We start from the raw sequence: 144,179 nt of genomic DNA on the forward strand, positions 1-144,179 counted from the left end.
CTGAGCGTATTGTTTTCAGGCGTTTTTTGGGCTTTTCCCAGGCATTTATTCAGGCGTTTTTTGCAGGTGTTTGGAGGCAGGCATTGACATCTAACAAAAACGCTTGTAATCAGCCAAAAAATAAGCTCATGTACCTTTTTTAGCTTCAGGCGTTTTGCTTCTGGTGACAAAACGCTCATATGTAAACAGGGACCACTGAAATTAATGGGATTTTGCTTGTTGAGCATTTTGAGACTTCAGAGATGAGCGTTTTTACGAGCTGAAATACGCTCAGGTGTGAACAGGGCCAAAGAAGTAAACTTTAGTTTTGCATGTTTATTAGATGTCAGAAACTAACATTCTCTTTGTGTTTATTACTTTGGTTGAACTGGGTAAATAAACCACTCATATAAAAAAAAAATTATATAATGATATCCTACAGCAAAATATCCCATTTTTGTTTTTTCATCTAAACCCAGAATTTCAGGAAGAATATTTAAATTACACTTGGCCAAGTTTGTTTCATAATTGCATACCATGTAACAGAATATAGGAAAGGTTCTGACATGAAATTGTGATGTTTTCCAAGTCTACTACCCTGCAAATACCTAGTCTATCGTCCTTTAATCAGAGCAGAGAGGTATTCTTTTCACTACCTCTGCAATGGAAAGTAATTAAAAAAACATTGTAAGTGCTTTGCAAATCAAAACTTACTGTAAAGAGATAGAGAGCACATGTCCATTGTCCATAAATGATGGGGGGAGGTTACATGAAAAGCAGTCAGCTTAACATTATGTCATTGCTGTAAATGAGCATAGGCAAAATAAATGTCTAACATTGTACAGAATGCAGCAGATTTGTATACAGTGCAAATCATATTCTAAATGCTATAGAGAGGAGATCAAGTAAAAATGTAATGGGCCATGTAAATAAAATCTGCACTAAAATAGCTGCAAACTGCATGGTGTCATTTTAAATAAAACATTGGTGAATTCAACATTTGTAAAAGAAGCTTGGACTGTTGTGCACTAGTCTAATGGCTGAAAATGTCATTATCAGAATTTAAACCACTGAAAAAGAAAAGTGTTTAAGCTATAACATAGAAGTATTTACAAGCCACAAAATAGGTTTTATATGTGTGCGCACTGTGCTCTAGTTTCAAATAATTTTTATTGAGTTTTTCAAACATCAAAACAAAGAAACAAAAAACAAGCTCGCGGGCGCAGCCGCCGAGCTGATGTTGGAAGATATGTAACATGTGGAAGAGCATAGTCATAAAGCTTTACTGCGTATCGTGACTTAGGCAACATTTCCATACAAACAATAATGAAGAATGAGCAAACTATCAACAGGAGTCAAGACAGGAATCATCTGTTCTGGGAGGGGGGGGGGGAGGCATGGGTGGGGAGGGGAGGGAGTGAGATGGAGCAGGGGGGACCGCGGTGGAGGCAACAAGAGGGCCACGGCCCTCGCACCACCTACGCCACGGGCCCCAATTACCTTCAAAGGTTTCGTAGGATGGAGTTCTCAGTGCCAGGAGTCTTTCGTATTGGTAGTTGAGCTGTACCTGTGAGATCACTTCGGACGGATTGGGGGGTGAGGAGGTGCGCCAGTGTCTAGAGATGGCCAGCGTAGTAGTATGTGGGAAACTAACGTGCGTTGTGCTGGTGGAAAGGCGTCAATCCCCAAGAGCAACAGGGCAAGAGCAGAGTCCGGGTTTGTGTTAGTGTCCGTGATTTGTGATATAATAGAAAAAATGTTGTGCCAGTAACTGGTGAGCGACTTACAAGTCCAAAAAATGTGCAAAATAGAACCCAGTTGTCCACAGTCCCTCCAGCAACAGGGCGATAGAGACGAATAGAACCGGGCCAGTAATTGGGGGGTCCTGTACCATCTGGTCAAAAGTTTCTGGTAGGTTTCCCAGTGGTTAATACAGTGGGACGAGGCGTAAGCCGACTTTAGTGCACATGCCCACTGGTGCAAAGAAAATTCCCTGGCGAGGTCCGACTCCCAAGCAGTCATCAGGGGGGTCTTGGACAACTGGGTTTTTTGGTGTAGGATAGAGTAAAAAAGGGTAATGCCTTTATTAAGTGAATTTGGGTTGGTCATGTGGTTCCAAGCTTGAGAGTCTAGTTTAATGTCAGGGTGAGGGTGTTTGAGCAGGAAGGACGAGATTTGGGTGTAGGAGAAGAGGGCCTTAGCTGGAAGGCGATGTTTCAAGGAGAGGGTTTTGTAGGGTAATAGATCCCTGCCAGCGTAAAGCTGGTCGATCCACAAGATGTCTGCTGACCTAAAGAGGGTAAGGGACAAGTGAGGGATGAGGATCTCTAGTGTCCGTAGAGGAAGCCTAACTTTGGTGCTGTTAGTATTGGGAGTCGAGTGGAGGAGCAGGAAACGCCATGCCAGGATGGAGGCATGTGTAGGGGGAGAGAGATTAGCGAGGTTAAGTGGCTTCCAAGCATCCGCTAGGAGCAACAGGGAGAGGTCGGACGTATATGAACAGGACGCTTCAAGGGAAGTCCAGCAGGAGAGGTCTGGGTCTGCAAACCAGTGAAGCAGTTGAGCTAGAATCGAGGCTGTGTAATAGTCCCCAATGTCAGGCAGGCCGAGACCTCCCACACTTCTATGTAGTGTGAGATATTTAAGGGCACATCTGGCCTTTTTACCCTGCCACAAGAAGCGTTTCATGCTAGCGGCCAATTTGTTGAGTCGGTGAGAGGAAAGAGGGATGGGAAGGGTCCTGAACAGGTACAGGACTTTGGGCAATAGGAGCATTTTAAAGGTGGCGACCCTACCCACCCACGAAAGTTCATGTCTGGCCAGGGCCGCCAGATCCTTGTTGAGCTGGAGCAGCAGGTGGTCCAGATTTAAGGAAGACATTTTGGGGATGGAAGGGGCTAGGGAGATTCCTAAATATGATATGCTGTGGTCAGTCCAAATGTAGGGGAGGGAGGAGGAGAGGTGTGACTTGGCATGAGGGTTGACACCCAAATTCAGAATGATCGATTTAGAAAAGTTCACCTTGTAAAAGGACACAGCACTGAATTTTTGGAGAAGGTCATGAGCGAAGGGGAGGGACACAGTTGGGCGAGTGAGGGAGAGGATGATATCATCCGCAAAGAGGTTTATGGAGTGGGAACGTTGGTTAAATTTAAAGCCTGTGATGTGTGGATGCGACCGAACAGCTTCGGGAAGTGGTTCTATGGCCAAATTGAATATAGAAGGGGATAGGGGGCAGCCCTGACGGGTACCGTTTGTAATCCTGAACAATTTGGAGAGCATACCATTAGTAAGTACTTTGGCAGAGGGGCACGAGTACAACGCTAATATAGAGGATAGGATGTGGCCTTGGAAACCAAATTTGTGTAGGGTTGCTTTTAGATAGCCCCAGTGAACCCTGTCGAACGCCTTCTCCGCATCTATAGAGAGAAGGAGAGAAGGCGTCCGACAGGATTTGGCGTGATGGATAAGATTGATCATCCGACGTGTGGCATCTGAGGGTTGGCGTCCTAGAATGAACCCGGACTGATCTAGGGCAATGAGGGAGGAGAGGACATGATGGAGTCTATTTGCTAAGAGTTTGGCGTAGATCTTCACATCCACATTTAGAAGGGATATTGGGTGGAAATTTGAGGGGGTATCTGGAGGTTTCCCCGGTTTCGGGATGGTCACCACATGGGCCAGCAGCATTTCCTCTGGAAAGGAACCACTGGCAGCCGCGGATTGGAAAACAGCAAGGAGTTGGGGGGACAGAATGGGGAGATATGTTTTAAAGTACTCTGAAGAAAGGCCGTACGGGCCCGGGGACTTACCATTGGGCAAGGAGCATATCACTTTGGCGACTTCCTCCGCAGTGAAAGGTTGGTTCAGGGAATCTAATTGGGACGAAGAGAGGGAGGGGAGGCGTAGGTTAGAGACAAAATCAGCAATATTTGCCTCAGTGGGTTGGGGGGTAGAGGGACAGGAGGAAAGATTGTAGAGAGAGCCATAGTAGTCCAAGAATGCGTCAGCAATGGCTTGGGGATTTGTTAGGGGAGTTTGGGTGTGGGGATGGGTGAGGGAAGAGATCTTCGATTTAGACCGCCTGGACTTTAGGCGATTAGCCAGAAGCTTACCAGCTCTATTATTATTAGCGTAGTAGTCTAGCTTTAGTTTACGCATATAATGGTCATGTTGGGAGGACAGATGTTCTCTGAGGGAGTGGCGAAGGGTGGCTATTTTGTCCGCTAAGGCTTGTGTAGGGGAAATTTGATTTTGGCCATCCAAAGTGCGGATATCCGCAAGGAGAGTATCAAGCTTGGAGCGAAAGGCTTTACGGGAGCGGGCATTTAGTTGAAGGAGTATACCTCTGATAAAGGCCTTGTGGGCGCACCAGTTATTAAAGGCAGTGGTATCAGACGGGGAATTGAGGGAAAAGAAGTGGTGGAGGTGTTGAGAAATGATTTGTTTAGTGGCAGGGTCCTGGAAGAGGGATGTGTTGCACCTCCATACTCTCGCCGTGGCAAAGGAGTTTCCATCTTCAAGGAGCATAGAAATCGGGGCGTGATCCGACCATACAATGTCGTGAATGGTAGCCTCAGAAACTCTCTGCAACAAGATTTTATCAACCAAGAAAAAATCAAGGCGTGAGTAGGAGTTGTGACACGGGGAGTAGTATGTGTAAGATCTGTCATTAGAGTTCAAGCACCGCCAAGCGTGGTAAAGATCCTCCGACTCAAGGAGGCCCGCTAGAGAAGGGGAGCCTTTGCCTCGAGGGGAGGATGTATCGAGGTTGGGGTTAACAGGTGCATTAAGGTCACCACATACAATGAGATTACCATATCTAGGATTAGACACTTTTTTCAACAATTTAGCTACAAAGCGTTTCTGTCTCATATTAGGAGCATAAGCAGAGACAATGGTAAGAGGTAAATTATTAATAATGCATTTCAAGATGATATACCGACCGTCCGGATCGATCGTGGAGTCCATAAGGGTAAAGGTGACAGTATCTCGAACGGCGATCAGGACTCCTCTCTTTTTTTCGCTTGCAGAGGCTAGGAAGACATGAGGGGACGAAGGGTGGGAACAGTTCGGCGTCGCATGGATGTTAAAGTGGGTCTCCTGGGCTGTGAGAATGTCCGCTTTCAGGTGGCGTGCCTCCTGCCATAGAGATCTACGTTTGGCCGGGTGGTTGAGACCCCTGGCGTTAACCGAAACAACTTTTATACCCATGGCATCGGACGGAAAGAAGAGTCAGAGTTCCGTAGAGATTGGTCCGGGAACACAGGTGTGGAGTAGGTAGCAGGAAGCGCGGATGGAGGCACTTTGAAGAGAAGGTTTTGGTCATCCAAGAATTGGAGAAGAGGGCGGAGTCAGGAACAAACAGCGGTTGTCTTGAGGTAGAGGTGAAAACAAACTGCAGCTTAAGTGTAGAAAAGGGTATCCTGAGAAGAGGGACTTGTTGAATACAAACATGCTCGACCAAAAAGGCGCTGGAGACCCCAACAAAAAAGAGGGTCAACAGCGAAAAAGTGAACAAAAACAAAAAAAACCGAAGAGCTTAAAAAAGCGGCCTCGGGAAGGCCAGGGCAGTGAGCACTGCCAGGTGTAGGGGGAAACGGGTACATCAGCGAGTACCCGCTGTACGCTCAGGGGACGGTAGGTGCTTGAGAGAAAAGTAGAGCCTCCTTGGCCCCCTTGTGTTTCTTGGTGGACCTCTTGTGTGAGACCATGTGCCACTCTTGGCGAAGATGAGCTGGGGGTGAGGGGGCAGCCATGGCTTGCCCATCCTGTTCGTCAGGAAGGATATTCCACAGTCGGAGAAGATGGAAGCCCTCATCCAGGGTGGTGACATAATGTTTGGAGCCCTCGTGGGATATTTCCAGCTTGGCTGGGTACTTCCAGCGATATATTACCTTGTGGTTGCGCAAGGCCTTTGTAATGGAGGAGAGGTTGCGGCGTCTCTGAAGGGTGAATTGGGAGAGGTCGGGTAGAACTTGCAGGTTAGCAGCCTGGGGGGGTAAATCTTTGCGTTGGCGAAAGGCTGAAAGTAGATTTTCTTTCACTTGGAAAAAATGAATGCACAGCAGCACATCTCTAGGAGTTTCTGCAGGTAGGAAGGAGGGTTTAGGAACTCTATGGATCCTGTCGATAGTGAGATCAGCGTTTGTGAGGGACGGGATTACTGCCAGAAAAAGATCTTTGGCAAAGTGAGGGAGGTGTTGTGGCAGGATATCTTCAGGGATCCCACGGATCTTCAGGTTGTTCCTGCGAGACCTATCCTCCAAATCAGCGATCTTTGCCTGCATAGAGGAGATGACCTCATGGTGTGAGGAGTGTGAGTTCACTAAAGAGTTAAATGAAGATGTGACTTCGCTCATCTGAATTTCAACTTGGTTGACTCTATCGCCAAGATGTGCGATATCAGCCTTGCATTCTCTGAGGCATGATTGTGTATCCATGTGGATGGAGGTGCGGAGTGTCCGCAGCATGTCCTTCATTAAGGACACAGAGAGTGGTTGGTCTGAGGATGGAAAGTCCTGAAAGGGGTCTGCAGAGGGGGCCGCATGAGTGTCCATGGGTGATGAGTAGGCCTCATGTGGAGGGGGCTCAAACCTGGGCGTAGATTTGGCTGGGCTTCTGGAAGCAGGGGAAGAGGGCTCCGAGGGAGGGGAGGAGGAGGGAGGTGGAGGACTTGCCTGGAATCGATGTTGTGGCTGCTCCCGATCCAATCCCACCTCGGATGGATGAGGGAGAAGTGCCGGAGGACGGGTCCCGGAGCCGGCGCCATTTTGGCTGCTTCCTCGCAGCATGGGAGGAAAGAATGCGGAGAGTTTCTTGACTGGTGGGGGATCCAGGTGGTGGCGCCGCATATCCGGAGCGGCGGTGAGAGGAGTAGGAGTGTTGCGGTCCAGTGAGGTGTGACAGGCGGGTGCGGGAGGCTCGTTGGTGGTAGATTTGTCCCTGAGCGGAGCGGAGCTCTAGCAGTGTGCGGCCATGTTCGTCAGCGGTCGCCACGCCCCCTCCGCACTGTGCTCTAAATTGTGTATTTCAGTAATTGTGCTGCTACTTAATTAAAGTACCATATTTATCGTTGTATAACACACACAGGCGTATAACAGCACCCTAATTTTAAGGGGAAAGTTTCAAGAAAAAAAACCTACATTTTAAATAAAGAACTGTGAAGCAAAATAAGGGTCAGTGTCCATCAATGCAGCCTTATCAGTGCCCATTTGCAGCCTCACCAGTGCCCATCAATGCAGCCAGATCAGTGCATCAATGCAGCCTCACCCTTGCAGCCAGATCAGTGCCAATCTTCAGCCTCATAAATGCAGCCAGATCAGTGTCAATCTGCAGCCTCATAAATGCAGCCAGATCAGTGCCAATCAGCAGCCTCATAAATGCAGCCAGATCAGTGCTCATATGCAGCCTCATAATTGCAGCCAGATTTGTGCCCATCTGCGGCCTCATAAATGCAGCCAGATCCATGCCTATCTGCAGCCTCATAAATGCAGCCAGATCTGTACCTATCTGCTGCCTCATAAATGCAGCCAGATCCGTGCCTATCTGCAGCCTCATAAATGCAGCCAGATCCATGCCTATCTGCAGCCTCATAAATGCAGCCAGATCCGTGCCCATCTGCAGCCTCATGAATGCAGCCAGATCCATGCCTATCTGCAGCCTCATAAATGCAGCCAGATCCGTGCCCATGTGCAGCCTCATAAATGCAGCCAGATCTGTGCCCATCTGCAGCCTCATAAATGCAGCCAGATCCATGCCCATCTGCAGCCTTATAAATGCAGCCAGATCCGTGCCTATCTGCAGCCTCATAAATGCAGCCAGATCCGTGTCTATCTGCAGCCTCATAAATGCAGCCAGATCCGTGCCCATCTGCAGCCTCATAAATGCAGCCAAATCCATGCCTATCTGCAGCCTCATAAATGCAGCCAGATCAATGCCTATCTGCAGCCTCATAAATGCAGCCAGATCCATGCCTATCTGCAGCCTCATAAATGCAGCCAGATCAGTGCCAATCAGCAGCCTCATAAATTCAGCCAGATCCGTGCCAATCTGCAGCCTCATAAATTCAGCCAGATCCGTGCCAATCTGCAGCCTCATAAATGCAGCCAGATCCGTGCCCATCTGCAGCCTCATAAATGCAGCCAAATCCATGCCTATCTGCAGCCTCATATATGCAGCCAGATCCATGCCTATCTGCAGCCTCATAAATGCAGCCAGATCAGTGCCAATCAGCAGCCTCATAAATTCAGCCAGATCCGTGCCTATCTGCAGCCTCATAAATGCAGCCAGATCCGTGACCCTCTGCAGCCTCATAAATGCAGCCAGATCCATGCCCATCTGCAGCCTCATAAATGCAGCCAGATCCATGCCCATCTGCAGCCTCATAAATGCAGCCAGATCCGTGCCCATCTGCAGTCTCATAAATGCAGCCAGATCCATGCCCATCTGCAGCCTCATAAATGCAGCCAGATCCTTGCCCATCTGCAGCCTCATAAATGCAGCCAGATCCATGCCCATCTGCAGCCTCATAAATGCAGCCAGATCCGTGCCTATCTGCAGCCTCATAAATGCAGCCAGATCCATGCCTATCTGCAGCCTCATAAATGCAGCCAGATCCATGCCCATCTGCAGCATCATAAATGCAGCCAAATCCATGCCTATCTGCAGCCTCATATATGCAGCCAGATCCATGCCTATCTGCAGCCTCATAAATGCAGCCAGATCAGTGCCAATCAGCAGCCTCATAAATTCAGCCAGATCCGTGCCTATCTGCAGCCTCATAAATGCAGCCAGATCCGTGACCCTCTGCAGCCTCATAAATGCAGCCAGATCCATGCCCATCTGCAGCCTCATAAATGCAGCCAGATCCATGCCCATCTGCAGCCTCATAAATGCAGCCAGATCCGTGCCCATCTGCAGTCTCATAAATGCAGCCAGATCCATGCCCATCTGCAGCCTCATAAATGCAGCCAGATCCTTGCCCATCTGCAGCCTCATAAATGCAGCCAGATCCATGCCCATCTGCAGCCTCATAAATGCAGCCAGATCCATGCCCATCTGCAGCCTCATAAATGCAGCCAGATCCGTGCCCATCTGCAGTCTCATAAATGCAGCCAGATCCATGCCCATCTGCAGCCTCATAAATGCAGCCAGATCCTTGCCCATCTGCAGCCTCATAAATGCAGCCAGATCCATGCCCATCTGCAGCCTCATAAATGCAGCCAGATCCGTGCCTATCTGCAGCCTCATAAATGCAGCCAGATCCATGCCTATCTGCAGCCTCATAAATGCAGCCAGATCCATGCCCATCTGCAGCCTCATAAATGCAGCCAAATCCATGCCTATCTGCAGCCTCATATATGCAGCCAGATCCATGCCTATCTGCAGCCTCATAAATGCAGCCAGATCAGTGCCAATCAGCAGCCTCATAAATTCAGCCAGATCCGTGCCTATCTGCAGCCTCATAAATGCAGCCAGATCCGTGACCCTCTGCAGCCTCATAAATGCAGCCAGATCCATGCCCATCTGCAGCCTCATAAATGCAGCCAGATCCATGCCCATCTGCAGCCTCATAAATGCAGCCAGATCCGTGCCCATCTGCAGTCTCATAAATGCAGCCAGATCCATGCCCATCTGCAGCCTCATAAATGCAGCCAGATCCTTGCCCATCTGCAGCCTCATAAATGCAGCCAGATCCATGCCCATCTGCAGCCTCATAAATGCAGCCAGATCCGTGCCTATCTGCAGCCTCATAAATGCAGCCAGATCCATGCCTATCTGCAGCCTCATAAATGCAGCCAGATCCATGCCCATCTGCAGCCTCATAAATGCAGCCAGATCCATGCCCATCTGCAGCCTCATAAATGCAGCCAGATCCATGCCTATCTGCAGCCTTATAAATGCAGCCAGATCCATGCCTATCTGCAGCCTCATAAATGCAGCCAGATCCGTGCCCGTCTGCAGCCTCACGTCAGATTACATACGGATCTCCTGTTTACTTAGCAGCCTCTTTAATACAAAGTCCCACCTCCTGGCTCCTATGATAGACAGAACACTGGCCCAATGACAGTCCGAGGGATGGGACTTCGTATTACAGAGGCCGCCGAGTACTCCAGAGATCCATGCTCTATGTAATCTGATGGTGCTCGTCCCACCTCCTTTCCCTCCAAGGCAGCCAAATGAAAATGTCGGCGTATAACATGCACCCACTATTTGCTCCCCAATTTTCAGAGAGAAAAAGTGTATGTTATATGCCGTAAATGCAGCAGTTACAATAAACAAAAAGTGAAAATACACCTTACAATCTGAAAACATACACAGTAGCGCACTAAAGTACATCAGCATGTAAGAGTACCCAAAAAAATATAAAAATATAATGTCTATAAAAAGAAAAATGTGAATCTCATACAAAAAAACATTAAAAAACTTCCTTTCAAACGTGATGAAAAAGGTGTACCAAACTAGTATTAAAACACCAACAATCCTCCACCACAGTGATGTGTGCCACTGATGCTGTTGCAATTCACTCTCACGTCTGGCAAATATCGCTTATGTTTTGTATTTGAAGAGCTGCTAATGCCACCACACTCCATCCACATATAACTTTAAATTTCCACAAGTAGGGATACAAATGAAGAGAGGGCCTCCAATAGTGTAAAAACACCTTAAGGTATCCAATTTATTAAAAAATATTGCACCTACATCAATTAAAAAAGTAAACAAGCCTTCATATATATACTGTAAGTTCAAACATTCCGGGTGACACAGTTGCAAGACATGAGACATGAGAGTAAATGCCAACAGCATCTGGTGAGCTAATTTCTTAAGGGAGCAGAAGTGGAAGACATCATTGTGGTGGAGGATTGTTGGCGTTTTACTAGTTTGGTACACCTTTTTCATCACTTTTGACAGGACCTTTTTTAAAGTTTTTTTGGTATGAGATTGACATTTTTCATTGCTACGAAGTTCTTTTTATGAACATTTTATTTTTATATTTTTTTGGGTACTCTCACATGCTGATGTACTTTAGTGCGGTACTGTGAAATGTATGTTTTTGGATTGTAATGTAGATTTTCATTTTTTGTTTATTGTAAACACAAAATATATTTGTTTTCAACCAAACCGCTCCTGAAAAGAGCAGATACCGTGTGTTTCTAATTCTAGGATCTCCAAGAAAATATTCTGATAAATACTATCAATGCCAAAGTTTACACTAGAGAACTGCTGCAGCTTAGATAGGCAAAATATTAACTAGAAATTAGTGCAGGAAGGGAGGGTTTAGGTTTGTGGAAACTAGAGTGACTTCAGTTCATTATAAACTCTAAGGAAAAGAAAAAAAATATTTTAAACTGTATGTTAAGAGTTCCAAAAATGCAAACAGAAACGTGTTGAAAATGCCTGAAAATCATGGCAACACCCACATCCAGCTTGCAGTTCCATTTATTCTTAATGGCAATCCAAATGTGGGTAGCAGTCCCACATTTTGTTTCTTGTTTGTTGACCTACCAAATGAAAAAAGTAGAAAAGTGCGCAACATAAGAAACCCTTGGCTCTGTGCCAAAAAAGGTACATATGCTTCTTTGGTGTGTTTGTAGAGTGTAGGGCAGCCCATTCAAGTGAATGAGCTGCCCTATGCCAAAAATGCAGCCAAAAAAAACACGATGCATAGCTCAGCTGGGAATGCAGCCTAAATATTAAGGGTTTGGAAGTACTACTCATTCCCTGCCATGAAAAATAGACCTACCTTTTGTTTAAATCAGACGTCTAAGGCCAAGTAAATATTTGATGTTCTTGCTAGTCCCCTTAATAAAGAGGCTTTTGCTTTTTGTTCCTGACTATGCTTAGCAGGGAAGCAGATTTGTGCTAACATGGTCTGTTTGTCACCTTGCTTCCTACATGGGACCTGCAAGAAGCCAAACTGATAAATGGAGTGCCTGCAAAAGAGCTCCTGGGATCTGTGACATCATCAGAAGCTGCTGATCTTGGCATAGAAGGTAAGTATAATTTGCATGTAACTGCCACTAAAAGAAGAAAAATAGGGCAACTGTAACTCATTCTTTTTACATAGTTACATAGTAGTTGAGGTTGAATAAAGACAACAGTCCGTCCAGTTCAAACTGTATAGGCGTGTGCGTATTAATTTCCCATAACCCAGAATGTTGTGATCTTTGAGATGCACATCCAAGAGTCTTTTAAAAGTAGGTATATTCCCCGCAGTTACCATCATTTGTGGAAGAGAGTTCCACAATCTTATTGCCCTTACAGTAAAAAACCCCTTACATATCATAAGGTTAAACCGCCTCTCCTCTAATCTCATTGTGTGGCTACATGTCCTCTTATACTCCTTGAGGCTAAATAATTATTTTCCTATCCTGGGATCACCATTGAGGTATTTGTAAATCGCTATCACGTCCCCTCTCAGGGGTCTCTTCTCTAGGGAGAATAAATCAAGCGCTTGCAAATGCTTCTCATAATTAAGGCCCTCCAATCCCTTAATCAGTTTAGTTGCCCTTCTCTGGACTCTCTCCAGTTTCAACACATCCCTTCTGAGGATTGGCGACCAGAACTGGACAGAGTACTCCAGATGGGGGTGGGTCAGGGTTTTATAAAGTGGTAGGATTATAGCTTTATCTCTGGAATAAATCCCCTCCCTTGCATGCTAATATTCTGTTGCAGTTTGACATTGCATGCTATTGCTTAGTCTATCTTCTACTAAGACTCCCAGATCTTTCTCGATTCCCCCACAGGATTTTTTTTGTCCCCAAGTGCAATACCTTACATTTCTTCACATTAAACCTCATTTGCCATGTAGTTGCACACTCTGTTATTTTGTTCAGGTCATTCTGTAAGATTTCTATATCTTGATGAGATTTTATTAGGTTCATTGTTTGATGAATCTCTGCTCAATTTTATTATGTGTTTAAAACTAGAAGGTTAAACATACATAATGGGAAGGGTAACTAGGATTATTATATAGTGGGTACAATAAAAACCTGGTTCTATGACAATCTTGACTGTGTGACGAATATTCAAGGTGACAGTGTGATTAGAAATGATAGCAATACAAAAAGGTAAGAATGTGTCTATTTAAAAAAATGTTTTCGAGCAACTGTGAATGTAACTATTTCTGAAACAGTGACAACATTTAGTCTGTATGGTAACATTATAGCTATAATGTACTAATTGGTGTTTGTTATAAGCCCCATCATGTAATTTACACTGCAGAAGTTCAAATGCTGCTACAAATTAAAAAGTCGGCAAAGAGAAATAGGGTTGTTATTGGTGATTTCAGCTGTAATTACTCCACATAGCTGGTGGCTGAACCATTTAGAGGGAAAGCTAGATGTGGTCATTTCAAATGGGCCAGATACCATCAGCTCACAGATATCTTTTTGTGTTAGTTCTTAATTACAGTATACAGGGTTTTAAGTCAATCTCTGTGGACAATACACTGTTAACCTCCTTGGTTTACATTGCCAAAAGCCATAGAGCTATAAAATATGTCCTTTAGATGGGTAAAAATGTGAACACTGTTATCCATATTATTATTTTTATAATATAGTTATTTAAAGTAGAGCATGTCTTAACAATGGATGGGTAAAATACAGTAATACTATTATTATCATTATTCATCTTCACTAAGCTACCAACACCTAATACACATTTAATTGCGGAGTCGCAAGTTGAGTGAAACGTAATGCGCAGGGTGGAATCTGTAGAGTGATGTCATTATTCTGGAAACTAGAAGTGGGCTTAGTTGTGATTTGAGTGAGATATTGTGCTGCTTATATTGCTAACAATTTCTCTAAATACTAAAGCACTGATTGACCTTGTAAAATATATGAGGTCCACCATAGAGGGTGAGTGTCTTATAAGAGTGAGAGCGATCACTGAAGATTGAATTTTTGAGCACCTTAGTTGCTATTGGAGATATCCATACTTTGAGGAAATCATTTTTTTTGCATTGTGAAGAGAAGCTTTATTTGCACGATTGTGTAAAGCACACAAAGCACCTTTTATAAGATTAGGATTCTAGAATTTTATAAGAGGATTGCTTTTGATTTTTCTTATTTCTATACATTTAGGTAAAATGTTATTACTATCTGTGTTTTAAGTTTGATTGATGAATGTCATAGAGTTGGTTTACTATGTTTGAACAACTTCAGACTTATCAACTTTTCCTTGTTTCATTGTGTTACCTTAGTTTCTGTCCTTGTGCTTTCAACTTGTCACCAACAGCAAGATAATACTGGAAAACATGGAGCTCCATATGTTCAAATAGCAAGTATAATAAATCCATTCATTAATCAAGACTGCTTACTTGACTCGGGCACACACACACACAAACACACACACACACACACACACACACACACACACAGACACTTATAACATATTTAACACTGCTAATACTTTGCTGTCACAAAAAATTTGTAGATACAAATAATTTAAACAAAACTATAAATAACCTAGTATGTGCCAATACACTTTGTATTCTAAAAATACCCTTTGGTCAACAAAAAAAATCTGGATTTCTGAAAACCTCAAAATTATATTTCAGTTTCGAGTGCCATTAAGGCACCTTGCACACGGTACTCCTGTTAGAGCATCTACGTTTTCTGGCGTAATTGTAATGTGCGCATTTTCGCGCATTTTCGCGCTTACGCATAAATTTATTCTAGCGTTCTGGATATTCAATTGACATTTTAGGGTCATTTACGCACATTTGCGCGTATTTGCGCGTATTTGCGCATTTTTGCGCACATCAGGCGTAAATTACTGACCAAAAATGCAGATTTTTCTATTTTGTTCTTACTGAAGAATAAGCGGCGCTCAATTACGCGGCTGTGTGCATAGGCACAAAGGAATGAATGGGCTCTATTTTAGCACAGAAAAAAAAAAATGCTGTACTGAGCATTTTTAAGCTGCAGTGTGCAAGAGGCCTAAAAAGGTCAATGTCCCACAGGGTTCAGTGGTAAGTAATGATGAGTGAATTTGACTGAATTTGGTTTAAAATGAATTTGGCTAATTTAAAGGAAAATTTACTAGCTCAAATTGCACTGAAGTCAATATCAGACCATTTTTTATGTTCACCTCTGTCCCTTTGAAAGGCTAAGAGGCCCACCATTTGACTCCCAAATGACATGGTACAGCCCCTTAATGATTGGGTGTAGATTGCAATTTCTTTCCAATATCAACAATAGGTGATTCTTAACAGTGAAATATGCCTCCAAAAATAGTTCTATCAAGTAAAAGCCCCCCAAAAAAGTGCATGATGTGTTAAAAAAAAATAACATATCAATAAATATCCCCAGAAAAAAATGATTAAAATATGTTTTTGTGCTTGTCTTCCAAATGAAATGTTTTTGTGTATTTTGCTGTTTGATTTTTTTTTTTTTTTTTTTTTTAGCCAACATAAAAAAAGGGTAAACGTACATTATTTTTTATGTTGCTTTTTCCCCTTTTGATGTATTTTACTGTTATGTGAATCCAGCTAGAAAAGCTCAAGTAGCATTGGTTCATACAGTATGTTTAAATACACTCTATGAGGTCTCTAAACTGAAAATACCAGTTCATTACAACAGGAGTAGTAAATTCACCCAGTCAGTGGCCCATGTGTCCTGCCTTCCCTCCATTACAGCAATACAACAATAAAACTTTCAATTTTCGTGACATCATTAGAGTATAGCTTTTCAGCGTAAACCAATTTGAGGTTTGAAAATTTAATTTTTGATGAATCTCACACATTTACAGTACTATTGAATTATGTGACACATATTCATTATGCCTTGTGAATATGCATTATATGTCACAGTGTCATACACTGTTGTCTGAACTATATGTCTGAATGTTCTGGAGAAAAGGAGTTTCAGGAGAAACAGTCAGTACAGTAAACACACCATTATCATAATATCAAACACAGACATTATCATAGCTTGCAAGTTGAAAGGAACCATGGGATATATAGTTCTTAAAAAATAGAAAGTAAACCAAAAGAATGAGCAGAGGAGAAGCTGCAAAGCATGCAGGGAATCCAGGATACTGTGAAAAGAGATGGCCAGTAGACAGGCAGTACTCACAACATGGAAGTTTAGATTGGCAGAAATAACTATCATTTGTGTTATAATGCAGACGTTAAAAACTAAAAGTTTATAATGCAACCACTTGTTTTTTTTCACATTTGGCATGTCAAAGTGTTCCAGCCAGGGTCACCTGTCCCTATCTGCAGATCATGGATAGCTGCAGCCGTCATCAACCTGTCATTGCATTGCATTGTATAGGCTGTCTGTCCATAGATCTCTGCACACACCTGTCATTTCAGCATCAGAAAGTAGCAGATTCTTACCTCTGTAGTTTTCAGGGTGTCATACTTGACTGTCCCAGATTTGCCAGGACTGTCAAGTATTTCATGGAAGCTGTACCAATATGGCCATATCCCAGGATGAAACCCTGAAATCAGAGCCAAGGGGAAAGCAGCAGCCCTGTCTGCTCACGCTTCCGGCTGCAGCTCCAATTACCCCTGCGGCAGTGATCCTGTCACGTACCTTTAGGCAGAGCCTGATGTGTAGAGAGAGACCTCACATACAGCCCCGGCTCGAAGATCACTGATGTTGCGACAGTGGCCGTGAGAGTGCGGTGAGGTACGAGTGCCTGCAAGATCTTTCATTGGTCACAGAGGTGCGTGGCATGTGCGTCACCAGAGTTGGACTGGATAGCTGAAGCAGCGGCTGGCAGCAGGCACAGCATATGGAGGATCAGCATCACTAGGCACAATGCAGAGCAGGAATGGATGACTGGATGCAGGGTCAAACAAACCAGGTCAACAAAGGAAGATCAGGTATAAGTATAAACCTCAAACAGAGAATGGTCAAGATGAAGGCAAAGGTTGGCAACAGGATAACAGGCAGATGTATAGAGATAAACGAAGCCTTAAGGCAAGCCCAGGTCAGGACAGGTGGAATGCAAACGTGGTCAGGATAAAGAATTAAACACAGGGCACAGTAAAAGGAACACAGGTAAAGCTGCAGATCACACAGCAATCAACTAGTGCAGCTGCTGCACTTATATAGGCCATTTGGCACCAGCGTTAATGGCGAAGCATGTAAATATTTGTATGCATGCGCATATTCCTGCACCTGTGCCTGGCAAGACAGGCACTTGCAGGACTGCGCCTGCTTATGCACATTTGCCTTTGCCTCGGAGCTTCAGCGGCATTATGGCAAGCTTATCCCGGGCAGATTCTCCTGTGGCTCCCCAGCTGCTGGCTTATCTTCCTCTGTCCTCCTACTTGCTTCGCCTGCTGCAGGAGAGTCACAGAAGTATCAAACTCAGTGAATAATGCTCACTGCTGTTCTGACCCTCCTAACCTTTCTTCAGCACTGAACCTCTGAATCGTTCATGCTCCCTACTCTTTCGTGTATTTAGAGACCCCACCTAGAAGGGGGTATGTGCTATGTTCTTGTTTAGAGGAGCACGTGTGGTGGTAAACTGGCAGTGTATCAGGGATTGTTTTTTGCAGGCATATTTATGATAAACTACTGTAAATCTATGATGAGTTCTGCAGCTTAGCATAAGTAGAAGTGCTGAGAAGTGAGAAGTAGGTATCTGCATTTCAGATGTAGTGCCAAACACTGAAGAAATTGGGCTTATCAGATATAGTCATTGTCCCCGGATTTTGTCAAGTGTGCATAGAGTGGGGGTCTGCGACCCATCAGTTGTCATCTACTCATCAATCATGGGCAGGTGACAGGTAGATTGCATTGGCTTCCCTGCCTTTTCAACATTTAGCCTAAAGTGCTTCTCTCCCACTTGCAGAGTAGCAGTGAGAGTGTACTGCACTGATCCACATCAGCCCTCCTGTGCCATCTATCCCAAGTAATTGTGTGTGACATTATGTGGAATGGACTGAAGAGGAAGGCCAGTGGAAATCAGCACACCAGAACAGGTAGATCTGTCAAAGCAACTTCCCTGTGCCACTCTGCATGTGGAAGAAACCGCTTCTGTACCATAGACTGCTGCACCCTGTACTTCACTCTCCTGACCCCCCTGTGCTGGTCCCCCAACAAGACTTTTTCTTGGCTGTGTTTTTGACACTTCTTGATAAATCGTCCTATATATACAGTACAGTAAATTAATAATTTTAAATGATTTGACACACACTAACACAGTATGTAAAGCACTGCATAAACACATATACATATACAGTGTATATAAATACACACACACACACACACTATATTGTCAAAAGTATTGGGGCACCTGCCTTTACACGCACGAGAAATTTAATGACGTCCCAATCTTAGTTCGTAGGGTTCAATATTGAGTTGGCCCACCCTTTGCAGGCCAGTCAAGTTTCTCCACCCAAAACTGACAATCCATGTCTTATATGGACCTTGCTTTGTGCACTGGTGCGCAGTCATGTTGGAACAGGAAGGGGCCCTCCCCAAACTGTTCCCACAAACTTGAGAGCATGAAATTGTCCAAAATGTCTTGGTATGTTGACTCCTTAAGATTTCTCTTCACTGGAACTAAGGGGCCAAACCCAACCCCTGAAAAACAACCCTACACTATAATCCCCCCTCCACCAAATGATTTGGACCAGTCCAAAAAGCAAGGTCCTTAAAGACATGGATGAGTGAGTTTGGGGTGGAGGAACATGACTGGCCTGCACAGAGTCTTGACTTTAACCCAATAGAACAACTTTGAGATGAATTAGAGAGGAGACTGTGAGCTAGGCCTACTCATACAACATCAATGCCTGACTTCACAAATGTACTTCTGGAAGAATGGTCAAATATTCCCATAGACACATTCCTAAACCTTATAGACAGCATTCCCAGAAGAGTTGAAGCTGTTATAGTTCGAAAGGGTGGGCCAACTCAATATTGAATCCCACGGGCTAAGACTGGGATGCCATTAAAGTTCATGTGCGTGTAAAGGCAGGCCTCCCATTACTTTTGACAGTTTAGTGTATACTGTATGAAAGTGTATATATGTATATATATATATATATATATATATACAGTGTATACCTGTAATAAATAGATTAATAGGTTAACAATCTGCTTCTTGTAGAACCACGCCCACTTTAGTTGAATACCCCACCCTAATTAGAGTACATTCCTTGCCTACAATGGCTTACTGGACACATAACAAAAAAAGTATCTCTGGAATCTTTTTTGAAATTATGGCAATTACGGAGTGAGCTAACTGCCAGTGTGAATGTAGCCTATACAGATGTATAAATTTGTAAGTGAATTGCTTTCAGTACATCCTTACTGAATTTGGAAATAGAGCAGTACACTATGTGGGGTTTCTTGATAAAGCAAGTAAATGCTCTGCTGATTGCAAACCTGCTGTGTTTAACAGTGAACTGTGAAGGGAAAACATGACTCTTGCATTTGGTTTACAATTCTCCTTGTAAATTATCCTGTCCTGTATTTCTACATTCATTTACACAGGAAAGAAAACACTCTTATCGTCTGCTTGGAAATGTCTTATTTTCAGTTGATGTGTTATTGCCCATTTCAAGCGCTGTTTATTTTTGGAAAATAAGCAGGAGCAAGGGAGAATACATAAAAACCACAAGGGCATGATGGTTTCATTAGAAGAAAATACCAGCGGTTGAATCATTTGAAGTGTCAGTTTCATGGTGAGTAATTTTTTACAGTTATCCAGTTTGCTAATTTCATTGTTTTAGCAAAAAAATTGAGAAAAGGGTGCTGCGAAATTTGACACTGAGCATGCATAACTCATACATTTGAATAAATGTCACCCATAAATTAGAATAATAATTTTTTTTTTTTATATAAGCTTATAAAATAAAGAACTGATCCTATCCAAAAAAGCACGGCTTATAAACATATATTTATTTTAAGTATCTCTAAATCCTAAGCAACCGGAACAGACTATTGCCACCCTATACCAGGAACATGTTTGGACAAGGGCCTTTATTGCTTGATCACTAGGTATTATTTTATTGAAAGCTGCCAAATGTAAAAATTGTGAATATGGCCATTTACATTAACATGCTAAAGCTTTATGAGTTTCTTTAAATCTAAGTCTAAATATTTTTTTTTTTTTGTTAATCTGGCCAGTAAGTGTTATTTTTCAGCTTTCTTTAACAGACCAATCTATCCAAAAGTGGCAGTTGGAGGGTTGAGGCAAACTATTTTACACTCACAGGAGTGCTGTTACATATGGTTGGGATCATGGACTCTCCTTGCAGCCTGCATGCTGGATGGTGGTGCGCTCAGAGAATGTCCCCAGGCAGGCTACAGCTGACCTGATTCAGGAAAGCATAGAAATGGGGATCTTGTAAAACATGGAATACAGGGCTCACAGGAATGGTAGAAGTAACGTGCGGCATTGAAGTGCTGGTCTTACAGGCAGGCTTGACACAGCATACTTGTTTGAAACACTTACTGCACTGGGGTTGAGGGCTCACAGGAGTACAGGAGTATCTTAGCAGCAACGGGGGGGCTAAGCTTACAGGAACACATAGGCAACAATATGTATGAGATACATGAAAGTGCAAAGGGTTCCCAAGGAATGCAGGTAAACAAGAATGCAGAGTACACAAGGAGTCTAAGACAGGAAGGATACCTAAAATTAGGCTGAGGGACCTTGACAGGTCAGAGCACAGAGCCTAAGGAGCCACCTGGTCTTCTCCAAAGCTTCCTAAGATGGAGATGTGTTGTGCAGCAAGAGATTTCCAGGTTGAGATTCTTGGACTTACTCGAGCAGAGAACTACCAGAAACTAAGAGCTGAAAATAATTCCAATGCAGCCCTGTGGTCAGGAATCACAGGACAGTAGGGAGTACAGCCAAAGCTGGCAGGTGTGCCTAGAGAGACACAGATACTGAGAACAGGTGCACAGAGACAAACAAGGTAAGGAGCAACACAAAGAGACTAGCAGGAATCTCTACTGAACAGGCAATGGTGAATGGGGACACTGAGCAGGAAACAGACTAGAAATACACTGGGAGACACTGAAGCAGACACAGAATATGCTAAGGAATGGCAAGCTGAAACACAATAACAGGAAGACACTGGGAACACTGGGGGTACAGAGATCACACTGAAAGGCATTGGAAGATGCTTGTAAACAGACACTAGGAACAAAGGAGTTCCAGCTACAGGATTATTAGGATTATCAGGGTCACTAGGAGTCTCTTAGAACTTAGAACACTAGGAGTAAAGGGGTCACTTTGAATCTTCTCATGAAGTCAGGGACATAAAGAGGCTTGGGGGTTACAAAGAGTATCCGCAGGAAGCCAGGGACATTATTAAGTTTCCTCACTAGGAAACAAAGAGAACAGTAGGATTCTTCTGCACTAGGAATCTTTACACTAGGATTCATGGAGGACACTAGGAATCAATGGAGGACCTAGTGCCAAGAAAATTAGCTATTGCTCAGGCAAAGCTTGGGGGAATGAGCCAAGCTTAAAAAAAAAAAGGATGGCCTGACTGGACTGGGTGTGAATCAACAGCAGGTGGTTACCAATCTTGAACACAATTCTTAGCAAAAAAAAAAAAGGAAAGAAAAGAAAAGAACAACTACTGGAAGGGGATTTAATGTTTATTTTAATTCTATAACGTAAAATAAGCTTTGGCTTTAGATATACTTTAAGGGCAATTCCTCTAATGATGCCGAATACTGATTGTTATCATAGCAGCTACTTTATTTACTCTCATTTTATCTAAATGTATTTGTCAAATACTATTACTACCGGCATAAATCATTGCTAGATAGCTGTGGGTCTCCTGTGCTTTTGAGTCTTATAGCAATTACATTGCTTGCTATGACTATAGTTAAAGCTCAACTCGAGGCAAATAGAATGCCCCTGACAGATTTAAAAGTGAAAAAATGTATCTTAGGTTGCATTACTCAACTTCATTCTAGAGCTGCCTCCTGCAGTACCAATTCTTAGCAATGTCAACCATCTTCGGAGCTGAATGACAGCCAAAAGACTGAGGAATCTTCTGTAAATGCAGGGGGAGTCATAGAACCGCCACCTGGAAACCTGGAGTTGGACTTTAACATCTAGAAAGTAGCCTATAGCAATCAAAAATTGATTGTGTTTTATTCTCACTGATCTGACTAATATAGGATGAAATCTAATTGATAGCAGATCTACTGTATTACTACATTTTGCAATGGGCTATTAAATAACTTAAGTACCCATTAAAAAATATATATATTAACAATAATCCTACATAATAAGAAAAATGTACACTTGCGTCGCTGGCCTCCTCTTAAAAATGCAATTTGGGTGGCTGTCATGTTGAGACTTTACTTCAATGTAATGGGACTAAAGCAGAACAAGTATGTAATTAGGGACCTATAGTTTTATCCTGACTTTCCTGATCTTCCTGGTTGTTCAGGGCCCATTCAGGAACTAGGGGTACAGAGAGAATTGAATTTAAAAAATCAGCATAAAATCCAGGTGCCTAGCCTCTCCAGAAGTAGCTCAGCAATGACAGCCTACATATTTCCCTCATGACAGGGTCACTTAAAACATCTGGACAACAGTAAATACTATTATACATTTAATCTGATAATATAAGAAACAGAAATCATAGTAGATGAATTCCTAAAAAGCATTCAGCTGAGAATGTTGCTGCTAGGTAAAATGGTTCAGAATTCTGCTGTCTGCAGATATATTGAGCATATATAGGCCAGAAAGCCACTAATAAGGTCACAGACTAGTTTTTACTGCACATGTATGTATGCACTGTTCAGTCTTCAAATATAATATTGCTGCTCTTCCCCAGTGTTTTTGCCTTTGCCTGCATTGGAGCATGACGGGAATATGCCAAATGTGCAGATTTGAGGTCCCTGTGCAATATGTTTAGAGCTTCTCCTGGGAAGTTAAGTTTAATAAACAAGGTTCAAGTGTTAATGGCATGTGAGTGTTACAACACATCATCTTATGTAAAGGTGAAGTAGTGCTGATTGTACCCTGACACAATTCAACTCTACTTGACCTTGAAAAGCATAGGATGTATGATCTAACATTGATTTCTTTTAAGTTTTTCAAGACAAAATACACCATGTATTTAGATATCAAATTTGTAGTAATGCAAGTAACGTTTCAAATTCAACACACCTGAACCTAACGATGAATTCTGGCCATTTTTAGGGCTAATGGGTAAACTACTGTCATAAAAGACATTCAAAGCTTGGCACCATCATGAAAGGCATGTGCTAATGCGAAATTAAAAAAATAAATAAAAAACATATCATACAGAAAGGAGAGGGTCTTTTCATGTGACTTCAAGGGCGACATTGAAAGTACAACTTCTTTAAATGACATGCTTGGGGGATGCCCCTAAAGCTGTACAAACTCTCATTAAGATTTAAGATTGAAGATGATACAGAAGTGTAAAATTGGCTTCGCAGCAAAAAAAAAGTTTGCTGTGGATGGGACAGAAGCTAAAGGTGACAGCTGACCTCAAACCAACCACAAACTTAAAAAAAAGCCAGAAAAAATGTCCCGGTGATAAGAACAGAAAGGGGTTGATTACCTAAAGTGCTATCAATCAAAAGCAAAGTTTCTTCCAATGTTATTGACCTTGATGCTTCACTATACAGTTTGTTAGCTTTTCCTATACCTTCTGTACAACATATTTCGATTTACTGACACTATGGCTGTGATGTGCCCCCTGGCCGCTTTTTTATAGTGTGGGAGCTGACCATCTTTTCGACCCTTCTAAGCATATTCCTACCAATAATATACTCTTTTTTTTTTTTTTTCAGGGGAAAAAAAATGTGCTTAAACTTATAGGTCAAAAAAACCATTAAGCATAGATTATAATGAGCAGCAACTCTACTGTGTGATACCAGCACAAACAATAAACAAATATAAAAAACAGAGTAGCACTAGCAATGATAATTAAACATGCGGGATAATTAAAACATAAGCATACAAAATATACATATAAAGACAAAAGACTTTCACATGAATGAAAGTTCCCAATAGGTGTTGTGACAGAAAAGTTAGAATTAAAATTGAAATCGAAGACACTTTGAAACATATTGTTCACAGTCAGAATATCATGCAGTCTACATATATCACCATGTGCAACTGACCACCAGAGACAATGCCACCTTAGATGTAAAAAATGCCTGCTTACCAGCAGTACTGGACCTCTTTTTTACCGGAGGCCAGTAACGCTTTTGGCTGATTGCTCTGCCAGGGCCTTTAGACGGTGTTCCTGCAGACTCTCACTGGACCATAAAGTAAAACATCCAGCTAGAGTGTCTGTGTTGCCAGGCCCAAAAACAAAAAAGTGCTCCACATAGTATAAAGTACAATGACACTTTATTTAAAAAAGTGGAATTACACTCACACTTCAGTAGGTTAAAAGCATGTTATAAATCTCCTGGAAGTGTGAATGTTTGTTTTCGTGTTGGCCAGCAAAATTTATAATGTGCTTTGAACCTACTCCCATAAATATTTGCTCCGTAACTAGCCTACTCATGACTCTGGGAGGGTACTCCTGCTGCCATGGAGTCCATCAGGAATGTGAGGAAAAGGGGATAAGTTTCAAGGCTCCCCTTTTCCATATGGGATCACCGCAGCTAGGGGTTTCAAGGCTCCCCTCAGGTGGGGGCGTGGTGGAGTCTCCCCTCAGGTGAAGGTATGGTATCTGGGGAACCTTTGTTACCTGATAGGTGGGATCCTTGGAAAGGTCTAGAATGCTCTGGAACCCCTTGGGGTGCTTATAAAAGAGGGGCTCTGACAGGATTTTGTGCCAGTCGTTGCCGGAAGGACGCGCTGCGGAGCTCACCCAACCCCCCTCCCTTGTTGCAGGCTTTATAATGTGGTGGTTCACCTTTTCTTAGGAAAAGGGGGACAGTTTAATGGATAATATTAATTAGCTGTAATAGCTGAGTTGAAAAATGGTATGAAGTTAAAGTTATAAGTGATATGGTTTTTCGTATGAAGTTGAAGTTTTTATAAAGTGTATGTTGAAACCAATTAATAAAGGCCGCGGCCAAATTTTTGCCAATAAATGGTTCTGATGTAGTATTTTTTAGCTTGACTGGAGATTGTTAGAGAATGAATGCTGTGTGTGGTCCCAAGAAAATTACGGTAAGTATTTGATAGGAAATTTTCAGCTTTCCCGACAGACTCCATGGCAGTATATGTATGGGAAATAAATAACACCCAGGTGGGCAATTGCAAAACAAAAGAAAAGGGTTTAATTGACACTGTCAACCGACAGGATTTGTAAACCAAAAATTAACAGAAGATAAAATGGCCCGCTCTACACAATAATGAGCCATAAATGTATTGATTGGGGACCACAAGGCCGCCCTATCGATTACATTGGGAACCACATGCTGCAAAATCACCCAGGATGTAGACACACTCCTGGTTGAGTGAGCCGTCACCATCCCCAAAGGAGCCAAGCGCTCGGCTCTGTGAGTCTGTTGGATGGCCCAGATAATCCATGCCACATTAGAGGAGGATGGCAAAAAAGGAACGCGGTCTCTGGCTCAGAGCAAAGATTTATGGGAATGGGGTCCTATAGTGGAGGTGGGGTTAACCTATACACTTGCTGCCATGGAGTCTGTAAGGAAACAGTTTTTTTTTTTTCATTTCTCTTGCACATAATTGGGTATTCTTTGCAAAGTGCATTATCACTGCATTTATCAACCTAAGAGAAAATTCTCTGGCAAAGGGGAAAACTCACTTGTGCAGTGAACGGACTATTTGCATTTAGTAAATCTTCTTCATAGTCTTTATCCCCCACTAGAGATGTAGGGCTGGGCTGTGTCATTTCTCATTTTTTTGAAACCATGGCTAAAACACATTCATAAAATGTTGTCCAATATAAATGTACTAAAAGTGTACCAACAGCTTGCCCTAGAGTAGTATTACAGGCAAGCAGGCTTGCATATATTGTTTGATCTTAGTCCCAGTACAATTTGGTACACTACAGCCAGTCCCCGGGTTACAAACATCCGACTTACAAACGACTCCTACTTACAAACAGAGAGAGACAACAGGAAGTGAGAGGAAATCTACCCCTTGGAAGGGAAATTCACTCCTTTAAGAGTTATCATGGGGAAAAGGGTGTCTCCACTGAAGCTGTATCACCAATCCTTGTTTCCAAAACAACCCAAAATTTTCAAAATGCAATTCTCACAGGTACAGAAAGTGAGGTGAAATCTTCTGAACAGGGGCACAGACAGCAAAACAAATAGTACAGGGGTGTTGACCCTTCTCTATACTATTCCAAAAACTTAAAAACTATTATTTTGGCTGGAGCTACACTTAAAAAATGTACCTGTTCCAACTTACAAACAAATTCAACTTAAGAACAAACCAATAGAACCGATCTTGTTTATAACCCGGGGACTGCCTGTACTAGGATCTTCAAGCCACACCCATAAACTATTTATGTAATTTCTAGTTGAAATTTACATTTCTAGTAATTTCTAGTAAAAAAAAAAAAAAAACATCAATGTTGACTATGGAAAAAAAAATTCTAAACTATCTTTTAATGGGCAACAAGTATTTATGTCATGTATTATGTAGATAAAACTAAAAAAAACTATTTGGACACCAATAGTATTTATATACTTTTTACTAAATGCAAATATAATAAATATATGTTTCAAGCATGCATTGAGCACATGTGTTTGGAACAAGGCATGTAGAGAAACATGTGCATGATCCATGTACTTTTATTGTTACTCCACAGTTGTATGTTTCTGACCAGAACACAGCATACTATACTGTGACATTCTTTGCATCACTTATGCTGGAGTTGCAGCAGGTGGAAAGTTTTCAATATATGCTGTATTATAACAACAAGTCTTGCAGGTATGTCCTTTGGATATGATAAATCAAATTGAGTTTAGCATTTTCACTGGCTTAAAGCGGAGTTCTGCTTCCCCCTCAAAAAATTAAAAGTCAGCAGCTACACATATTGTAGCTGCAGACTTTTAATATTATGACACTTACCTGTCCTGGAGTTCAGCGTTGTCGTCACCGCAGCCGAAGTTTCCATCAGCTGTCAGGTGCTGCTGCCGCCACTGCCGGGCAGGTCCCTACTGCGCATGCGCAAGGCACACTATGCATTCCTATTGGCTCGGCGGAGGAGGGAGGAGGGGGCCGAGCTTCCAAGGGACGGCACCGCGGTGCCGTATCCCGCAAGTGGGGAAGGGTACCTGTCAAAAACAGATACCCATTCCCCATCCCCCCTGAAAGGTGCCAAATGTGGCACCGGAGAGGGAGAGGAAACAAAACAGCGGAAGTTCCACTTTTGGGTGGAACTCCGCTTTAATTATCACATCTGTGAATAACAAGGGATTTTTGAGTGAGAACCTGTTAAGCAAAAGGCACTAAATGGCAGCTTCCAAGCCGAGATGTATGCAATGCCTTTTAATATTTATGCTCTGGTGTTAGATTACTTTACCATACAGGAAACCCAAGCGCCCATATTTGTGGCACTTCTGTTTAATTGGACTGTGAGGTCCACATGTATACATATTTAATAATTTACTGTTGCATATTCGGTGTTTGCCATGCTTCAATATCTGCTTTAGTAAATGACTGTTTTATATTTTCCTACTTACTGAGTATAGAATACTTCCCTTTTTACAAGCTAAAATAAAATTATAAATTAAAACAAGACAAAAAGTATAACAATATGTATATTTAAAAATGCTATCCCCTACATAAATACTGCTACATCAATGATATATCCCTGTGTCACATTTACAGTACATGCTCATTATAATGTGAAGATCAAATTTATTTTTACTTATTAGGCCTATCCTAGAAAAGTCTGAGCACTCGTGATTACAGCATTTGCACACAGTTGCTGATCAGGCATATTTGTAATGCTGAGCAGGCATGTTTTGATACTGAACACTTTCAGCAAAATGTAATATTACATTTCAGGTCATTTAGGGGAAAAAATGTTTACTGACTGATCTTGTCATTAAATATTACAGTAATTAAAATAAACCAGAGAAGAAACATTTCGAGCACATTGTATGCAAGAAGCAATCATTCAAGTGTAACAGTGCAAGTGCATAATCTCTATAGTAATTTACTCTTTGTGTCTATAATCCAATATAAGAAGCTAGGAAAAAATCCATGAGAGGAAGGAAGAAAACAAGGGATTGCTTGAAATGCAAGGGTTTCCTTGCAAATTATTTTCTAGAAGCCTTTTCTCAGTTTTGTCACTGGACTGAGAAGTGATTGAATTTCTTAATCACCAAACCTGAAAAAAGAGATAAAAATCTGTAATCTTCAGGAATGCATTACTTTCCCAACAAGAATGCCAGGTATTTGCTTTGTTATGGGAAAAAAATAGTCAACACATTTTCTACTTACCCTGGAACACTTTAAAGCAATATTAAACCCAAAACCAAAAATGTATTACATTGCTGCTTATCAATTCTTAGATGTGGTGATTGCATTCTTATTTTTAAGCTGTATTCTATATTTTCTGCCAGTAAGTCTGTTATTTTTCAACTCACAGACCATGCTGTCCATACAAAGTAGCAGTTAGAGGGTTGGGACAAACCATTTAAAGTGGATCTTCACTGCATATGAGCACCGCAACCCAAAAAGGCTTTTTAATTCATTTTTATTATTAAAAGCAAACTTCACCATCCATGTGTCTGTGCTTTATTTGCTGAGAAATTGCTTTGAAAATCACCCCTAGCCTTTCTGACTGTGGCCATCTTGAATAAGGGCAAATGATTCATGTAGCATTTAATTCCTTCCCTTTAGCTCAAGTATGCATACAAGAGAGTCTGCTTATTTAAGAAAACCCCTCCTCTCCCCTCCTGAAGACTCCTGGGTTGTATTACATCATTTGCCTAGGCAGGAAACCAGGAAGTAACTGAAGAAATGTAAAAAAAAGTTTTAAACAAGCCAATATAATATACCTATAAATATATAAATATAATATACTTCCCTATCTAGTTACTAATGTTAGCAGCATGAGGATTAAAAATAGTCAATATTGATTGGGAGAGTGAAGTTCCACTTTAACAGAGGCATGGGGGCTTAAAAAGGTCAGCTTTTATTCATTATCCCAAAATGAAAATAAATGCTGTTATAACTGATTGTGTGATTGTGTGGAAGTGTTAGCTGGACTTTAGCTTCAATTTGCTAGCCAAGCACATGTAAACCTGCCAGTCTAACACTTCCCCCTAGGCTGACAATACTGCTGTCCAAATGTGTCTGCTTTACCAGTTCATCCAGAATGCAGACACCCTAAGACAGGAAGTGTGGTACTGGATGGTTTACCAAGTGAAATAAAGAAAAAAGCTTAATAAAAAAAAAAAAAATTGAGCCACTACATCTAAGTATTGGCTGGCTGCGATATATTGCATTATTGTTTGTTTTTTTTTGTTTTTTGGCTTTGCACTGCTTTAACATTCTTATTAGTGTTGAAGAATTTGCCAACTGGAATTTAAATGTTGCATGTGGGCACCAGTTTAGCAATAGTTCATTAGGTGTAATTTCTACATTTGTATTTTACTAATACCCTATAAAGTAATGTATAACTCAAGATAAATGCTTAATTATAATGATCAGTAAGTGCACAAGGGATGCTTAATATAAGGTAATCCTTTTAGTAAATACATTCAAATGATGGTTATGACCCTAACTGGGATAACTTGGTAAATTGGCATTCTCAGTTGACAAAGGGGGGGTTACTAAAACTGGAGCACTCAGAGTATGGTGCAGCTGTGCATGGTAGACAGTCAGCTTTAACTTCGTCTTGTTCAATAAAGCTTTGACAATAAAACCTGGAAGCTGATTTGTTTCTCTGCAGAGCTGCACCAGATTTTAGTAAATCAACCCCAAAGTCCATATCCACCCATCAACTCTCTCCCCATTACAGTCAGACAGAGACGTAACTAGAACCTTCAGGGCCCCGGTGCAAGAAACCAGGAAGGGCCCCCCCCCCCGGACCCCTGGCCAGGGCCCTTACCTTCAAGCCTGGGGCTCTTTCCACTGATCCTGGGGTCATTTACTCTCGTTGTGGGGCCCTTTATTAGGGTCCCGCAGCAGGACCCTTTAACAAGTTCTGCAGTGGGCCCCCTTCCTGCCATCTTGGGGCCTCTCCACGGTGAAGAAATGCCAGGGCCCTGGCGCAAGTGTGACCTTTGCGATCCTGGAAGTTCACCCACTGGCATCAGTAGTTTTTATTTTTTGGTATTGCAATTGTATTATTTTATTTTATTTTTTTACAATGTCACTGACTATGACCCTGTCCATTCAGAAAAGGAAGGAGCTGGTAAATTACTTATTTACTGACCCTTCCTGGTTCTCTATTGTAACACATCCCCTGCAGCAGCCAGCAGGAGAGGGAAGGGAGCACAGTGGGATGGGGGGGGAGGGGCGCAGTAGGGTGGGGGACCAGGGGAGCACACAGGGGCCCAGAGACAGCAGAACACAAGTGAACTGGATAGGAGGAGTGGCGGGGGCAGCATACAGAGGAACCAATCGCCTCCATTTTCTTCCTTCCGAGGAGGAAAAAGGAGGACAGTCATTTCTCTACATGCAGCCCCCGTTGCCCCTCCTATCCAGGTGTACAAGGGAGCCGCACAGGCCCCCCGTGGAGAAATTGAAACCCCAGCAACCCCTGTAGTTACGCCCCTGCAGTCAGTTGAATAAACTCCCAAAAAATAATAACGTAAATGTTATCTTATCTCAAAGCAAGTTTATGGTGATTGCAGTGACAAAAAATATTTTCTAGGTGACTAGTCCTGAAACTGAATGGGCTGCATTTAGTCATTCAGCAAGAAAACGGAAAATTGTTATCAAATACTTACCGTAATTTTCCTTTCCTGATGGACTCCATGGCAGCTTACGTGTGGGTTAGTCCCGCCTCCTCCTACCTCATAGGACCCTACTCCCATAAATTTTTACTCCGTGCCAGAGGCCGTGTTCCATAAATAGCCTACTCCAGCAGATGGGAGGGGACTCCAGCTGCCATGGAGTCCATCAGGAAAGGAAAATTACGGTAAGTATTTGATAACAATTTTCCGCTTTCCTGACAGACTCCATGGCAGCTTACGTGTGGGAAATAACTAGCCAAACACACAAGGGTGGGAAACTGCTGGCTAAAAGAAATTTAATTTGTACCATCAACAGACAGTACTTGCAAACCAAAGTTAACAGAAGACAATGAAGCTGGCTCAATACAATAATGAGTCATGAAAGTGTTAATGGAAGACCATGATGCCGCCTTGCATATTACTTCAGGGGCCACATGACAAGAAGCCGCCCAGGATGTGGACACCCCTCTTGTCGAATGCGCGGTCACCGCTTCTGGAGGAGCCAAGCCCTTAGCCTTATATGCCCATTGGATGGTCTGAACAATCCATGCCGCTATGGATCTTGAAGAGGCCCGCAAGCCCTTGTTCTTTCCATGGAGGAGAACAAATAGATAATCTGAACGCCTGAAGGAAGCTGTTGCATCCAGGTACAGTCTCAGAATTGCACCCACATCTAATGGATGTGTATTCGGATCATCTGACGATTTGAATGTTGGAAGGACAATCTCCTGGTTCTCGTGGAAAACAGAGACCACCTTGGGGTGTGATCCCAACATGGGGATAAGAACCACACGATCTGGGAAGAAGGTCAGGAATGGTTCTTTGCAACCCAGAGAACTAATCTCGGAGACTCTTTTAGCCGAGGTGACGGCAACCAAGAAGGCCAATATCAGAGACAGATCTTTAATGAAGAGTTGCTCTGTGTGACTTATGATGTCAGAAAGGAAGTTCAAGACGAGTGGAAGATCCCATTTAAGGAACCTTGGCTTCCTCTGTGGCCTGAGTCTGGAAGCTCCCTGAAAGAATTGACGAACAAGGGGATGAGACGCCCAAGAAGTTCCTGTGAAGGCCGAAATAGCAGAAACTTGCACACGTAGTGAGCTAACGGATAATGGTAGGTCCAGTCCCGACTGCAGGAAACCAAGAATATGCTGGATATTCAGGTCATTGCATGACCCCCCTTTCTTGGTAACAAAATCCATGAACTTGGACCAGATCCTTCCGTAGACCTTGTTAGTGCCCGCTCTTCTGGCACTTAAGAGAGTAGAAATTGCCCCACTCGGGCAACCTAACGCCTCCAGCCTTTCCCTCTCAAAAACCATGCCTTCAGGTGCAGATGAGCCGCGCATGGGTGCAGAGTTGCTCCCTGGGACAGAAGGTCCAGCCTGATGGGTAGAGGAACTGGATCCCGAAAACTGAGGAGCATCAGCAGTGGAAACCATGGCCTGTTCGGCCAGTATGGGGCTATTGTTAGCACTTCCACATCTTCCATCCTGAGTCTCGCCAGGAACCGGAGAATGACAGGAACTGGGGGAAAGGCATATGCCCTGTGGAATCTCCAATGGTCTGTCAGAGCATCCGTCCCAAAGGCTTGGGGACAACTGAACCTCACATAATACTTCGGAAGCTTGTGATTGCATGGAGATGCAAATAGATCCACTTCTGGGTGAAATTCCAGAGAAGTGAGCCACTGGAAGACATCGTTGTGAAGGCTCCATTCGTTGTTGTCCAAGCGGACTCTTGAGAGGAAGTCCGCTTGAACATTCTGTACCCCTGGAAGAAACACTGCAGTGAGGTTGACCAGGTGTTTCTGGGCCCAATATAAAATTGGATCTACCTCCTTCAACAGGGAGTGCCTCCTTGTCGCTTCACATAGGAGACCGCGGTCGTATTGGATCCTCAGGATCACAGAAGTCCCTTCTATTAGATGACGGAATGCTTTCAGAGCGCAGAACGCGTCTCGCAATTCTAGAGTATTTGACACTACCCTGTGAGCTTGGAAATCACAGCTGCCCTGGGCTATCTCTGTCTGACAGAGGGCACCCCATCCGGTGTTGCTGGCATCCGTGGTAACTGTGATCCAAGAGATGGGCATGATGGAATGGCAATTGAGGAGATTTTTGCTCTGCAGCCACCATGGAAGGCTCTCCCGCATTGATGATGTTATGCGAATGAGGTGATTTTGATCTCCTGGACGCCATTGATGGAGAAACCCCACTTGGAAAGGCCGCATATTCCACTGTGCCCACTTCACCATTGGAGTCGTGGCTACCATGGTCCCAACCAATCTTAGACACTGAGATGCTCGAAGGTGAGTGGCCGTCATAGCTAGGCGTACCCTGTCCCTGACTCCCGGGATCTTCTCGAGGGGCAAAGAAATTGTGCCTCGACTTGTGTCGAACTGAGCTCCCAGAAATATTAACGACTGGGTAGGCTCCAGATGGCTCTTCTCCATGTTCAGTAACCAGCCGAACTCGCGAAGAGTGGCTATTACCTGAGACCTGTGTACCAGAAGTTGTTCTCGGTCTTGTGACAGCAGGAGCAGGTCATCCAGATAATGGTGTAGACGGACGCCTTTGGTCCTGATCAAATCCACCACTGCTAGTAAGACTTTTAAGAATACCCGCGGCGATGTAGTAAGCCCAAACGGGAGACAGACAAACTGTAGATGATTCTGATCTACTGCGAAACGTAGGAACTTCTGGTAATCTGCTGCCACTGGCACATGGAAATAGGCGTCCTTGAGGTCGATTGACATAAGCCAGTCTGCCGGTTGTATTGCTTGACGGATGGTGAATAGCGTCTCCATCTTGAATTTTTCCTTCTTGATAAAAGAGTTCAGGTGCGTGAGGTCTATGACCGGTCTCCAAGCACCGCTCTTTTTCAGAACCAAGAAGAGAGGGGAGTATAGACCCTGGAACTTCTCGTTGGTTGGAACTGGAACCACTGCGCCTTGAGCCACCAACAGATCTACGTAAGACAGAAGGCCTTGTCTTTTCTCTTCTGACTGTGGCAATGAGGTTGGAATGAACCTCAGTCTGGGCGGACTGCAGAATTTCCAGGAATGGCCTGTTGATACTATCTTGACGACCCAGAAGTCGTTTATCGAGGTTGCCCAGACATGTTGGAAGCATAGTAGCCGAGCCCCGACTTGCTCCGCCTGGGCAGGCACAACGTCAAAAAGACTTCGTGGCCTCCCGACCACCAGAAGACCCTCCTCTGGGTGCTTTCTGTCCTGAAGGCTGCGGTCTTCTCCAGTTCTTTCGGAATTGACGGCCAGGCTTATATAGGCGAGCATTCCTTGATCGATCAGCCCCTTGCCTGGGCTGAGACCTCTTCTGGTCCAGCAAGCGCCTATCCTGGGGAAGGAACCGCGACTTACCACCTGTGGCATGGGAAACGGCGCTTTCTAACTTTTTGCTGAATAGGAAGGACCCCTCAAATGGAATTCGGCACCAGGCCTGTTTTGACGCAGGATCGGCCAACCAAGGACGTAACCAAAGAGCCCGTTTTGCAGTAACCGATGAAAGCATTACCCGTGCCGCAAGGCGGACCATGTCTAGGGAGGCCTCCCCCAAAAAAACAGCCGCCAGCCTCAGCTCATGTATTGGCGAATCTCTTGCGACTTCTTCCGACACGCTTCTGAGTGTTGTGTCCACACTGTCTGTCCACACCTCCATTGCTTTAGACAGGGCTGCGAGAGCCAATGCTGGCTTGCATGCCATTCCTGCTGACACATAGATGCGCTTGAGGTCTGAATCAATGCGTCTCTCAAGGCCATCCTTAAAGGTCACTGTGTCTTCAAGCGGAAGGGTGACATGATGCACCAGACGCGTCAGTGCTGCATCCACCAGAGGTGCAGATTCCAGGTGTTTAACCTCTTTCGTTTTAAACGGGTACATTTTGTTCACTTTGGAGAGTAGAGAGTTTTTTCTCTCTGTGCAGCCCCATTCGTCTGTAAGAATTTCGCCGACCTCCCCTAACAGGGGAAAGAAAGAGGTTTTTAAGGACTCCATAACTATTCGCCTGACCAGCGACTCCATCTGCTGGTTGCTGTCTTCCCTTTTGTTTGCAGCATGTGCAAAACAGGGCTCACAGAGCGACTTTCCATCAGGATCTTTTGTCAGAGTGGTGGTGTCCTGAAGTAGCTCCAGACTCTTCACCATGTCGCCTAGAGGACGACGGATGATGATTGATGATGAATGCCGCGTTTGCGACCTGGGAGGATCTTTATCTTCACTGGCTGAGTGACATCTTTCAGACCTAGAAGGGCTTTAGGAAAGAAAATAAAGACTCAACAGAACAGCAGAAAAAAACCCCCCCCAAACATTACAGGGAGAGGAATAAAACCAATCTTACCTGTAATGTAAGGGCTGTCCACCAGGGGGCGGTGAGACATCCATATCACTTTAGGAAACTGCAAGAGATTATGAATGAGTGACATGCAGAAAGCAGGCAGGAAGCCTATTCAGCATAATCACAGCCATCTCTCACCTTTAAAGATTCCTGCAGAGCACGGGGAAGCCGCTGGAAACATTGCTGAACAAACCCACAGATAGCTGAAACTAACAGCTATTTGAATTTGCTACTGGAATGATGTCACCGCCCCCATCCCCCCCACCTGTGCAAACCAAGCCTCGATTCAGATCGAGCCTGGAAGGCACCGCCCCCCCACCTGTGTGAACCAAGCCTCGATTCAGATCGAGCCTGGAAGACACCAGGAAGCAGTGGAGTGGAGGGGAAGGACGTGGAATGGAACGCCATGCATCCCACAGCCAAACTAGAACCCAGGGAGAGATAAGTAACAAACAACAGGAGAATATACAAAAACAAACTGCTGCCATAGAATGTAAAGCAGGATACATCACCACTTCCACGACCAGGCCCTGGACCATACGGACACCACGGCTGCACACATGATGGGGCGTATTAATGGGCCTCCCGCTAATAGCTGGGACGATTGGCCAAATGTCGCTTTGCCTGCCATTGGCCAGGTTTGTAAGCTCTTCCGGCAACTGACTCCACGCCCGTGTCCTACCCCGCTAATAGCTAGGGCATGCTGGACATGAAGGGGACACCACTCGATCCAACGTGCAGACCGCCAGGCCTGAATCGGGAATCTTCATGAGGTAAGATTTGACTATAATCCTTTCAGGAGGAGGACAAAAAAGGAACACGGCCTCTGGCACGGAGTAAAAATTTATGGGAGTAGGGTCCTATGAGGTAGGAGGAGGCGGGACTAACCCACACGTAAGCTGCCATGGAGTCTGTCAGGAAAGTTAATTACACTGACATAGCCACAAGAAAAAGCACTGGGGTTGATTTACCAAAACTGGAGAGTGCAACTCTGCAATGAAACCAATCAGCTTCCAGGTTTTATTGTCAAAGCTTAATTGAACAAGCTGAAGTTAGAAGCTGATTGGCAACCATGCACAGCTGCACCAGATTCTGCACTTTCCAGTTTTGGTAAGGCCCCTTTGACACATGCGGACCGTTAGTTTGATCAGTTCAGTCACTTTTTTTCATGGAAGTTTTTCATCCGTTTGTCCTCCATTTTTCATCCATTTCTTTTCTATCTGCCAGCTAGAGTCCTGGAGCCATTTTTTTTTTTTTTGCAAAAATAGACCATTCGTCTGTTTACATCAATTTTTTTTTGTCCGATCTGTTTTTTTAACAGATGAAAAATAGGTCTTTCATCCATTCAAAAAAAAAAGAATGTTTACGGAAGCGGATAAAAACAGATGTAAAATATCATCCATTTACATCTGTTTTTCCATATGAATGCATGGATGTCCGTTTTTTATCCATCAACGGATGGAAGAAAAATGGACAAATGGTCTGTATGTGTGAAAGGGGCCAAAATCAACCCCACTGCCTGCTGATCTTTATATGAATTATGCTCACATAATAATGGCGCGACAAGCAAAATAATTGTATATATCATCAAATGAAATAAGTTAAGTGTAAATGTCACAGTAATAATTCACAATAGGATTTTATCATCATTTACTTTTAACTGCTAAAGCATAGTGTTAATGGATTTTTCTGCTATCTGCTATTTAAAGTGTAACTATTGGCAAAGTCAAAAATGCCATATATGATGCAGCCTGTCACTAGCATTAACACAGCAGAGCCATAGTTATAACAATCACCAAACATTCACTGTATATTACACATATGGAAAGGTTCACCTGCAGTACATATTTGGTGAATGTCACATTTACTGCTTTACAGATATACCCTAGTTTTAATACCGATTGACCCTGCCAGGTGATTTGTTGACTTTCTATTTACTGTAACAGGATAAGCTATCCAACCAAAGTAGAAGTTACAGGAGTGCCGTGGACAGTGCAATTGGTTTGTACGGGCCTCCTGTCTCCCACAGAAGAATTCTACAGTTCTGGTGTTAATGAGCCCTAAAAAGTGTTAGTTGGAGTTGGGCTTTAATTTGTTTGTTCATCATTTAACCAGTTCTGGACCGGAAGGATTTGCCCCCTTAATGACCAGGCCTTTTTTTTTTGCGATTCGGCACTGCGTTATTTGAACGGAAAATTGCGCGGTCGTGCGACACTGTACCGAAATAATAAAATGGATGTCGTTTTTTCCCCACAAATAGAGCTTTCTTTTGATTGTAATTGATCACCTCTGCGATTTTTTGCGCTATAAACAAAAAAAGAGCTAAAATTCTAAAAAAAAACATTTTTTCACATTCAGCTATGTAACATTCCCCCCCCCCAAAAAAAAAATCTCAATAAGCGTATTTTGATTGGCTTGTACAAAAGTTATCGTGTCTACAAACTAGGGGAAAGATTTACGTCATTTTTTTTATTTTATTTTATTTTTTTACTAGTAATGGCGGCAATCTGTGATTTTTAGCGGGACTGCGACATTGCGGCGGACAGATCAGACCCCTAATTGACATTTTTGACACTTTTGGGGGGACCAGTGACATTACTACAGTAATCAGGGCTATATATATGAACTAATACTGTAGTAATGATATTACCAGGGAAGGGGTTAACACAGTGGTGATCAAAGGGATAAGTGTGAGCCTAGAGGAGTGTTTTCTAACTGTATGGGTGATGGGCTTGTGAAATGATCATAGGGACCTGTGATCCTATATAGAAGGATCACAGGCGCTCTGTGAATATTTCAGAGAGTAGAACGGTCAGCTGTGTTTACAACAGCTGACCGTCCTTCTCTCTCAGCAGGGAGAGATCGCAGATGCCTGGCGGCAATCGCGGCCGCCGGTCCTGTGGATCGGCATCCCCATTTGCCCCCTAGCACCACTCGCGCGACCAACATAGCCCTATGTTGATTTGCGCAGCCGGGCGGTAAAATAAAACGGCGGCAGGCGGTCGGCAAATGGTTAAAGAAGAACTTCATCGAAAGCCTAACTAGTCTTAAAAATGTCCCCTCCCCTTAACTCCTATACTGACTAACCTGTGTAAAAATCATGTACAGTATATACTTGCCTATTTTCTGCCCACTCTGGTCCAGTCATGTGATCCAGCTCCCCTGTGATAGCCAGCAGTAACTGCAGTGGAGAGAGTGGACAATTGATAAGGGCTGCACCACGGGAGCCTGTGGATGTTGTCACTGCCCCCGACTTTTACAGCCAATGTTGTGTGCTCTCTCCACTCCCCCCTGCAGCCGCCACTGGCACAGGGGATCACTTGATGAGACCAGAGGGGGCTCAAAATAGGTAAGTATATACCACCTTTTTGCACAGGTTAGGCATCACCCCAGTATCATTTTTTAGAGCCGGTGATCGGCTCTCTTGTAATTGCAATTGCAGCAGTTAACCAGACGCTTGATTGCTATTACAATCAGTAAGGGGGGGGGGGGAAACATTCCCTGCTGCCTTCTGCAGATTTCTCTGACTCTTCTGTCCCATGGGAGACCTGACTGGCCAGACAACCAAGCAAAGCTGGGATTGGCTTTGATCGGCTGTTCGTAATAGAAACCTGGAAGCGAAGACATGACTTAACTTTCGGTTTACTCGGCAACCATCGGTTTATCTTGGCGTTTTGAATGCTTTAAAGTGTAGAGGAGGGATTGGAGGTCTTATAGGCCGCAGAATTCTCCATATTGCTCTCACAAGGATATGTATACAAAATAGAAGTAAAATAAAAGTAATAAAAAAAAAAGAAAAAAGAAAGCAACAGTGTAAAAACAAAATAAAGAAAAAATAGTTTATTTATTTTTTCAACTGTCCCTGTCCTTCCAAGCTTGCGTGCAAATGCGAACGTGCTCTTTGGTCCCGCATGAACGCAAACAGCGATCGTCCCACACATGTGAAGTACCACTGTGAACGTCAGATTATGGGCAGTAATTCTAGCACCAAACCTCCTCTAAAGTGGTAACCTGTAAAGGCTTTTAAAATGTAGCCTATAGATAGTAAGATTTATGTTGCTTGTCGCAATTGCATGGGCATGCGCAACATGTTTGGTATCTATTTACTCTGCGTAACTTCGTATTTTATATTTTACAAAGAAATTGGGTTATGTATTGTGTTTTTTTTTTTGCATCAAATTAAAAACTGCAAAACCCACAAGTTTAATCTCTATGACCTTTGCTTTAAAAAATATATAATGTTAGGGGGTTCTAAGTAATTTTCTAGCAAAAAATAAGATTGTTACATTTGAACAGAAAGTGCCAGAAATGGCCTTGACTGGAAGTAGTTGTTATTCAAAACTGGGTAAAGGTTTATCAAATATTTCAGTTTGCTTTTAACAAAGAATATCAACATTCTAATATTGTATATACCTATATATATCATTGTCCCAAACAACCATCGCTTACTTTATTTTTAATCAAAATCAGGCAAAAGCTTTAAAGACTGATTTGGAAACCCTGATTGCAAATTATATTTTGATTGCGGCAAATTGTCATATTTCTAAATGCATGTCACCTATTTTTCCTACTGACAAACAGTTAAATGTAAAATCAAAGCGATGTAGCAATCACAAACGTATGCTGAATCACACACCGCATATAGCTTATGCACAAAATACTGTGACTGTCTTCTAAATACACTACTTTTCCTTAATAATGTTGATTCATTTCTATAAACCTCTGCCTGGGTCATATACAGTTATTACTGCTTTGAATGGGGACAAACTACAATTCATGCTCCTTCTCTTGATGACTAAAGTGGCAGAATAACATTCTGTACCAGCCACAATGCAGGAATAGTGGGGGTAGACACTGAATAGACAGGGGCTCCAAACCCCTCTATGAAAAAAATGTACCTACACCCCTGGGTAAAGGGGTTAGTAGGAAGGAGACTTTTATGAAGACATTTCCCTCTTCACAATCGGTTTACTTAACCTCTCTGCTGTTATGCTGAATGTTGTGTGCACTATCCCCTCCAGTCAGCAGAGGGAGATCTATAGCCAGAAAAACCTATGGAATCATGTGCAGAATGTTAAGTATCATGGGAGTTGAAGTCCATAAAGTAAGCCATACTGAAGAGCTTATGGACCCTTTGCACTGTAATTCCCAAGAGACACTGAGGCAAAGAGGAGCGGTGGGGCTGCTTTTCTGAGTCCGTGAAGCTAGATTCTTCCTCCTGGCACTGAGGGAACTGATGATAGCACTCCTGCTGCATAGTGACCAGACTGCTGAGAGGCCAGACTAGCGAAGATACCCGAAGCAGCACAGTACAGACTGCAGCGATCGCATCTGCAACATTGCCGCAGGAAGACCAGAAAATCCTCTCACTCTTTTCTTCCCACCACTGAATCTCCGGAGGCTTCCTACAGTGAGAGATCACAGCTGTACCACAGGGAATTGTGAGTGGGCACTACCCATTGTTCACACTTCTAACAAGGACTGGAGGCAGGACATTGAGTATTCCACACCTATACTGTACCTGTACCTCACCTATACCTCACCTTTGCTGCATTTTTACTGCACTTATACTGCATGCTGGTTTATTGAAACTGGCATTAAGTGCAGCAACACTTCTTACAGTGCCAGCAGAATAACAGCATAAAGGACTGCCCCTCCCATAAAATCATTCCCTTTGTTCCCTTCTCTCCTTTTCTTTCATTTCTCGGACAATGCACATCCACTCAGTTTAGGCCTAGAACAGTTGCAAATAATGCACTTTGGCAGTATACATTATAGTGTTATATAAATCAAGCTTTATTACAGCTCGCTGCTGCACTTTTATTAACTTTGCTACTGTTTATGCTGATCTGGATGCCAAGGGTCGTCATATGCCTAGTCCTTATTACTAATCGCCCTGTATGTTAATTGGTGATATTACCATTGTTAATCCATTGCTATGCTTACTTCATTAGCAACCATATCAGGTGACAATATATTAAGTTGTTCTTTACTAACTGGTTTAGTGACTGTTTTCTTTGATAGAGTACTACTACTGGGTACTAAATATTACTTTTAGTGATTTTCTGTAATATTGCATGCTTTGCACACTCAACCTAGTGTGTCAGATGAGCTGAAGTTCCTAAGGAAGTCAAGGCATAGAACAGAGGACACATCCTAGCCAGCAGGTTGGGCAACCTGGAAGATCTTGGAGAGAAACTGACTGAGTTGAAGCGTACAGGCATTTTCCTAGAGTTGTGAAGCCTTTGGCTCCCTTAGAATATGCATTGATTATCTAAGAGTCAACCGGAGAATAATTCCTGACCAACACACTGCTCCATTGATAGAGGATGTTCTGCAGTGCCTATCAGGAGCAAAGTGATTAAGCGTGTTAGATCTAAAAAGCCTGTATTACCAAATCCCCATGCATCCAGAAGACAGGGAAAGCCCCAAGGATTATCAGGAGCCCCTGCAAACTTTCAATGGATAATGGAACATACTGTGGAGAACATAAACCTCGATTTAAGTGCTGGTGCATATAAATGATATCATTGTCTTCAGAAAGACCCTTGAGGAGCACATAGAGCAATTGGAAAAGGTACTGCATAGACTTCATGAAGAAGGGTTAAAATTGTCTTTGGAGAAATGTATAACAACCCTCAGTCTCCTACCTGTGGCATGTTGTCTCCACAGAGGGAGTTGCCACTGACCCTAAAAAGTTAGAAGCTGTCACTTCCTGGCCTAGACTGAATAATGTCACTGAACTGAGGTCATTCTTAGGAATCTGTTCCTACTACCGAAGAGTTTTCAAAGGGTTTTCTAAAATAGCCCAGAGTTGCTAAAGAATATAGAAGATACTGATGCACCAAAGCCAAGCAAGCAAAGTAAAGGACCTAGAAGACCTCAAGACTCCATCCAAGACCATTGAACACATCGATGTGAGCAGGCATCCTTCCAGCTGAAAAGCAGTTTAAACAATGCCTCTGGTCTAGACTTTGCCAACCCTTCTAAACCATATGAACGAGCCATCGATGCTAGCAGAAACGGACCAGGCAGGGTACTATTTTAACAGCATGATTGACATCTGGGACCAGTTGCATATCTGAGCAGAAGTCTGAAGCCTGCCAAAAACCACTGCCCCATTCACAAGCTGGAGTTCCTGGCCTTAAAGTGGGCCTAGCTGTGCCTAAAAAATTCTTATTACCAGACCTGGAGCAAGCATAAAGTAGAAAAAGTTAGGAAAAGTCAGAGTTATTATTTCCAAAGTTTTTCAAGGTCAGTGTCTGAAAATATTGAAAACAAAACTTTAAAATGGCAGCCAGACACCTAGTATTTTCAAAATAATATTTTAACAGTATTGAGGGTACTGCGGCAAAGTGGCTCGTTATCGTCCAGCGACGTAGACCTGCGTCGCTGGATCCTGCCCCCTCTCGGCGGCACGCGCGCGCCGCCGGAGGCTCTCCCGCTGTATTCAGACACAGCGGGAGTCGGGCCAGGGGAGGAGCGGCGGTGATCACCGCCGCTCTTCCCCGATCGTCGGGGATCGAGTGAGGAAATCCGCCCACTTGTGTAAACAAAGCGGGCGGATCTCCTATGTGACAGACAGGGACAGATTACAAGATTCAGCATAGCTGAACCTGCGATCTGTGTCTGTGTCACACAATCCCCTCCCCCCCACACACGTCAGTAAGCAGGAGGCATACATTTAACCCCTTGATCACCAATAAAGTTAACCCCTTCCCTGCCAGTGTCATTATTACAGTAACAGTGCATATTTATAGCACTGATTACTGTAGTAATGTTACTGATACCCCCAAAAGTGTCAAAAATGTCAGTTAGGGGTCTGATCTATCCGCCGCAATGTCGCAGTCCTGCAAAAAAATCGCAGATCGCCGCCATTACTAGTAAAAAAAAATAAACAATAAAAATGACAAATCTTTCCCATAGTTAGTAAACGCGATAACTTTTGCGCAAACCAATCAAAATATGCTTTTTTGTGATTTTTTTACCAAAAATATGTAGCAGAAAACAAATTGGCCTAAAATGTTAAAAAATTTTGATTTTTAATTTTTTTTGGGAATGTTATATATCAGAATGTAAAAAAAATATTGTTTTTTTTTTTCAAAAATGGTCGCTCTTTTTTTTAAAAAAGTAAAAATCGCACAGGTGATCAAATACCACCAAAAGAAAGCTCTATTTGTGGGGAAAAAAAGGACATACATTTAATTTGGGTACAGCGTCGCATGACCACGCAATTGTCCGTTAAAATAACGCAGTGCTGAATCGCAAAATATAGCCTGGTCAGGAATGGGGTAAAATCTTCCGGTCTTAAAGCGGTTAAAAATACGCTCATTGAGGATTTTTGTCAAAGACATGTAGCTAAATACATTTTGGCCTAAATATATGACAAAAATTTAATATATTGGATATTTTTTAACTGTCAAAGTAGAAAATGTCAATTTTTTCGCAAAATTTTCGCTCTTAATTTATTAATATCGCAAAAAATGAAAAGCACAGAGGTGATCAAATACCAAAAGGAAGCTCTTTTTGTGGGAAAAAAAGGACGTAAATTTCGTTTGGGCAAAGGTTTGCATGACTGCGCATTTGTCAGTTCAATTCAGTGCCAAGTTGCAAAAAGTGGCCTGGACGTTAAGCAGGAAAATCATACGGTGGTAAAGTGGTTAAATTATATTTTGTTCATGACAAGTGTCCATTTAGCATGTACAATGTGCATGATATAGTGTTAATGATGAATACAGTTGCAAAAACTCCTAACCCCAACATCTGTGATGTAATTGTGACACAGAGGGGTTGATTTACTAAATGGAAATACACTGCATTTAGCAAGTGCAATTGCACTCAGTTTCCCCAGAGATTAGTAAATGTGATAACGCTCTGCTGAATTTCAACTTTCAATCATATTATTGTTATTATTATTATTATAATACAGGATTTATATAGCGCCAACAGTTTGCGCAGCGCTTTACAATATGAGGGAAGACAATACAGTTAACCACTTTGCCTCCGCTCACATTGAGCGTACTGCGGCAAAGTGGTTCGTTATCGTCGAACGACGTAGACCTACGTCGCTGGACTCCTCCCCCTGTAGGCGGCGCTCGCATTCACAGCGGGAGTCGGGCCAGGGGAGGAGCGGCGGCGATCGCCGCTGCTCTGCCCCGATCGTCGGGGAATCGAGTAAGGAGATCCGCCCGCCTGTGTAAACAGAGCGGGCGGATCTCCTAAGTGACAGGGACTGACAGATCGGAGTGTTCAGCATAGCTGAACATCCGATCTGTCCTTCTGTCACTCAGTCACCTCCCCCCCCACACGTCAGTAAGCACCAGGCATACATTAACCCCTCCCTCTCCAATAAAATTAACCCCTTCACTGCCAGTGTCATTTCTACAGTAACAGTGCATATGTATAGCACTGATTACTGCAGTAATGTCACTGGTACCCCCAAAAGTGTCAAAAATGTCAGTCAAGGGTCCGATCTGTCCGCCACAATGTCGCAGTCCCGCAAAAAAAATCGCAGATCACCGCCATTACGCGTTAAAAAAAAAAAAAAAAATGACAGAAATCTTTCCCGTAGTTAGTAAACACAATAACTTTTGCGCAAACCAATCAAAATACGCTTATCATGATTTTTTTTACCAAACATAGGTAGCAGAAAACAAATTGGCCAAAAATTTTTAAAAAATTAGATTTTTACATTTTTTTGGGGGGAATTTCACATAAAAAAATGTTAAAAATATTGTTATTTTTTCAAAATAAATGCTCTTTTTTTGTTTATAGCACAAAAAGTAAAAATCGCACAGGTGATCAAATACCACCAAAAGAAAGCTCTGTTTGTGGGAAAAAAAGGACGTAAATTTAGTTTGGGTACAGCGTCGCATGACCGCGCAATTGTCAGTTAAAGTCGCACAGCGCCGAATCGCAAAAAGTGGCCTGGAGGTAAGACAGCAAAATCCTCCGGTGGTAAAGTGGTTAAAAACAGGAGGAACTAGAGGGCCCTGCTCGTTAGAGCTTACAATCTAGAAGAGAGCTTACAATCTAGAAGATATGCAAGCAAATTTTTTTTTTTCTTTTTTTCCTTGCACCTCATTGGATATTCTTTATAAAGTGAAGCATTACCACATTGACATTTACTAAGAAAAATTAGAGCAACTGCACTTGCAAGATGCAGAGTCTATTTGCCACAGAGAAAACTTTTCCAAAACAGAGCGAAGTTTTTTAAAAGTAAAGCTGGCCATACACATACAGGCTTAACAAAATAAATGTAACAGATTCCTTCATCCATGTTATACAGTGGCTATTGTATTTTGACCGTCGGCCCAACCAACTGTAAAACTACAAAGGACAGCAGCTGCAGCAGTCACTGTACAGCCAACAACTTTCCGCCTAGCTACTTTGGTTATTCAATTGAATATTATATTATATTATATTATATTACTTATATATTGTAGAAAGTGAATAGGCATCAACAAGGCAGTTATAGCAATGCACTACATATGTTGTATTCAATACAGTTCTTCAGGTAGATAAAGTAATGTTCATAAGAAAGACAGTTTTCCAACAGTGTTATGAGAAGCACATCAATTGAAGGGGTGAAGGTATAACACACTGTGATCTCCAAAAAGTCCATGCAGAAATCTGGCTGTCAGTGGCAGACTGTCCTAGGAAGCTAGCAGAGGAGTCACCCTGTAGGGGAAACCTACTCTCTTCCTCCCCATCAAGTGCCTCTCCCGAATGCTGCTCCTATTCTCCTTCTATTAAGTGGGGGCTCTGTCCCTATCTTACTAACACACTGTAGGCACACCAAATGATGTAGAATTCCAAAATTTAAGGAATCCTGAGTCAAGATGGCTGTTCAAATCCCACCCTATTTCAACATCCAGAAGGATTGTTATCCTCCCCAAGCTGGCTGACTGAAGCCCATAGCAGGAGACAATTATTTCTCAATGGGCTCCTGCCAGCCTGAAAAGTGTGCCACCTTCAGGTTTGAGAAAATACTGCAGCCTACACCTACCTACAAGTTTGCTACACTTTCTTAATGAACGTAAGAAAGAAGAATAGTTCTATATCATGAGGATGTTTGTATTTACAAACAGTGCATTGTGATGAAGCAAATTCAGGCTTCTAAATGCCTTGTTGGGTGTCAGTGTGAGTGCAGATTACATAAAGAGCTGTCACAATCACTATCCTAGATCACATTATAACTACACAGGAAGCGTGTTATGTAAGCCCTGTTATTTTCAATACAAATGCTAAAATATGTGCCAGCCAACCCTCCCTAGCCCTTCTAAACTATACTCTACTAGAAAAACAAACACCCCCTCCACATTTCCATCCTCCTTATTTAGTTCATAAGCAGCTGTTTATGTATAATTTAGGCGGCCTAGGTGGTGTGGGTTAGTATGTGTTTTAGTAAATATACACTATTGCATTAAACATGAGTACAATTACTGCAGAATGTACTAACTTAGCAACCAAAAGCAAAACAGCATGCACTTGTTTTATTGTATAACCTACACCAACATGTTGAGTATACCACCAACTACCCCAAATGAACCTCTACTTTTCCCAAACTGGGCAATATTACATGTTAATTTTATTGCAGGAACCATCCAAGGAATACGTGTTTCTAAAAGGCTTCTCCTGCCAGTTATACTCATATTACCACGGTTCCAGTGCTACTCTTGTCTCTGCTGTAGCCGAGACTGGAGTTCAATGTGTTGACTGATGTGAGACTCTAGGGGGAGTAGTGACACCATCCCTCCCTCATGTCAGAGTGCTTAGGCTTAACGAGGCAAATAGACCTGTGTACTTTCAGTGGGAGGAGGTCACATGCACCCCCCCCCCCCAGTAATACCCATAGGTTTTCTATTAAGTAGGAGCAGCACTGGATTGCTGGTAATACGAGTAAAATTGGGGCAGGGGCATGAATGGGCACAGTGACAGTGTCTAAGATTATTTTATTACCTTCCACTTCCCCATGTTTTGCCACACTCCGTCATTGGTGAAGTCATTATAAATGTGCAAGGTTTATGCAATTTAAAAAAATAAATTCTCTCCGTTCAATCCATTTAGTAGTGACATCATCCCTCCATCATGCTAGAGTGCTTAGGCCTAACGTTTGGCAAATAGACCTATGTACTTTCAGTGGCATGCTACCTCCCCCCCCCCCCCCACACCCATAGGTTTAAGGTTTTTTTGCTATTTAAAAAAAAAATGAATTCTCTCCATTCAATTCATTTTTGGGGTCCCTCTTAAAATTCATACCAGACCCAAAGGTTTTTTTTTAACATGATCCCTGCCTTTTTTCATACAATCATCTGTCATCCAGGAATCCTGTAGTTTAATGTGGCAAGGGGGATGAGTCAATAATTGTTAGGATGCTGACTCCCTAAAATCCAGGACCGCTGCTAAATGTTTCACTTTCCTCTGCAGCTGGAACTTCACTCGCCCAAACTCCCATTAGTTTTGGCTGTTTGCCAAAGCTCCTGAACAATGGACAAACCTGTGGCCCATCCCTAGACAGTACAGGAATCTCCATGCACTTTGCAGACAATGCAGAGGTCTTTCTCAAATTATTTCCTATGATTTTAGCTTATAGTGCTATTTTCTCTGCTGTTCTTTATCTCTTATGGTCAACTGTTCTTAAAATGGTTCTAAAGAAATGGTTCTAAAGAAATGGTTGAAGGTTTTTACCTTAATGTGTTCTCTGCGTTAAGGAAAAAAATATACTGCACTCAGCTCCCCCCTCCCAGACCCCCCTTATACTTACCTGAGCTTAATTTCGATCCAACACTGTACATTAAAGCAGCAGATCTCTCAGCTCAATCCCTTCTTATAGGCTCAGAGACAGCTGTGGGAGCCCTACTACTCCCGGTAGTAGGCAACGTCAAAGGACACACAGAATGCGGCTTAGGACCGAGCTTGCATGAGTGTCCCCAAAGCAAATATCTAAGGAGGCAGGAGCCAGGAGCACTGGCTGGGGACCTGAGAAGAGAAGGATCAGGGGCTGCTCTGTGGAAAACCACTGCACAGAGCAGGTAAGAATGAAATGTTTTTTGGTTCACAATCACTTTAACCACACCACAACAATGTTTCCATGGGCTGTCGGGTGCTGCCGCCGCCATTGCTGGTGTGGGAACCCGGCAGTGAAGCCATGCGGTTTCACGGGCGGGTCCCTAATGCGCATGCACAAAGCGCGCTGTGCATTTGGATTGGCTCAGTGGCGGGCGAAGGAGGAGGGGGCCAAACTTCAGAGGGACGGTGCCGCGGTGCCGTCTCCCAGAAGTGGGGAAGGGTACCTGTCAAAAACAGGTACCCGTTCCCCCCTCCCTCCTGAAAGGTGCCAATTGTGGCACCAGAGGGGGGGAGGAAGAGAATGAGCAGAAGTTGCACTTTTGGGTGGAACTCCACTTTAACCACTTTAAGACCAGAGGATTTGGCTGCTCAATGACCAGGCCCTATTTGCGATTCGGCACTGTGTGACTTTAACGAACAATTGCGCGGTCGTGCGACGCTGTACCCAAATACAATTTACGTCCTTTTTCCCCACAAATAGAGCTTTTATTTTGGGCGCTATAAACAAAAAAAGAGTGACAATTTTGAAAAAAGCACAATTTCTCACATTCCTTTATGAAATTCTCAAAAAAAAAATGTAAAAATAAATTTTTTTAACATTTTAGGCCAATTTGTTTTCTGCTACATATTTTTGGTAAAAAAATCACAATAAGTGTATTTTGATTGGTTTGCGCAAAAGTTATTGTGTTTACTAACTACGGGAAAGATTTAGGTCATTTTTATTGTTTTTTTTTACTAGTAATGGCGGTGTTCTGCGATTTCTTGCGGTACTGCGGCATTGTAGAGGACAGATCGGACCCCTAACTGACATTTTTGACACTTTTGGGGGTACCAGTGACATTACTACAGTAATTAGTGCTAAAAATATGCACTGATACTGTAAAAATGACACTGGCAGGGAAGGGGTTAACAGTACTGGTGATCAAGGGGTTAAATGTGTCCCTAGGGGCGTGATTCTAACTGTCAGGGGGCGTGGCTTGTGAAGTCATCACAAAGACATGTCATCCTATATAGCAGGATCACATAGCCTCTGTGATCATTTCAGGGAGAATGACAGACGGCTGTGTTTACATCAGCTGTCTGTCGTTCTCTCTCTGCTGCATGAGATCGCGAGTGGCGGGCGGCCATCAGAGCCGCCTGTCACATGCACTGGCTCCCGGGCTGACAAGAGGGGGCGGGAGCGTGCCGCCGGCGGTACGCGCTTGCCCCCTAGAGTTTTCTGAGCGAGCGACGTAGTACTACGTCGGTTTGCCCAGGAGCGGCTGCCTCATGCAGTAAATCTGCGGTGGGCAGTCGTTAAGTGGTTAACCTCCCTGGCGGTATGATTCTTTTGGATTTTAGGTGCTGAAAGCGGTACCATTATTTTGCATGTAATTCTTGTGAATGAGCAGCCAACAGCAACTGTATATATTTATTATATATATTATATATATATATATATATATATATATATATGTATGTATACATATATTATGTATACATATATTATATATATATATATATATATATATATATATATATTTAATGTATACAGTTGGTTTGGGCTGCTCATTCACAAGAATTACGTATATATATATATATATATATATATATATATATATACGTATATATATGTGTATATATATATGTGTGTGTGTACATATATATATATATACTGTATATATATATATATATATATATATATATATATATATATATATATACATAAAAAGTACAGTAAAACTGCAGAAAAGGGCACCGGGGGGCAATGTAATGTGAATTTTTTTTATTTTGAATGGTATCAGTGTGTTTATTAAAAAAAGCACTATATGGCCATATGGTGGGACCAAATCCCCATTTTTATTTATGGATTGTCTTCAAATTTGGTAATTTCTTTTGCATGTGTGCGCTATTCTTTTTTAATGTACATGTCTTTTGGTTCATAGCTGCACCAGCTTTAGAAATACATGGATATGCTCCCCCAATTTTTTGCTTGTTTATTATGTATTCGGTCTGACCAGACTACCGAGGTTGAGCAACCCACCCCATCCCCCACACACACCTGTACTCCATCAGTGTCCACTATCAAGTGGATATAGGAGGAGTCCCCTGTAGTGCATTTGCACATCTTTCCCAGCAAGGAGTATTGTCTCCAAGGGTTAGAAAGGCTGGATTCATCTCTTTTTCATGGATAGTGTAGGACCCACTGATAATGGGGTACTTTGACGTAGTGGTGGGCTTGAGCACTATATGGCCATATGGTGGGACCAAATCCCCATTTTTATTTATGGATTGTCTTCAAATTTGGTAATTTCTTTTGCATGTGTGCGCTATTCTTTTTTAATATCAGTGTGTTTGGTGTGTTTTACATTTGAATTTGCCGCTGGTTCCACCCCCCGGCGGACGTCACGTCGCCGGAGATGGAAGCCGGGGCTCGCAGACGATCTGGAGGAAGCTCCGCCGCCGCATACCGCCCGCATTCTTCGCTGGATCCCGGAGAAAAGGTAAGTAAAACCTCTACCAGGATCCAGCGATCTTCCTAGCGCTACCCCGAGTGTGGCTCGGGGTTACCGATTTTGGCTCTAAAATCTAACCCCGAGTCACGCTCAGGAATACCGCTAGGAAGGTTAATGACCAGGACATTTTTTGCGATACGGCACTGTGTTATTTTAACTGACAACTGCGTAGTCCGTGCGATGATGTACCCTAATAAAATTGCTGTCCTTTTTTCCCACAAATAGAGCTTTCTTTTGTTGGTATTTGATCACCTCTGCGATTTTTATTTTTTGCGCTATAAACAAAAAAAGAGCGACAATTCTGAAAAAAACAATTTTTTACTTTCTGCTATATACCATTCCCAATAAAAAAAAATGTAAAATCAAATGTTTTCATCATTTTAGGCGAATCTGTATTCTGCTACATATTTTTGGTAAATAAAATCCCAATAAGTGTATATTGAATGATTCGATATATAAAGTTATCGTGCCTACAAACTAGAGGAAATATTTATGTAATTTTTACAAATTTTATTTTTTTTACTAGTAATGGCGGCGATCAGCAATTTTTTCGCAGGACTGCGACATTGCGGCACCTAACTGACATTTTTGATACTTTTGGGGGGGGGGAGGGGGACCAGTGACATTACTACAGTACTCAGTGCTAAAAATATGCACTTTTAGTGTACTAATGACACTGGCAGGGAAATGGTTAACACCAGACCACTGTTCTGTCTCCACGGGGAGCGATTACTGGTTCCCGGCGGCAATCGCGGCTGCCGGACCTGCCGATTAGCTCCCCCTGTGGCACATGCGCGTGCCTCCAGCAACACGAGCGCGCCCCCACTAGCGGTCCCACAAAACAACATACATGTATGACGTTTCGTGGGACAGAGCCGACCTGCCCCTGTAAAACTATGGCGGCTGGTTGGCAAGTGGTTAAAGAGTAATACTACTTTTGTGGAGAAAAAAACATTCCCCTCTGGGTGTTTAATGTACATTGCAAGGATTTCAACAAACTGTGTTGCAGATTCCTATCTTTTGTTATTCTGAAGATATCCCCGTGTGCTTGTCTATATCCATGATGGAATTTCATCTAATGGGAGTGGTTTCATAATTATCAGTCAGCTGGTGCAACTGCAGGGCTCTAATGAGGAAAATTGCTAGGTTTGCATCCCTTTGGATGTGATTTCCTATAGGGAGTATCTCACCAATTTTTGTTACAGGGGATGCCTGAAATCTGACTTGTATCTTATGCCTCGTACACACGCATCGATAGTTGGCCGTGAATTTTCGGCCAACGTCCGATCGGCCCGATTTTTGGCTTGTTAGTATGATGCTTTCGACAACCGACTCCGACTTTTCAGCAGAACAAAATCTAGTGTGCAGGCTATAAAATTTTTGTTGGCCGTTAACAGAACGGCCGATTTTCCGTCAGTCAAAAATCAGATGAGCAAGACTGGGCATGCTCAGAGAAGAAAAAACACACGGAAAGTAAACCATCACATGACATCACTTCTGAAGTTGGTTTTTGTTGGCCGAGAAAATTCGTGTGCAGTCTAGAGCACATTTCAACCAACACAACAACACTGGACAAAAGACGGCCGATCGGTCGGCCGATAATCGTTGCGTGTGTACGAGGCTTTAGGCAGACTTCTGGGAAAATTGGTGAGCCAATCACACAAGCAGGGAATTATATTTCTGGGGGGGGGGGGGAAACCTCCAGGTGGCCATAATGCATTGCATGTTACAGAAAATTACAGAGCTGCAGACTGAAAAGGAAAGGTCATTTTTAATAACCTTCAATTACAATATGACTTGTGCCGCAATTGTATATTCTATATATTTGTTTTTATTTGCTATTTTTTCCCCACAAAGGTGGAATTACCCTTTAAGGCTATTTTGTCTTAGAATTGAATGTTAGGGAATGTTCCGCTCAGCCTGTGAAAGGCAATAATTAGAAACCGACGTTTCGCCCAATCCACAAACATTTTGGGTATTATTTGTGACTTTCACATGAATGCAAGGTCATTTTTTTTTATAAAATGAAAAAGATATGTGAATATCATAATCTATAGCCAGATTTCAGTTTACTGTAATCACAGCAGTAAAAGATGAACCCTCATTGGTTGTATTTGCTTTTTTTTTTCCATATGCAGTTTGCTGTTAGAGTATGCTTATCAATTAATCAGCTATTTCTGATTCTGTTATTTGATGTATTGAAGATGATAATGGAACTCAGCAAGGAAACACATCTTATAAGTAAGAAGGTAGGAGTTCATTACTGATACAATATTTATGCGGGTGAAATGGATGATGTTTATCCGATGACTGTGGCAGCTCTAATATCTATTGGCCAACTGATAGGAAGTGTTAGCAGTTTCTGCCTGCCTGCCTGCTTTGCTTGCTGCTGACATTAGGCATTTTTCTCAGTGTAAATGCTTTTCTATATAGGAAAAGCTGCTATAATTGCATGCTTTACTTGGTTCTGTGAAAAAGTACAAAAGCATGTTTGAAGGAAATACATTTAGCCGCTTACAGGCCAAGCAAAAGTCATTTATGAGAAATCCCTTTAACACTTTACGTGCCAAGATTCTGTTTTTCTTTCTGACAATATTTCATAGGACTTTTGTATGTTTAAATCATGATTTTGTAAAACGATCTAAAACAGCGCTATCAGGCATAAATAATCACCATAGTGATAAAAATGAAGTGTACCAGTGTTAAAATCTTAAATATATAAAACTATAAAGATATAACCAATTCATACAATAGTGTCGGGTAAAAAATTATGAATAAGGTGCATAAATTGATAAATTAAAGTGCATTCACGGTACATTCATGATGTAATAACGTGCAAGGTGCTAGATATTGTGCAGTCCAAAATTGATAGTTATTGATATTATTTATGCCTGATAGCACTGTTTTAGATCGTTTTACTATTTTTCCTTGGTTTTTTACCTAAGTGAACAGCAGCTGCAGGAAATAACAATTTATATATTTTTATTTTAGAGCGGGTTTTAATATAGTTTTACACATAAATTATGATTATATATATATTTTTTAAGTGCATTGTCCCTAGCGTCTTGTACTGGATAAAACAAAATCTGGAGTTAGACTTTTTTTTGTATAAAAATAGTTGCTATTTAAATAAATTGAATACAGCGGGTAAAGTGTGATGTGCGGATAGGCAGCGAAGCTTCAAACATACAAAATAGTAAAAAAAAAAGAAAAAAAAAAAAAAAGAAGGTTCTGTCTTTTCCGATTCCCCTGTAGATGATGTCAGAAATGAACACATTCTTTACACTTCACCTTAAAGCAACCTGTACTTTAGAAGCTGCCATTGTGGATGTAAAAATGCTAGATGCCTAGCTGTTATTCGGACACACTAGCTTCATTGCTTTGAGTTACTGACCTGGAACGCTATGCTGATCAGATAAGATGGAGTAAAGTCAGATTCTGCATACTTGTTCTGACCCAAAGCATTAAATAAAGAGGGCAGCAGAGCATTTATCGTTTCCAAAAGAAGGAGTCAGCAGTAGCATCATCTATGTTTAATTCATTCATTTTAAATTCAGGTTTACTTTTTTTTGATAATTCACATACATGGTTTCACATTTTTCTTTAACCACATTTAATATGGGGCACTTTTTTTTTCCAAACATTATATGGGGCACTTTTACTCCCTTCCTGCCCAGGCCAATTTTCAACTTTCAGCCCAAATTGCACAGTCATGCAACACTGTACCCAAACTAGATTTTTATCATTTTGTTTACACAATTAAAACTTTATTTTGGTGGTATTTAATCACTACTGTGTTTTTTTGTTATTTATTGCTAAATAAACCGAAAATTACTGAAAATGTCTTTGTTTCTGTTATTAAATTTGCAAATAAATAATTGTTCTATATAAATGTAGGCCAAAATGTATTCTGCTACATTTTTTGGTGAAAATAACCCAAATCAGTGTATATCATTTAGTCTGTAGGAAAGTTATAGAGTCCACAAACTATGGTATATACAGTATATATGAAAATTGATCAATCCTGATGTACTGATGGCCAATTTCATTTCATGAGGCCCTAAAATGCAAGGACAGTACAATTATCCCCCAAATGACCCCTTTTTGGAAAGTAGACAGTACAAGGTATTTAATAAGAGGCATGGCGGGTTTTTTTAAGTCATAATTTTTTGGAAAAAAAAGAAATTTAAAAAAAATTCTCTTTTTTTTTTTAACATACTGTCACCAATGCAGTACAGTGTCATCGTATAACTGGTTTTGCGGTGATCAGGGACACTAACTGGTGACGGTTTGAAAAACAAATTATTAATTTTTCAAATAATAAATAAAATAATTAATTATTACATTTTTTTAACACACTGTGACCAGAGCGATATAATATTACTATAGTATTTTTGTTCTACTCTGGGGAAGTGATCTGGCTTTTTTGAGGGTTTTTTTTTTACACATTATGATTGCTTATAGCAGTGAACTACATTGCTATAAGCAAGAATTTTACTGAATGAAACTGATTCATTTAGTTTAATTTGTTGTGATTGGTCAAAGCTAATCACATGGTTCAGATGGGTGATCAGTCATCGGCTGTGTCTAGTGGACGCAGCCAGAGACAGATTATGCCACTGCGCGGCCCCGCTTTCTGAGAGGATGTCATACGCCCAGCTGTCATTCTGCTATAGGCCAGGCAGGAAGGCATTAAAGTGAGGGATAATAAGGTGATGGGTAAGGGAGTACGATTAGGAAAGGGTAAAACTGGGGTGGCACAATTCTCCCTAGTTTTCGCCCCCTAAAACCTCACCAAAGGGTTTTTTTTCTCGCTTTCTCCTAATGGTCATTTGGAATAGTGAATTTCATAGTATAGAATACCCACTATGTGCCAGAACAGGTAATCACATGGGGGAGGGATAAAGAGGTAGGGTTAGGGAATATTGTGGGGGAAGGTTAGGGTAGAACTGGGGAGACATAAATCCCTCTAGATCTTACCTCTTAATGATCTCATCACAGTTTTATGATTTGATTGTGTCACATTGGAAGGATGCAATGGGGTGGTGGAGGGCGATGAAGGGGGGAGGATGAAGGGATGGGGGGGTATGAGTAGCTTAGATCAGGTGGAGAAGCCTGGCAACCCCCTAGATTTATTCTTAGGGGGAAGATCTGCCAGAGTTTTTGCATTTAGTGGTAGGGTGTTTCCTTCTCTTAGGATCCCTCCGGGGGTAAAAAGAAAAAAAATCCTGTTAATTATGTAAGGTTTGATTTCCTTAAGAAGATTTCTACTCTTACTGGTCATCTTCAGTGATTTTATAAAGTGCAGTGACCCCTAGTGGTCGAATATTTGAGGTGAGAGGCTGTAATACCCCTTGGTGAAGGAGTCACGATTGTGGTTTTATATCATGTTTGAATGCACATTTTATTAGCGCAGCACTATTTGTATTTCTTCAATTATGTAATGGTAATTATGATAGGGTTCAGGGAGACACACCTATGTAGGTATTGTATTTACGTTTTGTTGTGTCTGAGATATTAATGTTTTTTGTAATACAGAATGCATTTTATGATGATGTAATGTGCTTTGTAATTCTTTATTAAATGAAAAAAAAAAATTAAAATGAAAGGAAGGCATTGAAGCGGCACTAAACAAGATTTTTATTCTCCAAAAATAATCCATACACATCCACTATCTAATGACCCCGTACTTTATATTTCATGAAATTGTTTCTCACTATGTTTTTCTGCCTTCTTTTAACATCCTCTGTGAGCTCTTGAACCTCTCCTTTCCCCCAATTACTTTTGTTTAGAATGAGAGGAGGATGTTAGTTGTGGTCATGTGCACTGCTCTATGCACACCACAAATCCCATAGTCCATAGTTCATCTCAGTAGTGAGCATGAGAGGGTGGCTACACTCTTACATACAGTGGGACCATAGAAAAGGAACATAACCACCCTATGACATGATGTCAGATCACAGGGGGGGGGGGGGGGGTTTCATTTTTTTTTTTTTTTACATTCACATATTGAGGACACCCCCTAATATATTCACAAAATTGCTCATAATTTTCAGCAAGCTATTATCATTTCCCTATTATTTTTCCCATTTCCTGTAGAGCTCTATTCTGGGGATGATCTATCTCCCATGGGCTGGCTAGGCTATACCTCACTGGATAGTCCACCAGTACATCTCTGTATACTGTGTGGTCTAGTTACAAGATGCATGAAAAATATATAAACTGAAATCTCCTGGAAAAAGGTATCATATTTAGATTTATTTTTTTTTCTCTTCCCCCCTCCTCAGCCACCCCTTGGCGATAGGTATTTTGTTTCTTTCTCTGATCCAATGATTATTATAAATAAATGTAATTGTTTTTTGATGCTCTGCAAATTATACTCATATTTATATTTTGTTCTTAGAATCTACTTTTGTGATCATGTACATTAAAGAGGTCCCGAAGAAGCGGTCCTTTCCACGAAACATGCTAACCCTAGTTTCTCATCTCGACAAACAGCCATACATGTTTGTAGTGGATAATGTTTTGCTGGTATCAGTTATGCAACCCATGACAATTTGATATGGGTTTTTAAATATTTTTTTGTTTAAAATAAAGGTTTTGTACATATTTTTCTTACATAAGTGTACTTGTGTGATCACTGGAGGGGTATTAAAAATCCCACTACCTACCCTTTGTCACTATATAGTTGTGGTCATGCACACTGCTCTATGCACACTACAAATCCCATAGTCCATAGTTCATCTCAGTAGTGAGCACAAGAAGGTATCTACACTCCTTCATACAATGGGATCATAGAAAATGAACATAGTCACCCTATAACATGATGTCAGATCACAGTTTTTTTTTTGCATTCACATATTGAGGACACCCCCTAACATATCCACATAATTGCTCACAGTTTCAGCCAGCTACTATCATTTGCTCCTTATTATTTTTCCCATTACCTGTAGAGCTCAACTCTGGGGATGATCTATCTTCCATGGGCTGGTGACACTATACATTGCTGGATATTCCACCAGTACATCTCTGTATACAGTGTGGTCTAGTTACAACATGCATGAAAAATATATAAACTGAAATCTCCTGGAAAAAGGTATCATATTGAGATGTATCGTTTTTTTCTCTCCCCTTCTCCCCCTTTCCCGCTCTCCCGTTCTCGGTCTCTCCTTGGCAATAGGTATTTTGTTTCTTTCCCTAAATCAATGATTATTATAAATACATTTAGTTGTTTTTTGATGCTCTGAAAATTATACTCATATTTATATTTCGTTCTTAGAATCTGCTTTTGTGATCAAGTATATTTAAGAGGTCCCGAAGAAGCTGTCAATTCCGTGAAACGTGTTGACCCTAGTTTCTCATCTCAACAAACAGCCATACATGTTTGTAGTGGATAATGTTTTGCTGGTATCAGTTATGCAAGCCATGACAATTTGATATGTGTTTTTTAATATTTTATTGTTTAAAATAAAGATTTTGTACATATTTATTCTTACATAAGTGTACTTGTATAATCACTGGAGGGGTACTAAAAATCCCACTACCTACCTTTTGTCACAATATAGTTGTGGTCATGTGCACTGCTCTATGCACACTACAAATCCCATAGTCCATAGTTCATCTCAGTAGTGAGCATGAGAGAGTGGCTACATTCCTTCATACAGTGGGACCATAGAAAATGAACATGGCCACCCTATAACATGATGTCAGATCACAGCAGCAAAAAAAGGAATTTGAAGATTAGGAGGAGGCTGAGAGCAAAAGAAGGTACTTTTTTGAGATAAGAATACACACTTAGAAGAGAATTCTGTTTTTAAACCAGAGTTTAGTGTCCCTATAAAGCAAAACTGCAGCTCCATAAAATAAAGTTATTTTCATCCTTTCTTCCTAGCAATAGGCTTACTGTATGTAAATTCAATTTTCTGCACTGTAGTTACTTTCAAGGCTTGCCTGTGTTCCCAACCCCTCCCTCCAGCACTACAGCAGTAAATGAGTAAATGAAAAATTCAGTTGACTTGAATCAGGTTACCTTCTAGGATGTCCAGATCAGAGGTGGGAACTGTGACGCGTGTAGCTTGCTGACAAGCCTGCAGGCAAAGCAAATAAGTTACCATTGTGAAAAAAATAGAAGACTGCAGCTGGATACACTTGATAAAAATCCCTGCACCGCACAAATGTTCACATTCAGGGTACATGCACACAGTGGTAAAAAAAAAACATATCAAAGCATTTTTTTGTTTTGGATTTGAATGCAGGTGTATTATTATCAATGGGGACATGCACACAGGTGCATAAACACGCACTATGTTCAAATCTGTAAGAATATTTTTAAAAAGTTTGTGTCTGAGAACATGCATTTTACGTGTGTACATATGTAATTGCATGTATTTACACACGGATGCAAAAACTTCACTCTGGAATTGAAAACAGAGCAGGAGGGTATTGAAGTAGAAGTTAACGCATTTAAACTCATATGGGTCTTTCCTCATTTAAAGCAGAACTCCACTCAAGAGGGGAAGTTCCGCTTTAAGGACTTGTCCTCTGCTCCTCTTGCACAATCGGCACTTTTCAGTAGCCAGGGGAGAGGTTTTTATCAGTTATTTTAACAGGTATCTGCTTCCCACTTCTGTTCTCCTCCCCCCCCTACCCCTTCAGTCTTCTGGGACACTGAGAAGATTGCATCCACCAATCACAATGCGCAGTGCGACCCGCACATGCGCAGTGGGCACCCGGTAGTGAAGCCGTAAGTTGTCACAGTTGGGTGCCCATAGTGAAGATGCCGGTGCCGCCAAGGGAAGACAGAGGAGGAAGACAGCTGGGCTGAATGCACCGCTGGACCGTGGAAAAGGTGAGTGGCTGTTTTTTTAACCACTTAAGCCCCGGAAGATTTTACCCCCTTCCAGACCAGGGGGTATTTTGCGATTCGGCACTGCGTGACTTTAACGGACAATTGCGCGGTCTTGCGACGCTGTACCTAAACGAATTTGACGTCCTTTTTTTCCCACAAACAGAGCTTTCTTTTGGTGGTATTTGATCACCTGTGCGATTTTTTGATCACGTGCTATAAACAAAAAAAGAGCGTCAATTTTGCAAAAATAACAATATTTTTCACATTTTTTTATATGAAATTCCCCCCAAAAAAAAAGTAAAAATCAAAATTTTTTTAAATTTTCGACCAATTTGTTTTATGCTACATATGTTTGGTAAAAAAAATCGCAAAAAGCGTATTTTAATTGGTTTGCGCAAAAGTTATCGCGTTTACTAACAAAGGGAAAGATTTTTGTCATTTTTGTTGTTTTTTTTTTTAACGCGTAATGGCGGCGATCTGCGATTTTTTTTGCGGTACTGCGACATTGGGGCGGACAGATCGGACCCTTGACTGACATTTGTGACACTTTTGGGGTTACCAGTGACATTTCTACAGTAATCAGTGCTATACATATGCACTGTTACTGTAAAAATACACTGGTTGTGAAGGGGTTAACTTTATTTGGGAGGGAGGGGCTGTGTGTATCCCTAGGGGCGTGCTTTCTACTGTGATTGGCTGTGGCTTGAGCTGTAAGGACACTGATCAACGGATCTACATACTAGATCCGTTTGATCAGTGTCTTTACAGCGAGGAGAATGACAGGTGGCTTGTTTACACAAGCTGCCTGACATTCTCCCTCTCCCCCGCCGATCGCCGAGTGACCGGCGGACATCGGGTCCGCTGGTCACACGCGCGGGGGGGTCCGTGACCACGCGGGAGCGGGAGCGCGCCTCCGGGGGCGCGCGCTCGCTCCCTAGACCCTCACAAGCTAGTGACGTAGCCCTACGTCACTTTGCCTGTGAGGGGCTGACTGCCGACGTAGATCGGCGTTAGGCAGTCGGCAAGTGGTTAAAGTTAATTTTTGTAGCTGCTAAATTTTATTTTTTTGACATGTGGCTGGAACTCCTCTTTAAATATATCTAAACACAAGCATTTTACTTTACATAAAAATGCTTATGCTAGAAAAACCATGCCTATATGATCAGTAAAAGTCTTATGGCCATGTCCATGTAGCCTAATAGTTCTAGCCTTGCTGTGCTTTCTGAACTGGCAATGGAATCTCAAAGGCGGTGGTGTGAAAGTTGATACAGCAACATCCATGCTAGCAAAACAACTTTTATTTTTTTTTTTTTTGTGTGTTATTCCTGGTGTATTTAATAGGCCAGTGATCTGGCCCGTAACAAAACTCCAGTATTAGAGTGCCTACACTCTGGATGAAGGAGTACAGAGACACCTGGACAGCAGCAATGTCAGTCTGGGGGGAGGGGAGCGTTAGATGGACTAACATATTAAAAACAATTTGAGGCCGAACTCCAGATAATACTTTACAAGCAGTTGCAGGAAATCATTTTTTTTCCTTTTGGGATAAAGGTTTTCCATAAATAAATAAAAGCTAAACATTGTAGGAACCCCTGCCGGTGGTAAATGGTCTGTCTCATCCCTCTTACTGCTACATCTGCAGGAGAGCTTGTTCTTTTGAAAAACAACAGACGTACTGGCCAGATCACCAGATAAATATAAAAGAAAGAAAGCCTAGAAAGGAAAACAAATGCAGCCATCACATCCAAGAATTTGTAAGCTAAAATATAATAAATGTTTGCTTTTGGGTTTAATACTGCTTTAAAGTTTTAACAGTATCCTTCACATGATGGAAACAGGAAGATGTGGGAGTACAAGAAAAATACATAGGCTTGAAATAGAAACAGGTGGGAGTACAAAAAAAAAAGAAATATATCAATAAATGTAAAAAAATTAAATGACTATAGCCCCTACTCAAGGCACAGTTACATATATCAGAGATATTCGATATATGTAATGTGTCTGTACTAGCATTTTTGGGTGCCCTGAGCTAATTCTAAGCTCCACCCCCTTTTGTTCAGATCAGTTTTGATTTAATGTGGATCAGATAAAGCCAACATGTACTATGGGAGGCATAATGTCATATTTTTATGTATAAAGCTTCCACTAAATTATATACAGTAACCCACCAGTTAGCATCCTGCAGAGAATAAACAATGATTGTGTGTTCCATGAGATTTATCCAGTGAATTTCTCCCCTTAAATGCCTGAAGTCATAAAAGCATAACACGTGTGGTATTTTCACTAATGTGGGTTATTGGCTTTTTATGATGAAAAATTGATTTCTCAATCCTATTAAAGTAAAGTAACCCCTAAGTAAATGCCAAAAAAGAGAAATAAGCTTCAAAGAAGCTGCATACACTTCATAGAAGTCCAATTGAATATAGCTGGCTCCCAGTCCCACGGTGACGCGTTTCACCTTGATTTGGCTTATTCCTAGAGGTAGGAGTAGTAGGGGATGAAGGAAATGTTCACCCATCAGTTAACTGAACAATTTAAAATGACATTGCTGCTGTCATTCACATAGATGATTGTTATTATTATTATTATACAGGTGTAGCACCCTCCTAGACAGGTGCTAGGTATAAGCATCTAATACTCCTGCTGCTTATCAGGGGAGCCTGATCTTTAGTTAGGTCTGTTCTCTGTGCTCAGTGTGTATTTATCTGGTCTAAGATAGTGTCCCCACTGTATCCAATGGGGAGGCATGTTGGACAGTGGAGGAAACCTGGCCAATGATACACAAGCTTTTGTACTGTCCCAGTGGGTTGGCATCTGGAGAGGTGCATCATGGGATTGATGATAAAAGCGAGGAGTGCATGAGGCAGGGTGTCCTTTGGTGGGAGCAAAGTCCCAGAAGGAGGTGGACGGCTGTCTCTCCTCCTGCAGGTGTGAGGAAGATGGTTCAGGCGGTCGGCCTAGTGAACCAGGTGTGGAGCTGAGGATCCAGAGTGCTGACCAGTGAAGCTGCTGGCAGAGACTGTTGGGAAAAACAGTATCGTGAGTACCAGGAGTTCTGCCTAAGGGTCTGCCTAAGAGAGGGGACCACTCCAGAGAAGTCAGGAGATCAAGGAGCTAACTCACACAGGATGTTTATTAGTAAACGGGGTGCCGTGTAGTTGACCCTGAAGAATAGGAACAAAGGGGGTGCCAGGAAGGACCCTGACGTTGTTCAGCAGTACAGTACAGATTACCTCAGAAAGCTCATTCAATTATACTTCACAGCTAAGGGCAAAGTGAAGCAGCAGCCTAGCCATGACTAGCATTATTCAGCATTTTCAAGTCGTCCCAGCCAATTGTGCATAGTTGTATAAAGTTGGAGTGTCGCACTCATTCCCTTCTCCTATCCAAGTTCCAAATAAAAACACAAAAACCAAAGCTACTAGAGTGTTTCCTGACTGAGCTAAAACACTTGGGAGAATGTAAAGCTGTCATGTCATTGCTAATGGTAACTCAGGTGAACCCGTAATTAGCAGCTCCCAAGGGAGTAGTGCTACACAGGATTTATATAACGCCAACAGTTTGCACAGCACTTTACAACAAGAGGGCAGACAGTACAGTTACAATACAATATGATACAGTAGGAATCAGAAGGCCCTGTTTGTTAGAGCTTGGAGAGAGGCTCAGAAGAAGTCCTGAAGGCGAGCATGGGAACAGGTGACATGGGGAACTAGAGAGCAGGAGGTCTTGGGAGCAACTAAGAGAACAATTTAGTTGGTATATTGAGACTAGGTTAGTGATGTAGCTGGGGTCCAAATTGTGGAGGACTTTGTAAGGTGTTGTTAGCACTGCAACATTAACCAATGCACGCAAAAGAAAGAAGGGAAAGGAATCAGAATCATCTCAGTCCAATGATACAGACTGACAAATAGTAAATACAACATCTACCATCAAAAAACAATAATAATCAAAATATTACAAGGTTGCATGTGCTCCAAATTCCTGTCACTGTCTACTGCATGCAATCCTGACTGGGCTGGTTGTGCAAAGACCTTAAAGTAAATATATGTTGCAGCATTTGCTCAAGAAACTTTTGTGTACCTCCCTTCCCCCAGGTTGGGTCGAGCTCGCCCAGTCTTGACTCCCAGATTAAGGGAGTTGTAAAGTCAGAAGGTTTTTTATCTTAATGAATTCTATGCATTAAGATAAAAAAACCTTCTGTATGCAACAGCCTCTCCAGCACCCGCTAATACTTACCGGAGGTCCATCTCTGTCCAGCGATGTCCACGAGTCCCTCGGCCGTCTGGAACTCTCCCTCCTGATTGGCTGAGACTCACCTTAGGCACCGTTGGCTCCCATGGCTGTCAATCAAAGTCAGTTAGCCAATCAGGAGAGGGGGAGGGCTGAACCACAGTTCCATGTCTGAATGGACACACGGAGCTACAGCTCAGCTCGGATAACCCCATAGCAAGCTGCTTGCTGTGGGGCACTCAAAAGGATGGAGGGGCTAGGAGCAGCAACGAGGGACCCGAGAAGAGGACGATCCAGGCTGCTCTGTGCAAAACTACTGCACAGAGGAGGTAAATATAACATGTTTGTTATTTATTTATGTTTTTAAAAAATTAGACTTTACAATTATTTTAAGCCAATTCTGAATGCACTGGCCCCAATACTGGAGGGAGCTCAAACCAAAATTCCAAACAACAATACATTTCAGTTCCGAGTAGAGGAGGATACATGTACAAGAAAATTGTAAAAACATAAAACAATAAAACAATTGTGCATCTACTCCAACTTTGGGAATATGCAGTCATACATATCCTGCTGTATTTACAATCCATCTGCGCCAATGAACTTGCAATGTAAGATAAATTAAATCCTAAAAATGCATGATCAGCAACATAATGCAGGAGAATATAAAAAAAAAAAACGTATACAAAAGAAAAGAGAAAAAATCCTCCAACCGTGGGGTATATGTATGCAAAGTGCACTGGCAAAAAATACATCAACATGCACACACATACCTATTACTTCTGCATCATTAAAACATTAAATATTTATTAAATGAGATTAAACATGTTCCATTAGGAAATAATGGCAGATTAGAAAGATCCAAAATCCTTACACCTAAATGAACTGCACAGATCCATAGGAATGCCAAGATGTGAACGTAGCCTAAAGGAACACCCCAGGGAAATCCATTAAATGTATAGAGAGACTACAAACCTACAAACTGCGAACACTGAAGAGAAAGGGGAGAAGGAAAGGAAGATAAAGCAGTTTAAATACATATTAAATAATATGTGTACTGTTATCATCCCAAAGTATTTGTAAGTTTGACCAACCATTCTTGTAAAACACACAACTGTTCCTTGTTTAGCATGTCTGTTTCATTGGTCAATTTCCCATCTTCCTGGATAATACCATGATTCCTGAACAGAAGTGATGATTTTGATTAATTTTTCCAATGAGCAGTCCAGGAAGCTGCATTGCTGAGTCAAGGAATAGAGGTATGATCTGTCTGGTTATTCAGTGAAAATAAAAACTAAACAAGTAGCTAGCACTCCTTACACTATGGGGTCTATGCAATAAACTTGCTGTATAAATGTGACAAAAATTGGCACAGCCCCATTGAAATTTGCCATATTATGTGTAATATAATTATCTCCTATGATCGTTAGTGTCATCTAGTGGCCATATTATTGTACGAGTGTCATCTAGTGGCCGTAATACTTAATTTTTCAAGAAAAAAAAAACAAAACATTATGGCCATTAGATGGAGCCTCCAATCATAGGAGATAATAGCTTTACACAAAATGCAGCACGTTTTGTTATCACATTCGTACAGCAAATTTTTATACATAGGCCAGTATTTTTTTAAAACTAGAGGTGTTAGTTGAATAAATCTACAAATAAAAGTGGGAGCCACACTGCCTCATCAAACACTTCTGAAAAGTGGTTTCTAACTAACAAAGCCCCCATCCTGGGACATATGCAGCAATACATAAGTACAATAATTTCCCTTTCGGATTAATAAAGTATTCTGAATCTGAATTCTGAATCTGAATGTTGTAGGTATATCAACCCCTCTGTATGAAACTTGACAAAATTATGTGCTGAATACATTTTTTTCTGTATTGATAAACTAGCAAAAATGACAGTTGCCACATCGAAATAGGCCCAAAATATTACGTACATGGGACTCCTTTCACACATTTCTGATAATTACTGTGAACCAGTTTGCCCCTAACTGAGGGAGCTCTCTGGTACATAATCAATTGTCCAGCCAGGAGTTTGCCCCTAACTGAGGGAGCTCTCCAGTTCATACTCAATTGTGCAGCCCGGAGTTTGCCCCTAACTGGGGGAGCTCCCCAGTACATAATCAATTATCCAGCCAGGACTTTGCCCCTAACTGAGGGAGCTCTCAGGTACATAATCAATTGTCCAGCCAGGACTTTGCCCCTAACTGAGGGAGCTCTCAGGTACATAATCAATTGTCCAGCCAGGAGTTTGCCCCTAACTGAGGGAGCTCTCCGGTACATAATCAATTGTCCAGCCAGGAGTTTGCCCCTAACTGAGGGAGCTCTCTGGTACATAATCAATTGTCCAGCAAGGAGTTTGCCCCTAACTGAGGGAGCTCTCCGGTATATAATCAATTGACCAGCCAGGAGTTTGCCCCTAACTGAGGGAGCTCTCAGGTACATAATCAATTGTCCAGCAAGGAGTTTGCCCCTAACTGAGGGAGCTCTCCGGTATATAATCAATTGACCAGCCAGGAGTTTGCCCCTAACTGAGGGAGCTCTCCGGTACATAATCAATTGTCCAGCCAGGAGTTTGACCTAACTGAGGGAGCTCCCCAGTACATAATCAATTGTCCAGTCAGGAGTTTGCCCCTAACTGAGGGAGCTCTCTGGTACATAATCATTTGCCCAGCCAGGAGTTTGCCCCTAACTGAGGGAGCTCTCCAGTACATAATCAATTGTCCAGCAAGGAGTTTGCCCCTAACTGAGGGAGCTCTCTGGTACATAATCAATTGTCCAGCCAGGAGTTTGCCCCTAACTGAGGGAGCTCTCAGGTACATAATCAATTGTCCAGCAAGGAGTTTGCCCCTAACTGAGGGAGCTCTCCGGTATATAATCAATTGACCAGCCAGGAGTTTGCCCCTAACTGAGGGAGCTCTCCGGTACATAATCAATTGTCCAGCCAGGAGTTTGACCTAACTGAGGGAGCTCCCCAGTACATAATCAATTGTCCAGTCAGGAGTTTGCCCCTAACTGAGGGAGCTCTCTGGTACATAATCATTTGTCCAGCCAGGAGTTTGCCCCTAACTGAGGGAGCTCTCCAGTACATAATCAATTGTCCAGTCAGGAGTTTGCCCCTAACTGAGGGAGCTCTCTGGTACATAATCAATTGTCCAGCCAGGAGTTTGCCCCTAACTGAGGGAGCTCCCCAGTACATAATCAATTGTCCAGTCAGGAGTTTGCCCCTAACTGAGGGAGCTCTCTGGTACATAATCAATTGTCCAGCCAGGAGTTTGCCCCTAACTGAGGGAGCTCTCCAGTACATAATCAATTGTCCAGCCAGGAGTTTGCCCCTAACTGAGGGAGCTCCCCAGTACATAATCAATTGTCCAGCCAGGTGTTTGCCCCTAACTGAGGGAGCTCCCCAGTACATAATCAATTGTCCAGCCAGGAGTTTGCCCTTAACTGAGGGAGCTCTCTGGTACATAATCAATCGTCCAGCCAGGAGTTTGCCCCTAACTGAGGGAGCTCTCCGGTACATAATCATTTGTCTAGGCAAGATACATTTTCCCACTGATGGATCTGTAGTGAGATAATGACAATGTCTTTGGAGAATATTTCTAATAGGACATGATAATCATCCTATCTGGTTCTAGACCTTGCTGTATACCTTGCTAATCCAACAAAATTTAGTGTAGATCAGCCTCTGAACCTTTTCAACATGTAGGAACCCTTGAACCAACTTTCCAGTCTCAGGTAACCTCTGCTAAATTGACTATATATGCAACTCATGGTACATTAATGTTATGGTCAGTTGGAAGAATGCTCCTTACACTTGTAGTCATTGGGAACCCCCCCCCCCCCCCCTACAGATAGCTAAAAAGATTAATGGTGTCAGTGAGAACTAATCTGAGAGGCAGAAATTGCTCATTGCTCAAGGAACCCCTAGTAGCCCCTGGAGGAACCCTAGTTGAGAGCAAACCCTGGCATAGATGTTGATTGTTGAATGTTGGTTGAACAATGTGACAGATATGTGTGCAAGTCACAATGTTGATGAAACAGAATCAAAATTACTTTGGCATGAAAAACAATAAGCATATGTGTATTTTAATTGATTATTTAGCTGTTTACCTGGAGTTCTTGTTTAATTCCACAGTAAAACAAATATCCAGAAATAAATGACTTCTTTCATCTTGGTTCCATTTTACTGCAATCTATTTTCAAGTGTGAAATGACATATAGATGTCATAAAAAGACATCTTTCTCCAGTCACATAATGGTAGGTAAGATAACAGAGGAAATGCGTATATTGCTCCAGCAGGTGAGACAAGAACCATTATTATGGGAAGCAATCCCTTTTCATGTCAGTGTTTCAGTGTTATGTACGATAAAATCACATCCGGATGGACAAAGGGTATTTCAAACACTATGAGAGTATCAGGTTTGATCTAAAGCTCAATCTTTCTGCCACAAGGATAAGGCTATACCTAGAAACGTTTGTATAGCTGAAAAAGCTTACAAAGCAATTTTAAAAAATCTAACGTTGGAAAATACTGACTTATTCCATTCCTTTTTCCTTGCAGTTTCTAGGGTTTGAAAAAAAACACCAATTTGTAGATTATGTTAATGCTTAGTTCCAGTTTACCCTAAGTGTCTACGGCTTACAGCAAAATGACGACATGACCTTTTATTCCTTGGGTAAAAGGAGTATGGTCTTAGAAAAAAACAAACAAACATACATACCCACACACTTATAAAGTATAAAGTACTCGAAACCCATACTTGAGTAAAAGTACAAGTGCTCGATCAAAAAGTGACTTGAGTAGAAGTGGAAGTGCTCTATCAAAAAGTGACTTGAGTAGAAGTACTAAAGTATTCAACATTTTTTGTACTTAAGTATTGCAAGTATTTTTTTTTTTTAATTTTGCTACTCAAGTACTGAAAGTAAAAGTACCAGTAGTTTTTGAAAAAAAATGCTACTCAAGTACTAAAAGTAAAAGTACAAGTACTGTGTTATGTAGTTATTAAAGAAAGAAGTCAAAAGTTTGAACATCATATTGTTTTTCATTATTTCAAATGATTAACCTAAAGGACAATCACAATTCCTTTGGCTGTAACTTTTTGTAAACAAAAACTGATAAAGTATGTCCCTCCCTTTCCCCTTTAAAGCATCCCTCCTTCTCCTCCCTGCATGTTTTTTTTTCTCCACAGCTTATTGGTGCGTAAAATCATATATAAACCAATGTGATATACAACAATATATTCCAATAATGAAATAAAGGAAGAGTGTATGAAATCAAAGTCAATAAAAAGTCCATATATATAATGCCATAATGCCATAATACCATATATATGTGACAAAACAAGATGAATATATTTTCAAAGGTGCAGGAATCAAACAGGTGCTATTCCAAATAATAGGTGCAGACTCCCACCACCTTGTGGATTTCCCCCTTACCCGACGGATGAAGGTAAGTGCAAAATAATATCCAAATAGACTCTTCCAGTGAAACAAAACTGCAAAACCTGTGCTCTCAACTTCCAGTGAAAAAAGCAAAATCAGCCTCTAACCAGAAAAAAGGTCGATGTACGCTTGTGACTCTCCTTGGTTGGGGGAGGTTCTCTTTCCCCTTAACAGCAGATATGTAGACTATTTTATTTATACATACAGTAGCATTTATTTTCATATGCGCTGATTTACACATGACATTATACACATTTTTTTGAACTTCATGAAACCTGCCATCTACTGTTCTGGCAGTGGTCATTTTTATAATAGTAACGAGGAACTATGCAGCACAAAAAAAAAATATCGGAGTAGAAGTATTGAAATCATCGAAAAAATGTAGTGAAGTAAAAGTGGAAGTAGGAGAAAAAAATTCTACTCTAGGAAAGTACAGATACCGCCTTTCGGTACTTAAGTACAGTAGTGAAGTAGTTCTACTTAGTTACTATACATCTCTGCATACTCACCTCCATGTTGCAGCATCAGTCTGATGGTGCAGCTGTCCCCTGCTAGCTCTAACACTGAGCGATCACATGACTGCAGATCATTCAGTTTTCAGTCCAATCGCTGCTCTGCTCCTTCAGTGCTCACTCAGCGAGGGGGCAGGAGTTGACTCAGCTGACGATTATCTGTGTGGTCGGGGCTGTTGGTAGATAACACAGGGCCCCATACAGCCTACCTGATAGGGCCTCCTTCCTCTGGCTGAAAGTGACTGAGGACATAGATTTATCAGTTCCATTCTCTGTAGCCTCAGTTGCACAGATGAATCAATAGGAAGCGCTCCGAGGCTTCCTGCTCATTCACAAACTGAAGAATAGTAAACAAAGTTTTTTATGCTTCAGTAATGAGTGGACACAGGAGTAATTGGTACCAATCTTTCACTGTGTTCATTCAGGAAAGGAAGTGGCCAGTAAATTACATATTTACCAGCCCCTTACTCCGCTCTCCATCCTGAAACAGCATATGCCGGCAGAGAGGAGGGAAGCCAAAAGCACTGCATGGGAAAAGGGCACACAGGGGGGCCCGGACAGCAGATGAAAGGGGCGTATGTGCTAGAACCAATCCCCCTGCAATGGGAAGAGGAGAAGCTGGCACGCTGGAGGGGGAGGCAGAAGAGGATCTTTGTCTGCAATAAGACAGCACATCCTGACTTCCTGCTCAGCAGCAGCCCAGGCGCCCCTAATGAACTGATGGGGCTTGGGCCCAGTAAAGGAGGGCTGGCTGTACTGCCTTATCAGCGGCCCCTGCGTGTGGATCCCAACAACAGCTTTGATCTTTCCAGAGCCTGAAGCGATTCTGTGATGTAAAGCCCAGCAGATTCTGGGTCACAGGGGAACAAAAGTAAGTGCATTCCTGTGACCCAGAAGAGAAGTATGGTCAAAAAATGTTCTTTTTAAGCGCTTTCTGACCGTATCACTTACATGTGTAGTGTCACCCACAAAGGAGCAGCTTGAGAATGTTAGGTTTTTTTGTTCTGCCTCTTGACCCCAAGAACAGTCTCAGCCCCTGGCAAGTAAATGTTACCGTAGATACAATAGTAGATGGACACAAGCTGTAGTGAACCAGAAAGTATTTTTACTGAAATACTTTTTTTACCATAAAACAAACAGTAATAATATAACCAATTCGTAGTTAAATATAGCCCAAATAAATCAGTTAAATCGTGTTTACTGAAAGATTAATAGCAATGAAATTCAGCAATATAAACTGGTTACCTTCAAGGAATTCATTAAGGCGAATAACCCTGAAAGCAGAGACAAATGAGAAATCGTAACTAATTGAAATACTGTAAGAACACATATGCACAACCAACACAACAGATTCCGCCCTGGTTAAGATCTATGGCCACGCCTCCAAAACGCATTGTCCTTGGCAACCCCAGTGGTGTTCAGGGTCCCGATCGGGGATCTCTCCTCTGTGCAGCCGCATCGCCAGTTCTTCTGAGCGGCTACTGTATCCGGCTCTTGCAGAGTGTGTGCGGCAACGGCTGAACCGTGCGCAGGCGCACTATACTCAGTCACTCTGAGGCGGAAGGCTCAGCCGGATTTTACAGTCCGACAGTGTAGGGCGAACAGCCGAGCTGGCGATGCGAGGAGGAGAGCGCTCTGTCCAAACCATATTGGGGGATATATTTCTATGCATGACATCTGTTCTGCTTGTGAGTACCTGGTTTTATGGCTTCATCATTTCTCAATAAACGGTGTTACACTAGGGCGGTGTGCGCTCTGTCTTTTTGTTTCCTGTATAGTTTTTCTGCCTCACATCCCATGGAGGGCTAGGAGAGCTGCCACGCTTTATCTTGTTTGTTTCACCGTTGGCCACACCATAAGGTTTCCCCAGCTTGAGAACTGATTTCCAGGATCTGCGCATGGACTGGTAATGTTTTTTCCTTGTGTTAAGATCTATGGAAACAGGCCGCAGAAGGGCAGAGGAATGACCTAGAAACACAGGCCGCAGAAGGGCAGAGGAGTGACAAGGGTCATGTCAGACCACTCCCCTCTGTACCCTGGCGCTACAGTCCCAGTTGCACAGGAACTCTAAATTCAGATCAAATAGTATAACCTTTGAGTCCTTATTCTTGCTCTCTAGTCAGTAGAGTCCTGAGCTGAAGTGTGGGCCCTTATAGCACAAGTAGCTCTTATTCCTTGTGGGAAGGGATATGCTGTAGTCCTCTGGAGGAAGAGTCTTGTGTCTTAAGCTAGCCCTTTAAAGTGTGCTTGATGTGTCCAGATGAGCAGTATGAACTCTGTGGCCACTCAGCAAAGAGCAGGTAGGGTAAAAGTTCTCGCTCAAACTTAGTTAGAGGAACAAGACAATGGTGTCTGCATGCAGCGTCCTTTGATATAAGAAGATGGGCAAGTGCCCACTCACCAACCCTGCGACAGAAAGACCCAATGGAAAAATTCCACCAGAACAGGCTCTTGCAGGTTGCCCAACTGGCTACCTGGCAATATCTGTACGAGCACCCACACAGCTGATATGGTGTCTGAGGTGATGGTTCTGCATCCAACCGTGGAGCTGTTGGTGGGGAAGTGGTCACATGGCTGGGAAGATCCACACCCTCCTCCTGCGTCTGTTTTTTTCCCCATGCCTCGTGGTCTCTCCCCCAGCTTCCAGGCAGCCTCCTGGTGTCTCTCCCCATCCCCTCCTCTGGACATGCTGGGGTATGTAGTCTGTCCCCAGGGAATTCACATGGGGTCACCTGGCTTTGGGACTACATGTCCCAGAATTTCTTGCTCCTGCTGTCCTTCACTTCTATTGGCTCTCTTCCCCTGCCAATAAGGGAGTAGGTGAGGGAGCAGAGGGGGCAAGTGCTGCTCGCCTGTATCAGGCGGGGGGGGGGGGGAAGGGAGGGGGGATAAATCCCTCGCAGCTGTGACAGGCTCTGTCTCTGCCCATGCCAGTGCCACGGGATGAGTATCTGGTGGCAGCGGCAGCTCTGCAGGATCACATACCTAGAACGTGATTCTGCACTTCCAGGTCTGGGGCATGTAATCGGTCCACTCCCGCTGCGATCGTTAGGCAGAGAGCCAGTATTCTAACCTAAGAACTGGCTGTAACTCTTTAAAGCGTAACTCCACTTTTGTTGATAAAAAAACATTCCCCTCTGGGTGATCTCTGTACATTGCAAGGATTATAACAACCTTTGTTGCAGATTCCTGCCTTTTGTTATTCTGAAGAACTGACTGTTTGTTCATCTGTGCCTCTGTGCTGAGTTGGTCTAATGGGAGTGGTTTCATAATTATCAATCAGCTGTGCAGCTGCAGAGCACTAACGAGAAAAGCTGCTGGGTCTGCATTCCTTTAGACATGTTCCTATTAAGAGCATCTCAGCAAAAATGAAATTTTTGTTGCAGGGGGTGCCAGAAATCTGACTTGTATCTTAAGCAGACTTCTGGGAAAATTGGTGAGCCAATCACACATTCTGTGTACAGAACAACTCCAGGTAGCCATATTGCATTGCATTTTCAGAAAATTACAGAGGCTGCAGATTGAAAAGGAAAGGTCATTTTTAATAACAATCAATTACAATATGACTTGTGTCGCAATTGTATAAGCTATATTGTTTTTTCTTTATTTCTACTTTTTTCCCTATGAAAGGGAAAGTTATTGTAAGCAATTGTATACGCTATATTATTTTTTCTTTATTTGCTATTTTTTTTCCCTATGAAAGGGAGTTACCCTTTAAGAATTTGTCACTGCCCTAGAGATGGATTTTTAAAGTGGTGGTAGTAGGAACTTGAATTTGCTGCATATGGCTGTAACAACGTGAATGCTTGCCCAAATTTATTCTTTAGAGAACTGCCGCCAAGAATCTGTCTTTATGGCTATTTTGAATCCACCTAACAGTTTGCTGAATGCCCCTGCCAATGGTTTAGACCCATCATTGCTTTTCTCTCTGGGAAGCTTAAACCTGAAGTATAATATATATTTTTGTGGGATACAGTACCAACAGCAGTCTAGGGTGACAATGCTGCTTCTCCATAGATACAGTGGAACAAGTGGACATTGTTACACTAGGACAGGCAATGTGTTCCTGGCAGGGTCACCAAGTAAAAAAAAAGCCTGAAAAGAAAGAAAACTAAAGCTCCATCTGCACAGGTGTTTAGCCATCTGCACAGGTGTTTAGCCATGCCATTCTTGCCATTGGCAAGAATCTAAAAAATGCATCCAGCCACAATCACCAGGTTATCGCTGGCCACGAAAACAGTCACACAGCTGCCTGCCTGCAGCTGTCAATCCCCGCCACAGAAAATCTGTGCATTTTTTCTGCTGGTATCCGAAGCATGGCTAAATGCCAATGTGAATGGAGCTTAACCACTTTTCCACCGGAGGATTTTGCTGTCTTACGTCCAGGCCACGTTTTGCGATTCGGCACTGTACGAATTTAACTGACAATTGCGCGGTCATGCAACACCGTACCCAAACAAAATTTACGTCCTTTTTTTCCCACAAACAGAGCTTACTTTTGGTGGTATTTGATCACCTGTGCAATTTTTACTTTTTGCGCTATAAACAAAAAAAGAGCAAAAATTTTGAAAAAATAACAATATTTTTCACATTTTTTATATGAAATTCCCCCCAAAAAATGTAAAAATCAACATTTTTTTATCATTTTTGGCCAATTTGTTTTCTGCTATATATTTTTGGTAAAAAAAAATGCAATAAGCGTATTTTGATTGGTTTGCGCAAAAGTTATTGTGTTTACTAACTAAGGGAAAGATTTCTGTCATTTTTGGTGTTTTTTTTTTTAACGAGTAATGGCAGCGATCTGCGATTTTTTTTCCGGGACTGTGACATTGCGGCGGACAGATCGGACCCTTGACTGACATTTTTGACACTTTTGGGGGTACCAGTGACATTACTACAGTAATCAGTGCTATAAATATGCACTGTTACTGTAAAAATGACACTGGCAGGGAAGGGGTTAATTTTATTGGAGAGGGAGGGGTTAATGTATGCCTGGTGCTTACTGACATGTGTGGGGGGAGGTGACTGAGTAACACAGGGACAGATCGTAGGTTCAGCTATGCGGAACCCTGCAATCTGACCCTGCCTGTCACTTAGGAGATCCGCCCGCTTTGTTTACACAAGCGGGCGGATCTCCACACTCGATTCCCCGATGATCGGGGAAGAGCGGCGGTGATCACCGCCGCTCCTCCCCTGGCCCGACTCCCGCTGTGACTGAAAACAGCAGGAGCGAGCCTCCGGCGGCGTGCACGCGCCACCCACAAGGGGAGGAGTCCAGCGACGTAGGTCTACGTCGCTGGACGATAACGAGCCACATTGCCGCAGTAGCAGCAATGTGAGCGGGGGTAAAGTGGTTAATGAAGCCACCACATCTACAGTATGGACTAAAATTAGCTGGTTTTTTTTTTTTTTTTTTGTGCGAAGTTCAGAAGTTCAGGTATGGTTTAGGTTGTGAAAAAATTAGAATGATGAAAAACATGGGGAGGGTTCAGTGATTTCAGCATGTACAAGCAACAGCATGGGAAGTTATGAGAAATATTAGGCTACATAGTTACATAGTTAGTCAGGTTGAAAAAAGACACAAGTCCATCTGGTTCAACCAAAAAAAAAAAACAAACAGTAATGAAAACCCAACCATACAATCCCATATACACAATCCTATACCCGCAGTTGATCCAGAGGAAGGCGAAAACCCCCCCAGCAAAGCTTGATCCAATTTGCTACAGCAGGGGGAAAAAAATTCCTTCCTGATCCCCCGAGAGGCAATCGGATATTCCCTGGATCAACTTTACCTAAAAAAAAAAAAAAATGTAGTAATTTTTGTGCTTATGTTTGGTGCTCTGTGCTCAGACATTACATTTTTATTTATCCACATAGAGTCTTTTAACAGTGTAACACTATAATTATGATTGTTATTCTATCATCTTATCTTTGCATGCAAGCCGAGGATTATAGAGTACAAGTGACTTTCTCTAAAACTGGAGAGGTCAAAGGGAAGTCTCCGTTCACTGAATGGTAAGATTTATATCAACACCATTATGGACTATATTGCAGTCAGTTTATGTTGAACATGTATTCATTTTATAATTATTTTAAATAATGGTGTTGATTTACTAAAAAATGGAGAATGCAAAATCTGACACAGCTTTGCATTAGACAATTGGCTTCTAACTTCAGCTTCTTCAATTATGCTTTGACAAAAAAAAAAAAAAAAAAAAAACAGGAAGCTGATTGGTTTCTATGCAGAGCTGCACCAGATTTCGCACTTTCCAGTTTTAGTAAATCAACCCCAATGATTGTTTATTCACACATGTATAGGATATTGTAAGTGATATTTTCACTTAGTGCTGGCAGTTTTTTTCAAATTTCCTATCTATTTAGTTATTCACTCTCACTTATTAATTTGTACTACTGATTTCACAGACATTTATTGATAGAAAACTCTTTTGTTTTAGCTATGCCTTATTGCATAGAAGAATTAGAGATCTTTACAGAAAAAATACAATTAAAGCCCAACTTTAAATCATCAGTATTAAATTATTTTATTTTTATATATACTTGCCTTTTCCAGATGTCTTCGGACCGGTCATAAGATGCATAGGATCCTCTTCCTCCTTGGTCCTCTTCCATCGGTGGACAGTCCACAATGATGCAGAGACCAACACTGACATCATTACATTAGTTCTACTCTCTGCATACACCGTGAGTGCAGAGCATGGTGGTGATGAGCCTTAAAGCGTAACTCCCCTTTTGTTAACCACTTAAGCCCCGGAGGATTTGGCTGCTAAACGACCAGGGGGTATTTTGCGATTCGGCACTGCGTGATTTAACAGACAATTGCGCGGTCGTGCGACGCTGTACCTAAACAAATTTGACTTCCTTTTTTTCCCACAAACAGAGCTTTCTTTTGGTGGTATTTGATCACCTGTGTGCTTTTTACTTTTTGCGCTATAAACAAAAAAAAGAGCGTAAATTTTGCAAAAATAACAATATTTTTCATATTTTTTATATGAAATTCCCCCCAAAAAAATGTAAAAATCAAAATTTTTTAACATTTTCGGCCAATTTGTTTTATGCTACATATGTTTGGTAAAAAAAATCGCAAAAATCGTATTTTTATTGGTTTGCGCAAAAGTTATTGTGTTTACTAACAAAGGGAAAGATTTTTGTCATTTTTGTTGTTTTTTTTTTAACGCGTAATGGCGGCGATCTGCGATTTTTTTTGCGGTACTGTGACATTGGGGCGGACAGATCGGACCCTTGACTGACATTTTTGACACTTTTGGGGTTACCAGTGACATTTCTACAGTAATCAGTGCTATAAATATGCACTGTTACTGTAAAAATACACTGGTAGCGAAGGGGTTAACTTTATTTGAGAGGGAGGGGCTGTGTGTGTCCCTAGGGGCGTGATTCTAACTGTGATTGGCTGTGACTTGAGGTGTAAGGACACTGATCAACGGTTCTACATAGTAGAACCGTATGATCAGTGTTTTTACACCGAGGAGAATGACAGGTGGCTTGTTTACACAAGCCGCCTGACTTTCTCCCTCTCCCCCGACGATCGCCGAGTGACCGGCGGACATCGGGTCCGCCGGTCACACGCGCGCGGGGGGGTCCGTGACCGAGCGGGAGCGCTCGCTCCCCTGACCCTCCCAGGCTAGTGACGTTAATTAATGTCACTTTGCCTGTGAGGGGCTGACTGCCGCAGTAAATATACTGTGAGCAGACGGCAAGCGGTTAAGAAAAAACATTCCCCTGTGGTTGATCTCTGTACATTACAAGGATTTTAACAAACTTTGTTGCAGAATCCTAACTTTTGTTATTCTGAAGAAATCATTGTTTGTTCCTCTGTGCCTCTGTACTGAGTGGGTCAAATGGGAGTGGTTTCATAATTATCTATCAGCTGTGGCAGCTGCAGAGCTCTAATGAGGGAAGCTGCTGGGCCTGCATCCCTTTAGATGTGTTCCTATTGGGAGTATCTCACCAAAAATAACATTTTTGTTGCAGGGAATGCCACAAATCTGACTCATATCTTAGGCAGACTTCTGGGAAAATTGGTGGGCCAATCACACAAGCAGGAAATTATGTTTTTGGGGTGTGGTCAGTACACATTCTGTGTACAGTACAGCTCCAGGTAGCCATATTATATTGCATTTTCAGAAAATTACAGAGCTGCAGATTGAAAAGAAAAGGTACTATTTAATAACATTCAATTACAATATGATTTGTGCCGCAATTGTATACGCTATATTGTTTTTTCTTTATTTGCTATTTTTTTCCCCACGAAAGTGGAGTTACCCTTTAAAGGGATGGGTCCATAACGCTGTGCTCTTAGAGTATCTCCTGTGAGCATCATTCAACTTGGAAGACTAGGGGGAATCTTCGGGTGGAAAAGAGAAACGGGGACGGAGGCTGCTGTTTCCTTGGGGCATTAGTTGTTCTGTTGTTGCAACTGCAAGAGCAGTAAAAGAGGACAATCGATACATTATTGTCGCCAACTGTTTTATGTTTATGTTAAAAAAAACTATCAGTTAGGCAACCTGGTTGATTCTTACCTGATTCTTAGTAACGATAGCATTATACTCTTTATCTGGACTGTTTCAGAAACAGCAATGCTGACCAGGAGTGACAGTTGTAAAAGTCAGAAAGGTACAAAAGAAAGACTTAGGTAGGCAGAGACTCTGGCAGAAAAGAGTAAAGTATAGGACCGCATCCCATCTTGAATTAAAGCCAAGTAACCTACAGTTATGCCATTGTTCACACTGTTTTATAATCAGCTTAGACTTTTTTTTTCTATAACTGTACAAGAAAATAACTGTTTAACCTGGTTTTCAGCAGTAAATAGTAATAATCCCTTAGCTGCTGAATGGGGCATATTGTTCCACAATATATAGCCTTTGCTCTCCACAGAAAAAAGGGATTACGCTTAGAGAATTCCTTCTGCTTTTTATGAATTAGGAAAATATGTATGATAGTGCATGCATAAATGGTTTAGTACCTTGTGATTTCTTAACCCTTCAGTTGTGCTGTATCTCTATATATGAGTGTTAGAACACAATTTAATGCATAACATGTAAATGTGCAATGTTGAAAATAGCAGTATAATAGCTTTTGATACATAGTTACAAGGTTATAAGGTTGAAAAAAGACACAGGTCCATCCAGTTCAACATATGTGTGTGTATGTGTGTGATTTTTGTTCTCCAAGAAATCCCAATGCCCTGCTTCTTGGGGAAGACATCTAAGGCTATACTGGCAGCTCCTAAACTTGACTTTAGGAGCTTTTGGCATTTTTTTTGCCAAAGCTCCTAAACTCAACTCCATAAAAGTCAATTGGGTTGATTTACTAAAGGCAACTCCACTGTGCACTACAAGTGCACTTGGAAATACAGTCTCTGTAGATCTGAGGGGAAGATGTGAAATGAGGAGAAGCTCTGCTGATTTCTATCATCCAATTATGTGCAAGCAAAAATTCTGTCTTTTTATTTTCCTTGCATGTTCCCCACAGATCTACAGTGACTGCACTTCCAAGTGCACTTGGAGTGCATTTGTAGTGCACAGGGGATTTGCCTTTAGTAAATAAACCCCATAGTGTCAATGTACACACAGACTTTTAGCAGAGTTTAGGACCTGCCACGTTTAGGTGAGCTTCAACCTCCCTCTCCTGAACACGGAAGAATTGCACTCAGGATAGTAATGTTTTGACCACCAGCAATGGAAAAACGTAAAACGTAACAGAATCGCAACAAAAACGTGCCACGATTTTGCCACGTTTTTGCGTTTTCCCACAGCAGCGGTAAATATAAGCTAGTGTATATGAAGCCTAAATGTTGTTTATAAAAAGCAGATCTGATATAATGATAGGATATGATTTTAGGAGTTCATGATCTTCTAATCTTACCTAATTGCTTCCTAGTTTGTGCTACCAGAATTTACAACAATGCATTTTGCCCACCCACAGGGCATCATCAAGGCCCTCATCATCAAAGAGGTCCTTGATGATTCTCTGTGGGAGAGGTCCTTGATGATTCTCTGTGGGAGGGTGAAACGCATTGACGTGATTTCCGGTTCCGAGTTTTAACAACGTCACTTCCAACTGCCATGGAACGCATGGTGGTTACGGTGTTTGAGGAAGAATTTAGCATTTTACACACTCGTTTTACCTTCTGTCCTGTAAATATGTATTAACTGCAACCCTATGGTACTTCACTATTGGCTCCTTCTCTTTGTTCTGCACTTGAGGATTATCAGGATTATCTGAGAGGTTTACTGGGAGTCCTTGATTCGTTCCTTGTCAGTCTAATAAAAGCCATGCCTGTCTGACTCCCAGACTGAAAAGCTGGGGGTCTATTGATTTTGATAAGGAAGGACACACAGGGGTGTGTGTCGCATCATAGAGTGAATTTATGTGGAGCACTTCAGCACTTTCAAGAAGATTGGCACACAAGAGCACTTTTTATTATTGATTATACTAGATATATTTGGAATTTTGTATATTTTGGTTTTTATATGTTCACATGATGCTAGTGCTGTTTTTTTTTTTGTAATTTCATTGTTAGTACTCAGCTGATAAATGCAGGAGGTGTCTGATGCCACTTAGAGTTATTGTGTCCCTACAGGCAGCAGACCTGTTCTGTACACAACTGCTAATTGGCACATTGCAATTTGGGTGTACACTTTTTTATGCACCAAGTTTTCAATAATATTTCACAAATACATAGACAAATTCTTGCATGGATTAATTTGTAGCCACACAGAAAGACTCTGTGACTCTAACACTGACATTGCAGTTAACAAGCATATTTAAAGCTGAAGTGTAATCTCCTTATATTTTGACTGCCCTTGTTCCACCCTATCAACCCGTATTAATATGCTAATGGAATCCCTTAGTAAAACCTTTCCAATTTCATTACATACTTTCTTTTAGAGCAGTCTGTACAGAAACCCCAGCAACACATTTGAGTTCTTACTGCTGTTCTCAACTGGAATCAAAGACCTGCCTACTTCTTTTATGTCAAGCAAAATCTCTGCATGTATACAGTGCTAATTGAAAAGCAGGGAACTGTGACTAAGTCGCTAAGCTAGCAATGGAATATTGCAAAAATGCATCATAATGATGGAATGACTGTTTGTGTCACGTTAACACCAGGGGCTCTACAATCTAGAACAGGGGTGTCAAACTCAACTTCTTTACGGGCCGCATCAGCATTATGGTTGCCCTTAAAGGGCCAGTTGTATCTGTAAGACATCAGATGTCAAAGGCAACCATACCATCAGAAGACAATAATCCCCCACATATCACATGTGCTGCTGCGGAGAAGAAGCTGAGGGTGGAGCTGGGAAGCAGAAAGTGCAGGGTCTGGAGGGGGACCAGAGGAGGGCTTGAGTCAACTGCCGCAGTCTGCTGAGAAGGTGGAGACTAGGGGGTGTTGTGGCTGCACAGAAAGGCACAGGATATGTATAAGGAGTTCTGTCGTCCTCTCTGCTGCTGAGACAGGGTAATGGGAGAGACGAGCCTCTCCACAGCTGAGAAGCGTAGGATCTGGCAGACGAGTTCTGTCCTCTCTGCAGGAGAGGTGCGAGGGCCACATGAGATGGTCTGGTGGGCTGGATTCAGCCCGTGGGCCTTGTGTTTGACACATGTGATCTAGAATGTTGCCATTGCTGAGAAGTAAAGTTGAGCTGTACATGCCCAGTACACAGACTACACAAGCACAAACATCTGACGCTATGCTGCTTTTAAATGCAAGCCTGTTGCTACAAATTTAAGTAAAAGTATAACTTGTTGCTTTTAACAAAAGTTGGGGGTAAAGTTCCCCATGATTGTCAGAGCATTTGTGATTAATTCAATTATGGAGAGATGGTGTGGGGTTGTTTTAACCCTTTTAACCTCTAATTGTATAGTCTATATTTTGCCTGTGTTTAAGTACCCCAATTTGTGGTGCAAAATGCAGCAATCTGTAGCTATGTTGATATGTTAGGGTAAAGGCTAATGTTTTAATGTGGATGATCCTTGTGTCGTCTGAGATTACTGAGGCTGTGAACTGGCAAAATAACAGCCACAACCTTGAATTCAGAAAAAAATGGTTTGCATGAAAGAATGAGACAGTTAACTATACAATCTGACATGACGCTTTGAGTGCAACCTCTTCCCAATTGGATCTTAAAGAAATAGATTTAGAAACAGAAGCAAAAAAAGAAAATGATTATAGGATCCATGTGTATGACTCATACATAATGTGTAGCACAGAAGACTGTACTGGTTCAACCATACAACTGAAAAGTATTCCTTTATTCCTGTGATTCCTGAGATTTATAACTAAAAAAAAAAAAAAAAACACTGAATATGAAGAAACTACAAAAATAGAATATGGGTACTTTTTATATATAAAATATGTGTAACCTGTACTAGCAGTTAACAAAGAGGTTAGGTGTTTTGATAGCACATATGCAACAGCTGTTCTCTGCTGTCATTTATTGGTTATAAATACTTCAGACTCGATGGCTGCTCATGGCAGAACTCCAAAAATATGATTGACAAAAATCAATCTTCTTATCTCCCATTTAGATACCAGCATTATTAAATACAGACGTAATCCTCAATATATAAAATGATATTCCGATTAGAGTTGAGCGGACACCTGGATGTCCGTGTTCGGCGGGTTGGCCGAACTTGAAAAAAAAGTCCGTGTCCCTGGACTTTTTCCGAACTTTACCCAGACACCGAACCCCATTGAAGTCAATGGGGGACCCGAACTTTCAGGCACTAAAATGGCTCTAAAACACCAATGGAAAGGGCTAGAGTGCTGCAAATATTCCCCTTTAAATTAATTTTTTAATAGCAGATTAGAACAGCAATCTGTAGTGAAATATAGCTGAACGCTGCACACAACAGACTGATAAAAATAGATTTTTTTCTCCCTCCTCCTCAGTGGGCTCAAGTGAGGGCAAAAAGATTGTTCACTGCACCACCCCCCACACAGCAAAATCGATGTAGACTGTCCCTGCCTAATCTCCAGCCTGGCCCTAATATGCTCTATAAGATCGTTCACTGCACCACCCCCCACACAGCAAAATCGATGTAGAAGACTGACCCTGCCTAATCTCCAGCCTCGCCCTAAAATGCTCTAATAACTTTCCCTGCCTGCACTCCGACCTGTCCCTGCATTCTTTTCGGACACAATTTTTCACAGAATCGCTGTCTGTCCCTAATCAGCAGCCAGCACGTATGATGTGTGCTCTGTCCCTAAACTACAGCAGAATGACGCGGCGCGCTGGGGCTCTCGAACTTATAAAGACATGGTCACATGCTTCAGATGGCCAATCACAGCTACTAATACATTAGTAGGCATGGCTGTGATGGCGCACACCAGTTAAACGCTTGTTGATTGGCTGTTGAAAGCCCGCCATTAACCACCTCAATACAGGGCACTTAAACCCCCTTCCTTCCCAGACCAATTTTCAGCTTTTAGCACTGTTGCAATTTGAATGACAATTGCGCGGACATGCAACATTGTACCTAAACCAAATTTGTGTCATTTTTTCCCCACAAATAGAGCTTTCTTTTGGTGGTATTTGATCACTGTCAGTTTTTTTCTTTTTTGGTGCACAAATAAAAAAAGACTGAAAAGTTTGAAAAAAAAAAAAGTTTTTTTGTTTAGGTTATAAAATTTTGTAAATAGATATGTTTTTTCCTGCACTGATGAGCACTGATGATGTCGCACTGACAGGCACTGATGAGGAGACACTGATGGGGTGGCACTGATAGGTAGCACTGATATGCAGCACTGATGGGCACTGATATGTGGCACTGATAGATAGCACTGATATGCAGCATTGGTGGGCACTGATAGGCAGCGCTGATGGGCACTGCTGGCAGCACTGATGGGCATTGATTGGCGGCACTGATGGGCACTGATGGGCACTGATAGGTGGCACTGTTGGGCGGCAATGATCGGCACTGATCGGCACTGATGGGTGGCACTGATGGGCACTGATAGGCAGCACTGGTGGGCAATAATGGGCACTGGTGGGCGGCACTGATAGATGGCAATAACGGCACTGGTGGGCAGCACTGATAGATGGCATTGGTGGGCAGCACTGATAGGGAGGGCACTGGGGGGCTCTCTGAGCCCTGTTTGCCATCCCTGGTGGCCATGGTGGGCATCCCTGGTGGTCATGGGTGGGCATCCCTGGTGGCTTAGTGGCACCCCTCCCCCCCAGGGCTGCACTGGTAATCAATGTTCTGATTACCAGCACAGACCCCCCCTGTGATCAGTGAGTAATTAGAAATACTCACTGATCACCCCCGCTGCAGCACCGATCATCCCTCTTCTCCTCACTGACAGGATCTGTCAGGAGGAGAAGAGATCGAAGCCGTTACAACGGCTCTATTTACATTACATGATGGCTGTGATTGGACACAGCCGTCATGTTATCAGGAGGGCCAATCACAGGGCCCTCCTGCCGAATGATGTTGCTCTGTGTCCGAGGGACACAGACACATCGAGATCGCGCTGCTGCGGGTGCCCGCGGCAGCGCGATCTCTCTCCTTCTAAAGGACGTTCCGGAACGTCCGATCAGAAGGAGGAGACTCCCACCCGGCCGTATATTTACAATGGCCCAGGTGGGAGGTGGTTAAAAGCGCGCCATTACATACAAAACAGGAAATAAAATGACCGAACACGGATTTTAAACCCAAACATACAGTAAAGTTTTCGGGTCCGTGTTCGGGTAACAAAAAAACAATTATTCGGTACGAACACGAATAATACAGTCCGTGTTCGCTCAACACTAATTCCGATATTTACATATACAGGTATATTCCAGTATAAAAATATATTGCTACAATAATATAATTTGTCAATTTCTTTTTTTACTTGCTCTTCAAGGACATCAGAATTATTACTTTAAATAATAAACTTTAAAAATGTGAAAGCTGCTGATACCACACCCCAGTAAAACTTCCTGTATTGAACCCAATATGGTGGCATTGTACTAGCTCAGATAGGACACTACTACACCTAGTATGGTTTTACCTTAAAATAATTCTGAAAATCAGTTTTCCCTCTGTTCATTAAATTAACTGACTTAGTAGGTGTTGGTGTCACAGCCATGTATTATCACAGTGAAAGGCTGGAGTAGAGAAATTAGCTACACCTCCCACGTGAAGACCCTATTTTATCCCTCCATGGCCAAGATGGGAAATGCAGATCTACAGTGTTTGGTACCCCTGGCTAATATCCAACTACACTTTATTGCATAGTATTATGACATCTGCTTTTCTACTGAACTGCAGAACGATTTGCAGACTTAAAAAAAAAAAAAAAACAAGTGTAGAAGGTCAGAACATATTCTGGTGAGACTCCAATTGTTGTTCACGTTGTGTTAGGCTAATTCTGTCTACCTTCTATTCCCAGAGTTACATGTTTTTGGTTATCGTGCCTTCTATGTATCTTGTAATTACATTTTTTGTATTTATCTTATTGAAATATTTAAAAAAATGTTGAATTAAAAAAAAAAAACTTTGAGCTTTAGTGCCTCTAATCAGAAAGTAAAAGTACATATTTAGATAAGTAAATACCTAGAATGAAGCAATTAATTAATGGTGCTTTCAGAAAATGATTAACATGGCATAAAGGTATTCCAAACTTGCTTAAAAGTCCGGTGTTTTCAACTGTAGCACAACCTAAATCACATCAGTAAAAGCAAGGCAGTCTTTTACTCACAAATAAAACAAAACAGCTCGATTGTGCCACAAAACAAAACAGTCCACATTCCTGGTGCAAAAATAAAATGTTTTTGCTCACCACCTGCAAAACATGTCCCTTAACAGGGTTACATGGCTGCCTGCCTCAGAGGTCCCAAAGATAAGATTTTTAGCCACTAAGCAGAGTCTTAAGGGCCATACACACTATAAGATTTTCTGAAGACTTTTTTCCTTCAGATTTACCTTTTCTATGTAGTGCAAGGGCCTGCCAGATTGCATAAAAATCGAAAGTTTTTAGGTTTGACCTCATATTATATGGTTTTGGTAAGTCTAAAGGAAAAAGTCTTCAGAAAATCTTATAGTGTGTATGGCCCATTAGTCATAAAGAGTCTACCACTTTCACTCCCCAGTGTGTACTGCTACACACTCCACTTCACAAACACATGCGACCTTTTCCTCTTTAGGCCTCTCCTACAGATCAGCTAACCCCTTGAGGACCAAAGTCCCTATAATCAGTAGTGACGGGCAGAACACCCCAGGGTTCTGTTCTACACCAGAACTCTAGAACAGGGAGAAAGTTCTGACCAGAACTCGATTAAAGTCTATGGAACCAGAACTCGAAAAAACAAAAGTCCCCATTTTTAAGGCTTATATGCAAGTTATTGGCCATAAAAATTGTATGGGGGTCAAGATAAAAATATAAATGAGCAGTGATTTTGATGATGCTTAAAGTGAAACAATAAAAATTAAAAACTCCTTTAAATATAGTGCCTGGGGGTTCTCTTAGTCTGTGGTCCATTTGTACAGTGTATAGAACCTGCTGCAGCAAAACTGACATAAATAAAGAAAAAAAATGAAATTTCAATTGATTTTCCCTGCAAGCTTTCTTTATTTTGTAAACAACGGCTTGGGGAGCCAGTCTGCATGATGAGGCCACATTTCAGTGAACTTGGAACAAGATTAGAGATTTTTTTGATAAATCCTGCTGTTTCTTTGGCAGACTTTGGATGAAAATAACAAAGTTTTGCATCACAGTGAACAAGCCTTATGTGAAGAAGCCAAATTGTAGTACACTCACCATTATAGAACAAGTGTGGTGTGTTTTTCACAGACTTTGGATAGAAGTAACAGGTGCAGAAAATTGGGCCTTAGGTGTTGGTGATGCCTTCACACCGTAACCCTTCACAGTTATCCTTGGCGAACGCAGAAGTAGACTCTGCTCTTAAAAATTATGTCACACCTGTGCTGAAAAATTGGGCCTTGGGTGTTGGGGGAGCCTTCACACCATCATTTTTCACAGCTTACCCTGACAAACACAGGATTGGACTCTGCTCTTAAAAATGATATCACACAGGTGCAGAAAAATTGGCCCTTGGGTGTTGGTGGTGCCTTCGCACCATAACCCTTCACAATTATCCTTGCGAAATGCAGGATTGGATTCTGCTCTTAAAAATGATGTCACACAGGTGCAGAAAATTGGGCCTTAGGTGTTGGCGGTGCCTGCACACTGTAACTCCTCACAATTACTCTTACAAAACGCAGGAATAGACCCTGTTGCAAAAAAAAACTCAAACTATATGCACCTGGCTGTGTGGAAAAATTGGGCCTTGAGTGTTGGTGGTTCCTCCGCACCATAACCCTATAGAGGTACTCTTGTTAAAAGCAATAATTGGCCTTGCTGTAAAAAAATTAACATAGGCAATCATTGATGGCCCTCTGCTGCACGCGCAGCCGATGCAGCATTGCCAAAGTTGAGTTCCACCTGCTGGACATGTCACAAATCAGGTGGTTAATGGGCAGGTGGAATTCCCACTATATTTTAGCCAGCCGAACACTGGCTGTGTATGGCTGTCTGAAATGGCTACAGACTCATCTGGCCTGCCTTAGAAGATCTTTCTTTCTAACCCTGGGTAATGCTGCACCACCAATTGAGGACATGTGCCATGTGGCATGGTACATGTGTCAACTTTCCCTGTCGAAGAGCGGACAGAAGGTTATATCACACATCACTATTCCTGGCTCAAGCTGCTTTGGCAATTTGCATCTTTGGGCCTGCCCCAGCAGAGTTGAAAGAATCTCTGCTCCAGTGTGGCTCCTATCACCCAAACAGACCAGCTGAAGCTCTGCATGACATCTTTTAGCCTGACTAGTTAAATAGCCCATTTAACACTCAAGGAGTATTGGTGGTTTATAGCACAATTCAGCAGAAGAGAGCATTGAGGAGAAGGGGGGTGGAGCTGATAGACCTTGCATCATCACCACCAGCTGTATGGAGACATAGCAGCAAAACAAGCTCCAGCACTGGGCCCTTTCCTGCATTCTACCTAGTTGCAAGCAGAGTTACCCAGTGTGCTGTGAATGAAATATATTGTCCCTGACCATGTGTCAGCAGTAATGTGGACCTTACTGCTAACTGCCTTGCCCAATGATGTCAAAACATTGCCTTCCACGTGATGGTACAGAGCATGGCCTTTCATGCAAAATAAATTGAGAACCTGCCATTGTGGTACAGCGCATTCTGCAAATTCACAGAAGGGGGCAGAATCCACCAGATGGAAAGGCAGGAGTTGTAAAGCCAGCAATTTGGTCAAGCTGGAATTTAGATGCTGGACATATGTTTTTTTTTTTGCGCTGCAGCACCCGGGGCAGAGAAATTTGCCTGCTATACTCGGAGATACTCGCAGATGTGTTGTAAAGACCTGTGACACGCTTTGCTAACCCATTATTTCTGTCAGTGGAGGTTGCTGAGAGGTCATGATACATAGCGGGGGTAAAGGTGTAAGGTGAGGAGTGAGGAGAAGACGTGTGTTCCCTTTGTGTGGTTTCAGGTGCTGTTGCCAATGGGCAGAGTGGTGGAAGGTTACAGTAAATGCATTTTTAAGCATGTGGTTCCAAAATAGCTGGTGTTTTTGCCACACTTGATCTGCTTATGGCAGAGATTGCAATTGCAACAGTGCGATCAGCTGCACGTGTGCTAAAAAAAGCCCACAGAGCTGAGTTCTGGGAAGTGGGCCAGGAGATAAGAGCTCTACAATCTGATTGAATAGGGTGTCTGCTCCCTCCTGTTCCATGATGGCTGCCTCTGGAAGACATCATGCCTCATTTGTGTTGCGCCTCCCCTTCACTTTCCTCTTCTCGTCTATCAGGCACCCAAGTAGAGCCAGTGACCTAATCATCATCATTCCCTCCATCCTCATCACTGAAGCCAACTTGGCAATATGCTGTGACTGTGGAACATTACTGCCAATTTGTTGTTATTAACTGTTCTCCTTTCTCTGTAGGCTCATGTTACTCACTTCCTCAACCTCAAAACCAACATCAGAATCAAGTAATGGCTGTGAATCCTCAAGAAGCAAGTGGCTGATGCTTTGTTCAAAAAATTCAGCTGACTTCTCTGTGCATGATGGTGGGGGCTATGGCAGGAGTAGCTATGGACAAGGAGGCAAAATAGGCTGCTCTGGCAGCTGTGGTGGACTACAAACTAGTGTCAGTTTGGGTGATAGAGAATGACGAGGATGATAAAGATGAGGATGGTTTAGTAAGCCAGTCCACCACCTCCTCTGCATGCTGTTGCTGGATAGCATGGCCATCATCCTTAAAAAAAATGCCCTGCCTGAGGACGGGCCACGTCAACTTTTGCCTGTGGATAGGCGTTGCTGGCCCCCTCATAGTGGCACGTCAGCCTCTCCTTGCTAGCCTCCCAGACATGATGGGGGGGGGGGGGGGTTATTATACAAATTTATTACATAATAGGAAATGGGTGAATGGAGGTACTTTATTTAATGAAATGTGGTGTTTGGTGCAATGTAAACTGTGTACAATTGAGGACTGCTGCTGACACAGGTTGGATTGGAAGCACGCACTTTAGCCAAAGGGGTCCGTATTTTTACAGTTTTTAACCACTTAAGAACTGCCCATGTACATTTACTGTGGCAGGGCAGCCCTTAAGGGCAAAATCATGTACCTGTGTGTGATTTTTCAAAAAGGCTCTAGGGGGCACACGCGCTGTGGGAGCCACGCTCCCACTGTGATTGGATACAGCGGGAGCCAATCAGCGGGTCCGGCGACCGCGATAACCACCAGCCAGCCGCGATGATTCAGGAGAATGACAGAAAGGCGGTCTGCCTGTGTAAACAAAGCAGACTGCCATTCTGTCAGACAGGAAGAGAGAGCTCTTGTGCTACTACTAATCAGGAACAAAGATCTCTCTCCTCTTGCCGTCAATCCATCCCCCACACAGTTAGAAAGTACTCCCTAGGAGAAACTCTTTGATTGCCCCTGGTGTTGACCACTTCCCTGCCAGTGTCATTTATACAGTAACAGTGCATGTTTTTAGCACTGATCACTGTATTGATGTCACTGGTCCTCAAAAAGTGGTTAGTGTCAGATTTGTCCGCCACAATTTCGCAGTCCTGCTAAAAATTGCTGATCGCCACTTTTTCTACTAAAAACATTAAAAAAAAGAAAAAGTCCATAAATCTATCCCATAGTTTGTAGATGGTATAACTTTTGTGCAAACCAATCAATATACCCTTTTTGGGATTTTTCTTACCAAAAATATGTAGCAGAATACAAATTGGCCTAAACTGATAAAGAAATTCAATTTTTAAAACTTTTTCATTGGATATGTTTTATAGCAGAAAGTAAAAAATATTGTTTATTTTTTTTTTCAAAACTGCTACTCTTTTTTTGTTTATAGCGCAAAAAAAAAAAAAAAAAAAAACGTAGAGGTGATCAAATACCACCAAAAGAAAGCTCTATTTGTGGGAAAAAAGGACATCCGTTTTATTTGGGTAAAACATTGCAAGACTGCGCAATTGTCAGTTAAAGCAATGCAGTGCCGTATCACAAAAAATGGCCTGGTCATTAAGGGAGAAAATCTTCCGGAGCTGAAGTGGGTAAGGACCCCCAATAAGCCGTTCCCCCACTTTGAGTGGTTGTTTTCTATACAATGTAGGGAGAGAAAGGTTGGGAGGGGGGGGGGTTTGTTAAATAGATCAATTATGCTCCTATCTCTTAGACAGAGAATATGTTTCCTAAAAGTAGATGCTTTTGCTAATGAATTTTGTTTAGGAGAGATTAACCCATTTTATTCTATTTTTTCTTTCTACAGAGGATTAGCTAGAACTCGAATTATACTGGAGATTTATTATGCATTTTTAAATATATAATTTTAAACATGTATTAACTCGTGATCTATAGAATTGTCATTATTATTATGTTATGAGTGGCCACCTCTCTATGGGTGTTTACTGGTAATGGTGCCACTAATATTAGTGGTAATATTAAGAATATTAAAGACTGTATCAGTTTGCACCCAAGAGAAAATCTTTTTATACATTTATACATTTATTTCATATATTTTATATATTTTTTTATATAGATTTTGGGCAATATTCTGGTATCATTTTGGTTTCTTGGATTGTATGTGAATTCAGCACATTGATTATTATATGTGTGTATATATTTGTATACACTGTATTTTTGAACATTGTGTAGATCTGGGTCCCTTATTTTTTATTAGCAGCACTGGGGCTTTATAAAAAATTGCTAAGTACCATCTACGTGAATGGAAAGAGGTGTCAATCGTTGTCTAGTTGTTAATATGGGCCACCGATTTTATGCTTTCTACATGCATTATATTGGGTATAGTACCCCATTACTGTAGTGCGGGAACAGCCGTTTTAGATATTGACTTTGTGTATACATACAGGGGCGTAACTACAAGGGTTGCAGGGGTTGCAATTGCAACCGGCTCCCCTGTACACCTGGATAGGAGGGAGCAGTGGGGGCAGCATGTAGAGAGATCACTGTCCTCCTTTTTCCTCCTGCAGCTGCAGGAATAAAATGGAGGAGATTGGTTCCTCTGTATGCTGTCCCCGCCACTCCTCCTATCCAGTTCACTTGTGTTCTGCTGTCTCTGGGCCCCTGTGTGCTCCTCTGGTCAATAGTGAGGGGATGTGTCACAATAGAGAACCAGGAAGGGGTTGGTAAATATGTAATTTACCAGCTCCTTCCTTTTCTGAATGGACAGAGTCATAGTCAGTGACATTGTAAAAAAATAAAATAAAATGATAAAAAATTATACAATTAAAATACTGAAAAATAAAAACTACTGGACACCCATGGGTGAACTTCCAGGATTGCAAAGGTCACATTCCACCACCAAGGGGAGGCTCCAAGATAGCAGGAAAGGGGTCAACTGAAGAACTTGTGAAAGGGTCCCACTGCGGGACCATAATAAAGGGCCCCGCAATGCGAGTAAAGGGCCCCAGGGTCAGTGGGAAGAGCCCAAGGCTTGAAGGGAGGGGAACGGGGGGCCCTTCATGGTTTCTTGCACCGGGGCCCTGAAGGTTCTAGTTATGCCTCTGTATACATATATCTTTCTGATTGAGAAGGGTGACTGGGAGATGGTCCTGGACATCATGTGCACTCAGCGCTTCCTCCTTTCTGAGCTGGAAGTCGAATCTGGGGGCCAAAGGGGAAACAGTGTGCGTTCCAGAAGCCACACGCTGGGAATAAGGGTTCCATCCCCTAGACACCATGCCCACTACGTGCTTCCGGCTATCTGAGCCAGAGGTCTATCCTGCGGGTCAGGGAGATTAGCATGCGTTCCAGAGTTTACACGCTCCTCATGGTAAGAAATAAGACACTAAGCACTCGTAAGAATCAAAAGGCACACTTTTGTGGTACACTCCAGTATATCTGCAGCTGAGATGTATGCAACCTGAGATGTAGATATTGCAGGTGGTGATGGTCAAAGCTCTATTTATGTATACACACTGGCCATACACTATATGAAAAATCGTTCAAACTCATCTTCGAAAAACGACTCAGCCGTGAGAGCAAACGATCGTGCCATCATGTAATGACCGATAAATCATTCAATGGACATAAATGAATCCAATTTTTGTATGTTTCTTTTCACATATATCCAGTGCAAACAGTTTGGACGAGAAACACATTAACCTTTCAATTTATTGTTCATTCGGCAGAACATTTTCAAACTTGTCCTTTGTTTTTTCGGCTCAAAAACTTTACAACCGATTACCGTTTTGTGCCCATTAATTGGCCCGAAAAACGAAAGAACTGTCCAAATGACCGAATTTTGCCCGATTTTTCGTATAGTGTATGGCCAGCATTACTCTGCCCTTGAGCTTAAGTTGCCCTGCCTAGTGCAGCTGTTGGATGGGAATGACCCTTAGTGTTGAAATATGGTGGTTTCATTCAGTTAGATTAGCTCTAAGGAAGGAAGAGTGTCTCCCGAAATGCATACGATTTCTAGCCATGGAGGGCGCTATCCCCAACGCTGGAGATTTATATTCTTGAGGCTTGTTATAGTCCCATATTTGTGAGTATGTTTTTGGCAGTTTTTAACAAATTTCATTGGTGTTAAAGGTAATGCACTAGGCATTTGCGGACACCTTTCTATACTTTGTAGGTTTTGAAAAGAATTAGGTTTTAAAAAATAATTAGCACATAATAATAAACATAAGATATAAGGAGATAAAGCTGTAACATTTTACTATTCATAACTGAGACTGCAAATAACAAAAATTCTGCTCTATTTGCTCAATCCAAAACTGCAATTGGATCTAGGAAATTCTTATCTGTGGATCTATAAGTAATTTTAACAACCGTGGTCCTTTTAGGCCCCTTTCACACAAGTGGACCGTTCAGATCCGCCTGTCAGTTTTTCAGGCAGATCTGAACGGATGCCCCATGCATCTCTTTGAGGCAGCAGATGTCAGCGGAGACATGTCCGCTGACATCCGATCCGGTCCGTCAAATATGGAAGGATGGAAACCCTATTTTCCATCCGTCTGGTGGATCGGATGAGAACGGACAGGCGGTCCATTCTCATCCGATTCCCCCATAGAGGTGAGCCGGGATCTGACACCTCCGTCTCCGCACACAGAGCGGAGATGGAGCTGTCATCCGCCTGCTCAGCAGGGGATCGGCGGATCGATCCCCCGCTGAGCAGAAAACGGACCGGACAGGATCGGACATGTGTGAAAGGGGCCTAAAAAAAAAAAAAAAATTGCTGTCTGGCATTCTACTGGCCTAGCCGCCCCCCAGTCCATAAGTAGGGAAGGCCTTCTAAGAGCAGTGTCCTTGAAAACTGAGCTCTCCTTCCATAGACAATGTGTCCTTGAAGGAAACTGCACATAAGCACTGACCATTCCCTTTACCTTTTCCTTGGATCTGAAGGTGCAGAGGAGCCTGGTCTGGTGCCCATCAGAATCAGACAACAGTGTTTTGAATGGGGTTATCCTTTTTTTTTTTTTTTGTACCCCTCAGGATAAGAAAGATTATAAAGCCAAAAATTAACTAAAAATCTATGATCTTCTTTGCTTGGTATATTTATCTCTTTCAGCACTTGCAGGTTTTTATACCAGTCCAGTACTTTGCTGGGCAGGATACAGGGGTTTGGTATAGATGTGGCTGATGGCATGGCAGGATAAATAGACGAATGCTAAATCCAAGCTTTTTTATTTTTTTATTTTATGTACTCTTACAGTACATTTTCAAAGAAATTGTCTTACAGATAACACCTTGACATTCTAGTTAGTCACTCCCTTATGTCGGAAAAATAATTCTTCTGGGAACATCTTGACGTAGTGCAATGTCAGGACAGATAGATGTTATCTAAAGTGACTGTCCTGCTGTGTTAATAACTGAGCACTGCAAGCTCTGCTAACTTTTCCACAAACCATGTTTAATATGTAGTGCAAGTAAATAGAGAATTGGTGAAGGAAACTAGAAATAAATTACTTCATGCGTTCTCACTTATTTATAGTTCAGGTCACCTAGCATCCAAGAAATCCAATTTGTTCACCCACATGCACAATGATTTCTTTTTGTGTAGGTTCAGTTTGAAGCTGAACTCTATAAATACAGTATATAAACCACTAATCAATGTATTGATCATTTTTCAAAGGTACATTAAAATAAACCTACATTATCGTATAGGTGTCTGGACTGGACTTGTCTTTTATCAGCTCCTGTTATCCCAAACACTGCAGGACTAAAAATGGGAAAGGAAAAGGCATTATTTTCTTCCAAAAAGGCTTTATTACATTGCACAGTTATTGTAGTCCCCCTTATTGCATATGTTTACAGCAGTGCAGAGCAAAGACCTAATCAGCATGCTGCTGCTCTTTCTTTGTTCACTCCCAGGCTGTGATTAAGGCTGGCCATACAGTAGGTTAAACAAAAGAAAAGAACTCGATTTCCCCATCCACACAGCCATAGTGGACTGGGGAATCTCTCCTATGATGCCATCGTACTCTGACAGCGGGGAGATTTCCAACAGGCTGATTTATCGATTGACTTGTGTACAACCAGCCTGCCCATACATGGATTGAAATTTGTCCGCTCCTTGCTGAACCAGCCAAACTTTGGTCCATGTATGGCTGGCTTAAGCCTTGTTGCCTAAAATTTTACTAACCCAGGAGCCTGCATTCATTTTATCTGGTCTCCCACAGTACACAGAACATGGAAATGCAATCAATTATTAAATATAAACTGCTAAACACCTTTTCTCATCAGCAGTACATAGCAGTCTTGTGACTTCTATTAGTGTCTGGTTAAAGCTTGTAAGAGTAGTTTTCATTCTCCTCTGACGGTCCTATGAGGCTGCATGACCCTCTGTCGGGACAGTGCTGATTTGCCCTGTGCCGATCACATGCACCCTCCCAAAAAAAAAAAAAAAAGCTCTCTAGCAATACAAACCAAACTGAGCATGTGCAAAGTGCCCCCAAGGCTCTGTTCTATCAGGAGATGGGATGGGGACAGTGGAAGAAGGGAAGATCAGAGAAGACAGGATCGAACAGCCTTTTTACACAATGCGCAGGATTACCACCTTAGGTTCCACAGTGAGTATAACAAGCATACTGTACTGAATATAACACAAATTTTACTGTTGTGAGTTTAGTAACACTTTATCATATAGAAATCAATGCTCATTCTTTTGATCTGCAGAAAGGTAAATGAAACAGAATAGATACAAAAGTAACAGTGTTACACTACATCTCTATCACGCATCTGAACAGTGTTTGCACTTTAAAGCAAAACTTCTGGCATAAAGAAAATATTAAAATGTCTCCCCCCCTCCAGATGACACAGAATATATTGTTGGTTTTATTAAGGGCCATACACACTATAAGATTTTCTGAAGACTTTTTCCTTCAGATTTACCTTTTCTATGTAGTGCAAGGGCCTGCCAGATTGCATACACATTGAAAGTGTTTAGGTTTGACCTCATATTATATGGTTTTGGTAAATCTAAAGGAAAAAGTCTTCAGAAAATCTTATAGTGTGTATGGCCCATTAGGAATACTTACCATAATTCACAGTCTGTTTCTACGCTCTCCAGCACCAGAATGTGGGTGATCACTCCTATGGTAGCTGCTGGTCCTGTATTGTACATGCTTAGTAAGAGGATCAGTGACAAACAAGTTAGGGACTGGTAAGGAAATTAGCTTTGGGGGAACAGTTATCACATAGTCAACCACACTGCTCAGGAATCATGAGCATTGTTAATTAGAGCACTGCACAAGTATAGAACTGATGAAGTCCCGTTCTGCTGATGTGTAATGGCGCTTTTCCACTGCATGGAACCGTAACGGTTTGGCACGCTTTTGTGCTTTTCCACTGCTGGTACCGCATGGTATAGGGTCGGAACGGTTCGGTACGGTACGGTATAGGTTTGCTTTTCCACTGCATGGAACCGAATGGTACGGTACGTTACGGCTCTGAAAAAACAGTACCTACTCGATTGTGGTTCCAACAGGTACCAAACTGGTACCATATCCCACAATCCTTTGCATGCAGTCACTACTAGCCACTGATTGGTCAGAGAATCCCACCCACCCCGTTGTTATCCCACCAACTTAACTTTAGTACTACTTTAGTGGAAAAGCAAACCTATACCGTACCGTACCGAACCGTTCCGACACTAGACCATGCGGTACCAGCAGTGGAAAAGCAAACCGGGCCAAGCAGGGCCGAGTAGAGCCGAGCCGGTAAGAGCCGGTACTTGCAGTGGAAAAGTGCCATAAGAGCAGCTGTCCGGCTACCCAGTGGGCTGCCAACACAGGGTTCTAAGCACACATACACTATATTATCAAAAGTATTTGAACGCCTGTCTTTACAGGCACATGAACTTTAATGACATCCAAGTCTTAGTCCGTAGTGTTCGAAATTGAGTTGGCCCACCGTTTGCAGCTAGAACAGCTTCAACTCTTCTAGGAAGGCTGTTCACAAGGTTTAGGAGTGTGTCTATGGGAATGTTTGACCATTCTTCCACAGATTTGTGAGTTAAAGCGGTTGTAAACCCTATATAAAAAAAAAAAAAAAAAAAAAAACCTGCAAGACAAAGGCATAATGAGCTAGTATGCATCGCATACTAGCCCATTATGTATAACTTACCTTAAAACGAAGCCCCGACACGGACCCCCGGACATCGATGCGGGCGCTGCCATGATCCCTCGTCGTCTCTTCCGGGTTCAGCGGCTCCGGCGCGCTGATTGGCCGGAAGAGACGGCTCCAGCGCGCTGATTGGCCGGAGCCGCGATGACGTCACTCCCGCGCATGCGCGCGGGAGTGATTTTTCCGGCAAGCTCCCGGCAAGTTAATTGAAGGTCCCCCCGGACCTTCAGAGCGCATGCGCCGCTCGCGCGAGCGGCTGCATGCACTGTAAATATCTCCTAAACCGTGCCGGTTTAGGAGATATTATTTGTACCTACAGGTAAGCCTTATTATAGGCTTACCTGTAGGTAAAAGTGTCAAAAAGCGGGATACAACCGCTTTAAGGCACTGATGTTGGGGTGAAAGCTTGAGTCGCAGTCTGCACTCTAATTCATCCCAAAGGTGTTCTATCGGGTTGAGGTCAGGACTCTCTGTAGGCCAATCAAGTTCCTCCACCCTAAATTCACTCATCCATGTCTGTATGGACCTTGCTTTGTGCACTGGTGCACAGTCATGTTGAAACAGGAAGGGCCAATCCCCAAACTGTTCCCACAAAGTTGGCAGCATGAAATTGTACAAAATGTCTTGGTATGCTGACGCCTTAAGAGTTCCCTTCAATGGAACTAGGGGGAAAAGCCCAACCCCTGAAAAACAACCCCACACCATACCACCCCCCCCCCACCCCCTCCTTCCACCAAATGATTTGGATCAGTGCACAAAGCAAGGTCCATAAAGACATGGATGAGCAAGTTTGGGGTGGAGGAATTCAACTGGCCTGCATAGAGTCCTGACCTTAACCCAATCAAACACATTTGGAACTCATTAGTGGAGACTACAGGGCAGGCCTTCTCTGTAACATCAGTGTCTGACCTCACAAATGCGCTTCTGGAAGAATGGTCAAACATTCCCATAGACACACTCCTAAACCTTATGGACAGCCTTCCCAGAAAACTTGAAGCTGTTATAGCTGCAAAGGGTGGGCCAACTCAATATTGAACCCTATGGACTAAGACTGGGTTGCCATTAAATTTAATGTGCGTGTGAAGGCAGGCGTCCCAATACTTTTGGTAATATAGTATATATGGTAAAAATATTTTTAAAAATGAATTTATGGAACAAAAAAAAATATTTTTAAAAATTCAATATTCTTTACTTATTATTCAACCCAACTGCAGAGAAAGTAAACCACCTGAGGCTTCAACAAGCTCTAAACAGCTAGCATTTATTTAAAGTTGTTGTTACCCCAACATTTCATGTTCCTGATACGTGCCTGCTGTACCAAGTACTTGCATGAGAAAGAATTCTGTTCTCCTTGTATTGCTTCCTTTATGTAAAATCCCTGGTGTTACTGCCAGTCCTTCTGCTTTACTATTAAAAACTGACCACTCTAAGCAGGAGAGCACATCGTGGTCAGTTCTCTTGCTATGCTGGGAACTCAGTGTGCTCTCCTCCAATGATGGGCCTTCTCCTGACATGCCTCCTGCTGCACAGCCATTCACTGGGAAGCTCAGTGTGCTGCTGCATCTTCTTCTTCCAGCTCTTATGCAGCTGAGATCAGAGGGAATGTGATCATTTATAAAAAAGGGGAAAAAAAGGTATTGATAATGTTTTTTTTTATATATCTATACAAAAATGTTTTGCCTTTCAATTCTATTTTAAACTGAATGTGATCGTTTACAATCACTTTAATACAAAATTGAGACTGGGTTAAGTAATAAATTATCAGATTAACAATAGTGGTTGGCATGCATAACCAAACAGGTCTTTTAATTCACCGCCAGAGCAGAAATTGGTGCTTGTTCCGTTGGTAGACAATCCACTAATATCTGCATTTTGTTTCTCTTAGTTAGAGGGGTTAATTTATCAAAGGAGTATAGAATGATCACTAAGAAAAACTGAATGTTACATCTCCCTATATCTTTAGTAAAGCAGCCTCATAGTGTCTACAGCTGCTGGAATTTTAGGCCATGTAGATAGATAGCGCTCACACAGGTATTCCAGAGCAGTTGCTTTTTTCTTACCATGGAGCCCACATTACAATAGTCCACCTTTATGTTGAATACATATATATATATATTTTTTTTTTTTTTTTGCACTAGTCTTCTCCTGGGTGTAGAGAATGTGTTAAAATGTATACTGGCACACAAGCCTTTGTCCAGCAGCGATATTACAGCAGTGGCAAAGGTCTCCAAATCTTCCCTAATAGAAAAAATCCAGTTATTCCTTTTTATGACAAGCACAGTTTGTCTAGCTTTATTCAACTGAACATATCCATCAACACTGACTTCTATGTTACAGCTGACAAATGTATGACCTCACGTTCCAATATCTATTATGCAAAAGTTTTAAGCACTTTGGAAAGCTTATGAAAATATTTGTCTTAAGTTTATCATACACCTTACAATCTGGTCACTCAGTCTACTTTAGATTGACAAAATCTATGAAATATAGTGACCAACATAAACAATCCTTTCAATATCTTTACAATCAGGCAGTCCATTGTACCACATACAGTAGTTGTTGGTAGATCTACAGAGGATTGTTCAGTCAAATTGTAACAAGCATGGCCAGCTTTTTATGTGTAGCACCCTACGAGTAGGTGCTAGGTAAAATATAGTGTGCTTTGCCTGCCTAACAGCAGAGCCATGATTTCTTTTGGTCAGGTAAGTCATCATGGCTCCCACTTGTGTCTGCTGAGAGGGGAGTCTCCCCACTAGCCCTGTGAGAGGCTTTTCATTGGGCAGTGGAGGAAATCCAATCAGAGACACATTCAGGCTTGTAACTACCCCAGAAGGCAGACTCTGCCGCAGAGAATTTTGGGGGTGGGTATAAGTTTGAGGGGAGTGCATGACTCATGGTCTTTGGCGGGAAGTAGAATCCCAGGAAAGAGAGTATGGCTGTCTCTCCTCCTGTCAGAGGAAGCGGATGTCTCGGGGTGCTGCCTGAGAGTCCAGAGGGTGCTGAGTTGAGATGAAGGGGATCCGGTGTGCCGAGAACCAGCGGAGAGAGAGAGAGGGGTCCAGTCCCAGGAAAGCCTACAAAGGTCATGAGTAAAGGGAGTGCCTAGTCAGAGGACCCTGAAGTTAGAGGGGGTACCTAGTCAGAGGGTCCTGAAGTGCTAAAGGGGGCGCCTGCAGTTTGGGCCCTGAGGAGTCAGTGTACAGTGTGGAGTATACCAGTTGAGAGTTGCAGCAGCACAGGAATTTGCAAAGAGCTACCACAAACGAGCGCAGGGCTGGAGGGAGCCTATCAGTGACTTTTGAGCAAAGCATTGTCTTAAGTCAAGCATTCTACAGTCCTGGATCTTCTAGATTAAAGTCGGGTTCCAGCACAGCTTGCAGTGTTACAGTGTATTCAAGCGTCAGGAAGCGTTGTCTAGCGTCGGCTGGCATCAAGACAGAGCAAACAGGCATTTTTGCTAGAAGAGTCCCAAAGTTGTACCTAGTTGAGCCAGAGGAGTATCCCACTCATTCCCTTCTCCCATCCCCTAAATACAATAAAACAGGAGTTCCCAAACTGTGGGTCGGGACCCACTGGTGGGTCGCGAGCTGCATTTGAGTGGGTCGTGATGAGCTGGAAATCACTGAGAGTGGGCCTGCTTAAATTGTAACAGAAATAATAAACTTATGCGCGATTTTGAGGTAAGCGATCAGACGGATCTTCCCAATCAAAAAAAAAAATCTCGATGTGCTTAAAATTGTGCTGTGCGAGCCCGCGCAAATTACAGAGAGCCAGAACAGTCAAATCGCAATGGATTCAGGACCCCGCCTATGCAGTTTATAGAGGCTGGTCTGCATTTCCCACGAGGAGGATGCTTGCATCAGTGAGTACGTATGTGGGCTGTTATGTAGGATATGTTCATGGGATGCAGAGCCAGCTCCTCAGTCCTGCTGGCAGCAGCGGTCGTGGCTAGACTGGCGGCGGGATTCTCTCAGCTATAGCGGACAGAGACAGCAGCCTTGGTGCCATAGGAGGACCAGGTGGCCTGGCGGGGTCAGGAGTTCATGGCAGCTTCTGTGACCCCAGTAGAGGATCTGAAGGAGAAGAGCCAGGACACCAAGACCAGCATAGAGCTCCTCATCATGGAGACTCTGGGTGAGGTGTGCTGGGCCCTGGAGAGGGCAAACGGGGGCTTCACCTTCACTATGGACCGCTGGGAGAGGAAGGAGGGTGAGGGCTATATAGTCTTATATTTATTTAAATATTAAGTATATTCAAAAATAAATTGATTGATATTTCTAATTTAACATCCCCCTCCCTTTAAAATATGCATTATTATTATTATTAATATTTGCATTTATATAGCGCCAACAAATTCCGTAGCGCTTTACAATATTCAATTACAAGCAAGTGGGTCCCGAAAAATAACTGTATTCAGAAGTGGGTCTCGGCCCAAAAAAGTTTGGGAAGCCCTGCAATAAAACAACCAAACCAAAGATGCCAGAATTGTCATTATCTCAAATCTCACACCTGGGGGTCACAGCTCACATGGGCTGGACAGGTAACCAGTAACAATGGCAGATCCAACTCAGGCTTAATGCCTGGAAAACCTGCTACATATGTAATACAATTAATTAACTGCAGGGCAAAGCAACAGGTTAACTTAACAGTCAGTGTCAGCTGCATATCATATCCTTCTATTTGCTCCTCTGTCACTCTGTTCAGCTGCCAGAAACAAATAAAGGAGGACCTGTGGTGTGAGTTTACACATGACTGGGGACTGTTTCTATGCCCCAATGTGACAATGTTGGTTGCCCGAGAGGAAGAGTGGATATGGCTCCCCATATCAAGGAGCATCAAGGATTTCTCTTTGCTCCTGCTGCACAAATGCAGGGGAATGAACAGAAGGTTAAGTGAACCTTTTGCTGTGCTCTGCATGGGCAAAGCTCATGTTCTCTTTGAACTAGATCACACAAGGGTCATTGGCAGTTGGGAAAATGATAAGAATATACAAAAATGTGGAAGCAGACTCTCCCCTTTCCCAAAAAATGATCAGTCATTCCCTGAAACCAGGAGATAGGGTAAGGCAATATTTAATAGCATTAACAGGCATTTACTCCTTCTCCTGATACCAAAACTGAACCCTTTTTCTATTATAAAGAGAGGTTGCAGTACCAGGAGACACTAGTACTAATTTATACTGTCCCAGCTCCTGGCTCTTTGCTGCACCACAAAAAATTTGGTGAACCTACTTGGTACCCATTACTTGTAGGCTTCAATTGATGGTATGGATGTCCTTAGTTAAAATGGTGAGACCTTAAATGCCTGCAGTGGAACGAGGATGACATTCAATTCCACTTTTATAAGAAACCATGAATGGAAGGATGTCAGCGTAATAAAGCTGCAAAGAACACATTATCTTCATGCTTCATATCACAAAGCTCTGGGTTACATTACCATTTAGTTATACATGATTTCTGGGAAAAAAAAAAAACGAAGAAAAGTTTTAGAAACCTTATTTTATTTAAAGCACTTCACACTCACTTGTCAGCTAAGCCTGGAAGCTCAGGGAACAATTACGGACACAAGTGGGATTTCATTTAATGTGTACTTTGCCAGCTAGGTTTCCCAACAAGTTAGAATGTAATAATTTATCATCTAACTTCACATGAATGAGTATCATAATAACATTTTTAATTATGTTCTTCCTCTGTTTGTTGAAATGAAAATGGAGATGCTTTTTTTCCATTAAAATGAAATTTGCCTTACATATACATTGCACAAACCTGTTAGCAGAAAAGGCAATTGTCTTTTTAGGTATAATTGTTGAAATGAAAATGGCTTTTCAGTGATGTTAAAACAAATTTGTGAAGCTGAAGGATCGTTATTGATTTTAACAGCACTCTTCAAAAGTATGAGGTCTTCAGTTTGTAGACTAATTAACTGGAAACTTAAAAAAATGAGTACAAAAATAACAAAAAAAAAGCTATTATGTTTGTTGCTTTTCTTTATTTTGGGATTTTAAACAGTTAAACGTGAGGCCTCTTTTTGCTTGTTTGGACCCACAACAAGAAAAATGTCATTAATTAAAACTGGGGGGTGATGACACATGGTGAGCTGTGTCCTCCTTAGCAACACGTTTTGATGACAATTTGTTCACTTAGGCTACCATCTTCATTTTCCAGCTGCCTGTCGAACGACAGAAAAGACAACAGTATTAGCTCACAATACCTGCTGGAAGTGTCAGGCTGGAGGTGCCATGCTTACCTCTAATGCAGTTGGTCAGACACTATAGCTGGCTTCTATGTTCTTCACCTATAGCAGTCCCCTTTCCCATAAGGTAAGCAGACCTACTGGTACTGGGTTTCCCCCAGGACATATACACAATGCTATAGTGCCTGGCTACTACGCCAGGGCATGCATGAACTGAGTAAAGCAAACACGTACTTGCGGTTAGCAGACAAGTAAGGTTTAGGAAAGTTAGGGTCAAAATCCGAAGTCAAAAGGCAGGCAGAGTTCAGAGAATAGTCAATATCAGATCTGAGGTTTTCAATGAGGTAATCCAATCTAGCAAAGCATTATAAGCATGAGACTTCAAGCTTGGCTGCATTATATCAGGTTTTGTCTCCACTCAGAGTCTGGCCACAGCAATCCCCTTGCTGGTGGACAGACAGGCAAGGAGAATGCTACAGCCAAAATCAGGATGCTGGAATAAGGAGCAGGAGCGCTGATATTACCCCTTCTCTGAGAAGACAAGTTGGACATCTTTGCACAGGACTGGATTGAAGAAAGGGTCAGAGGCTCCATCTAGCCAAATGAGGCAGTCTATCCAAAGGATGGATGGAACGGACAGGTTTGGGCAGATGTAGTTGCAGTAGGGTGAGGCCAAGTTACTGAAAGTACGACTATGAAAAAGCAGGAGGCTTAATTAGCATGGTCTGAACCAGAATAACTGGTGCAAAGATAGAGTTGACCGCATTGGCTGGTGTAGAGACAGACTGGACCGCATCATCAGGTGTAGAGGCAGCAGAACTTGAGGAAAAGTCTGGATGTGCATCCAAGGGCGTTTAGGGACAAATAAGGGTAGGGGTAATTCAGAGGCATTGACTTTTGAGGATTAAGCGAGTACAGGTTTTGCAAGCCTTTACATAGGAACCAGAGTCCTTATGGAAAAAGGGCCACCAAAGCCTTTGAGAAACCAAAGAAAACGATTTAGTAATCCCTGGGTGCCTGGCTGTCTTAGCGTCATGTGCTTCTGAAAGCACTTTAAGTCTAAGGTAGAGGGGAACAAACAGATTTCCAGTGGGTAGATTGGGCGGAACACAAGATTGATCCTTTAAAATAAAATCCAAAAGGTCAGGGGAAAAGGCCCCATTGCTTGTGCTGGAGATAATATATTTTGCCACAAGTTTCAGCAAATTTACAAAATTATTTTTATTTTTATTACACATACTTGTCACTTAAATGATATATTGCTCACACATGCCATGGGTATATGTGAAATTACAACCTAAAATACATTCTGTTGTTTCTCCTGAGAACAGAGATACCACACGTGTGAGATTTGTGGCAGTCTATACCCGTACAAGACCCCCAAAACCAATCACTGCCTTCAGGCATAAGGCTTAAGGGCATAAATTGTTGATTTCACTCCTCAATACCTATCACAGTTTCAGAAGCCATGAAATGCCAAGATAGCATCCCCCCCAAATGGCCCATTTCCGGAAAGTAGACACTCTAATCATACAGTATCTCACGAAAGTGAGTACACCCTCACATTTTTGTAAATATTTTATTATACCTTTTCATGTGACAACACTGAAGAAATGACACTTTGCTACAATGTAAAGTAGTGAGTAGTGTTGAGCGAACACGGACTGTATTATTCGTGTTCGTACCGAATAATTGGATTTTTTGTACCCGAACACGGACACGGACACTTTACTGTATGTTCGGGTAAAAATCCGTGTTCGGTCGTTTTATTTCCGGGTTTTGCATGCTTTGGCGCTCTTTTCATGGCGGGCTTTCAACAGCCAATCAACAATCGTTTAACTGGTGTGCCTTAAGCCATCCCAGCCATGCCTGCAAATGTCTCAGTAGCTGTGATTGGCCGTCTGAAGCATGTGACCAAGTCTTTATAAGTTCGAGGCAGCCGCAGCGGCGTCATTATGCTGCTTAGATTCAGGGACAGAGCACACATCAACGTGCTGGCTGCTGATTAGGGAAAGATAGGCAGGAAAAAACCATTTGTGTCCGGATAGAATTGAGGGACAGGTCGGAGTGTTTAGGCAGGGCGAGTTGTAGGCATTTTAGGGATAGAGTCTGCTGAATTTTAGGGAAACTGTGTTCTACAAACTACAATCGATATTGCTGTGTGGTGTGGGATTGGAGATAGGCAGGTGTCAGTGATCCACATCCATTTTTCTGTGTGTGAGCTGCAGTGAACACAATCTTTTTGGGCTGCAGTGAACACAATCTTTTTGGGCTGCAGTGAACACAATCTTTTTGGGCTGCAGTGAACACAATCTTTTTGGGCTGCAGTGAACACAATCTTTTTGGGGTGCAGTGAACAAAATCTTTTTGGGGTGCAGTGAACACAATCCTTTTTGGTGTGCAGTGAACACAATCTTTGTGGGGTGCAGTGAACAAAATCCTTTGTGGGGTGCAGTGAACACAATCTTTTTGGGGTGCAGTGAACAAAATCCTTTTTGGGGTGCAGTGAACAACATCCTTTTTGGGGTGCAGTGAACACAATCTTTTTGGGGTGCAGTGAACAAAATCCTTTGTGGGGTGCAGTGAACACAATCTTTTTGGGGTGCAGTGAACACAATCTTTTTGGGGTGGAGTGAACAACATCCTTTTTGGGGTGCAGTGAACAAAATCCTTTTTGGGGTGCAGTGAACAAAATCATTTTTGGGGTGCAGTGAACACAATCTTTTTGGGGTGCAGTGAACACAATATTTGTGGGGTGCAGTGAACACAATCTTTTTGGGGTGGAGTGAACAACATCCTTTTTGGGGTGCAGTGAACAACATCCTTTTTGGGGTGCAGTGAACACAATCTTTTTGGGGTGCAGTGAACACAATCTTTGTGGGGTACAGTGAACAGAATCTTTGTGGGGTGCAGTGAACACAATCTTTGGGGGGTACAGTGAACACAATCTTTGTGAGGTGCAGTGAACACAATCTTTGTGGGGTGCAGTGAACACAATCATTGTGGGGTGCAGTGAACTCAATCTTTGTGGGGTACAGTGAACACAATCTCATACTTCTGAAGGTTTGAGGGTGCTGCCTGTTCCATACTCCCCCTACTCCTCATCTAGCCTTTTAGGGGTACAAACAATAGTAATTGGGGCCTAGTGTGGTTGTGTACGTGTGATATACATACACTTTTTTGGGATCATATTTTCTATTCCGCTATTTAATCAAAAACCTTTGGGGATCAGTTAAATTGGGGGATAGTCTGTGTTGGTACGTGTGAGAGAGATCCACCTTTCCAAGTTGTTGGGGTTCATCTCATACTTCTGAAGGTTTGAGGGTGCTGCCTGTTCCATACTCCCCCTACTCCTAGCCTTTTAGGGGTACAAACAATAGTAATTGGGGCCTAGTGTGGTTGTGTACGTGTGATATACATACACTTTTTTGGGATCATATTTTCTATTCCGCTATTTAATCAAAAACCTTTGGGGATCAGTTAAATTGGGGGATAGTCTGTGTTGGTACGTGTGAGAGAGATCCACCTTTCCAAGTTGTTGGGGTTCATCTCATACTTCTGAAGGTTTGAGGGTGCTGCCTGTTCCATACTCCCCCTACTCCTAGCCTTTTAGGGGTACAAACAATAGTAATTGGGGCCTAGTGTGGTTGTGTACGTGTGATATACATACACTTTTTTGGGATCATATTTTCTATTCCGCTATTTAATCAAAAACCTTTGGGGATCAGTTAAATTGGGGGATAGTCTGTGTTGGTACGTGTGAGAGAGATCCACCTTTCCAAGTTGTTGGGGTTCATCTCATACTTCTGAAGGTTTGAGGGTGCTGCCTGTTCCATACTCCCCCTACTCCTAGCCTTTTAGGGGTACAAACAATAGTAATTGGGGCCTAGTGTGGTTGTGTACGTGTGATATACATACACTTTTTTGGGATCATATTTTCTATTCCGCTATTTAATCAAAAACCTTTGGGGATCAGTTAAATTGGGGGATAGTCTGTGTCGGTACGTGTGAGAGAGATCCACCTTTCCAAGTTGTTGGGGTTCATCTCATACTTCTGAAGGTTTGAGGGTGCTGCCTGTTCCATACCCCCCCTACTCCTCATCTAGCCTTTTAGGGGTACAAACAAAAGTAATTGGGGCCTAGTGTGGTTGTGTACGTGCGAGATACATACACTTTTTTTGATCATATTTCCTATTCCGCTATTCAATAAAAACCTTTGAGGATCAATTGAATTGCGGGATAGTCTGTGTCGGTACGTGTGAGAGAGATCCACCTTTCCAAGTTGTTGGGGTTCATCTCATACTTCTGAAGGTTTGAGGGTGCTGCCTGTTCCATACTCCCCCTACTCCTCATCTAGCCTTTTGGGGGTACAAACAATAGTAATTGGGGCCCAGTGTGGTTGTGTACGTGTGATATACATACACTTTTTTGGGATCATATTTTCTATTCCGCTATTTAATCAAAAACCTTTGGGGATCAGTTAAATTGGGGGATAGTCTGTGTCGGTACGTGTGAGAGAGATCCACCTTTCCAAGTTGTTGGGGTTCATCTCATACTTCTGAAGGTTTGAGGGTGCTGCCTGTTCCATACCCCCCCTACTCCTCATCTAGCCTTTTAGGGGTACAAACAATAGTAATTGGGGCCTAGTGTGGTTGTGTACGTGCGAGATACATACACTTTTTTTGATCATATTTCCTATTCCGCTATTCAATAAAAACCTTTGAGGATCAATTGAATTGCGGGATAGTCTGTGTCGGTACGTGTGAGAGAGATCCACCTTTCCAAGTTGTTGGGGTTCATCTCATACTTCTGAAGGTTTGAGGGTGCTGCCTGTTCCATACTCCCCCTACTCCTCATCTAGCCTTTTAGGGGTACAAACAATAGTAATTGGGGCCCAGTGTGGTTGTGTACGTGTGATATACATACACTTTTTTGGGATCATATTTTCTATTCCGCTATTTAATCAAAAACCTTTGGGGATCAGTTAAATTGGGGGATAGTCTGTGTCGGTACGTGTGAGAGAGATCCACCTTTCCAAGTTGTTGGGGTTCATCTCATACTTCTGAAGGTTTGAGGGTGCTGCCTGTTCCATACCCCCCCTACTCCTCATCTAGCCTTTTAGGGGTACAAACAATAGTAATTGGGGCCTAGTGTGGTTGTGTACGTGCGAGATACATACACTTTTTTTGATCATATTTCCTATTCCGCTATTCAATAAAAACCTTTGAGGATCAATTGAATTGCGGGATAGTCTGTGTCGGTACGTGTGAGAGAGATCCACCTTTCCAAGTTGTTGGGGTTCATCTCATACTTCTGAAGGTTTGAGGGTGCTGCCTGTTCCATACCCCCCCTACTCCTCATCTAGCCTTTTAGGGGTACAAACAATAGTAATTGGGGCCTAGTGTGGTTGTGTACGTGTGATATACATACACTTTTTTTGGATCATATTTTCTATTCCGCTATTTAATCAAAAACCTTTGGGGATCAGTTAAATTGGGGGATAGTCTGTGTTGGTACGTGTGAGAGAGATCCACCTTTCCAAGTTGTTGGGGTTCATCTCATACTTCTGAAGGTTTGAGGGTGCTGCCTGTTCCATACTCCCCCTACTCCTAGCCTTTTAGGGGTACAAACAATAGTAATTGGGGCCTAGTGTGGTTGTGTACGTGTGATATACATACACTTTTTTGGGATCATATTTTCTATTCCGCTATTTAATCAAAAACCTTTGGGGATCAGTTAAATTGGGGGATAGTCTGTGTTGGTACGTGTGAGAGAGATCCACCTTTCCAAGTTGTTGGGGTTCATCTCATACTTCTGAAGGTTTGAGGGTGCTGCCTGTTCCATACCCCCCCTACTCCTCATCTAGCCTTTTAGGGGTACAAACAATAGTAATTGGGGCCTAGTGTGGTTGTGTACGTGTGATATACATACACTTTTTTTGGATCATATTTTCTATTCCGCTATTTAATCAAAAACCTTTGGGGATCAGTTAAATTGGGGGATAGTCTGTGTCGGTACGTGTGAGAGAGATCCACCTTTCCAAGTTGTTGGGGTTCATCTCATACTTCTGAAGGTTTGAGGGTGCTGCCTGTTCCATACCCCCCCTACTCCTCATCTAGCCTTTTAGGGGTACAAACAATAGTAATTGGGGCCTAGTGTGGTTGTGTACGTGCGAGATACATACACTTTTTTTGATCATATTTCCTATTCCGCTATTCAATAAAAACCTTTGAGGATCAATTGAATTGCGGGATAGTCTGTGTCGGTACGTGTGAGAGAGATCCACCTTTCCAAGTTGTTGGGGTTCATCTCATACTTCTGAAGGTTTGAGGGTGCTGCCTGTTCCATACTCCCCCTACTCCTCATCTAGCCTTTTAGGGGTACAAACAATAGTAATTGGGGCCTAGTGTGGTTGTGTACGTGTGATATACATACACTTTTTTTGGATCATATTTTCTATTCCGCTATTTAATCAAAAACCTTTGGGGATCAGTTAAATTGGGGGATAGTCTGTGTTGGTACGTGTGAGAGAGATCCACCTTTCCAAGTTGTTGGGGTTCATCTCATACTTCTGAAGGTTTGAGGGTGCTGCCTGTTCCATACCCCCCCTACTCCTCATCTAGCCTTTTAGGGGTACAAACAATAGTAATTGGGGCCTAGTGTGGTTGTGTACGTGTGATATACATACACTTTTTTTGGATCATATTTTCTATTCCGCTATTTAATCAAAAACCTTTGGGGATCAGTTAAATTGGGGGATAGTCTGTGTTGGTACGTGTGAGAGAGATCCACCTTTCCAAGTTGTTGGGGTTCATCTCATACTTCTGAAGGTTTGAGGGTGCTGCCTGTTCCATACCCCCCCTACTCCTCATCTAGCCTTTTAGGGGTACAAACAATAGTAATTGGGGCCTAGTGTGGTTGTGTACGTGTGATATACATACACTTTTTTTGGATCATATTTTCTATTCCGCTATTTAATCAAAAACCTTTGGGGATCAGTTAAATTGGGGGATAGTCTGTGTCGGTACGTGTGAGAGAGATCCACCTTTCCAAGTTGTTGGGGTTCATCTCATACTTCTGAAGGTTTGAGGGTGCTGCCTGTTCCATACCCCCCCTACTCCTCATCTAGCCTTTTAGGGGTACAAACAATAGTAATTGGGGCCTAGTGTGGTTGTGTACGTGCGAGATACATACACTTTTTTTGATCATATTTCCTATTCCGCTATTCAATAAAAACCTTTGAGGATCAATTGAATTGCGGGATAGTCTGTGTCGGTACGTGTGAGAGAGATCCACCTTTCCAAGTTGTTGGGGTTCATCTCATACTTCTGAAGGTTTGAGGGTGCTGCCTGTTCCATACTCCCCCTACTCCTCATCTAGCCTTTTAGGGGTACAAACAATAGTAATTGGGGCCCAGTGTGGTTGTGTACGTGTGATATACATACACTTTTTTTGGATCATATTTTCTATTCCGCTATTTAATTTAACTGGGCCTCCATGCGAGACCTGTGTGCCTTGTTGCGCTGTTTTGAGTACTCCACCAACATGGCCAGTGGCAATGACGCCGTTCTCAGCTTAACTATCCCACTTCTATGCCTCCTTGAAAAAACAATTCGGGCGATGATGGAAGAGGATGTGGCACAGGATGAGGAGGAGGAGGAGGATGAAGAGGTAACATTTCCAAGGCTTTCAGGGCAGTCATTCGCAAGGGGCTCCGAGGGTGGGTTCCTGCACACGCAAACGCCAGGGACGCAATTGTCCAGCAGGGGCACAGTTCTGGAGGATGAGGAGGATGAGGAGGAGGAGGAGCTGGAGGAGGAGATGGAACCATGTTCACAGCAGGGTGGCACCCAGGCCAGCTCATGGCCATCACTGGTGCGTGGCTGGGGGGATACAGAGGACACGGACGATACACCTCCCACAGAGGACAGCCTTTCGTTGCCTCTGGGCAGCCTGGCACACATGAGCGATTACATGCTGCAGTGTCTCCACAACGACCGCCGAGTTGCCCACATTCTAACTTGTGCTGATTACTGGGTGGCCACGCTGCTGGATCCCCGTTACAAGGACAACGTACCGTCCTTAATTCACTCACTGGAGCGCGATCGCAAGATGCGCGAGTACAAGCGCACGCTGGTAGACGCCATGCTGCTGGCATTCCCATCTGACAGCGGGGCCACAGTGGAAGCACAAGGCAGAGGAGGAGGAGGAGGAGGTCGCCAACGCAACCAGGGCACCGCCAGCACCTCAGAAGGCAGGGTTAGCATGGCCGAAATGTGGAAAAGCTTTGTCAGCACGCCACAACAAACAGCAGCACCAGCAGCTCAGATGGAACGTCTTAGCAGGAGGCAGCATTTTACCAACATGGTGGAGCAGTATGTGTGCACACGCCTACATGTAGTGAATGACGGGTCTGCCCCCTTCAACTTCTGGGTCTCCAAATTGGGCACATGGCTTGAGCTTGCCCTTTACGCCTTGGAGGTGCTGGCGTGCCCTGCAGCCAGTGTATTATCTGAACGGGTATTTAGCACGGCTGGGGGCGTTATAACAGACAAGCGCAGCCGCCTGTCCAGAGACAATGTGGACAAGCTCACGTTCATTAAAATGAACCAGGCATGGATCCCACGGGACTTTTCCGTACCTTATGCAGAATAGCAATGGATACCGACCTTACCCACCCATTGTTCCATTTTTGCTCTTTCTCACTCTTTTGGGGTGTACCCTCATTTAAAATTTTTGAAAAGAAGCAGTGTTGGCTACCTCGTCCTCCTCCTCAGGGCCAGATTAATGTAGGGGCTATTGGAGCTGCAGCTCCAGGCCCCTACCTTTTATATAGGCCCCGGGTTGGCCATATTCACTGTTACCGCTCTTCTGTCACTTGTAAACACAGAAGTCTGGCTTCTATGCTCGCTTCCCCAGGCAGCACCCTCAGAACCTCCCCACACAGCGTGAAGGCCGGACAAGGAGGGACAGTTGGCGATGCATGGATGTGTTTATGGGCTTCAGAGACAGCATCCCATGTTGAATTAGGCATGCATGGCTGCACCCTTCCTCCTCTGGGTGCATGGCAAGGCACGGCCCTTAAGGCCCTTCAAAATCCTCAGCACCAAGCCCATGATGCTGTTAATCCGGCCCTGGTCCTCCTCCACCGCCGCTTCCACCTACACCGCCCATAGGTGTGCGCAGCCTATTGCATTAAGGTGTGCACCCCAAAGTTGAAATACACATGCATGTGTTTGCCAGCAGGGAGAGTAATGTATCGGGGCCATGTACCTGTAGGCAAGGAGAAATAGAGCAGAGCAGGTCCCAGGGAGATCTTTCCCATCTCCTCACTGGCAATGCTATGTGCCCTAGGTGATTAGGGTGTGCCCAGGCACACCCAGCACACCCTGTGCGCACGCCTATGTCACCGCCACATCCACCACCCCTCCTACTCCATATGGGCCTCGTCCTTCAGAGATGAAGAAGAACATTGTTTTATTTTTCTGTTTTTTTTTTGTTGTTTTAAGTTATTTCCCTATCCACATTTGTTTGCAGAGCACTTGCCATGCTCTTAATTACGTTTTGCTGCCATTTGCAGCACTCTAGCCCTTTCCTTTGGTGTTTTAGAGCCATTTTAGTGCCTTAAAGTTCGGGTCCCCATTGACTTCAATGGGGTTCGGTGTCCGGGAAAAGTTCGGTAAAAGTCCGGGACACGGACCCGGACTTTTTTTTAAAGTTCGGCCGAACCCGTCGAACACGGACATCTAGGTGTTCGCTCAACCCTAGTAGTGAGTGTATAGCTTTTACAACAGTGTAAATTTGCTGTCCCCACAAAATAACTCAACACATTATTGTCTAAACCACTGGATACAAAAGCTAGTACACCCCTAAAATTGGGCCCAATTAGCTATTTGCCCTCCCTGGTGTCATGTGACTCATTAGCATTACAAGGTCTCAGGTGTGAACGGGGATCAGGTGTGTTAAATTTGGTGTTATCGCTCTGACTCTATCATACTGGTCACTGGAAGTTCAACATGGCACCTCATGGCAAAGAACTCTCTAAGGATCTGAAAAAAGAATAGTTGCTCTACATAAAGATGGCCTAAGCTATAAGAAGATTGCAAGGACCCTGAAACTGAGTTGCAGCACGATGGCCAAGACCATACAACAATTTAACAGGACAGGTTCACTCAGAACAGGCCTCGCCAAAGAAGTTGAGTGCACTTGCTTGGCGTCATACCCAGAGGTTGTCTTTGGGAAAAAGATGTATGAGTGCTGCCAGCATTACTGCAGAGGTTGAAGGGGTGGGGGTTCAGCCTGTCAGTGCTCAGATCATACCTATCACACTGCATCAAATTGGTCTGCATGGCTGTCTTCCCACAAGGAACTCTCTTCTAAAGATGATGCACAAGAAAGCCCACATCCAGTTTGCTGAAGACAAGCAGACTAAGGACATAGATTACTGGAACCATGTCCTGTAATCAGATAAGCTGATTTGGTTCAGATGGTGTCAAGTGTGTGTGGCTGCAAACCAGATGAGGAGTACAAAGACAAGTGCGTCTTGTCTACAGTCAAGCATGGTGGTGAAAATGTTAGGATCTGGGGCTGCATGAGTGCTGCCAACACTGGGGAGCTACAGTTCATTGAGGGTACCATGAATGCCAACATGCACTGTGACATACTGAAGCAGAGCATGATCTCCTCCTTTCGGAGACTGGTCACAGGGCAGTATTCCAACATGATAATGACCCCAAACACACCTCTAAGATGACCACTGTCTTTCTAAAGAAGCTGAGGGTAAAGGTGATGGACTGGCCAAGTATGTCTCCAGACCTAAACCCTATTGAGCATCTGTGGGGCATCCTTAAACAGAAGGTGGAGAAGCGCAAGGTCTCTAACATCCACCAGCTCCGTGATGTCGTCATGGAGGAGTGGAAGAGGACTCCAGTGGCAACCAGTGAAGCTCTGGTTAACTCCATGCCCAAGAGGGTTAAGGCAGTGCTGGAAAATAATGGTAGCCACACAAAATATTGACACTTTGGGCACTAATTTGGACATTTTCACTTAGGGGTGTACTCACTTTTGTTGCCATTAATGGCTGTGTGTTGAGTTATTTTAAGGGGACAGCAAATTTACACTGTTATACAAGCTGTACACTCACTACTTTACATTGTAGCAAAGTGTCATTTCTTCAGTGTTGTCACATTAAAAGATGTAATTAAATCTTTACAAAAATATGAGGGGGTGTACTCATTTTGTGAGATACTGTATATCATTTAGTGACTAGTGTTGAGCGAACACGGACTGTAATATTCGGGTTCGTACCGAATAATTGGATTTTTGTTACCCGAACACGGACCCGGAAACTTTACTGTATGTTCGGGTTTAAAATCCGTGTTCGGTAATTTTATTTCCTGTTTTGTATGTAATGGCGCGCTTTTAATGGTGGGCTTTCAACAGCCAATCAACAAGCATTTAACTGGTGTGCGCCATCCCAGCCATGCCTACTAATGTATTAGTAGCTGTGATTGGCCATCTGAAGCATGTGACCCATGTCTTTATAAGTTCGAGAGTCACAGCGCGGTGCGTCATTCTGCTGTAGTATAGGGAGAGAGCACACATCATACGTGCTGGCTGCTGATTAGGGACAGACAGTGAAAAATTGTGTCCGAAAAGAATGCAGGGACAGGTCGGAGTGTAGGCAGGGAAAGTTTTTGAGCATTTTAGGGACAGGCTGGAGTGATTAGGCAGGGACAGTCTACATCGATTTTGCTGTGTGGGGGGTGGGGCAGTGAACGATCTTTTTGAGCATTTTAGGGACAGGCTGGAGTGATTAGGCAGGGACAGTCTACATCGATTTTGCTGTGTGGGGGGTGGTGCAGTGAACGATCTTTTTGAGCATTTTAGGGACAGGCTGGAGTGATTAGGCAGGGACAGTCTACATCGATTTTGCTGTGTGGGCGGTGGTGCACTGAACGATCTTTTTGAGCATTTTAGGGACAGGCTGGAGTGATTAGGCAGGGACAGTCTACATCGATTTTGCTGTGGGGGGGGTGGTGCAGTGAACTATCTTTTTGCCCTCACTTGAGCCCACTGAGGAGGAGGAGGAGGAGGAGGGAGAAAAAAAATCTATTTTTATCAGTCTGTTGTGTGCAGCATTCAGCTATATTTTACTACAGATTGCTGTTCTAATCTGCTATTAAAAAATTAAGTTAAAGGGGAATTTTTAGGAGCACTTGCCATGCTCTTAACTATGTTTTGCTGCCATTTGCAGCACTCTAGTCCTTTTCATTGGTGTTTTAGAGCCATTTTAGTACCTGAAAGTTCGGATCCCCATTGACCTCGGTGTCCGGGTAAAGTTCGGAAAAAGTCCGGGACACGAACCCGGACTTTTTTTTCAAGTTCGGCCGAACCCGCCGAACACGGACATCCAGGTGTCCGCTCAACTCTATTAGTGACAACTTTGTGTAAAATGAAAACAAAAATGTGTGATTTTCCTGAAACTTGTGGCAAAATATAAAATATTCAATGGACTCAACATGCCTCTTAGCAAATAGATGCAAAAACATGGTCATTGTGGGGGTTTGAACTGTCCTGGCCTTTTTTCCCAATATTAGAAGCTTATGCCACACATCACCCACTCTTCTAACTACTTGAAGACCAAGCCCCTTTTGGCACTTTTTGTTAACATGAAAAAATTTATTTTTCTTGCTTGAAAACCCAAACATTATTTATTTTTTTTAAAGCAGATGCCTTTCAGAAAAAAATGGTGGGTGCTTAAATTGATAGCAATAGAAAGTGACAGATACTCTTTTTTGAAAAATTTGGGGTCTATTAGATGTGTGATAAGATGCTTTTCCACTTTTCCAAATCTGACCCCAGATCTGGGACACTTACTGGGGAGAAACTGTTTGAAAGCAAGGCGGCCAGAAAACGTAATCAGGGACTCATCAACGCAGACATTTTGTTGGGGGATAAACAAGGCGGCAAATTTTTGGTTGAAGTGGTTTACCAGGGGCCAGATTTTGTGGAGCCGGTCATATTCAGGGTCACCCTCAGGAAGACAGAGTTCATTTAGTTAAAGTGCATGAATCGCAAAATGTGCTCGCATCTAGCCCTGACCATAGCAGCAAAGAACACGGCATATGATGAATTGGGTCAGTAGACCATCATGAACACAACTCACTCTTTTTAGTAATGCCCATGTTGAGGGATAGGCCCAGAAAGGTCTTAAATTCGGGAACCCTTATAGGATTCCAGCAAAAATTCTCTGGCAAGAGCTACATTTGGATTTGCGGTAATAAATTGATTAGCATACAAATTGCTTTGGTCCACAAAAAAAAAAACAGCTCATAAAAAACAAGGGAAGTAAAATTGTCTGTTTCCACCTAAATTCTGGGTTGGCCAGTGAATGGGGGAAGTACGGGTGCTGCAGAATCTGTGGGCTGACAATCAGGATTTACAAGCACATAAGGAAGGGCACTATGGGCTCTATGGGCCTGCATTCAAATTATTGGTGGCTGCGAGCTACTACTTGTGCTAGCCATCGCACCAGCTTGAACTGCACTTATGGGACTCGATACATCACCCACCAAGTGATACTGCAGTGCTGGTTTGTCTATGACCAGGGTGTACTAGGCTGCTGGTGCTTGCCAGTTCACGTTGAGTGGCATTGGTACTGACACTCTGCTGCATACGAGAATCATGAGGTTGTTGCACCTTAGTAGCAGAAGAACGGGGTTGGGTATGTCTGATCTTAGTAGGGACCTCTACTCCATCCTCAGAGCTATCTCTCAGGGTGCTGTTGCTCTCTACAGGTTCGTATACTGAGCCTGATTCTGACAGTGAGGCTTCCCCATCGCTCTCATCTGTCATGCTCAGTATTCTGTAGGCCTCTTCACAGTGTACCTTTCATTTGACATTTTGGCTACTACATTTACAGGTACCTAGTGTGACTCACAGGTAAAAAAAACACCTGTTTGTCGAGGACTGTTTGAACCGCTACAAAAAAAATAACTGCTAGCGCTAGCAGAGATCAGGCCTAACTCTGCTAACGCTGTGGTTTTGTGTTCTGTGTATTGGAAGTGACAGTGATCTATTGATACTGCACTTCTTGGGGGCTGGGCGGAAGCACTAAACACAGGTGCTGGCAGGAGTCAGGGCTGATCCTGCTAACGCCGTGTTTTTGGTAACACTAAACTATTGGGGACGCTAGTATAGTTCTGATTATATCTGTTCAGACACTATACTAGTAACGGAGGAATTTAGTGTGTGTTAGTATTACTGGCAATCAAAGCGTTAAAATCTGACATTGTCTGGGATTGACTCTAACTGATGCTGATGCTAACTGGTGTCACACGTGACACTAATACAGTGATCAGAAAAAAATATCTGTACACTTTACTAGTGACACTGTAACAGGGAGTGAAATGGATAACTGGGGGAGGGGGGATCAGGGGGGTTAAAAATGTATCCGAAAATATGTGGCAGGATCCTGATGCTATATTAAAACTGACACTGCAAACTAGCTAACTATCGTCACCCTTGACACTAATACAGCGATCAGTAAATTATCTGAACACTGTATACAGTGACACTGTGACAGAGAGTGAAAGGGTTAACTGGGGGTGAGCAAGGGGTTAAACCTTTTTTTAGGGAATATATGGCGCATACTCTAAACCTATCTGGGACTGATGATAACTACCGCTAACTTCGGCTGGCACTAATACAGTGACCAGTAAATTATATGTATACTGTATATAGTGACACTGTGACAGGGAATAAAAAGGTTAAAAGGGGGGGGGGATCAGGGGATGAAAAAATGTGCCTATGTGTACTGGTGTAAGTGTAGGGCTTGTGTATTCATGGTAGATGCTCTCTGGTCTCACGCTGGAACCGAAAAGGGCTCCAGGACAGGAGATTGCATCATTTCCTGTGCCTGTGTTTACATTACACAGGCACCAGAGGTTCTGCCATTGGTCAGAACCGATCACAAGGTCCAGGCCATAAATCATTGGTCTGGACCTGATGAATGATCGGCTCTGAACCAAATCAAATTGGGGTGGTGGGAACTGGCACGCATCACGTACCTGTACATGATTTTGCACACCCAGGCCACCCTCCTGCACTATCTATGTGGTGGGTGGTCCAGGACTAGTTAAGCCAAGGATAACATAAGATGAGGGGATAGGCAGGAGATGTTATCAAGTAGAGTCTGATTGTCTCCCTTTGAAATTTCCCAGTGGTTAGAATATTAGGTATAGTTTAGAGGGTGACCAGGCCCATGGACAAGAGAGATTTATCAACAGCTAAGACTAAAAAGGGTTTTTGCACAGCACACTATTAAAGAGATTCTGTAGACAGAGTGTTAGGACCCTGTTAATGAATTTGCTAGCGGCACCAGAATCAATAAAAGCTGAGAAGTGATGAGAAAATTTGGCAAAACTAATTTGTGCAGGAACAAATAGTTTGTCTCAGGAAGATGAAGGCAGATGAAGAAAATTAGGCAGCGTACTAGGGGGCAAAGAAACAAACTTCTCTACACGCAATTCCCGTAAACACCTGTCTATACGGATAACTACTTGTATGGCTTCATTCAAGGACTTTGGATCAGGGTAGTGTACTAAGAAGTCTTTGATGGAGTCAGATAAGCCTAACCTGAACTGGCTTCTTAGAGCTGGGTCATTCCACCCACAGTCAGGTGCCCAGTGGAGGAAATAAGAACAGTATTGTTCAGTGGTGTGTTTATCCTGACATGACTTAAGATTCGTTTCAGCTGAATGGACATGGTCAGGATCATCATAAAGTAAACCCAGGGCCTTTAACCCTCGAGCTGCGAGGAGACTAAAAGCCCAAGACTAGGGTCCCCCTGCAACTATGTAATAATCAGGTCAACCAACTGTGCTTCAGAACCAGAAGAGCATGGTTTAAGCTTAAAGTATAGCATACAACTATTTTTTAAGTTGGAAAACATATGGTGGTCAGCATAAAAATGATCAGGCCGGTAAAAGCTTGGGCTCTGGCTCCTGCATTACTGCTGGAGGAGCGTTTACACGGATATTTTCTGGACTTGGCTTGCCAATTTGCAAATCGCCTCAGCAAATAAACAAGCCTGTGTAAAGTCCATCTTTACAGAAAAAAAATTCTTGTTAAAGGCTTGTAATAATGTCACGCTTACCCCTAACGCAGGTGGTCAGACGCTATAGCTGGCTTCTTTGTTTTTCACCTATAGCAGCCCCATTTGCTATTAGGCAAGCAGGCCTACTGGAACTTGGTTGCCCCCATGACTTATACACAATGCTGTGCCTGGCTACCACTCAAGGGCATGCACAAACTAAGCAAACCAAACAGGTACTTGCAATTGGCAGGCAGGCAAGGTTCAGGATAGCCAGGGTCAAAATATGAAGTCAAAAGTAAGGCAGAGTTCAGAGAATAGTCAATATCCAATTTCGAGGTCATCAACAAGGTAATCCAAACTAGCAGAGTAGAGCAGACAAATGGGTAGCTTGATCAGGTATTACACACTGTATCAAAATCATGAGACTGCAAGCTTGGCTGGCTTTTATAAGGTTTGATCTCCTCCCAGAGTCTGGCCACATCAATCACCTTGTAGGTGGACAGACACGCAAGGAGAATGCCACAACCAGGATGCTGGAAAAAGGAGTTGAAGCACTAGGCGCTCCTGACAGGAGGGAGGATTTTGCTACTGTGGGCAGACGAGAACAAGGAAAGGGGCATCTGCTAAGTACAGGCCCTCTTCTCAGTATGGGCACCCTCTGAGAATTGGGGGTGGACCGCCCTTCTTCCTGTCTCGCATTTTCATGTGACATGACCAGAGATGGGGAGATGGAAAAAGGGCCTTCATTTCCAGGCAGGCGGCACACTGATAAGGGGGTTTGGACTGCCTGTGAGTACACAGAGGGTGGAGTGAGCAACTCATATATAGTAGTGCTTGTGGAATGTCATCTCCCCCTTCAGGAGTCAATGTGTGGTGTGGGGCAACCATTCTTGGGTTGGCCACTGCTCCAGAGCATGCATGAGACATGCTATTCTGCTGTGCTGTGATCTCCAGCAAGCCTCAGTTTCTAGCTCTGCTGCTGATGTATGGGGCTTCTCCTAGTGCACTTGCTGGTAACACATTTTCCTCAGAGCTGGTACATGGGCTTATAATGGTCTATTTTAGTGCATGTTGTTACTAAATGAAGGGGGCATCATGTAGTTTGCTGTGCAGAGACTATTCTTAAGATCCAAAAAGAAAATGAGAGCAAATAAAAAGTCTGCAGAGGGTGCTATTTTCAGACTGGTCGACATCATGGTAATTATAGGGATGCTTTCAATTTTATCTATAACAATGTTGCGGACATTGGGCATACTAAGTACACATCAATAACTTAATAAAAGTGCCCAGGGCAAATGCAGTACAACCTGTACTTCTGCTACACCACGGATACCCTCTCCCCACACTCAAAACAACATAAGGGAGATAAATGAAAAAACAAAACAAAAAAAAAAAACGAGTGCGCTATCTTAAACAGATTAAAACAAAAAACACAACGGCAATATATATAACCAACCACCTGATGCTCCTGTAAATATTGCACTTCAATGCAAATAATAATCGTGACATTAGTAACAATACAGATACCAAATCAGAGAAAACAATAGCATAAAAAAGCTTTCAAATGTTCATCATTGGAAAAAAAGTCCCATATGAAGGCTGTGAATAATTTTAAAACAGTATCAAATCTGTGAAAAAAACTGGAAAGGTGCCACTGAAAAACTCCACTTTTTCTAACATAAGGGAGATGCTGTGTAAATATAGCAGCCGTCATAGGTGTTGCTGTAAAAAATAGACTGTTTGATACAATGTTTATAAACAGTGTTCAGATGCACGACAGAGATACTATGGGGGAGATTTACTAAAGCTGGAGTGTGCAAAATCGGGGGCAGTTCTCCATAGAAACCAATCAGCTTCCAGGTTTTATTGTCAAAGCTTAATTGAACAAGCTGAAGTTAGAAGCTGATTGGTAAGTATGCAGAGCTGCAGCAGATTCTGTGTGCACCAGTTTTAGTAAATCTCCCCCCAAAGTAACACTGTTACTTTTGTATCTATTCTGTTTTATTTATCTGCAGATAAAAAAGATGAGCTTTGATCTGTATATGATATCAGTTAAAGCAACGCAACCGTAAAAAATGTTTTTTAGATTTCTTTAAATAAAACCCGTTCCTATTTAATCCCTTATTAAACTGTTAGTTTACTCCAACCAGCCCTAATTAACTTCTTCTTTCTCCACTCCAGTTGAGAAAAAACAGTCCCCTCTGGGTGATCAATGTACAGTATATTGCAAGGATTGTAACAAACTTTGTTGCCGATTCTTACCTGTTTCTGCTGTGAAGAAAAAGCTGCTTGTTGTCTGCAGAGTCAATATTCATTGAAGGGATGTTTTCATTATTAGGACTCATGCACACTGGGCATTTTTTCAGCTGTTACTAGGGGTGCATGGCATTTTTCTTCCCACCTCTAAACGTCCCTGCATGTTAGCCTATGCATCCCTGCATACATAGGCTTTAAGAGAAGTTTGGAGGCAGAGACGTTTAGGGCTGGTTCACACCACAAAAACGCACTCTAGATCCGTTCCTGGTGTGTTTTTGCATGCACGTCTTGAACACGTTTTTGGTCGCATTCCAGTGCGTTTGTGAAGCTTTCCAGATTTTTTTTTTATTTTTTCCTGTTTTTTTTTTCACTGTACTGGGTCCCAGTGCATTTTCTGATGCGTTTTGCTGTGTTCCAGTACAGTCCAGTGCAGAAAAAATGCAGCATGTTCTACTTTTTTATCTGAAACTGGAAAGCCCTGGAAATGACTGCACTGGTGTGAACTATGCCATTGGAATCCATATAACCTACGCTTTTAATGCAGAAAAAAAAAACCCACTGTCAGTGCATTCAAGAGCAACAGAGTTTTGGCAGGAAAAACGATTGTTGCTACTAAACGTTTTCAAACACGTGTAAATGTGCGTTACCGCTAGGCACATTTAGCGATTGAGTGGTAATGCGTTTTAGTGGCTGTAATAAATTGGTGCTCTGGCCAATTAAATGAATTTGGGTCCAAGCTCTTGACGCCTGTAAACGCGCTAAAGCGCACCTAAACGTATTGCACACTTTTAAAAGGGTTTTTCTGCCAAAACACAACTGCCAGGAGGAAAGGCTTCTAGAATAGTTTGCAAAATGTCCTGGTTGCATAAGGCCTAAATCAGATGATTCACTTGCAGTGTTCTAATTAGGAAAATGTTTGATCTGCACTCCTTTAGAAGTAATTAACCCTTTGCGAATATCCCGCCACAAATGAAATTTTTGTTGCACTGTATATTAGTGCAGACTTCTGGGAAAATCAGTGAGCCAATCTCACAAGCAAGAAATTACATTTTATATGGAACTCCTCCAGGTAGGTAGAGTAGCTGTTTATACATGGCCTTGTGATCAACGTGATGGCCAATGATAATCATTCCAAATGTAAACCCCACCTGTGTTTACAGACATTCAGTCCTCCCCATACTCTCACAACTGAGGAGAAGGTGGCTTGAAGAAAGGGATTGTAGAAAAGGAGGTAGGCAGTAGCACATTCAGCCTGGGTTCACACATATGAGATGTCAGACATCGCATGTGATTTGCACCGCATTGCTGTGCAGATCACATGCGATATCTGTGCAAATGCAAATTCAGCAATACAGTTGTATGGCTGAACTCGCATTGAATTTGCACAAAAAAAGGTGCAGGAACCTTTTTTCCCCGCACTGGATTCGGGCCGCATGGGTGTTCACAATCATGCAATCTGATTGCTGTCCAATCTCACAGTTCGCACTGTGATCTGCAAATTAATCTGGGGGTGTCATTAACATTGTATTGACAGAGGGCAGTGTGAACTGCCTGCGAGGGAGATACGATGATAGAACCCTCACTGGAATCGCGCTGGTTCCCGCATCACATATGTGTGAACCTAGACTTAAGGTTGGGGGGAGGTTTTTTTTTTTATTGTATTAACCATTTTACCCCCCCCCCCTTCCGCTTCTCTGAGTGTGAGTCGTTCATCTCATCTTCAGCATGTCTCTACATGTGACCTGTATATTAATACCTTAAGTTCGCTGATCCTGCACAATAATCCCTTATCTCCATCGTATCACGGTATGTGACTTGCAATTTAACTCCTTCACCTCCTCCTCCCTCTGTGTATGACCTGTAGATTAATGATAAACTCTATCTAGTCCACCATTACCAAACACCATGACTAAACCACCTCTCTACCATTTCCAAACCAATTTGGCAAAAAATGAGATAAACTTTGAGATTCTACTTTCCAAAAAGGGTCATTTTGGAGGTGCTTGAACTGTCCTGGAAAAGTTTTTATATGTTTTGTAATGGAAAGGGAAACTTTTTTTATTTACACCATAAAAAAAGAAAGTCTTTATTTGGAGATCTCTCATTACTTTCGCTTCTGGTAAGATTTTGTTTTTGCTCCCACTTTCTGTCCCAGTGAGTACTGTATGACAAAAAAAAAGACAATAACACATTATCAATAATTATTAGATAAGCTAATTATGCATTTGGCATTTTCCTGACAGTTTCAGTAATTTAATCAATGGCCATTCATGCCCAGATTGTTGCTAGTCACTGTAAAATATCAATAAAAACATTGTCTGAAGACATTAAAAGGTTTATGACTCATTCAAAATGATAACACAACTTTGAAAGGTTAACGGGGAATATTATTTAATGCAAAGATTATTAGAAAAAAAAAAACTAATTTAATGTCTTTAAATGCTAAATTCAAACATTTATCTTGACAGTAATTAAATGAAAATAAGTTTTTGAAACTTTTTAAAAACATTAAGCATGATTCAGCCTTATAATTACAGGCTAGTTTTATTTCTGCACTCATGACCATTTATAAGCAATGTCTTACCTCCTCCCACAATAAAAAATAAAATAATATAATGCTACTCCCACAGCTGAATTCCTTGCACAAAAAATGTAGTATATATATATATATATATATATATATATATATATACAAACCCAATTCCAAAAAATTTGGGACACTGTACAAGTTGTGAGTAAAAAAGGAATGGACTAATTTAAAAATCTCACAAACTTATATTTTATTCACAATATAATTTAGATAACATATCAAATGTTGAAAGTGAGACATTTTGAAATGTAATGCCAAAAATTGGCTCATTTTGGATTTCATGAGAGCTACAAATTCTAAAAAAGTTGGGACAGGTAGCAATAAGAGGTTAAATGTACATATAAGGAACAGCTGGAGGACCAATTTGCAACATGATTTGGTATAAAAAGAGCCTCTCAGAGTGGCAGTGTCTCTCAAGATGTGCAGAGGATTACCAATTCCCCCAATGCTGTGGCGAAAAATAGTGGAGCAATATCAGAAAGGAGTTTCTCAGAGAAAAATTGCAAAGAGTTTGAAGTTATCATCATCTACAGTGCATAATATCATCCAAAGATTCAGAGAATCTGGAACAATCTCTGTGCGTAAGGGTCAAGGCCGGAAAACCATACTGGATGCCCGTGATCTTCAGGCCCTTAGACGGCACTGCATCACATACAGGAATTCTACTGTAATGAAAATCACAACATGGGCTCAGGAATACTTCCAGAAAACATTGTCATGAACACAATCCACCGTGCCATTCCCCGTTGCCGGCTAAAACTCTATAGGCCAAAAAAGAAGCCATATCTAAACATGATCAAGAAGCGCAGTCATTTTCTCTGGGCCAAGGCTCATTTAAAATGGACTGTGGCAAAGTGGAAAACTGTTCTGTGGTCAGACGAACCAAAATTTGAAGTTCTTTTTGGAAAACTGGGACGCCATGTCTTCCGGACTAAAGAGGACAAGGACAACCCAAGTTGTTCTCAGCGCTCAGCTCAGAAGCCTGCATCTCTGATGGTATGGAGTGGCATTAGTGCGTGTGGCATGGGCAGCTTACACATCTGGAAAGGCACCATCAATGCTGAAAGGTATATCCAAGTTCTATAACAACATATGCTCCACATTAGCGCGACACGACTCCTTACTACTTCGGGGGTGACTTGTGCATTACATTGCACCACGACTTCGGAGTGACTTGCAGGGACTTCACATAATGGAAGTCTATGCAAGTCGTTCCGAGGTCGCCCCAAAATAGTACAGGACCCTTTTTCTAAGTTGGAGCGACTTGTGTCGCTCCTATTAGAACGGGTCCTGTAGTGGTCAATGGACCGCGAGGGAGCACGACTTGTCAGGCTGACAAGTCGCCTGAAAAGTCGCGCTAATGTGAACCGGCTCTTATACACACCTTGCTTTGTCATCAGTGGGTGTAGTTTACAATGGTGTTAGTCATTGACACTACTCTCATTCACTACAAGGGGCATACTACTCTCCCAGATACCACCTTCCTGTGTGAATTAATAGGAGGTACATAGTAACCTTCTGAAGAGGCCCAGTGGGAGGGACAAAATGCGTCAAGCGGGGACTGACAGTGACGTACTACCATTGTTTGGAACGAACGCCGAGGTGATGAACCGATCTTGTTACAGGCCTATATTCTATACAGCAAATGTGAGTGTAATTGTTTTTATACATATTTTAGTAAAGTAAAAATGATATTATGTCTTGGAGTTCTCTTTATAATCTTTCATGACACACTACAAGTACATTCAATCACATTACTAGAGGCGATAAGAAAGAAGAGAGTCCGTGAGTGGGGAGTGAAGGTGGGACGCACGGAAGAATGGAAATTGCACACAAGAGATTCATCTGCATGAGCATAGGGTAACCGACAGGAGTCTGACATTTTTAGAGCAGGTAATACACACTAAGTGGTGATGAGAGGGGGGCGAGCTAGGTGCCCCCCCCCCCCCCCATTGAAATGCCAATTCAGTTACAATGAAGCAGTGGATGTTGCAACATATGTATATAAAAAATAATCAGTGCAGACAATTTCTAAACAATAGGCAAGGTCCTTCTAATTAGTATTTTGTACCTGATCAAGCAGAGAGTGACTGCTGCTAACATTTTTCGGGTCCTTTCATGCAGGCTTTCTACCCGACGGACTCCATTTTGCTCAACTGGGATCGATTCACCGATCTCTGCTGGGAAGGCAGATGACAGGTCTGTCTCAGCTCTCTGTGCTGAGACGGGCCTGTCAGAGCCCCGCTCTCCTCTATGGGAGATTGGATGAAAACGAACCACCCATGGGCATCCGCAGAACTTTTTTCAGGGGGGGGGCATCATTTTAAGGTCTCACATACCCCGCCCCTTTTCGACAATGTCATGAAGGGGAGGGGCTTAGTCATTATTTCATAAAGCGCAGGCATGCAAAGGTTTGAGAAACCTGATGCAAAAGCTTAATAGAAAGATCAAGCTTCAAATTGTCTGATTAGCAGTTTCTAATCTGTTTTTATGTTTACACTATTGAATGCACCACATTATTCATACACACATGTTTAAGGCACTACAACTGAATTATAAAAAAAAAACATATGTTTAGACACAGCGTAAGAAAACACACTAGGGACACACATTTAACCCCTTGATCACCCCCAGTGTTAACCCCTTTCCTGTCAGTGACATTTATACAGTCACATTGCATATTATTTATCACTGATCACTGGGTGTCACTGGTCCCCAAAAAGTGTCACTTAGTGGCAGATTTGTCCGACACAATGTAGCAGTCCCTATAAAAATCGCTGATCGCCACTTTTACTAATAAAAAATGTAAAAAAAATTAAAAAGTCCAAAACTTTATCCCGTAGTTTGTAATAGCAATAACCTTTGCGTAAACCAATTATTATACGCTTTTTTGGGGATTTTTTTTTACCAAAACTATGTAACTTTTTTTATTGGGAATGTTTTATAGCAGAAAGTAAAAAATATAGTTTTTTTTTTAAATTGTCCCTCTTATTTTGTTTATAGCGCATAATCAAAAAAACGCATGGGTGATCAAATACCACCAAAAGAAAGCTCTGTTTGTGGGAAATAAAGGACATCAATTTTATTTGGGTACAGCGTCACACGACTGCACAATTGTCAGTTAAAGCAATGCAGTGACATTTTGCAAAAAATGGCCTGGTCATTAAGGGGGTAAAACCTTCCGGGGCAGAAGTGGTTAAACACTTCTGGACCGGAAGGTTTTGCCGCCTTAATGAACAGGCCATTTTTTGCAAATTGCCACTGCGTTAATTTAACTGACAACTGCGCGGTTGTGCGACGCTGTACCCAAATAAAATGTACGTCCTTTTTTTCCCACAAACAGAGCTTTCTTTTGGTGGTATTTGATCACCTGTGTGTTTTTTTGATTATGCGCTATAAACAAAATAAGAGGGACAATTTTGAAAAGAAAAACATTTTTTATATTTTTAAAAAAATGTAAAAATCTAATTTCTTTAGCAGTGTAGGCCAATTAGTATTCTGCTACATATTTTTGGAAAAAAAAAATCCCAAAAAGCGTATATTAATTGGTTTGCGCTAAAGTGTTTACAAACTATGGGATAGATTTATGGACTTTTTTTATTGTTTTTATTAGTAATGGTGGTGATCAGTGATTTTTTGCGGGACTGCGACATTGCGGCGGCCAAATCTGACTCTAAGTGACATTTTTTGGGGACCATTGACACCAATACACTGATCAGTGCTAAATAATATGCACTTTTACTGTATAAATGACACTGGCAGGGAAGGAGTTAACATCAGGGGCGATCAAGGGGTCAAGTGTGCTCCTAGGGAATGTTTTCTAACTGTGGGGGGAATGGACTGACTGCAGGAAGAGAGAGATCGTTGTTCCTGATTACTAGGAACACACAATCTCTCCCTTACTGTTTGACAGAACAGCCGTCTGCCTTGTTTACAAAGGCAGACAGCAGTTCTGTCAGTCTCCATGATGATCACGGGTGGCCGGCGACCATCAGCTGAACTAGCACGATTTCAAGCCGGTGTTTCAGTCTGACATTAGGGGTGATTTCCCAGACATCTATGCGGGTTCCTGCACAGATATATATGGAAATTACCCCCCCCCCCCCAAATCGCCAAAAGTAGTACAGAAACTACTTTTGGGAATCGGTGTGGCGCCGCAAAGTCCGCATTGCACTGGTTCCGCCGATGCCATTGGTGGCAATTGGCTTCAATTTGACATGCGATTTGACATTGGACAATCGGACCAATGTGAACGTAGGCTGAGGCAGGGGCAGCGTTGAGAGCGGACAAGCAAAGTCTGTCCTCCTGCCTCTGGTGCATAAGCAGTACTCCTCCTGCTTTCTCTGGCCTGGTGCATAACATAACCCATCAAATTTATCCCATTCCATTCCCTAGGGTTAATATCCTTCCCTGGCTTCAACTGAACATGTTGTGAGTCAGGGCCAGGTGCAGTCCTCTATTCATGCCATTTAATTTTAACCCCAGGGAATGGAATTGTATAAATTTGGTGGGATATTATGCACCAGGCCAGAGGAAACAGGAGGAGTACAGGTACAGCCAGGGCAGGGAAGTGCAGTGCTCTATTCATCATGCCATTCAATTGAAATTCTCGTGTGAGTGACTGACAGTGACTTACTTGCTTTTCTCACCGGTCTCTCACGGTCACTCACTGTCAGTCAGAGTGTCAGTCTCAGTCTGTTGCTCTCGTCCCGCCGCTGCCTCTCTCTCTGAGTCCTCCAGGCTCCTCTCCTCTGCGGGCCTCAGCTCTGCCCTCCAGACTTCAATCCTCGGCCCGGCCCGCCCCCCCTACAGCTGTCGGACTCGGAACAGGGAGAGGAGTACAATAACAGAGAGAGGAGAGGAGGGAGCCGGCTCAGCCGCAGTCGCGGATCACTTGCACAATAAAACAGTGCACTTCTGGAGACTGGATGGATCATGGAAGGAAGTTGAAATTCCGGGGGGGGGGGGGGGGACTGGCTCCCCCTTGCCCCCCCCCCCCCCCTGCGGACGCCCATGGAACCACCTGTCTGTTTTCATCCGATCCCATCCAATCTGATCCTCCAGATGGAAGGACAATAGGGTTACCATCCATCTGGATTTCACGGACAGGGTCAGATCGGATAGCAGTGGGTGTCATCGGACATGTCAGCAGGCAGAAGGTGTAAGCAGGCAGAGGAAGCTCATGCAAAAGCTCATGCTGCTGAAGAAGCTCATGAAGTGGGTGTAGGGCGTACAGGTGTAAGGAGCCATTGCCATTGATGTCATTTCACCAGTTTGTAACAGTGTGGTGAGCTGATGATATGCATTTTTTACTTATACCTTTGTGAGAGTTTTTTTATCCCAAGTTCTTAATAATAAATACATTTGTAGCAGAGAGCATATATGAGAGATATATCATATGAATATTGAGAATAAGAGATGGAGGACTAAGATTCAGGGGTGCTACCAGAAGGAGTGTTCCAGTATCATCCAGTATCGTCTTAAGTGGAGGACACTAATGCAGATTTGTCTCTGTGGTGGGGTCAGATATTGGAGATGAGCAAGAATTTTGCCTGAAGGTGGTAGTCACCAAACACGTTGAATACAATCATTTGTTGTCACTTATTTGCACTACGGTGGAATTCTATAAATGGGACTTTGATAGGAACAATTTTTGCGATCCCAATGATTTAATATAATTTGGATTTTTTTATCTACATGTTTTGTTAATAATTGGTTGCGCTGCACTTATATATGTCGTTACAACATAGTTTGTTTGCTTACAACAGCTTTGTTCCAAGTGGTGAGTCTATCACAGTAACGCAGCAGCAATTTAGTTGAGAATTCAATGTTGGTCGACACAGGGCTGTTCCCAGTAGCAGCACGGTCCTCAGGTGGGTTGAATATTTCAGAACAACCTGGGAACATTATGAACATGAAGCCACCAGGCCCTGCCCACACTGTGGTGAAAGAGTCACTGGTTAGGAACCTAGGACGGTTTGTTCAAATACATGCAAATGAGTAAGGGTGGAGTCATGAATCAATGAGAACTATTTTACAGAGAGATTTAGGATTCCATCCATACAAAATGCAGGTTGTTCAACAGCTCAACGTGAGAAATTATGAACAACGAAAAGACTTTGCTGTGCTAATGCAAGTGGTCTTGGAAGAAAATGAAAATGCAATAATCATGATGAGCCACAAAGCTCATTTTCATTTGAATGGAACAGTAAATAAGCAGAACTGGGCTCCCGAAAATCCTAGGAACATTCAAGAAAGACCTCCACTCTGCATGTGTTATAGTGTGGTGTGCAGTTGGCTCTTTTGGTGTTATATCAGTCCATATTTTATTTATTTTTATTTTTTTTGAGGAAAAAGGCGTAAGAGTGACTGTTAACCCAGAATGTTACAGTCACATGCTGAAGAACTTCTTACGACCAGAACTGCGAAGACAAGGAATAAAAATGAGAAATGTTTATTTGCAGCAGGATGGCGCCACAGCGCATACTGCCAATGCACCAATAGACGTTCTTCGAAACATGTTGGCTGGGCACCTCATTTCACATTTCAGAAATGTGCTCCTGATGTGCTTCAAGGTCTCCTGATTTGTCATCATGTGATTTCTTCCTATGGGGGTACCCTAAGAGCGGTGTGTACATTCACAAACCCCGTAATTTGAATAAATTGAGGGATACCATCTGATAAGAAGTGTTCTTGATTGATCAACAGCTGTGATAGACAATTTCAAGTGAATGGACAATTTCAAGCGAAGAATTGAAAGCTGCATTTGAGAGGATGGTCATCATCTAAATGGTATTATTTTTCATAACTGAATAAGTAGGTCAAATTGCATGTCTTGAGCTGTGTTGTTGTAAAAATAAATCAATTTCAAATTGAAAATAGATGAAGTACTGTTTTTTCTTAAAACTTTCCTACTCCCATTGGTCACCCTGTTTTATCTTTGTTGCACAATGGACTGTTATATTTTGCTGTATTCAGGATGCAGCAACAGTGTCTGTTGCTACATTGGAAGTCGATGCTCTACGAGCTGATGTAACGCATATAGGGGGCGGAGCCTGCATGTCTGACGTCACATTCCCTCGAGACGAGTGTCCTGAACCGCTATTTGTTATGCTTTTTAAATACCGGACTATGTAAGTACATTTATAAATAAACGTTTACCCATTTTATTATACGGAGAGCACTAGATCCTGTTTATTATCTCTTCATATGTGTACCTGATCGTATCGGACCAGAGTGAAGGTCTACACTTCCCTATATGGTGTTATTATCCTCAGGGCCGGATTAACATAGGGGCTATTGGAGCTGCAGCACCAGGCCCCTACCATAATATAGGCCCTGGCTGGCCAGATTCTGTCACCGCTATTTTCTGTCACTTGTAAACAGAGCAGCCCTGCACAGCACTCAGGGTGGACACAGAGAGACAGCTGCCGGGGTACGGATGTGTTATGGACATCAGAAGTTTGCAGGGCTGATTGGGCGGGAGGTTTGGGAGCTCTGATCCCTCCCAGAGCCGTTTTTGACTGCCTGTTATTGGTAGAGGAGAAACAGGAGGCTTTACTCTTGTCTGAGTTTTGTTATAGCTGATCTATGATTGGCTGAGCTGAGGGCAGTCTGTCACTCTGCTGCTCTTTCCCCTCCCTCTGAGTCCTCCCCCCTCCTCCTGGCAGACAGCTTCAGTGGAACGTTGGTCTCTCCTCCACATGCAGTAAGTAAATCACGGCAGCGACTGTGTGGGGGTGGGGCTATGTCATGACTTTGTGACAGGAAGAACAGGGGTGAGTTTCACAGTAACAGGCTGTTTTATATCAGAACGTGCATTCAGGCAGGGAAGAAGTTACCAAATGTAACTTTATGGGAGGGGAGAGAGAGAACTTTGTCTGTGGGAGTTTACAATACCAAATCCATCACATAACTGTAGTTGATCCTCATGGACTCAGGTGCTGATAACCAATGAGTGCTGCTGCTGGATCCTCTCTAGTCTCCAATTATCTACTATAGCTCACACTACAGTCACAGGGCACACAGGGCAGATAGTCTGCTGCATTCAGAAGAAGCTAAACAGCAGCTCTGCACACAACACTGTACTATAGCTGTGTATGGGCTGGCTGATTAGTGGGGGTCAATTTGTATCCAGTCCCAGAAGCCCTTAGTTCCGGCACAATGCTCCGAAGGTCCAGCAAGGTATGCCGTACCTTCAGAGCGCATGTGCCAGTGACGCAACTGGCTGCATCCAGGGTAAATTCTTCCAAAACAGTGCACATTTAAGAGATACGTATTTTCCCTACAAGTAAGCCTCATTATACTTACCCATTGGGCTGCTTCAGAGGGGAGAGGGGGAGGGGGGGCGAGTACCTCTGGATTACACAGAGCAAGAATCTCCCGCTTACCCTATGGCTGCTGTCATATGAAGTCCCGCATCCTGGACCTGCTCCTCCAATAGACAGCACACTGCTGAAGTCTATCATAGGAGCCAGTCCAGGAGGCAGGATTTCATATGACAGCAGCAATGCCGGGTAAGCAGGAGATCCCTGCTCTGTGTAATCCGGCAGCTCTCCTCTCTCTAATCTCCATGCACTGATCAGGCTGCATTGATGGGCACTGGTGAGCCTGCTTTGATGGGCACTGATGAACCTGATCTGATTGGCACTTCTGAGGCTGCATTGGTGGGCACTGGTAAAGGCTGCATTGATGGGCACTGGTGGACCTCTCTCAGCACTCCCCAGCTCCCCTATTAGTGTCCTCCAGTGCTGCTTGCAAAAAGACTGTGGAGGTGGAGCTTCTGCCTGCTAATGATCCCGCTGGGAGGATGCCTGCAGAAGTTCGTTCTGCGGGATATGTTGAGGGAGGTGAGTTGATGGGTTATGCAAGATGTTGAGACTTGTGTGCAGGGGCTTGAGGAAGGGGTTTGAGATAGGAGGAGGGTCAGTGACAGCAGCGTAGGAGCCCAGTACTAGTGCTGTACAGCTAACTTCAATTGTTCCATGCTTGGCACTGCCAAATGGCCTCTGCAGTGCTGGACCAATAAATTAGGACTCATTCACACCATATACTTTTATACCATCTGCACCCTTCTTCTGCACATACTACCCACCGCCATACACTCCTAGCCCCTCTCCAAAATGTACCACCCACAGTCATATACTCCACAACCCTCTTCCAAACATACCACCCACAGTCATACACTCCACACCCCTCTCCTACACATACCACCAACCGCCATACACTCCACACCCCTCTCCTACTTGTACCAACCACAGCCATACACTCCACACCCCTCTCATATATGTACCACCCACCACCATACACTCCACACCCCTCTGCTACACGTACCACCCACAGCCATTCACTCCACACCCCTCTCCTACACGTACCACCCACCGCCATACATTCCACACCCCTCTCCTACATGTACCACCCACCGCCATACATTCCACACCCCTCTTCTACATGTACCACCCACCGCCATACACTCCACACCCCTCTCCTACATGTACCACCCACCGCCATACACTCCACACCCCTCTCCTACATGTACCACCCACCGCCATACACTCCACACCCCTCTCCTACATGTACCACCCACAGCCATACACTCCACACCCCTCTCCTACATGTACCACCCACCGCCATACACTCCACACCCCTCTCCTACACGTACCACCCACAGCCATACACTCCACACCTCTCTTCTACATGTACCACCCACCGCCATACACTCCACACCCCTCTCCTACATGTGCCACTCACCACGTACACCCTGCACCCCTCTCCTACATGTACCAGAAAGCAATGGGCCGACAGGAAGTGATCTCCCCTGGCATGACCAGTCCTGGATTCCAAATGCACCACCTGGGCCTGTAGTGGGATTAATAACGGGCACTGCGGGCCATCCTAAGGGAAGCCAGGTATTTAGCTTCTGTAATGTTGTGTTAGGTCTGCACAGCTTCGCCCTTCAACCTCACCTCAGGGCGTGCCACTCACGCCCATGTAGGGCTCTTATGGAAGCCTGGGACTTCCATAGCATTGGGCCTGTTCAGCTGCACCCTTTCACCTCAGAGCGCACGCTGATGCACAGCCATTAAAGCCCACCAAAATCCTCAGCACCAGGCCCATAATTCTCTTAATCCGGCCCTGATTATCCTGTGTATACCCTATTTGAGGGAACAAGCTGACTTAGACCCTTGGTGACTCGGGGGTCTAAGAGTGAGGTGAGAGGCCATTTTTATTGGTGGAGGGTCGGTGAACACATTCACTGCGGTGTTAACACTGGAGATTGCCCTTATTTGATTGGATTAATGGACTTTCTATTTTTCACCTGGATATACACCATTATTCAACATTTAAATAATTTTTTCACTTTCTGTATCTGGCACAACACTGTTTGATTTTATTTACAGTGTCTGGTATGGCTACATAAATAGCTCAGGTTGAATTTATTTGTTGCCTGGAAGTACTCTTTAACAATTTATTCTTCTTCAAATTTTCTCAGATTAAACAAGATAAAAATAATGAACTTTTTTTTAGGTGATTTCTGCAATTTGTTCTTTATTGTTTAGGTCTTTTATTTCAGAAAAATTGAAATATCTTACAGTTCTGGGAATGTGAACAGGAGGATCTACATTACTGTTCCAAAGACTCTTTGTTTCACTGTTTATTTTGCCTTGACTTCACGATCGATATACAGAGGGCACGGATAGCATAACAGCAACCTTTCCTTATAATAGCAAACTCCAGAAGAGAATAGAATGTTCTTTGAGGAAGATCACAGGTAACACCATGTACATGCTTAGAGAACAGCACTTTAAAATAGCTAACAAAAATTCCCTTGCCAGACCTTAAGAGCTAGAACAGACATAACTAAAAGGAAACTCACATTGTGTCTATGAATATTATGTTAAGGCCTTTTTTACAGTTTGAAAAAGCTCAGCACCTCTTTTTTTTTTTTACTGATCTAAAATACAGCCCGTTGTTTACAATGTGCCTGTACACACAGGCGCGTAAACAAGTGATGCACATTCTTGAGTAAAAAAAACAACAGAAAAATCTGCGTTCTCGGTCAGTATATTGCGCCACCATTATGCGCAAATATGTGCAAACTTTCATATGAGCATCAATATTTATTCATTTTTCCCTGGTTATAAATTGTGCGTGCAAATGCACACAAATATGCACAAAAATACGTGTGAATACACGCACAACATACGCCTGAAATTACGTCCAAAAAAGCAGATGCTCAAACATCAGTACCGAAAGGAGCAGTATTTTAGCCTATGCCCTTTTCTCAACCTATTGCTCAACCGCAATGCCTCGTACACACAATCAGATAATCGTATGAAAAAAATCGCTTTCAAATTGATCGCATGATAATTTGATGGTTAGTACATAGCTATCGACAGCCAATCATGACATTTCGTCCAACAAAATTTGAAGGGACAAACATGAAAACTTTTGTTGTACGATAGCCTAGCAAATGACAATCGTTTAATCAGTACAGTATTCGTTCGCTCAAAATTGAAAACCAAAGACCACGCATGATCAGAAACATGAAAATAACCCGGAAAAAGCCTGACTGCTATTGTTTTTGTTTTGCACTATCCGATGCATAGCTACGCAACCAGGAAGCTTTTCCAGAATCGTACAAAAAAAAAAAAATCATACATTTAGTACGCATTGTTGAATTTGATATTAGTATCGTGCAACAAAATGCGAACGATAAGTCGTCCAATTATCTGATCGTGTGTACGAGGCATAAGGCTACCCATGTAAATTAGTATATCACTCGCGCTACTGGTGTGTCCAATGTGGAAATCAATCAAATGAATGAAATGGGAGCTGCTAGTTCAAAACAATGAGTATTGTGTGAATGCAGGTAGATAAAAACTGCGCTACCCCTATATGATAAAATGGTGTTGTGTAGTGCTAAGTACATAAGTCTTATAACAAATTTTGTGTAATATCCATAGGTAATTAATTTTAAAGTGCAATAAAATAAATGAACAGTGAGATGTCACCGTATATATATACCTATTCCTTCCAAACAGTATAAAGTGCAAATGTGCTATTATTGATTGCACAATAAATAGATAATAGAATTAATAAGTGAATAAAAAACCAGCCCAATGGCTCTAAAAAATTTCCAACTTGAAAAAACTTTAAAAAAAATATATATATATAAAGTGCAGAGAAAAAAACAACAATATTGTCCTGCAAACCAATCATGCATAGATATATAGTGGATGAAGTCCGTGCTGCAATAGTGCTGATAAAATATAGTGCAATTGTGCAATATAACAGAAAGTCTTTTCGCGTGACTCTTAAAAGTGCCGGTGCCGATGCATACACATGTGCAACAATGTTGTGACCCTCCGCTTTGGTGTAGAGTGGTAAGAATTCCCACTTACCAGATGTGGTGGATTCCCGGTGGCATACGCCAACAGGAATCAGTATAAGCTTTGGTCACAGTTATTCCGGTCTCCTGGTGAGAGATGGGGGTCCGCGGTTCTTTCGCCTGTATATGCTCAGGATATAAAAGGAAGAAGACTCCTCATAGTGTAGACGGTTCAAATCTTCTTTTATTTTTTAAAAACATCACGCCAATCGTACAAGAAAAACTTTTAAAAAAGATATGCACTGTATATTGAAGTAAATGAAGAAAAGCTGGTACACCTTTAGCAGACTCGTAAGCCTCGCGGCTGTGTCCCGAGCCCGCTCATGTGAACTCACGCCGTACCCGGAAGTGGGGAAAACGGCGTGTGGTTCAAAGTAAGGGACCAGATCGAGGCAGCGTGCGTTGCAACTTGATGCGTTTTATCATAGAAATGATGTCAGTTATCTACCTGCATAAGGCTAGCCATACATTATACAATTTTCTTGTTCAATTTCATTTAGATTTACCTTCAACTATGTAGTACAAGGGCCCGCCTGATTGCTTACAACATTGAAAGTGTCTAGGTTTGACCTCATATTGTATCGTTTTGGTAAATCTAAAGGAAAGTTGTAAAAGAAAATTGTAAAATGTATGGCCAGCTTAACAGAAACTCAAGTTACACTAGACTTTAATTCTTGCAATATTGCCATAAAGGTGCTCTCGTTTTTCTGTTTTCATTATAGTATATGTAATTTAATTCTGTTAACCTTCCTAGCGATATTCCCGAGCGTGACTCGGGGTTAGATTTTAGAGCCAAAAGCGGTAACCCCGAGCCACACTCAGGGTAGCGCTAGGAAGATCGCTGGATCCTGGTAGAGGTTTTACTTACCTTTTCTCCGGGATCCAGTGAAGTATGCGGGCGGTATGCGGCGGCGGAGCTTCCTCCCGATCGTCTGCGAGCCCCGGCTTCCGTCTCCGGCGACGTGACGTCTGCAGGGGGGTGGAAACGGCGGCAAATTCAAATGTAAAAACACCCAAACACACTGATACCGTTCAAAATAAAGAAAAATCACATTACATTGCCCCCCAGTGCCCTTTCCTGCAGTTTTACTGTACTTTTTATGTGTATATATATATATATATATATATATATATATACATATATATATATGTATATATGTGTATATATATATATATATATATATATATATATATATACACATATATACATATATATATTATAATATAATATATATAATAAATGTATACAGTTATACAGTTGGTTTGGGCTGCTCAATCACAAGAATTACATGCAAAATAATGGTACCGCTTTCAGCACCTAAAATCCAAAAGAATCATACCGCCAGGGAGGTTAATCCCTATTTACAGTTACTTAAAACAGGAACAGACTAATAATAAATTATGTGTAGTTTAAAGGACCCTAAACTGAGAGCTGCAGCTGTGCATAGTAACCAAGCAGCTTCTAACTTAAGCTTGTTCTATTAAACTTTGACAATAAGGCCCGGTTCACACTGGTGCGACATAGCCTCTGAATTTGAGAGCACAAGTCACATGACATGTAAAAATAGTTTCGAGTCCGATTTCAGCCCATTGAATTTAATGGAAGTTGCATAAAAGTAGAATCAGCATCTCAAATGATCTGACTTGTGACATGTAACATTGCTCAGAGGCAATGTTAGCAATGCAAAATTTATTGGAAAAAATCCATACCTGGCCTGATTTTGAGGGGAAACCCCACGCCAAAATAATAGTAAAAAAAAAACTGATGACGTCATACGTTGATGACGAAACGCATCGGGTCACGTACTACGCCCTAACGTCACTTCCGTCTTCCGGAACGCAAGCTGGAATGCAAACCGGCTTCACCGCTGTTTTCCATGTACCAGCCGATATTCAAGTTCTGTAATGTAAGTGACTACTTTTTTTAATAAAATTATCTATGCATATCACGCTATGAGCTTCCCTATTGTGTTTCATACGGCTCACTGAGACCACCAGGGTTCCGACGGACATATAGAGGATACCCATACAGCCCCTCCTATACAGTGGATTGAATCCTAGAACACACATCCCAAAGCCCACAGAGGATCTGTGATCAGCAAAAGGGACCATTTACCCACGTTAGACCCCAAGGGGTCGTCCGGTGAGTGGGCTGTATACCTGGTGAAGGATATCCCTCCCTATGTCTGCATGCGGAATCGAACCTTATTGAGCACCAGAACTTTCTAGACAACACATTATAAGGACTGTATAATAGAAAGTGGATACTATTTAGCACTAGCACTTGCTTTGCAAGGACTGTGTTACCATCAATATCAATTGCACTTGGCACTTAAGGAGATTGTTAATAATTTATTATTTAAGCACAGCCACTTTATCTCTATAACACTTTCTGTATATTGTTGCACATAAAGCTTGAAATTATTGTTTACCAACACTTTTTTAGAAATTTGAATGCTGTCCCCTTGTACCACATTTATCACAATTTATATTATCTGACTAGCTGCTCAAAAGTGTGTTTTACTTTATATGTTATAATTTATTTAAAATTTGAATTCCATTCACAACACTGAAAATACCTAGGCGCGTTCATACCTTTTGTTCCCCCCCCCCCAAAAAACTGCGTGGGGTCCCCCCCAAAATCCATACCAGACCCTTATACGAGCATGCAGCCTGGCCCCGCCCTCCTGAACCATACCAGGCCACATGCCCTCAACAAGGGGGGGGTGCTTTGGGCCAGGGGGACTCTGCCCCCACCCTAAATCAGCTTGTCCCCATGTTGATGGGGACAAGGGTCTCTTTCCCACAACCCTGAGCTGTGGTTGTGGGGGTCTGTGGGCAGGAGTCATATTGGAATTTGGAAGTTCCCTTTAAGAAAGGGAACCCCCAGATCCCGCCCCACCATATGAATGAGTATGGGGTACATTGTACCCCTACCCATTCACCCAAAAAACTGCAAGAGTGATTTTCTTTTTAATCCAGATTCCGATAAGCTCCCTGCCGGCAGACCCCGACAACCACAGCCCAGGGTTGCAGGAAAATGACTGTTGTCCCCATCAACATGAGGACAAGGTGCTTTGGGGTGGGGGGGCAGAGCACTCACTCGTTCATCCCCTTTCCTTACCTGCCAGGCTGCATGCTTGGATAAGGATCTGGTATAGATTTTGGGGGGACCCCATGCCGTTAAAAAAAAAATAATAATTTTTGGAGTGGGGTTTCCCCTCAAGTTGCACTCAAAATCCTATCATAATTGAATCCAGTTCATTAAAGTCACATGGATGTCGGACTGAGGTCCCCCTGAGCCCTGGTTCACACTGATGCTATACAGGAAATGCACAAGATTCGCTGTGTTTCCCCACATTGCATCGCACTGCTAGCAATCGCACAGTTTCCATGCAATCTGCTGAGGGTGTCAATGATAGATTACCTAAAACAGATCGTAAAATGCAGTGTGATTGTCAGAATCGCATTGCATGGGTATGGACACCCATGTGATCCGATTCAGGAGATGGAAAACAAAGTGTCCTGCACCATGCAATTTGAGCATGTGAAGTGCACCTGTAATGCGGTGTGATTCCTGTGTGAATCACATGCACCAGTGTGAGCCTAGGCTGTGTGACCTTGATAAAAAAAGAAAAAAAAAAAAGTTTGATTATCTTGAGTTAACTGAACATTACATTTATTGTAGACCACCTGTCTTATAGCTGTAAGCTGTAAGAGAATTACAACTCTGTTGAACTGACTCATATCCTAACAGTCTAACAAATAATCCAACTGTGATCATTTGATTTTTCTTTCTTGAAATATAAACTCAGTTGTAACACTGATAAAATAAAACAGTGTAGATCAGAAAGCGGAGAGAGAAAGTGAAGTGTCAGCTGGAATATTCATTATGACAATTATGTGCTCAGCTTAAATTGCACACATGTTGTGCATCGATAAATATGTGCTATTTAAAACTTTCACTCAGGTGCGCAATACACTTTTAAAATCCCATGCTAAATGTCTATAGTAAAAAAAAAAAAAAAAAAAAAATCATACACCCACATAAAGAAAGCAATTTATATAAAGTAAGAATTGATTTCACTTCAGTATATACTTCCTGAGTATGGCTAGGCAATATGTTCTCCTTTGTTCTCAGAATGATTCCTTTGTGAGCTTTCTGTATTTTGTACTTTTCTAATACATGTAATTGTATTAAAAATGGGGGTGTTGCTTTGGGCACAGTTTAGTTCTGGTGGGTTGAAATCTGCTCTGGTCTTTTCATGGAAGCTTTTGTTCAGTATAATAAACCTTTGACTTTTTCTAAATGACAGGGTGCATGATCACAACATTTTTTTCAACCCTCTATAAGTCTGCTTCCTTATATGTGCATGCTAATTTAGTATGATCAACTCTTAAAATAAAATCTTTCCAATGTATTAACAAAAAGGTACAAACTGAAGGCCCCCTTTAGGTGTAAACCCTTCTCAAATGATAAAGCAGCTTGTATCATAAACAAATGAAGTTGAATTAGAAATATATTTCCTGGCCTTACCATCATTTGATTCTCATTGAATTTTTTGGTGTATTTGGCTTGGGATTCATCAAACACTGTAATTGCTTCTTTTTTGATCACATATAGAATGATAACTATTCTTCTCTTTTATTGAAAGCACTGCTGACACAGTTACCTGTACAATTGATCCGTCTTATTTCTTACCTCGCCTCGTTCTATTGGTTTGCTTTATGCATATACTATTAGCCCTGTGTGGCAAATTTTCCACACAAATTTTTTCAATGTCTTTACATGACTTGTATTTTTGTTCTTATTTTAGATTTGTAACAAAAATTTCAATGCAAAAAATATACATACATATATATATATATATATATATACAGTAAAACCTTGGATTGCGAGCATAATTTGTTCCGGAAGCACGCTTCCGCATGCTTGTAATCCAAAGCTCCTGTATATCAAAGTGAATTTCCCCATAAGAAATAATGGAAACTCAGATGATTCTTCCAAAACCATTTATTCATAGGTCCTTCTGTTTATAGTCCATATAAAAAGATCATAGCAATGTGACTTCAAGGCAACTTCGACGGAATGTCTGTAATGTCGGATCCAAATCACGCCAATTAAGATGAGGATCCGACTTAGGGCTCATGCATACCGCAGTTCAAAAAAAGCTGTTTTTACAGGCTTTTGAGCTTTTATTTCAGCTTGAAGAAGCTTGTGCTTTTTTGTGCTCTTGTGAACTGTTTTATTAAGCTTCTTTGAGCTCCTTTGAGCATAAGTGTGTTTTTTTTCGCAAACCCTCCTTAACCACATGCTGACTGGCTGCCGTGTATTTACTGCGTCAGTGTGGCTCTACTGCGTGAAACGGTGTACCCTGCACGTCATTTCATTCAATTGCCACTAGATGGCGCCACTGGAGCCACGGTCGCGCTGTTTTTGGCTGGCAGGGATGTCAATCAGCGTGTCCGGCGGACACGATGTCCCCCGATCACCCGTAATTATCCCCTGGAGAGGCAGAACAGCAATCTGCCTATGTAAACAAGGCAGATCAGCGTTATGCAAGGGGACAACATAGAGATCTTGTGATCCTGCTAAGCAGGAACCCAGATCTCTGTCTTTCCCTAATCAGTGAAACCCCCTCCAGTTAGTAAGCACCCCCTAAGGGGCACACTTAACCCTTTAAACACCCCTGATATTAACCCATTCCCTGCCAGTGTCATTAGTGCAGTGACAGTGCATTTTTTTAGCACTGATCACTGTATTAGTGTCACTGGTCCCCAAAAAGTGTCAAAAGTGTCATTTAGATGTCCGATTTGCCCGCCAAATTGTCGCAGTCCCACTAAAAATCGCTGATCGTTGCCATTACCAGTATAAAAAATAAATAAATACAAATTCAAACAAAAATTTGCATCGTTTGTAGACGCTATAACTTTTTCGCAAACCAATCAATATACACTTATTGGGATAGTTTTTATCAAAAATATGTAGCAGAATACATATTGACCTAAATTGATGAAATAAATAGATTTTTACAATTTTTTTTACCAGTTGCCTACCGCCCCACACAAATATACTGCGGCAGGGCGGCTCGGTTGCGCAAAATCACGAAGATCTATGTGATTTTGGGCATGCGGTCTCAGTGGCGCGCGTGCGCCATGGGAGCCACGCTCCCACTGTGTTTAGACACAGCGAGAGGCGGGCCGTGGGAGGAGTGGTGGAGATTGCCGCCGGCCTCCCGCAATAGTCAAAGAAACTGGCAGAAGACCTGCCTGCTTATGTAAACAAAGCAGGCGAGTCTTCTGTCACACAGGCAGAAAGAGATCAAAAGCTAAGCTGAAACCCTGATCTCTCTGTGCCTGTCACAGAGCCTATCCCCCCCCCCCCCCACAGTCAGCAAGCACAGTTAGGCATACATTACCCCTTTGATTCCCCCCTCCAGTGTTAACCCCTTCCCTGCCAGTGTCATTTATACAGTAACAGTGCATATTATTTAGCACTGAGTACTGTATTAATGTCACTGGTCCCCAAAAAGTGCCAAAAATGTCAGTTACGGGTCCGATTTGTCCGCCGCAATGTTGCAGTCCCGCTAAAAATCGCTTATCGCCACCATTACTAATAAAAACAAAACAAAAAAAAGTCCAAAAATCTATCCCGTAGTTTGTAAACACTATAACTTTTGCGCAAACACATTAAAATATGCTTTTTGGGATTTTTTTTACAAAAATATGTAGCAGAATACAAATTGGCCTAAAATGATAAAAAAAAATTGATTTTTTAAAAAATTTTTTATTGGAAATGTTTTATAGTAGAAAGTAAAAAATATTATGTTTTTTTCAAAATTGTCATTTCTTTTTTTGTTTATAGTGCAAAATCTAAAAACCGCAGAGGTGATCAAATACCACTAAAAGAAAGCTCTATTTATGGGGAAAAAAAGGACATCAATTATATTTATATTCTGGAGCGGAAGTGGTTAATTGACTGTGTTTTATAGCAGAAATTAAAAAATATTGTTTTTTTTTTTTCAAAATTGTCTGTTTTTTTAAAAAACGTTTAAAGCGCAAAAAATAAAAACTGCAAAGGTTATCAAATACCACAAAAATAAAGCTCTATTTATCTGAAAAAAGGACATTTTATTTGGGTACAGCATTGCACGACCACGCAATTGTCAGGTATAGTAACACAGTTCCGTATCATAAAAAATGGCCTGGTCATTAAGGGGGTAAAACCTTCCGGTCCAGAAGTGGTTAAAGTCTATGGGCTCAAGCCGGATAGAAGTCGCCTTGAAGTAGTACAGGGAACTTTTCTAAAGTAGGAGCGACTTCAGTAGTGCTAATTAAGACAGTTCTGATTGACTAAAATGGGATTTCTCCTCTCTTTTATACTCAGCTGTGACATGATACTATTCGTATTGCAAGACATTGCTCGTTTATCAAATTAAAATGTTTTTTAAAAAAATGTTGCTCGCCTTATAAAACACTCGCAGACCAAGTTATTCGCAATCCAAAATTTTACTATATTGCCTCTTTACAGCTACTTCCTGTCTAAATGCATTCACTGCAGCAGCGTTTGTTAAAAGGGCCTTTTGTAGTCTCCATTGGGAGAGCACGTAATAATGTAACAAAGCTGAAGCACAACTTGGGGACAGAATAATGTCTCCCTTTATCTGGAAGTGCCTGAACAAGGACCTTCATGGTCTGAATGCCAGGGGTATTGCTTAATTGAAAGCTGCAC

This window comes from Pelophylax lessonae, assembly GCF_965119305.1.
Source record: "Pelophylax lessonae genome assembly, chromosome: 3".
In the NCBI taxonomy this organism is placed as follows: Eukaryota; Metazoa; Chordata; class Amphibia; order Anura; family Ranidae; genus Pelophylax; species Pelophylax lessonae.